The sequence below is a fragment of the Oncorhynchus keta genome, chromosome 9 (genome assembly GCF_023373465.1).
Source record: "Oncorhynchus keta strain PuntledgeMale-10-30-2019 chromosome 9, Oket_V2, whole genome shotgun sequence".
NCBI classification, from domain to species: Eukaryota; Metazoa; Chordata; class Actinopteri; order Salmoniformes; family Salmonidae; genus Oncorhynchus; species Oncorhynchus keta.
The window spans coordinates 32663452-32803082 of record NC_068429.1 but is presented as its reverse complement, the minus strand read 5'-3'; the positions used below and the strand labels follow the sequence as shown (position 1 = coordinate 32803082).

The window sequence follows — 139631 nt, the reverse complement described above, 5'->3', positions numbered from 1 at the left end:
ACACACACACACACACACACACACACACACACACACACACACACACACACACACACACACACACACACACACACACACACACACACACACACACACACACACACACACACAGACAGACATAGCTGCTCTACACACACACACACACACGCACGCACAGACACACGCACAGACACACGCACGCACACACACACACACACACACACACACACACACACACACACACACACACACACACACACACACACACACACACACACACACACACACACACACACACACACACACACACACACACACACACACACACACACACACACATAACACATAACACATAACACATAACACACACACAACCACACAGGGCAGCCTGGATTATTGAGGTAGTATCAAACAGGAATAATAAAGCAGGTTCTTAAGATTTTAATAAGAATAAAATGAAACAGTAACCACCAAGGGGCCAGCAGGGCTAATCCCCTCAATATTACTGAAAATAAAAAGGATTTAAAAAAAACAGAAAGAGGAAGGGAGAGCTAGAGCGAGAGGAAGAAGAGGGAAGAGGGAAGAGGTTGAGAGAGAAACAGAGAGAGAGAGAGAGAGAGAGAGAGAGAGAGAGAGAGAGAGAGAGAGAGAGAGAGAGAGAGAGAGAGAGAGAGAGAGAGAGAGAGCAGGGAATGTGGAGCAGGAGCTATTAAATGTAGAATACAAAATACCATTACGTACAGATTTAATATAATCCTGTTGCTATGATGCAACTGGCTAGCATAGCCTGAGAGATAAAACAGGTTAATGAGTTCACAATTAATTAACAATTATGTTTTCAAAAACAATTATCTCTCTTTTGCACACACACACACACACACACACACACACACACACACACACACACACACACACACACACACACACACACACACACACACACACACACACACACACACACACACACACACACACACACACACACACACACACACACACACACACACACACACACAAACACTAACACTAACACATACAGTATGTTGAGGTGACATTTATTTCATGATAACTGTACTGTTCATGTCCTATGCATTGAACACCAGTGTTGGTTCCACAGCATATTTCCAATGTCAAAGCACGTGCACAGGCAGCAGATGGCATGAAACAGTTGGCAGGAGAGTGTGAGCGTGAATATCTGTTTACTAATAACCCTTTAATTACTTCAGATGGGCAACGGGATCAAACAGCCAGACTCACATAGGAATTACCCTTAAATGAGACCGGACTGGAAAAATACGCTCACCCCTTATGTTACCAATAAGGACCTTCACTTGGGGGAAATGTTTTGTGCGCTTTACTTATTTATTTATTTTTGCCATTAAAAAAATCCATTCTCTCATGGAGATAGATATGACACATTATCTGAGAGGAAAGAACTCCTTAGTCTGTGTGAATATATATATATATATATATACACACGGACAGTGACTGCAGTACAGGCACCACCAGTAAACCACGTAGTCTACTGCCTACTATGGTAATGAGACTTTTATAATGGATGGTGCCGAGAAAAACCCTACTGTGAGTAAATGTCATGAAGAATTCCTTCATCTGCTAGGATAACGTTAACCTTCTCCATTTTGTTTCACTGAACCCACCTCTCGGGCAAATATGTTACAAAGATGTGCACTATCTGAGCTTTCTCTCCCAGACTGAGATTTCTAGGCTGCATCTGCTGGCTTCTCTGTTTCATTACGTGAATGGAGAGTGAATTCCATTCAGCGCCTGCCCTTTTCCTACGGTGCATTGTGAAAGCACACATTTTAATGATGAGACCTTTACTTTTGAATAACGGCACAGATCGAGGAAAATAAATTGCTGTTGAAAAGGAGATATTACTCTTGGCACTGTGGGATTGTGGAGGATTGGACAGCTGTGGGGCTGTGACCTGTACATTGAGCCCAAGCTGTATAAATTAAGATATAAATAACCTCATATAGAGTAGAATAAGTGGGTTTGTGCTTGAGTGTGAATGCATAGACATGTATCCGTACAAGTGTCTGTGTATTTATGTGCGAGTGTGCACACTTGTGTGTGTTTGTGCGACCATGTGTGTATGTGTGTGTTCGTGACAGAGTATGTGTGCATGTGAATGTGTGCACACGTGCGTGTGTGTGTGGAGACATAAATCCCCCTCAAGTGTAAGATAAACAGAGTGGTGGCTGTGTGAGGGCTGAGACAGCCATGTCTGGTTATTGTATTTCCTTCCCTTGATTCCCAGTAAAGACCCCCACAGCCCTCCACTGTCACTCAGGCCATTCTGTCTTCAGTCAGTGGTCGGTCCCAGGTTGGAGGGATGAGGGAGATGCCTGGCTCAGGCCCCAAAAGGAAATTAAAAGGGGATTATGACTGGCTGACACTTTGTGTCCAATAACTCATATATTTTGGTGTGTAGTGCAGGGTGGGGCACTGCTGTGTCTTGTCACAACCATGGGGAGAGGGTGGGGTTTGGGGGAGGAACCTCTAGCTATTATTAGCCGAATGTATTATTATGCGTGTTTGTGTTTACGTGTTGTTACTCTTACCTGGTCTCCGTTTCCTTGACCTTAAAGAGGGTGGATACCTGGTCTGGTCCGCTGTTGAAAAATAGATTGAATCATAAATAATTCACTAAGTTCACTTAATTGCATGTTTAAGGTGGCAGTAAACATGAGTACAGCTCATTAGCATTTGATTGCGTAATGCTTTGGACGTACAGTGGTAACCGATGTAGCATCATAGCCAGTGTTATTACATTGTTGCACCTCGAAGGTGTTACTACACAGTATCAACTTATCACTGCAAGGAGAATGGAGGAGCCAGATGCTGGTATTAGAAATGCTTATTGGCAGTGTCTGTGTAATTAATAGACATTAGCAGTCAACCAGGGTCTCCTGCCCAGGATGTCAGGGGGAACCAGGAAGCTGTCGCTATCCTCAGAGGCCCACTGATGCTCAGTGAGGGGTGACAGGATCCTGGAGTGTCAGACAAGAGCCAGAGAGAGAGATGTTTAGTGTTGTATGGACGGCTCACAACACCATGAAACACATTCATGAAAAAAGACCGTAAAATACTGTAGACAAATAGGCCTATTCATGTGCACACATGATGCTTATGAGTGCTTGCACATGCAGTTGCAAGCACACAGGGCATAATTGGCATGCATGCATGTTACACATAGGTGAAAGCATGCAAAAAGCCTTTGGTAAGCAAATATCGTGAAATCTATCTCCAATGCATTAAGAGTAAATTGGTCAGGTGCTACCTTTGGCATTCATTGTGTCCATCCTGTCCTTCTCTCTGATCAGGTGTGATGTGAGGTGTGGTGTGGTGGGGTGGCGATATGACAGAGTTATCAATTATACAGAGCACAGTGGCACTCTGGCTTCCCCCAGATCTGGTGTTAAATTAAGTTGTCAGCGCTGTCTCTCCGATTTCCCCAATCACACAGGCAGACGGAGATGCTGCCTGACGGCCGCTCGCCACCGCTCCTTGCCGGCTGCCGCCTTGCATCTTGCCTGTAATTCATCAGCTCCGAACACACTGGCCCAGGCTCAGTCCACGCCAGCACACACTAGGCACACGCCGCGCAGTGCTGGAACCAACTAACCAGTGGATGGCAGGAGAAAGAGCCGGATCACCTTCCAAAAAACACCAACACTGACAGAGGATGGGGTTCAGTGGAGTTTTGCCCTGGTGTCTGTGACTACATGTTAAGAGTGTGAGAGAGATGGAAGGAGAAAAAGTAGAGAGAGAGAAAGAGAGAAAGCGAGAGAGAGAGACAGAGACAGAGAGAGAGAGAGAGAGAGACAGAGAGAGAGAGAGAGAGAGAGAGAGAGAGAGAGAGAGAGAGAGAGAGAGAGAGAGAGAGAGAGAGAGAGAGAGAGAGAGAGAGAGTAAGCAGAGTGAAAAAGGGACAGCGAAGGGCAATGTCTTGGGAGCATGCAGACAGCAGGGCAGGCAGGGCAGGATGTTGGCCCCCTTGTCCTGTGGGGACTGGGCCTCAGGTGAGGGCAGATAATGTTGGCCACTGGGCAGGGAGGGATGCTTGGCATGCGGGCACCATCAGCCACCAGGTCCATCGTAGTCCCAGCACGCCATGCCCCTGAGCTGAAGGGCATGGGAACGAACGGTCACAGAGGAGGCAGCAAGAAGAGAGAGGGAAGGGGCCAGAGCAGAACATACCAGACGGCCGGGCAACAGAAATAATGGATAACTGTAAAACAACGGGATGCTAAGCTCTCTGTGCTAAAGTATTTATTTGTGATGAATAGTAATGATGGCACACTTACAAAGCACTTGGTTAAAATGGAATGGCTCGAGAGGCGGGTATCGTTCTCAAAGGCCTTAACAGGGCCCATACTCCTCTGCGGCCACAGGGAGATGCCAAACACTGCCCACCCCAGTCCCTCTCCACTCCTCCAATCCACAATCAAAACATTTTCCATCCCTTTACACTGTCCCTGCCCTGGTGTTCAATAATACATTTAACACAATTCTGAGATATTAACCTACTTATTGAAAAAGAGTGTGATTTATGTCAATTTGGTTAGAGTTCAATGCAGCCCAGCTGTCACGGTCTAGCTAACCTAAATAATCCACTAGTGTTCCTTCGTTCTAAGGACTTTGGTTGGATGCCATTGTAAAGGGAATAAACTACTGGGCAATTCCACTGAAACAGAACGACGCTGAGACTACCATTTTCCCTTTAAAAGCATGCCAAACAAAAACCATTGATTTGAAAGTTAACACATCAGATTCTAAGCCCAGGCCAAGCCGGGGGAGTGTTCTACTAAGCTATACAGGAATTGTTTTAAGAAGGTCATACCAAGGATCATTTAGCTATTTGATTTCGAATTTTAAGACCCCTTGAAATATATATATTTTTAAAGTTAAAAAATGATTTGATACATTTTTTGGGGGGGCCTTACTGCTATTAGCCCACACAAATACAATAACAGATTCAATACATGGAACAACAGGGAGTGTGGTCTGAAGTGGCTCTCCAATATCTGAGAGGTACAGTATAAGTAAGATCAGTAAACCTTTAAATGTATAATTTTTTTTATATGTATTTAACCACATATTTTTGGAATTGAACAATCACCATACAGTGCTTTCGGAAAGTATTCAGACCTCTTGACATTTTCAACATTTTGTTACGTTACAGCCTTCCTCTAAAATGGAATAAATCAACACACAATACCCTATAATGACAAAGCAACAACTTTTTATTTTTTATTTTAGCAAATGTATGAAATTTAAAAAGGAAACATCATATTCAGACCCTTTACTCAGTACTTTGTTGAAGCACCTTTGGCAGCGATTACAGCCTTGAGTCTTCTTGGGTATGAAGCTACAAGCTTGACACACCTGTATTTGGGGAGTTTCTCCCATTATTCTCTGCAGATCCTCTCAAGCTCTGTCAGATTTGGATGGGGAGCGTTGCGGCACAACTATTTTCAGGTCTCCAGAGATGTTCGATCGGGTTCAAGTCCGGGCTCTGGCTGGGCCACTCAAGGACATTCAGAGACTTGTCCTGAAGCCACTCTTGCATTGTCTTGGCTGTGTGCTTAGGGTTGTTGTCCTGTTGGAAGGTGAACCTTCACCCCAGTCTGAGGTCCTGAGCGCTCTGGAGCAGGTTTTCATCAAGGATCTCTCTGTACTTTGCTCCGTTTATCTTTCCCTCGATCTCAGTCCCTGCCACTGAAAAACATCCCCACAGCATGATGCTGCCACCACCGTGCTTCACCGTAGGGATGGTGCCGGGTTTCCTCCAGATGTGACGCTTGGCATTCAGGCCAAAGAGTTCAATCTTTGTTTCATCAGGCTGACAGTCAATTAAGTGCCTTTTGGCAAACTCCAAGTGGGCTGTCATATGCCTTTTACTGAGGAGTGGCTTCCTTCTGGCCACTCTACCATAAATGCCTGATTGGTGGAGTGGTGCAGAGAGGGCTGTCCTTCTGGAAGGTTCTCCCATCTCCACAGAGGAACTCTGGAGCTCTGTCAGAGTGACCATCGGGTTCTTGGTCACCTACCTGATCAAGGCCCTTCTCCCCTGATTGCTCAGTTTGGCCAGGCATCCAGCTCTAGGAAGAGTCTTGGTGGTTCCAAACTTCTTCCATTTAAGAATGATTGAGGCCATTGTGTCCTTGGGGACCTTCAATGCTGCAAAAATGTTTTTGTACCCTTCCCCAGATCTATTCCTCGATACAATCATGTCTCGTTGCTCTATGGACAATTCCTTCAACCTCATGGCTTGGTTTTTGCTCTGACATGCACTGTCAACTGTGGGACCTTATATAGGCAGGTGTGTTCCTTTCCAAGTCAAGTCCAATCAATTGGATTTAGCACAGGTGGACTCCAATCAAGTTGCAGAAACATCTCAAGGATGCACCTGAGCTCAATTTCGAGTCTCATAGGAAAGTGTCTGAATACTTATGTAAATAAGGTATTTCTGTTTTTTATTTTTAATACATTTGCAAACATTTCTAAAAAGCTTTGTCATCATGGGGTATTGTGTGTAGATTGATGAGAAAATAATTCTGTAAACAATTTCATAATAAGGCTGTAACGTAGCCAAATGTGATCATCATCAGTTTGTAGCCAAACGGTTTGGACGTTATTGACAGAAGTTGGCAGATTGGCTGTACCGACTTCAGACGGGTCTCCTGACACTTGTGGAGGTCATAGACCAAAATGGAGAACATCATCGTGTTCGTGAGAGTCTCATCTTTCCATAGAGTTTCTAGGCCCAATAGTTTTGTCGGTCAAACCATTCAGACAATACAGACAATTTTGTGAGAAGACTGATTTTCGCGATGTCTCATGGTCTGACAAACACTGCTCTAGCTCTGTCACCTTGTAACGCAGATCCAGGAGTGTGACATAGGCAGATGCTGTGAATTGAGATATCTCAAGAAATGTCTATCATCCAATGGAAAACCCCCCCAGATACCTCTAGTTTAAACTGACATATTTTTGTGTGGATTGTTGTGTTATGCTAATTAGATTTCCTGAAGGGGGCGGACAACAACTTTAGAGGTTTTTAAATAAACCATAAAACTCTATGTACAAGGACTTCTTTTAAAAAGATCCGTGCGATGTCAAATTTGGTAACAGAATGACCGTAAAATTTCCCTCCGTTTTTTTGTGACCACGTTTTCCAAAAACTCCAGTTGAGATTCAAAGATGTCTGCAGAAAGAACGAGGTGCTAGATATAATATGACACCTTGAGTGAGAAGAAAAAAAATCCATGTTGGTTATTGAACTCCAGTTAGTGAAGTGGATTAGCACCCAGTAACAGAATGACACCATGGGTCCCTGATCTGTACTATACAAAAATGCACAATCATGAATGTGATTCTCTTCATGGTGATGTATCCTCAATAGGTAAACCAATGTAGAAAATGTAATATCCTACTGGTTTGGGTATTATTCTTCACACTGGCTATTATTTTAATGTGCGTTGCCCCAAACAACACAAATTTGGTTAACGTTGATAGACTTCTATATTTCACAAGTACAACACAGTTGAGCACAGTAGAGTGTACAGTACAGCAAAGCACAGAAAATAAGAGTAAAGTGCAGTAGAGTTCAGTACAGCACAGTACAGTGGAGTATAGTTCAGTACAGCACAGTACAGTGGAGTATAGTTCAGTACAGTAGAATAATCATAATAATAATATTTAATTTGGTGGTTGCTTATATTTTTCCTATTTCACATATGGGAATTGGAAATCTCCCTGAGACACCCTCGGAGAGTGAGGTCACAGCTAGGGTGTTATTCAATGGCGCCCCTGGATTAATTAGGGTTAAGTGCCTTGCTCACATTGTTGGCTCAGGGATTTGAAACAGCCACCTCTCGGTTTCAGCGACCTTTCGGTTACTTTTCTGAACTCTACTAGTAGAGTTAAGTTAATTATACTGTACTCTACTGTCATATACTCTATCTTAGTCAACTGCACTGTACTGTGCTCTACTATACTGTGCTGTCCAAACGTGTGAAACCTTTTTATTTTATTTAACCTGGCAAGTCAGTTAAGAACAAATTCTTATTTACAATGACGGCCTACCACGGCCAAACCCGGACAACACTGGGCTAATTGTGCGCAGCCCGATGGGACTCCCAATCCCGGGCCAAATGTGATGTAGCCTGGATTCAAAACAGGTACTGCAGTGACGCCTCTTGCACTGAGATGCAGTGTCTCAGACCACTGCGCCACTCGGAAGCCCTAAACAGACATCTATGATCGGTTCAGATTCGGACTCTTCAACGTCCATGGATGTCTGGTGTTGTTCGGTGCTCAGTGGGGGCTGGTTACAGTCAATGGAAATAGAGGGGGATCATGGGTAGGTGTCAGTAAGACAGTAGCAGATTACCTAATTGTGACTATTATGAACTACCATTGTTGCCAATTCAGTTGCAGTCATTCTCTTACTGATTTTTTGGTAATTCTGTTGCCGACTTTTTAATCACTAATAAATCATGACCAAAATTGTTATCAGTAAAAACACTATAACTAATTGTTAGGTCTACCTTTACTTGTTAATTATGTGAACTTTCATTATCCTCCCTCCTCATGAGGGAGAGAAATGAGAAAATATCTTAAAAGATCTGTGGGTTTTTGGTAACTGAATGACAAGACACTAAACTTCCAGAAGGCAAATATTTCATGCAAAACTAAACATGTGTCGATATTAGTTGGTCGGGGTATTTACTTCAACATTGTGTTCTGGTGTATTTCTAATACATTTTAAGACTTTTTCTGCGAGATGGTTTATAAGTCCCCTTTTCCATCTGTTTGACCAGAAATCAAAGCCTTTGCTTATTCCACATTTTTAGGATGGAAAATTGTTGAAAAATGTATTTATGCCTTAATGTCTCAAAAATATAGATGCTTATCTTCCACTTGACACCCGATTTGACGTGCTCCTATGAACTTCATATGTTTGTGTTCATGGGGCTTTTTACATGGAAATGCCTTACTCCTTTTACACTTTAAAAGGCCTTTGCTCTTTCATCAAATCAGGCTTGTTATTTTCTCTTAAATCAACCTATTATTGAATCCTAGTGATAATGAGTACATGTTGACCTTGCTTACAAACCATTTTTCCCTTTATGTATTTTCCAGGCTAATACAAGACAACAGTGATTAATCTTACACCAACGGCAGCAAAAGACTGTCGGAGTATTTCTCCTGCTAATAAGCTGAATCCATCCCGACCCCAGTGTATCACTGGCACAGGCTTCAGCGTCCATGGATCAAACAGCCATAACCTCCTGTTCCATGGATAAGCTGCAATCGGATCTGTGGGGGAGCTTTAAACAGGGAAGAGAGAGATAGAAGACGAAAAACAGTCGAGGGGAAGTGAGCAGGGAGAGGAGTGAGGGGGCAGGAGGGTGAGGGGTGTGTGTGTGTGGGGGGGGGTAAGCTGCAGCGATGTCTCTGGGTGGAGATGGCACCCCTCTCACCTGTGACGTGCCTGAACGGGCCACGGGAGGAGGGCAAGCTGAGCTCCTGCGCTTAATTGGGCACTCAAATGCTATCGGGTCCCTTCCCAACAGTTCTCGAGGTGACACATGGCAGAGGGAGAGAGGGAGAGAGGGAGAAAGAGAGAGATAGAGAGAGAGTGAGAGAGAGAGAGGCCCCAAGGTGGGAATAGAGCAGCATGTGAGGAGATAGGAAATGGAACAGAGGGTTTAGCACCTCCTATGGCCAGATTTTTTTTTCTCTCTCTGGGTTTTTGGGTGGATGAGGGATGGAGAGAGTGATGGTACATTTGGTTTTTAGCTGTGCCAAAGATGACATGGCAAAATTAACCCCTCAGTGGCGGGATTGATGGAGTCCGGGGTTGAAGCATTATATGATTATCATAATATATGATAATCTCTAATATAGCAGCTGATTAGGCGAGCCCATCATGTTGGGGTCACCAGAAAAAATAGTTTACCATGGTATTGCCACGGTTTTACGTCGGTGGACTTGTCTAAGACCTGATACGTATTTTCACACTTAAAAAAGCAGCATGCATCATATGCTCTTATTGAGTCACTATTGATTTACGACATTTACATACCTGGAATTGATGAATTTGTGACATTGTGCAATACATTCGAAAAACAGCCTTTTGAGTTTATATGCTTCCTTTATGTAAATATAACATTGTATTTTACATTATCTTTACTGTAAAGATAACAGAAGCTTTGCGTGAGACAATGAGTAAACAGCTCTAAATGTTGTTCTATTTTCCAGTCCATCAAAGCTTGCGGCAGCTAATCCCTTTCTTATATAAATAGCTCTTTGGTGGAGAGTGTAGCTGCCGCATGGAGCTCTAACCCTTCTGTCCCTGAAGCTACAGCCAGGATAAGCTGTGTGTTGGATTGGCACATCGGGCTGCCTGAGGCCTGCTGCTGTGCTGGCCGCCAGTACAGATGGAGGGCAGGGCTGGGCAATGCCAGCTTGTCAGTCGGATTAAAACGACTCATTTATTCACTGAAGTATCGCGCAAAGCGACTAGGCCAAAGCTGGGGGAGACGGAGGGGGAGAGGAGGGTCGAATAACGGCAGAGGAGGAGGGGGCAGTTTGAAAGTGAGAGTGGGTCTTCAACTAACTGCCCCTTACCCGTTCCTCCCGTTTCCCTCCCTCTCTCTCTGTTGTTTTTTGACGGTTACTTATCTTTCTGGGGCTGCCAGAAGCCATTACTGCAGTGTACGGAAGGTGGCCGGCAGGGTGGCATCCCCCCGTGCCCGGGTGACAGATTGTCGCGCGGCATTTGTGGCGGAGGAGGTGAGGCTGGAAAGCGATTGGCTCTGATGGTCAGGAAGTGGGCACTGAGGGATGGCGAAGGGAGGAGGGGGAAGAGGAGGAGGATGACAGAGAGGCAGGGAGAGGATGACAAGACCTGGCTGTGTGACCTTTCGTATTAGGTGAGTTACTTAAAGGGGCAGAGGCCCTGCTTTTAAGAGCATGCTTGGCAGTGGTGGGAACTGTGGTGCAGACGGCTTGTACACGGATGCCAGGGCACGGAGAGGGCAGGGGATGACTTCTCTGGTTTTGCCCGTATGGGCCTGCTGTCACTATGAACTACAGCCTGACAGGATGGCCCTGAGAGGAGAAGTAAAGGACGACAGTCGCTGTCTATGGACTGATCTGTGTATACAGGTCTTACTCAGATCCACAAACCCAGAGAGTTGGTAGAGGTCCAAACTGTAGACCAAGTCAGATTCACCTCTGCAAGGTTATGTGAAACTTTTTGATGTCAGAAGGTCCACTACTACTAGTACTAATGCAATGGAAGACAAGACAGAGTTCTACTGAAGATCCCTACTAAGACGCTACTTAAAACATCCATGGATCTTCATGATTTCAATGAGGACAGATATGCATGCATCTGTTGGCCACAGATACCTTAAAACAAGTAGGGGTGTGGATCAGAAAACCAGTCAGTATCATTTGCCTCATGCAGCACAACACATCTCCTTTGCATGGAGTTGATCAGGCTGTTGATTTTGGCCTGTGGAATGTTGTTCCGCTCCTCTTCAATGGCTTTGCGAAGCTTCTGGATAGTAATATAATAATAATAATAATAATAATAATAATATATGCCATTTAGCAGACGCTTTTATCCAAAGCGACTTACAGTCATGTGTGCATACATTCTACGTATGGGTGGTCCCGGGAATCGAACCCACTACCCTGGCGTTACAAGCGCCATGCTCTACCAACTGAGCTACAGAAGGACCACACGGATAGTGTCGGGAACTGGAACACACTGTTGTACACGTCGATCCAGAGCATCCCAAACATGCTCAATGGGTGACATGTCTGGTGAGTATGCAGACCATGAAAGAACTTGGACATTTTCAGCTTACAGGAATTGTGTACAGATCCTTGTGACATGGGGCCGTGCATATCATTCTGACACATGAGGTGATGGTGGTGGATGAATGGCACGACAATGGGCCTTATGATCTTGTCACGGTATCTCTGTGCATTCAAATTGCCATCGATTATGCCTGCCCATACCATAGCCCCACCGCCACCATTGGGTACTCTGTTCACAACGGTGACATCAGCAAACCACTCGCAACGCAACAGTCATTTCAAGACCGTGGTGAGGATGACGAGCACGCACATGAGCTACCCTGACATTTTGTGCAGAAATTCTTTGGTTGTGCAAATTCACAGTTTCATCAGTTGTCCGGGTGGTTGGTCTCAGATGATCCCACACGTGAAGAAGCCGGATGTGGGGGTTCTAGGTTGGCGTCGTTACACGTTGTCTGCGGTTGTGAGGCCGATTGGACATACTGCCAAATCCTCTAAAACAACATTGGTAGAGAAATGAACATTTAAATACATTAAGATATAAAGGGGGAACATGGATACATTCAATATAATTCACTGAATCAAAACCTATTTTCAAACCCTTTCCCATGCTTGGAATCTTCACAGATCTGGCACAAATCTTTATTTCATTTTATTATCTTTCTATCCTTGCATTTACGATACTGTTGTTTGGTGTTATATAATACTGTATACTAAGCATTTCAAAATTGAATTACACATTGACCTTGATACTGTGAAATTCCTGGATATTGCTGTCAGACTCTTTTTTCTCCAGCCATTACCATGAGCCCGTCCTCCCCAATTAAGGTGCCACCAATCTCCTTTGTTTGATGCACATTTGATGTCTAGCTGTTTAGTTACATGGGTTTAAGTTACATTATCGCACAACATTAGCTGATTCTGGAAAGGATTTTATCAATGACAGTCAAGTGATAAAAAAAAAGCTTGTGTGATACTGCACACGATTTAAAAACAGCCAACGTGCAGGAATATATGTTGATCTGGAGGATTGACAGAACCTTTTGGTGATTACTGTATGTTGTTACCACGGCCCATAGAGTTAACCTACTTCATGGACAACATTAAATAAAGATTCCCGAGATAACATTACGGTTTGTGTACATTTTGATTGTTTATTTTCCAAGTTAAAAATGGAGTAATTGGAACGTGAAAACAGTCTGTTCATTTTTTTAAATGGCTTGTTTTTTTCATGTAAAACCAAAAAACAACTTGATATTTAGACGTTCAAATGTGGGTGGGGTTAAATGTGTAATGTCTGGTCAAGTGCACAGCCAACACTTTATCTCCTTACAAAGTAGGAGGTCACCTTTCTCACTCCATTCTATCAATCTATTATCTATCAATGAATTGATTAATTGGTGCCCATACTGTGCCACAGTAGCATATAAATTAAGATTTCTCAATATACGCATAAGATTTAGTGTGTGAAATGCTGTTACTGTAAATGGTTAGATGTCTGATATATCCTAGCTACTTACCTAGCTAACCATTGGTAATCTTATGAAATTATGCTATACAGCCAAAACAACAGTATCTACTGCTAGAGATATGCCTTAGCTATAGTTAGTCAGTGGTTGCACATCTAAATAGCTGGAATTAACCTAGGGTGCGAATAGTATTCATGTAAATATACCTTTTCACTGTTTACAGCAGGTCTCCAGCTACCCAGACCTGTCTGATCAGCCTGATAGGGTACCCAGAGACCTGTTGTAACGGCAGATTTCCTCCTCTTCGTCTGAAGAGGAGTAAGGATCGGACCAAGATGCGGCGTGGTAAGTGTTCATGACCATTTTAATAAGAAAAGCACTGAACACTATGAAATACAAAACAATAAACGATAACATGAAATAAACCAAACCGAAACAGTACCGTGTGGTGACTGACACGGAAACAAACACCCACAAACCAACAGTGAAACCCAGGCTACCTAAATATGGTTCTCAATCAGACAACGATAAACAGCTGCCTCTGATTGAGAACCATATCAGGCCAAACATAGAAACAGACATAGACTGCGCACCCCTGACCATGCTAAATAAAGACAAAACAAAGGAAATAAAGGTCAGAACGTGACACCTGTCTGATCAGCCTGATAGGGTACCCAGACCTGTCTGTTCAGCCCGGTAGGGTACCATGGGTGTGTCCAGCTTACACCTGTGGAAATCTCTGTGTGTACAGCAATGGAATTAAACATCCAACCAATGCCTCAAGTGTCATGCTGTAGGTCGCCCACACACCAAAGGGTTGTGGAGTCCTGTCCATCTCCTTCCCTCGACACTTGTGGAGAACTGAGATAATTGGAAAGGTGTACGTAATACCGACAAAATTCTACCAAGCCTATCAGGGGATAAGGTGGAGCTCTCACCATGTCACCACCCATCAATCCCTCTAAAATCTCCACAAGTGTCTAGACTCTGGACAGTAGGGGTTAGGGGTTGTTTCTGGACAGGCCATGGGTATTATAGTAGCTCAGTCAGTCTGGCACTGTCAAAACATGTTAAGTCAAATACTTGCTTTCTCTGTCCTCAATTACATTTCCTTGATTCGTTACATCCTCTCTCCTCATCTCCTTCTAAAACCTATTGGACGAGAAGGTCAGAGGTCCCTCCCCTCTCACCTTCTTCTCCAACTGGTAATGAGAAGGAGGCGAGGAGAGAGGACGTGAGGAATGAAGCAAATGCAATTTAGATTCTCCCCTTGTTTCCTCCATCCCTCACATCCCTCTCAAAGCACATTGGGGGAAGGAGGGAAGGTTCCTCAATGGATGAGAGGAGGGAAGGTTCCTCCCCTCAGCCTGCAATGTGCATTCAAGGAGAGGCAAGGAGTGCAGGAAACAAGGACAGAGGAAGCAAGAATGTGATGTCTAGTTTTCACACAAACACACACACACACACACACACACACACACACACACACACACACACACACACACACACACACACACACACACACACACACACACACACACACACACACACACACACTACTTGAAGAGTTTACTGATTATAATGATTTAATTATTGGTTATTATTATTGCCAATGATTTTGTTGACAGAACCCATTGTATTATAATATTGTATGAAATTATTATATCAACTTTTAAAACATATAGAAATGCTGTTGTTTCTCTTTTGAATTATTCTGGAAGGTTTAGCATGGCTATAAAGGATAGAGAAGTTGACTAAAGCAAAACAGACCTGGCTACTAGGCATGACAAAGAAACATGCAGTGTCCATGTTTCATGTGACATTTTGAATGACAAGTAGATGATTTGTTGTTGCTAGGAGTTATGGTCTCATTGTGCCTATCTAGACTCTTATTCCTGTACCTACACATGTGACGCTGCAAGAAAATCACATTTAAATGTACATCAAACGATTTAGAAAAATGTACTCTATCACACATTGGCTCCTTTTTAGAAAGACCCATATACAATATATATATATATATATTTTGCACACAAAAAATAAAATCAATTATGGGTCAACATCTAAATGTTTCTCCCAGCGTTGATCAAAGCAAAGGACACTTATATTCTTGATCTGACTGTTCTAAGCAATGATGTGTATTCTTAAAACATTGGTTGTAATCGCGTCTACCTCTTTACGAACGAGTGGAATCCTGAACAGTTTGTTATGTTCACCTGTGTCCCCCAGATTTGTCTCCTGGATTTGTCTTTTTAGCAGCACATTCACCACTCTCTCAAACGGCTCACTCCGCCCTCTTGCGGCACAAGCCGAGGGCCTGAGACATGCATCGAACTACCCCAGCACGCGTCAGATTATTGTGTTTGCGAGATGCCGGACAAAGTCCATTTTAAAACCATCTCGCAACATCCCCCAAACAAACAAACAAAAATGTACTCTCGGAGAATGAGTGCACTGCTGGTAAATTGTCGCTTATAGATGTGTCTGTCAGTAAAGTGGCTAGCTGCTGGCAAAGACTTCTATTGCAGTAACGTTGAAGAGCTCTGGCTAGTATTACTTAACCAGCTAGAAGGGTGAAGCTAATGTTAAATAGAGCCTACCTCAGCAGGAGCAAAAAATACCCTACTAAGTTCTCATAATAACATTGCTTTACAGAGACTAGGGTACTGAGAAAGAAAGTGATGTGGCGCTCAGTGGTGAGGCTGAGTCAGGCTGCAATGCATGCAAGAGAAAGCGGAGGAGAGAGAGAGAGAGAGAGAGAGAGAGAGAGAGAGAGAGAGAGAGCCCCAAACTTGGGGTCGGGGCCACATATGGGGTCCCCTGAAAAAATCTAATCTGTACTAATTTTATCAAAAAAGTTTGAAACTTAAAAAAATAAGATATTTTTCAATATGAACATCTCCACATGGCCCATCTTCCCTACAGGCCGACATTAAAATGCAAACAACACAGTTCTAAAATGATAAATGTTTTTGTTTCATGTCAGTGTGAATAATTGATCATATTTCCCCCCTTTCACGAGTATAACATTACAATTGCATAGCTAATAGTCTATGTGTTTGTAGATCGACTGAGGTGAATGAACCTACAGCAGCCAATGTGATAATGGCTGGGGTCATTTGTGCTTGTTTTTGCTGTTTCCAAATAGCATTTTAAAGTTTATTAATTGTATACAAATGCAGTAAATGAGCTTCCCCCTTCCGGACCTCATTAACTCAAACCTTGGTTACGGCCCTGTGTGTCATGAAGTCTTCTTTCCCATAATCCCCCACTCTCAGGTCACTGCCAGGCCAACAGTGTTTGTGTGTGTGGTGTGTTGGGTGTGTGTGTGTGTGGCAGGGCCAGGAGGGTGAAGCTTGGAAGGATTTTATCGGGTCTAATTACTCTCGATAGCTGTAATTTACAGGTTGACAGCGGGGAGAAATCTGCAAGATTCACACTTCTGCGGGTCAGCATCTGTCGCCATTACGGCACCGTGCGCGATGCTGGCCAGTCGGCGAGCGAGCAGTGAGGAACGGTAAACAACAAACGGCGTGTGACAGATTAGCAGCACGGGCTAAAGGACCTTCTACTGACACATCATTTCTCTCGCTCCGCGAGTTTGTTTCGCGGCAGCTGTCACCAATAAAACGGAAAAACAGGAGATGGGGAGGTGGGGGGAGGCGGTGGTGGGGGCTTTTGTTCCAGTTCCAGGGAATTGGGTGGTGCAGGAGGAAGATAGTGAGGAGGAGGAGAGAACGAGAGAAGGAGGAGAAGAGGAGGGAGTTTAGTGAGTGACCTGTTTAAAAGTCTGGCCTCACTTTTTAATGGTGTATTAGGAGGAAACCAGGGCAGGATCGCATCAAGCTGTATGCTTCTGCTGACTTCATAGTAATTACCTTCTCTACTTATCTATTTTAGGTCTGCGTTACAAATTGCTGGTGTCACCCTGAAGCGATTATTTTAGTTCCGTTTGCGACAGTGCGTGTGGTAAGGAGCACAAAGGTATTCTAGAGGGTAAGCATCAGCTCAGGACATTGTGCACTCATTCATACTGTACTGCAGCTCCATCATACACACACACACCGTCCTTCCTTCCTCCCCCTTCGTACATCCTCCCATCCCATGTGTCTCTCCTCCCCCCAGTCCCATGCTGCACAGAGCAGAGCCAGAGAGGTCCTGTGCCAGTGGATGGTGGTTGGGTACTGCTCTCCCCTGTCCATCTCATTGCCTTCCCATCACAGGGCCTGGCTGCACTAGTCTGTACATTAGGTTAGCCTCTCATGGATCCTGGCAGACCAACTTTTCCTTGACCTCCATCTAAAGGGGCGGCAGGTAACCTAGTGGTAGCACGTTGGGCTAGTAACAGAAAGGTTGCTAGATCGAATCCCCGAGCTGACAAGGTACAAATCTGTCGTTCTGCCCCTGAACAAGGCAGTTAACCCACTGTTCCTAGGCTGACATTGTAAATAAGAATTTGTTCTTAACTGACTTGCCTAGTTAAATAAAGGTTAAATAAAAAAATAAAATAAAAATAAATAAAGGACATCCTCTCAGTTGTTGTTTCACTGAACCTTTTTGTCTGGGTTTACATGGACAAAAGAGTGAGTTTTAGTAAGAGGAGACTGGTCAGTAAATACCGCTTTACAAAAAAGGCAACCAAATTATGAGATCTGTCATTTAAGTGTGCTTGTCGTATCTTTTGTATGTACACTTTTAGAAAAAAGGGTTCCAAAAGGGTTCTTCGGCTCTCTCCATAGGAGAACCATATTTGGTTGCAGGTAGAACTCTGTTTGGTTCCAGGTAGAACTCTTTTGGGTTCCATGTAGAACACTCTGTGGAAATGGTTTTACATGGAACTCAAATGGGTTCTACCTGGAACCAAAAAGGGTTTTTCAAAAGGGTTCTCCTATAGGGACAGCCAAAGAACCATTTTAGGTTCTAGATACCAACTTTTTTCTAAGAGTGTAGTAGCTTCTTCAGTGTTCTCAGAGTAGGCATGCACAGGCCTTTATCTACTTCATCTTTACTCTCACATCACCAAACACATGAATCATTTTGGGCGGGTAATGGGTGAGTCCGGAGGTCTGGCCCTGTCCTGTTCAATATCTAACGGGAGACTGGTGGCTCTGTGTTCCAACCTCCAGAGCACCAACCTTCCCACAAGTGCCATATGGGCTGCCCAGCCCCATTCCATTAGCAGGGCCCAAACAGAGGCACAGACCCCGGCCCTCCCCTGGCACAGCCACAGGGCATGGTCTGCCCACCACCAGCTGCCAAGACCAGGGCAGGGGAGAGGGGACAGGATAGCCACAGCCACACCTCACCTGGCCCTGCCAGCTACCAACAACCAGCCACAAGCCTCTGGCAACACTGGGACACATTGGAGAGGAGATTATTGGACAGACAAAAAGCAACTGAACAATATGTGTAGTCATAGAGATTTGATAAAATTATAATAAAGGGAGACTCCACTCCAGGACAGCCTGGAAATATTTGAGGTATCTCAGATTGTTCTGGCAATTCTTTTTAGATGGGTATCCACTTTAGGCCCTTTTTAGACCTCTTCATGCCTCTTGTAAGGCCATATGATCTGTGATCTGTGCATGATACAGACAACATATTGGTGTCATTATTCTCCTTATGTGGTTCTCTAATGTATGGAGTACTGTATGTCTAGATTTTGAAATATCATTTTTCACGTTCATTTATTCAACATCAAACATATAAATATCTTAAAAATAAAACATTTAATGATTTTACATCGTAGACATAGTTTGGAATGATACATTCTTAAAACACGTCACATTTCCAGAGTGTGCTCTGTTTGTGTTACTTTTGAAGATATGACCTATTTTATACATAGATGTTGACATTATAGATCATTAACCTATCACAGATCTCCTTTAGGATTTTTGGCATTTGGTATTTTATTAGGATCCCCATTAGTTGTTGCGAAAGCAGCAGCTCCTCTTCCTGGGGTCCACACAAAACATGAAACATGACACAATACATAACATTAATAGAAAAGAACAGCTCCAGGACAGAACTACATGCTGTATGTCTAGATTGTGCATACAGCAAATCACCTGCAGTTCCCTTTGAATCCATTTTACCATTCACTGTGTTGGTGGTGCCCATAAAATGGATCACAACTTCAAATTTAGAAGAGAGCCCACTCTGGAAATTGAATGTCTAGGTTATTCTAAGTTATATTGTTCCAAACAAAATGTCTTAACATGAAAAAAAAATCTAAAAGGGTTCTTTGAGATATTCATATTTTTAATGTTGAATAGTTTAATGTAAACATTTTTCTTTAAGAATCTAGACATGCTCCATATTTGAGAGAACACTACAAGGAGTATAATGACACCAAGATGTTTTCTGGGTCATGTACGGTTCACAGATCATAGGGTCTTAAAGGAAGCATAAACAGTGCCTTGCAAAAGTATTCATCCCCCTTAGCATTTTTCCTATGTTGATGCATTACAACCTGTAATTTAAATGGATTTTATTTGGATTTCATGGAATGGACATACACAGAATTGTCCAAATTGGTGAAGTGAAATGACAAAAATAACTGGTTTAAAAAATACAATTACATTTTTAAAAAGGTGGTGCGTCCATATGTATTCACCCCCTTTAATATGAAGCCCATAAATAAGATATTGTGCAAGCAATTACTTTCAAAGTCACATAATTAGTTAAATAATGTCCACCTGTGTGCAATCTAAGTGTCACATGATCTCAGTATATATACACCTGTTCTGAAAGGCCCCAGAGTCTGCAACACAACTAAGCAAGGGGCACCACCAAGCAAGCGGCACCATGAAGACCAAGGAGCTCTCCAAACAGGTCAGGGACAAAGTTGTGGAGAAGAACAGATCAGGGTTGGGTTATAAAAAAATATGAAGGAGTTGCAAAGCTCCACAGCGAAGATTGGAGTGTCTGTCCATAGGACCACTTTAAGCCACACACTCCACAGAGCTGGGCTTTACGGAAGAGTTGCCAGAAAAAAAAGCCATTGCTTATTAAAGAAAAAATAAGCAAACATGTTTGGTGTTTGCCAAAATGCATGGGGGAGACTCCCCAAACATATGGAAGAAGTTACTCTGGTCAGATGAGACTAAAATGTATATTTTTGACCATCAAGGAAAACGCTATGTCTGGCACAAACCCAACACCTCTCATCACCCCGAGAACACTATCCCCACAGTGAAGCATGTTGGTGACAGCATCATGCAGTGGGATGTTTTTCGTCGGCAGGGACTGGGAAACTTGTCAGAATTGAAGGAATGATGGATGGCGCTAAATTGAGGTAAACCTGTTTCAGTCTTCCAGAGATTTGAAACTGGGACGGGGGTTCACCTTCCAGCAGGACAATGACCCTAAGCATACTGCTAAAGAAACACTCAAGTGGTTTAAGGGGAAACATTTAAATGTCTTGGAATGGCCTAGTCAAAGCCCAGACCTCAATCCAATTGAGAATCTGTGGTATGACTGCAGCATTGCTGTACATCAGCGGAACCATCCAACTTGAAGGAGCAGTTTTGCCTTGAAGAATGGCAAAAGTCCCAGTGGCTAGATGTGCCAAGCAACAAATACATTCCCCAAAGACTTGCAGCTGTAATTGCTGTAAAAGGTGGCTGTACAAAATATTGGCTTTTCTTGTTTGTTTCACAATAAAACATATTTTGCATCTTCAGTGGTAGGCATGTTGCGTAAATCAAATGATACAAACCCCCCAAAAAATCTATTTTAGTTGTAAGACAACAAAATAGTGAAAATTCCAAGGGGGGTGAATAATTTCGCAAGCCACTATATAAGTCTAAAAGGTTCTAAAAAGGCCATTTTCATCATGATCTTTTCAAAAATAGTTTGTGATGCAAATGTACAAACATGTCAAGCATCCTTTCTCCCAATGAAGTTTCTATGTGAAAATTGACAGAACTGAGATACCACAAATATTTTCGTCCTGTCCTGCCGTGGAATCACCCTAATGACACTACAACAAATACATGTTGTCCAGCACGTAAAGAACATTGATTGTAGCTGACAGTGCTACTTTATTTGGATGCCTAGTATAGGAATTATAATGGATGGAGGTGAAATTAATTTCCAAAACTTCTCTCATGTTTTAAAGTAAGGGGTGGCACATCAGTCTAAGGCACTGCATCTCAGTGGTAGAGGTGTCCCTACAGACCCTGGTTCGATTCCTGGCTTTATCCCAACAGGCCATGATTGGGAGTCCCATAGGGCAGCGCACAATTGGCTCAGAGTCGTCAAGGTTTGGCCGGGTAGGCCATCATTGTAAGTAAGAATTTGCCCTTCACTGACTTGCCTAAATCAATAAAGGTTTTAAAAATCTGAATTTACAGTACCAGTCAAAAGTTTGGACACACCTACTCTTTAAAGGGTTTTTATTTATTTTTACTATTTTCTACATTATAGAATAATAGTGAAGACATCAAAACTATGAAATAACACGTATGGAATCAAGTAGTAACTAGAAAAGTATTAAACAAATCAAATTAGAATATTATATTTGAGATTCTTCAAAGTAGCCACCATTTGCCTTGATGACAGCTTTGCACACTCTTGGCATTCCCTCAACCAGCTTCATTGAGGTAGTCACCTGGAATGCATTTCAATTAACAGGTGTGCCTTGTTAAAAGTTCATTTGTGGAATTGCTTTCCTTCTTAATGTGTTTGAGGCAAACAGTTGTGTTGTGACAAGGTAGGGGTGGTATACAGAAGATAGCCCTATTTGGTAAAAGACCAAGTCCATATTATAGCGAGAACAGCTCAAATAAGCCAAGTCAGTCAATCATTACTTTAAGAAATTAAGGTCAGTCAGAAAATGTCAAGAACTTTGAAATGTTATGGTGTGGGGGTGCTTTGCTGGTGACACTGTCTGTGATTTATTTAGAATCTAAGGCACACCTACCAGCATGGCTACCACACCATTCTGCAGCAATACGCCATCCCATCTGGTTTGCACTTAGTGGGACTATCATTTGTTTTTCAACAGGACAATGACCAAATACACCTTCAGGCTGTCTCATGGCTATTTGACCAAGAAGGAGAGAAATGGAGTGCTGCATCAGATGACCTGGCCTCCATAATCACCCGACCTCAACCCAATTGAGATGGTTTGTTATGGGTTCGGCCACAGAGTGAAGGAAAAGCAGCCAACAAGTGCTCAGCATATGTGGGAACTCCTTCAAGACGGTTGGAAAAGCATTCCAGGTGAAGCCGGTTGAGAGAATGCCAAGAGCGTGCAAGACTATCATCAAGGCAAAGGGTGGCTACTTTGAAGAATCTCAAATATAAAATATATTTTGATTTGTTTAACACTTTTCTGGTACCATATGTGTTATTTCATAGTTTTGATGTCTTCACTATTATTCTACAATGTATAAAATAGTAAAAATAAAGAAAAACTATATAACTATAGGTGTGTCCAAACTTTTGACTGGTACTGTAAGTCTGCAGTCACTGAAGAAAGGCAGGAAAAAATGAAAAAATGAGAGGAAAGTGGGAGAGAAATAATAATTGAACATTTGAGATGTCTATTATTTTGATTGTGAAGTTTTCTGTTAATTTCTGATTGTCTATTTCATGTTGGTTTATTGTTTATTTCACTTGCTTTGGCAATTTATGTTGCCCATGCCAATAAAGCCCCTTTTTGTGTAATTTATTGAGAGAGAGAGAGAGAGAGAGAGAGAGAGAGAGAGAGAGAGAGAGAGAGAGAGGGAAAGAGAAAGAGAAAGAGAAAGGGGAGGGAGTGAGAAATGTTTAGCACATCGCATGGGAATGTCAGTGTGTGCCTCAGCAGCCTGTACCTGCCACAGGACCTGAGGCCTTTTTTAATTAATCATTACAAACAATGAATAATTCAGCCATTATCAGTGTGGATATATAGAATGGCTCGTTAGTCTCCAAGGAACGTATTTTACAATCAATGTTCATGTTTCCTTTAATAAGCTACAGTTCCCAGTTCGAGATACAAATACATCACAATAAAAAAATATTATACTGCTGTTCCAGAACAGAAATATTTCAAACTCGTCATCAAATGTCTAGTTATTTTTGAGTTTCAAATATACACTCCCAAATGACCAAATATCAACTAGACCTAGGCTAACTGGGAAGTTTCTAGGTGTAAGTGAAGACAATATGAAACCTGGACCTGGCTGAATGAGAGAATTCATATAAAACAAGATTATTGTCATAGCCTATAACTTTAGAATTAAGGTGAACATTTTACACACACTCTCATTCAAACAAACATATACTTTAACAGGATATTACAGGACAACCAACCAGGTAAAATAGGCCTACAACAGATCATTACATTGTGTCACCTTACCCTCTCTTGGGGTGACTTAACAACTTTTTAAAAACAGACTGAGTGTTGTGGTTCTTATTCCCACTGATTAGAAATCATTGACTTCTCATTGAAAGTGGATTTACTGTAGGTCCCAGGGTGTTTCAGTGGCCAACCCACCATGGTAGGGAATGGATAGGGGGCTTGCCTGGTCCCCAACTTCACCCCAAGGACAGCACAGGGGGCAGAGGAGCACTGATTGAGAGCAACACCTGTCAGGTAAGGCTTTCACAGTTGACGGCACACAGGGTGTGCAAAGCCCTCTGCTATGACTGCTAATCTCCCTTGTGCCAGCCCGCTGGGCACTGCCAGTCTCCACAGGGATACCGTCAGGGTCCTGAGCACCCGATCGAGCTGCCTGAAGGATGCCGTCCCGCTCACTGACGTCTCCTCAGTCTCCTGAGCCGAATAAACCATGCTGATGTGCTCTAAATACATTTCATTATCATCGTGATGATTACAGCCGTGATTGTGTGTAGCTGGTAATGTGCTGCAGCAGCGCCCCCCTGGGAGGTGTCTGTGCGACTGAATGATTAAAACACGTATGATGAACCATGCATCAAAACATCCCTGTGGGGTTCCTACAACATACAGCCAACCACATTCACTGATACTTTATGCAGGAAAATAACAAGGGATTGAAGTGGGGGATTAAAGGTAAAAACTACAGGATAATATGACAGCGGGTGGATATTAACAATGCAGAAAATTGACCTTTGCTGACCCCATCCATATCCATAACCTTATTAGCCTGGGACTATATCGAACCTATACCTTTGGACATGACTCTTAATACTGTATAGCCTTTGGATTAATCTCATTATCACACAATATATGATGAGGGCTTTGTCTTTTGCCTGTACTGGGCTCCCCCAACATGTGATGGCAGAAAGTGAAGTGAGTTTATGTGACAGCATTCAATTAATGTTTAATCCGACATTCCCATACATCTCTAGCTGGGATCATCCCAAGTCAAAAACCACCAAAGACACACAGCAGGTGTCTGAAATATTAATACACTACACGCTTCATTACAAATGAAACATACCAAGGACCCTGCATTTATTTATTCATTTCGATTAGCGAAACAAAAGACAGATTTAAAAAAAAAATAATTAAAACACGGTCGGCGTGCACCATTCTATTTTTGTGTCACAGATTTGTAACAATTTGTTTTGTGATAAATAACTGTGCCTGGTAAAATCCCACTGTCATCTCAGTGAGAATCAGGCTGTGGCTGCGAGAGAGAGAGAGACTTTCCTGTTACTGATGGGCTGCAACAAATCACTGTCAGTCTCTGTAGTTCTGTGCACTTCAGGAGACCACAGCAGTTTGCCCTTTGCCCTGTCCAGGAGTGTTCAGTGCCTCATCTTACAATGCATGCTGATTTGTCTCAGAGAGACACAAACCTGAGTCCACATCTATAGCAGAGCACATGATCATTTTTATATTTTCACTACAATTAATGATCCCACTTGGTGACCTTTGCAAAGGCCACTAGGCAGACTGTGGTGTGTCGCTTGTCAGGAAAGGAATAACTCATGTCACTCTAATGCATACCATTGGGCCCAGTGTTTTATCCTTGGAGGTGATTGTACACCACATTTCTACAGTGGCTAAGTCATCGTTAGGGTCTTGATGTAGAACCCAATAGATAATATGAAATTAATTTGAACTGCAAATACACTAAACCCAAATCAACACTCATGTACAAACATCTGGTAAATAATAAGATTAGAGTGAATATCTTGCTCCAGCCCAGCTAACAATTCTAGGGAGACTGAGATTAAAAAATATATAATATTCCCCGTAATGTTCCCCTAATGTTTGAGTGTCCAATTTTCCATTAGTTAGGGGAACATTCTATCTATGTTAGCAAAAAACAGTTTAGCAAAATGTTAGCAAAAACCCCTTTAGCACGTTTCATTGTTAAAGTTAGGAGACAATTCCCTTAATGTCAAATAGAACTATATCTAGAACGTGGTTACAATTTTCTCAGAATATACAACATTACTGTGCTAGACACGTTTCATGGGACGTTGAAAGAACAAAACGGATTAAATAAAACAAATCCTTATCAATCTAAACACAATACCCCATAATGACAAAGCAAAAACATTTTTATTTTTGCAAATGTATAAAATAAAATAAATGTATTTACATAAGTATTCAGACCCTTTGCTATGAGTCTCGAAATTGAGCTCAGGTGCATCCTGTTTGCATTGTTCATCTTTGAGATATTTCTACAACTTGATTGGAGTCCACCTGTGATAAATTAAATTGATTGGACATGATTTGGAAAGGCACACATCTGTCTATATAAGGTCCCACCGTTGATAGTTCATGTCAGAGCAAAAACCAAGCCATGAGGTCGAAGGAATTGTCCGTAGAGCTCCGAGAAAGGATTGTATCAAGGACTCAGGACTACCTGGTCTTGACACATGCGCTCTAGCCAACAGCTCACAGACACAGTGCGGATAGGCTAGTTTACATTATGAAATGATTATGGATAAGAGCGATATTATTTATATTCATCAAATGACAGCCAAGCTTCGATCATCATATCACCAGAATAAGACCCTAGATATTTGTTGGAAAGGCGCACCAAGTTCATCACCTTGCACTTTCACCACCCTGTGAAGTTCATCATCATTTATTTCATCTATAGCCTAATAAACTGCATGCTTTCCCGAATCGGGAACTCGTGACTCCCAAGTTTACTTCGATATGATGGTTATATCAATATTTGCGAATAAAGGCTTTTCCACCGCCATTTCTCGTATAGTTCATTTTACGGTCACAAAAAGATTTCACCATGCCGAATGAACAAATTGTCTGTTGGCATTTATAAAATCGTACTGGCATTTCATGTTTCCATCAGCCCTGTGGTGACTTTTTTCATGCAACAGGTAATTCATCTGCATGAAATGGTTGGATGGAAACGTGATTAGTAAACAGGTTTCCATCCAACCTTTTTATGCGAGTAAAGTACATGTCCGATAACAAATGTAATGACAGGCCTGATGAATCCAAATATTGACAAAACAAAATACACTAGACAATGGGATCTTTTTGTGTCTGTAAAATTAATTCACGTGAGAAATGGCGGTGGAAACGCCTTTATACGCTAATATTGATATAATAACCATCGTATCTGTCTAGGTTGGTGCCCCCCCCTTGGGTTGTGTCGTGGCGGAGATCTTTGTGGGCTATACTCGGCCTTGTCTCAGGATGGTAAGTTGGTGGTTGAAGATATCCCTCTAGTGGTGTCGGGGCTGGGCTTTAGCAAATTGGGTGGGGTTATATCCTTCCTGTTTGGCCCTGTCCGGGGGTATCATCGGATGGGGCCACAGTGTCTCTTGACCCCTCCTGTCTCAGCCTCCAGTATTTTTGCTGCAGTAGTTTGTGTCGGGGGCTAGGGTCAGTTTGTTATATCTGGAGTACTTCTCCTGTCTTATCTGGTGTCCTGTGTGAAATTAAGTATGCTCTCTCTAATTCTCTCTTTCTTTCTCTCTCTCGGAGGACCTGAGCCCTAGGACCATGCCTCAGGACTACCTGGCATGACGACTCCTTGCTGTCCCCAGTCCACCTGGCCGTGCTGCTGCTCCAGTTTCAACTGTTCTGCCTGCAGCTATGGAATCCTGACCTGTTCACCGGATGTCCTACCTGTCCCAGACCTATTATTTGACCATGCTGGTCATTTATGAACATTTGAACATCTTGGCCATGTTCTGCTATAATCTCCACCCGGCACAGCCAGAAGAGGACTGGCCACCCCTCATAGCCTGGTTCCTCTCTAGGTTTCTTCCTAGGTTTTGGCCTTTCTAGGGAGTTTTTCCTAGCCAACGTGCTTCAACACGTTGCTTTCTGTACAGCCAACGTGCTTTCTGTACAGCACTTTGAGATATCAGCTGATGTACGAAGGGCTATATAAATACATTTTATTTTATTTTATTTGATATCGAAGTAAATGTGGTGTAACGCCATTACTTGGTGTGTGGACATCCCACTACAATTTGGGAAACCATGCAGTTTATTAGGCTACAGATGAAATAAATGATCATGAACTTCACAGGGTGGTGAAAGTGCACGGTATGAGCTTGATGCTCCTTTCCAATAAATGCAGAGGGTCTTATTCTGGTGACATGATAAGATCGATGCTTGATTGCCGTTTGAGAAATTAAAAGTATCGTTTTTATCTATAATAATCCCATCATGTGTTGTAGTGTGACCTACCCGCAGAGCCTACTCACACTATATCTGCTAGCTGTTGTCTAGAGCGCACGGGCCAAGACCAGATTAGGCACATTCGCTATTTAAAGCAACAGATTTTGTAACAAAAATATAGGTATAGTTGGAAATACATTGAACATTATATTGTTATTCGGGAAACGAAAAGTGCATGTTGTGTGCACTATGTCCTGCACTGATGCACTGATTTTTATTGGCAACAATTCAGTTTGGTGGAAACCAGTGGAGGCTTCTGAGGGGAAGATTGCTTATGATATTGTTTGGAATGGAGTCAATGGAACGGTATCAAACACGTGGTTTCCATGTGGTTTATACCATTCCATTGACTCCATTCCAGCCATTATTTTGAGACATCCTCCCCCCAGCAGCCTCCACTGGTGGAGACACACCACTGGTGGGAAAAATCACATATTTTCTTCATGTGGAGTTTTAAAATATTTTCATGAAAATCTGTTGCCAATTGGATGGAATCCTAGCTAGTGAAAGATGGGAATAGGTAGAATTCTAGATAGCTTAGCATCTCAAATTAATCTAATGTATTTATAAAGTCCTTTTTACATCTGCAGATGTCACAAAGTGCTATACAGAAACCCAGCCTAAAACTCAAAACAGCAAGCAAAGCATATGTAGAAGCATGGTGGCTAGGAAAAACTCCCTTGAAAGACAGGAACCTAGGAAGAAACCTAAAGAGAGAGAGGCTCTGAGGGGTGGCCAGTCCTCTTCAGGCTGTGTTCGGTGGAGATTACAAGAGTACATGGCCATTTAATGCCAGATTGTTCTTCAAGATGTGCAAACGTTCAAAGGTGACCAGCAGGGTCAAATAATAATCACAGTGGTTGTAGAGGGTGCAACAGGCCAGTACCTCAGGAGTAGATGTCAGTTGGCTTTTCATAGCCAAGCATTCAGAGGTTGAGACAGCAGGTGTGATAGAGAGAGTGACAGTCGAAAACAGCAGGTCCAAGAAAAGGTAGCACGTCCGGTGAACAGGTCAGGGTTCCCTAGCCACATGCAAAACAGTTGAAACTGGAGCAGCAGCATGACCAGGTGGATTAGGGACAGCCAGGAATCATCAGGCCAGGTTTTCCTGAGGCATGATCCTAGGGCTCTGGTCCTCCGGGAGTGGAGGGAGAGAGGGAGAAAGAGAGAATTAGAGGGAGCATACTTAAATTCACACAGGATACCAGATAAGACAGGATAATTACACTAGATATAACAGACTGACACTGACCCTGACCCTTACCAAAGCACAGCCTCCACACCACTAGAGGGATATCAACAGACCCCAACGTATTACCCTGAGACAAGGCTGAGTATAGCCCACGAAGATCTCCTCCACCGCACGAGCCTGAGGGGAACTCTATCATCTTTTTGAAACCCACACCACATACAGTACATCATATAGAACAAATATGTGTCTCTGATTAGGAATCACATGAGCTCTTGTCATTGCATTTCTATTTGTTGCCAAAACTTGGCCCAGGTGGTAGTGTTGCTTCTGATAGAAACATACCCAGAACATGGTTGCCATATTCACAGAAGCATGTCTGTACTTTCTCACATTTCCCATTTAAGCAATAATAATTCCAGTTAAACCAAAAACAATACACTACAGAGTCCATCTCCAAGTTCTAATGTGGAAAAACTGAAAAATTGCAACAGATTCACTAGGGACAAATCACAGAAATCACAATATGTTAAAGGGGCAATATGCGGTTGCTACATCCATTCTTGAACTTTTTAAATAATGATGTAGACAGTATGTGGTGTGGATTTCAAGAAGATGATGGAGAGATGCTGAGCTATATAGAATCCATAAATACTGCTAACTTAAGAGAGGTAGTGGAAATGTGGTCATAATTAATTCTCAATGCATAATCCTACAGATTTCCATCTTTCAATGAGAAACTCATTTTCATTAGATCAGATAAGTGTGTTGTAATTGTTGCCAAATAATGACATTAGCATATATTTCTAAGAATGTGACAGTAGGGTGATTCACTTAGCAGGTCTCGAACTCAAGCCTTCAGCACCAATGACGAAAGGCCTAACCACTATTCCAATATCAGATATCTCCAGGGAGTTTATTGGACCAGTATAGTTAGGCCTGTTCCAGAATAAATCCTAACCCCTCCACCTAGGCACTTGTGTAGATCTGAAACAACTTGATAGGTGTAAACAATATGGTGAAAGCACTCTGAAGTAAATATCAGCTCTGTTAAAAGTACACAATAAAATATTTATTGATCATGTGGATTCAGGACTATCATTAAAACAGCATAATATGGCCCACCAACATTAGACAAATATACAGAAAGCCTTTAACTTGCTGAAATAAGTCAATAAAATCAATGATGAGAGAATAGTCCAATTAATGTATACTTTACACGGATATGGTGGTGTAGCAAGCATGAACATCAGATTACCTTGAACCAAGAGGTTGTGAGATCAAATCCCATGTTGAATAAATTACTGATTAGCTGAACATGCACAATTTAAGCAACAGACACATGTTCTTACAACTTTCCTATGAAATGCATCTAGAACATTAATATCTTAAATTCTGAGAACATGGTAACCACGTTCTGGGTAAATTCTATTTCATATTAAGGAGATGGTCTATTGAAATGGTCTCTTGGAAACATTCCTTTACCGGAACATTCCTATGAAAAAGTTAGATAAGGACCTAATGAGACTATTACGGGAAAAGGTTGTGGGAACGTTTGAAATTAGCTGGGAGGTAATCGGGCGTGTGTTCTTATTTTTGCCAAGCACAGACAGTCAGTCTTCCTGTCATCTTAACCCCGATATATACACTTCATCCCGAGAGCCTTTGATTATGTTTTTCATTGTGGTATGTCCCTACGCCACCGCCGTAGTGACGCGTTGTTTTATTTTTTACATGGAAAATGGCTGCTTGCAGCCCAGCTCGTGTTGCTGACGGGGTAGAGGAAGGACAACTTACCGAAGCCGAACCAGAGGATGATTCCTGGGCAGAACTCGGTCCAGTTGTGAAGAGGGATCCGGTAATAAAGCTCTCTAGTCCGGTCAGCGGTTTTGAGCCGCTCACGTGGTCTGAGGACCACCGACTCTCGGCCTCTACTGCAAGTGGCATTTCTTTGATGGAGGTCTTGTGCGATGTTCATGGCAACAACCAAGACTTGGTGCTGCATCGGACCTCCATCCCCGTGCCGGACAAAGTATGTGAATTGAAGGTGAATATTGGACACATGTAGCTAGCAAACTTGCTTACTTTGGCGTTCATTCCACACCTTAAAGTTGTGAGGTTGTTGTGTTTACCTGGCTGATGCCTGCTGCCTATTTGTTTCTAACTGCTAGCAGCAGTTAACCATTTATTCCAAAGTAAAACCTATTTAGGCTAGCAAATTATGTTGATGAACTTACTTTGGGATTTAGATATTTTCTGAAAGTCGTTTTAGTTTTCTCAGTATGGTATTCTAAATGCATTCAGATGCCTACTTTTTAAAGGTATTTTAAAAAAAAAAACATGTTTTTATGTGTCCAGGTGGGTCCAGAGGAGGAGCTGTTGAGGGCCAAAGACAAGTTCTCCAGCGACCCTTCAGTGAGCCAGTCCTTGCTGGACAGAGTGTTCAACCCCACCTTAGGCGTCCATAAGGGCATCATGTACACCAGCTGGTCCCCCCTGGGCTGTGACGGCAATGGCCTCAGCCTTCTGGCCTCCCTCACCCTGGACCACAAGCTGACTGTCCACAGCAGCACCAAGCGTCTACAGTGGACAGTGGTGGCTGACCTGACCCAGCTGTATGGAGAGAGCCTGGAGAGTAGAGGCTACTCAGTGCAGGGTGGGGAGCCCCCCAATTCTAACCTCCAGGACCTGGCTGAGCTTCAGAGACGCTACCTCATGCAGACCCCTGTACGGATGGAGTGGTCCAGTGTGTGCACCACGCAGCACGTCCAGACCAACAACAAGTGGAAGGACGTGGGGACGGTGCTGCTGGCCGTGCTGATGGAGAACGGAGACCTGGTGGTGTGGCAGTTCTGCCTGCCCATGCTGGGGAAGGATTCAGTGGTGTCCTGTAACACCATCCAGTCTGGGGTGTCGTCTCCCAGTGTGCTGGCATGGTGGGAGTACGAGCACAGCGGGCGCAAGATGAGCGGACTGATTGTGGGCAGTGCGGTAGGGCCTGTCAAGATCCTGCCTGTCAACCTGAAGGCAGTGAAGGGCTACTTCACCCTGCGCCAGCCAGTGGTCCTCTGGCAGGAGTCAGACCAGATCCCTGTACACAACATCAAGTGTATCTCCCTGTTCCACCCCAAACAGAACTGTAACTGTAGCCTGGTGGTGGCGGCCAGGGGCTCCTACCTCTTCTGGTGCCTGCTGCTCATCTCCAAGGCGGGCCTCAACGTGCACAACTCGCACGTCACTGGCCTGCACTCCACTCCCATTGTCTCCATGACAGCCAGCCGCCAGGGGGGCTCCATCTACACCTGTTCCCTGGATGGGACTGTCAAGAAGCTCACGCCCATCTTTACCGACATGGCCGTGGCCTTTAAGCAGGAGGAGATCGGGCTGCCAGAAGGCATGGCAGGGCGGAGGATGCATGGCATCGCGGTAAGCCCGAACGGGGCCTACCTGGCCCTGGTCAGTACTGCAGGGATGACCAATGGTCAGCACCTGGTCTCCAGGACGTACCAGGTCCAGTTTGTGACCCTGAAGACGCCAAACGATGCGGCGGCTGAGCTGCTGGAGTCCCAGGTCCAGAGCCTGTTCAAACAGACTGACCTGCTGGACCTGCTGCGCTGGAAGGTACTGAAGGAGAAATGCATTCCTGCTCTGCTGCAGGAGGAGCTGGACAAGAAGGTACACAACACAGGCTCCCCCTACCTGTGGAGGTTAAAACTCTTCCTGGTGCGCGTGCTCTACCAGTCCCTGCAGAAGGCCCCCGTGGAGGAACGCTGGCGCCCCACGCATGAAGACTCCAAGGTGTTTGTGGGGGATGAGGAGGGGGGTGGAGGAGGGGAAGAGGGGGTGTCGAAGCTACAGGACCCAGAATCCCAAGCGTTGGAGGAGAAGATGGGAGAGGTGATAGCGTGGATCGAGGCGGTGGAGGCCCACCTGACCAGGGAGCACATGAAGAGGGTTCTGGGGGAGGTGTACCTTCACACCTGGATCACAGAGAACACCAGTATCCCCACCATGGGGGTCTGTGACTTCCTCACCAGTGACCCTACATATGAGGACAGGGCTGCCAAGGTTGGACTAGGCTCCCTACACCTTTTCTATTATCCTATCACATTGCCTGAGCAATAATCAAGTGTTTAAGCTCAACCCTGTTGTGCATTATTCAGCACCTCTCACATCTTGCTGTCTGTACCCCAGGTCCTGATAGGTCACATCCAGAAGAAGATGAACAAGCAGACGTTCCCAGAGTACTGTAGTCTGTGTAAGGAGGTGCTACCGTTCACAGACCGCAAACAGGCTATCTGCTCCAATGGACACATGTGGCTCAGGTAAAGTGTCATCAACCTTATTTGCGTTATAACCACGAGTCACCCAATTCCGGTAATGTAAATACTGAAATTTTTGCTATGCTAGTCCAATGTTTATGCCACAGTTGCCTTCGTATGTCAGTTGGCTTTCATGTTGCAGACATCATTTTCATAAAATACAATCAATGATATTCTTTTCTATGAAGAATTTCATACAAAATGTTTGCCTAGTGATATTCTGAACTTCTCAATACCTTTTTCTCATGCATTTCAGTCACTTCAAACCATACCTCCTTCAGAATGAAATACTTTGACTGATTTGTAGTAGACTGTCAAAGCCCCAATTAAAAAAGTTACTGTTGTCCTGATTACATAACTTTATTTTTTTATATATTTTTTAATACATTGTGAGGTTGTGAAAAAGTTTTGATATGAAAATGGGGTTGTGGGCCAAAAAAGTTTGGGAACTCCTGTCCTAGGGATGTCTTGAATAATGATGTCTACTGGGAATTCACTTTCACATATTCCGTTCTTTCCAGTCATTGCAAATGAAGGGAAGAATATGAGCAAAGGAAGCCACTTTAGACTATTGATACCCCTCCCACTCAGTGTCAGTGCCTGTCTGAAGCGTGCCCGTCTCTTTCAGGTGTGTGTTATCCTACCAGGCGTGCCAGACACTCACGTACAGACGCTGCCTACTGCAGGATAGCATTGCCAGACTGCCAGTGCCTGAGGGTAAGCAGCTAGCGCCACTTTCCACCTCTCTACCTCCTCTATCTCACTCTACCCTCTTCTCTCTCTCCACCCTCTTCTCTCTCTCCCAGGGCTGTTATTCACTGTCAGCTCTCTCTCATCCTGCACCCTGATCAGCATATCTCCTTATATAGCATTGACAATATATAAGAAAGTACTTTTTTTTTCTCAAACTTTTTTCTTTAATTGTGACAGACTGCCTGCATAAACGATTTCCAATAAGCTTAACATTACTGAGTGTTCAAGCTGTTGTCTATTTACTGCTCAAATAGTGGAGCAGATGATTGTGATTGAACAGATGAATCTGATAAAATATTCAATGTTTATTTATTTTCCTCCTACCCTCTTCACTGCAGACCCAGACTGGATCAAGAGGATACTGCAGGGTCCTTGTACATTCTGCGACTCTCCTCTCCTCTAGGACTATAGGACATGCTAGTGGAGAGCCGGGGTTATATTGCCTGCAGCATTTGTGTGCCTGCTCAGACTAGATGGACAATCTTCACAACGTACACCACTATTCCTTATTTTTACCTGTTACTTATTGCCAAGCATAATTGATATATTTAAAATGAATTATAGCACATAAGCGTATCATTTTCTAAATAAAGATTTTGAATATACATTTAAAACCCCACTGATATAACTATGGTTTAATAAGAGTAAGTGGAGTGTGTGGAGATGGATATAACCTTTTCTCTGAGTTCACAGCCCCATAAGTATTATTTTCCTCATCTTGACTGCATTTCCAAACACATTTGTGTGTTATTCTGTTAGGTAAAAACAGAGGGGGACTTGGAGTGTCAGCCCTATTTTGGTCTATTTTTTTGCCAAATACATATCCTATCTGACTGAGAGAAAACAATCTAAATGTACCGGTATCTGTTATTTTAATTGGCAGTGTAAAACCATTTCCATGCTGTATGTAGGAGAAAAAAAGACTGTCATTCTCTTAGATGAGGACTTCCGCTACTGTAGACGGAGAGGGGGGGGGGGGCGCGAGGCAGTGAGCGAGGGATAGAAAGTGTGTTTAAAACTGACGCATGTCTCCCCTGGGGGCTGATTGTAAATGAGATTCTACAGTAATGAGGGACAGAGTCGGGCGGCAGGCAGATGTGAAACTAATTCTAATCAAGGGGGGGTTAGAGTTGATATTGTTAAATACAATAAACCCTTTTTTATTTTGGGGAGAACAATGTTCCATGGGGAAGGATGTGCACTCTCTCTCAGAGACATAGATGTCAGTGGCCAGTGATCAAAGATGGAGTTGGACCTGGGAGACTGGGCTAGTAGCAGTACTGCTCTCTATCGTGTCCTCTCTCATCCCTTACATCCCCAGCATGTCCCTGTGCACAGCCCCGGCCAGGCAGAGGGGTGAGGCTGCTCTGGAGCTAGCCCTGTGTCAGGAAGTGGCCCTGGCTCTCGGTTCTCAACACTTAATGAGAGGGCCAGAGTTTTACCCAGAATCCTCAGCCCATTGTCAACACTTTCTAGGCAGACAGATCTGTTCAGAATTTACATTTATTTGTGGAAATAATTATAATTAGCCTGTTTTCTGCAAAGTGGCTCATTATGTCTGATCTAAGGTTGTCTGTGGTCGATATAGCGGTAGTATGTGTGACGCTAACGTATTTTGGCGATCCACACTGACAATATGTCTTCAGGTTTTTAATTATTAATTTGAAGCTAGCACTTTGCTAATTATTACCATTCAATATTATTAGACAATGTGCAAACTCTGCAGCATTATACAGAGCATACAGGTTTTTTGATCATGTGATTGGCTCCCAGTAAGCGTGTTTGTCAAGTGGAAGTGGGCCTTCAGGTGAGAATGTTCTTGTCATTGATAGGTGGAGACCAGTGCTGTTAGAGGTTAGCGGTGTTTGGTTGAACCTCCTCCTGCTTTAATAGAATAATCTGTCAAAGAGCATTTCCACCAGTAATTACCGTCTCCCCTCCCTTTCTTCCTCTGTCTTAGCTCTCACAAGACTTCAAAGAGGGATTCTTCTCTATGCATACAATATTTATAGCCTTCATGTCAATGGCTGGATCGCATGAAACATTCATAGCACCTTTTCACACTTGTATTTAATATGCTATTCCTTTTGTTTATCTAGTTTGAATATGATACAATATACTGTATCTACTCTTATGTGTACAGATGCATTTTGTAGTACCCAAATATCTCCATCTCCACCCATTTGCACAGCAGTTGCTTCATTTCACTGGAAAATTCTTATGGGATCAAATCCATGTTTCCGTTTGTATTTTTTACGTTTCATGTTGATTTCTCACTTTTGTATTTTGCTGTGTTTTGAGTCTTTTCGATAACTTCAGTCAGCTATTTTTTACATTCGCGTCATAGTTTGGAATGGAAGGCCAACGTTGGACAAATGGTTTCCATTAGAATGTCTCACTGGACTGCCCAGTTTTCTGTCCTTAAGTCCTCTTTGACAGTTGCATGTCAACTAACAGAGTGGACTGTCAACCCAGAGACACCGATCCCTATAGTACCTAAAGATGACAGCACTCACTCCTCTCTCATCTAGCTCTGTGAAACCTTGTCCTTGTCACATTGCCGTTTCACAAGTTCAGTGTCTCCTTTATCGCATTTAATTGGGTCGTCTGGACGTTTCCGTGACCCTAAATATTTGTAACCAAGAGTTATATTTTCCTTCTGTTGTGTAAATAAACATTTTTGTCTTTGTACATTTTTTTTGTGATTTTAGTTTTTCTCCCATTGAATTAAAGATTCTAATATGTAGTCATAAAAAATGGAATCCTCCGTAGTAATTGTATTACCCTAAACAATGATGTTTGTTTATGCAGGAAACAGACAGTCCCCTAACTCTGAGATAAACATGACTGTCTGCAATGTTTGGACCCCAAAAATAAACACAACATTTTGGAGAACGAACGCCTTTCTGAAGTCACTTCCCTCCGCCGTTCTGCTCACACACTCCAACCCCTGAGAGAATACTTTTCTCTCCTCAGGTTTTAAACTATTCCAAACTAAGGCACATCTTCTAACTTGTCCCTGCTAATGAAGTGAGTCTGTGGGGTTTGTTTCTAGGCAGGCTGTTAACAAGGTCCTTTAACGGGTAGACTCCTTTCTCTCCTCTTCCTGTCCCTAGAGGGGTTGGGGCGGTGACCCGAGACCAGTGGTGGGGATATGTGGAGAGAAGGGGGACGTCCGTCATTAGAGACGCTGCTTGTTCTTGTTGCTAAGCATGGGGCCACTGAAGTGGAACTAATACTGAGCAGTAGCAGCAGAAAGGGCATGAGCAGGGAGGTTTGTGTTTTGCTGCTACATTAATTAAGCTCATTCTCAACACGGGACCCGCCACTCTCAGCCAGAGTTAAATAAGTCTAAGGGGGTGTTATGTGTGTGGTTTCATGTTGGCTCCACTTAGCGACCAGAATGTCCATCTAACTAATAGGATTTGTATGATATGGAGTTGATGTGAATGGAGAGTTGTATTGTCCCGTCATTGGTAAGTGAGTCATTTACTGGATCAGTCTGGATGAATCAGATGTCAGTTGAAAAGAGAAGCCTAACATATACCTGGCTTTCTTCAGCTTGTTTCGTCTTTGTGTGAGACACAGTACATGTGTTGTAGTTGTAAATCTCGACAGTCGCTTTTTTTAGGATGTCTCTCTCCATCACTTATGACACCGTGAGGTGACAGCTCTCGATAATAGTGACAGCATTGAGTTACAGCTGAGAAAGATTGCCTTCAAGTGTCTGACTCTGGATCCAGACTCGTACCTAGGACGCTTTCCTCCCCTTTTGAAGGCTGAAGGGCTTTTTGGTGCCTTTTATATTCCCACATTTCAGCCAAAAGATAAATGGAAATGACTCGTTTTAATGTTTGCTTTAATATCAGTCTTTCAGAGATCAGAACATGTCATATGCATACACCTCATAGCCCACATATCACACAATGTGTAACAGTCCCTTAAACAGCTTAATAGAATCATAACGGTTGCTTTCCATTGCTTTATCTTTATCTGACAAGGGAAACTTAAAGGCAACTTTCTTCTTTGACTAAACTGAATTGTATAGCAAGTGCCGGAAGTAAATACAAAGAGGCTGCTGTCTACGGTATTGTGTCTCTCACGTAGGCCTATATCACAGGTTGAAGAGTTCAACTCTTCGACATAGGAATGCTACTGTATCATCTTTGGAAAGATAATCAATCAACGAAGAAGATCAAGTGAGATGCATGTAGAAGGCATTGGCTTACTGTTGTTCTGACTAAAAAGTGAAATAGTTTACTGGCAGTGCACATAATCATGAGTGTTTGTTTTTGTTTAAGTGTCTGTATGGCTGAGAGTGTATGAAAGTATTTCAGGGTTTGGTTATGCAGAAATTATAATTAGTATTTGATTTACTTTTTTTGTAAGAAATACCAGTAATAACTACTGTGCAATACCATTAGAATTACTATTAATGTTTCTTGTTATGAAATATTCATTAAGTTGGTATAAAAAAAAGAATATGGAGCAAGAGTGAGGTGTGTAGTGTGAGGTGTGTAGTGTGTGGGTAGTGTGTGTGGTGTGAGGTGTGTAGTGTGAGGTGTGTAGTGTGAGGTGTGTAGTGTGTGGGTAGTGTGTGTATTGTGTGGTGTGAGGTGTGTAGTGTGAGGTGTGTAGTGTGTGGGTAGTGTGTGGTGTGAGGTGTGTAGTGTGAGGTGTGTAGTGTGAGGTGTTGAGGTGTGTAGTGTGTGGGTAGTGTGTGTAGTGTGTGGTGTGAGGTGTGTAGTGTGAGGTGTGTAGTGTGGTGTGTGTAGTGTGTGATATGAGATGTGTGGTGCGTGGTGTGTGTGGTGTGTGTAGTGTAGTGTGTGGTGTGTGTTTTGGAAAGTGGCGGTAGGTCCACATCACCTATCGCGCAAGAAAGCTACTGACAAAACCCTTGGATTGAATATCTGACATTTATTAACAAAAGTAGCAGCAATAGCATCTTCCTCCCCTTGATTTTTCAACCATCCCTTCCTCACTCCCTCCTTCTCTGCCTGAGGTGATATGAGTCCCCCTGTTCACCCGGTCTCCCCATCTCTCACATTCTTTCTCCCTCTCTCTCTCGCCCATCCCTACCTTTCTCTCTCTCATTTCCCCTTCGTTCCATCTACCCAAATTAAGAAATTAATGAGGGATAGGTTCTTTACCAACTGCCCCGCAATGTTTACCACTGATGAAATTATAATGTAGGCCTGCTGTATTATTTATAAGCCAATTAGGGGAAGTGTTACTTGATTTGATGGGGAGCCGACACACAGAGTACATTTAACTAATAGAGAGAAAGAGAGTAGAGGAAAGGAAGGAGGGAAAGAGAGAGAGAGGACAGCTGAGACTGATGATTCCGTACGATGCTCTAGGATTACGTGGCTAATTGCCCTGCTTTATCTGTCTGTCACGGATAGCCATGCATATTTCAACATTTCCAAACACTTTGATTGTTTGCACTCGTGTTGGGGCTGTAACAAGTAGAGCAGAGGCCAGAGTGGAGTGTAGTTAAAAACTGGCAGCAGGGGAGCTCGGAAGGAGCACGGGGCAAGCGAGGGGGGAGGGGGGGGGGCTATACAAAACTCATTGTGACAAGTCCAGGGGAAGTTTTGACAGGGAGGAAAGGGCACAAATATATGAAAAGCATACATCCATCAATCAATCAAATGTATTTATAAAACCCTTTTTACATCAGCAGATGTCGCAAAGTGCTTATACAGAAACCCAGCCTAAAACCCCAAACAGCAAATACAGCTTAAAGGGATAGTTCACCTAAATTACAAAAATGGTTTTCTTAATCTGTGAGCAGTCCATGGACAAGGTATGACAGCAATCCATGCTTTGGTTTAGTTTCCCTGGCACTGTTACCATATGCTGTAATTTTAGCATATGTGGCACAAATCCTATTCAAGTCCTGGTACCAATATTAGCATTTTTCGTGCGTGATGTTGAGCCATGTTGAACCAAAGGGCCTCAAAACTGTAGGGATAAATAATGTATTTTATCTAAATGTGTCCTTATATTTTCCCTTGTTGGCTTCCATATGGACATCTATAAGTTTAGTATGTTTTAAATGTGTGCCACCCCCTGCTGTAACATTCTAATTCTGCTGGAGCCCCAAAGGATGGCTCAGAGGAAGGAGCATCTCTCTCTGACTGATCAGCTATTTGAAAGTCGATCAGACACTTATGCAAAGGAGGGGAAACTGGAGCAAAGGCATGGTTAATTATCTGATGAGGGAAGTTTATCTGAACGGTTTCTTTTCCTCTCCTCTTTTATCCTGCAGGATCACATGGCACCTCTTTACATAACAAAAGAGCTACCTGGCTGACCTGCTTCAGTTAAGCTACATCCTGATCCGCGTGCAGGCACAAGCACACACACACACTCATCTTGTGTCATCCCAGGCACGCCTGGTCTGAGAGAGGCTGTCATAATTAAATAGGAAATCTAACTTCTGTACTCTAAATTATAACTCTCTGATGACAGTATCTGAGTTGAATATCGAAGCTGCTTTGGATGGAAACAGTGTCCACAAGCACAGCAAATGCACATGTAAACTAAGACCTGGCTGTTGGGTCTTACCAAAATATTGATACAGCAGTCTAATTAATTCACAATTAAAAGTATTAGCAGAGGCTTTGTGTGCTGGCAGAGGCCGGGTTTCCTCCTTTAGGGAATGAGGGGTAAGAGGATCCACCCTATGTGCCAGGCCTTGTCCTCCAATATCTCCTATAGGACTGTGGTTTCTCCATTAGAACACCTAGGGTGCCTTCAAAATGGCTTCCTACTCCCTATATAGTGTCCTACTTTTGACCAGAACCCTATGGTCACTATAACGCACTATATAGGGTGTCATTTCAGACCTAGACAAGGGCCCTACACACGGGCACACACGTCACCATGTTGACTTATTCATCCCTCCTAAAGCCCATGTAACGGGATAGCTGTTAATTAATGTAGCTGTCGGGTAAATGGTTGCCGCCGGTCAGATCAACATCCCGTTCCATCAGTAACATAATCAAAGCCTTGTTTTCATGCCAGGCCTTGGGCTCAATTAAGATAATGTTATGCAAACGAGGTCTCCCTCCATTAGCCTCATCACTGAAGGGCCCTTAACGGCATCATTGGGGCACTCCAAAGGACAATTACTATGGCACCGCCTGCACCTATGAGATCTCCCATCATCTCTAAATATGGCGTCACAGTCTTGAGTCGTAACTGGAGGGTGAGGAGTCATGGCAGGGAATCGACCCAGGTGGGTGTCTGCCACCCCCCAACCAGCTGGGGAGCAGGGACTGTGTTGCTAGGTGGAGGTAGGACAAACAGTCCAGCTGTAGTCGGGGGAGTAGGGGTTGAAGGTGAAAAGAGTTTCATTATGGCTAACCTAAAGAGATTGTTCCTCTTTCTATCAATCAACAATTTAATATTTTGTAAGCTTACATCCACAGAGAGGATAGTAGGTAAATCCTTTGAATTAAAATGACTGTCTGGACCATAGACATTAAAGTCTGGACTGATGGAATATTAGAATTACACAATCAGATTTTAAAAATAGGCTCTAAGATGCTGATTCAACTTGCTCTCCCAAAAGAGCAATAACCACCATCTCTACAACACTAAAGGCATTAATAAGCATGCTTCAGTTTGGCTGGCGGCTAGCCGAACAAGTGTGCTCGCACACTCACAAGACATTCAAATCAAATCAAATTGTATTTGTCATATGCCCGCGAATACAACAGGAGTAAACCTTACAGTGAAATGCTTACTTTACAAGCCCTTACTTAAATACCCCCCCAAAAGAAAGAGATAAAAAATAACTAGTAATCAAAGAGCAGCAACAAAATAACAATAGCGAGGCTATATACAGGGTGTAACGGTACAGACTCAATGTGCGGGGACACACGTTAGTTGAGGTGATTGAGGTAATATGTACATGTAGGTAGAGTTATTAAAGTGACTATGTGTAGATAATAACAGAGAGTAGCAGCAGCATAAAATAGGAGGAGGGGGCAATGCAAATAGTCTGGGTAGCCATTTGATTAAATGTTCAGGAGTCTTATGGCTTGGGGGTAGAAGCTGTTTAGAAGCCTCTTCGACCTAGACTTGGCGCTCAGGGACCGCTTGCCATGCGGTAGCCCTGAGAACAGTCTATGACTAGGGTGTCTGGAGTCTCAGACAATTTTTAGGGCCTTTCTCTGACACCGCCTGGTATAGAGGTCCTGGATGGCAGGAAGGTTGGCCCCGGTGATGTACTGTGCCGTATGCACTACCCTCTGTAGTGCCTTGCGGTCGGAGGCTGAGCAGTTCCCATAACAGGCAGTGATGCAACCAGTCAAGATGCTCTCGATGGTGCAGCTGTAGAACCTTTTGAGGACCTGAGGACCCATGCCAAATATTTTCAGTCTCCTGAAGGGGAATAAGTTTTGTCGTGCCCTCTTCACGACTGTCTTGGTGTGCTTGGACCATGTTAGTTTGTTGGTGATGTGGACGCCAAAGGAACTTGAAGCTCTCAACCTGCTCCACTACAGCCCCGTTGATGAAAATGGGGGCCTGCTCTGGTCCTCTTTTTTTCCTGTAGTCCACAATCATCTCCTTTGTCTTGATCACGTTGAAGGAGAGGTTGTTGTCCTTGCACCACACGGTCAGTTCTCTGACCTCCTCCCTATTGGCTGTCTCATTATCGTCGGTGATCAGGCCTACCACTTTTGTGTCATCTGCAAACTTAATGATGGTGTTGGAGTCGTGCCTGGCCATGCAGTCATGAGTGAACAGTGAGTACAGGAGGGAACTGACCACGCACCCCTGAGGGGCCCCTGTGTTGAGGATCAGCATGGCTGATGTCTTGTTACCTACCCTTACCACCTGGGGGCGGCCCGTCAGGAAGTCCAGGATCCAGTTGCAGAGGGAGGTGTTTAGTCCCAGGGTCCTGAACTTATTGATGAGCTTTGAGGGCACTATGGTGTTGAACGCTGAGCTGTAGTCAATGAATAGCATTCTCACATGGGGGTTCCTTTTATCCAGGTATGAAAGGGCAGTGTCGAGTGAAATAGAGATTGCATCATATGACCAGCCTTTCAAAGCATTTCATGGCTGCAGACATGAGTGCTACAGGTCGGTAGTCATTTAGGCAGGTTACCTTAGTGTTCTTGGGAACAGGGACTATGGTGGTCTGCTTGAAACATGTTAGCATTACAAACTCAGACAGGGAGAGGTTGAAAATGTCAGTGAAGACACTTGCCAGTTGGTCAGCGCATGCTATGAGTACACTACCTGGTAATCCGTTTGGCCCTGCGGCCTTGTGAATGTTGACCTGTTTAAAAGTTTTACTGACATCGACTACGGAGAGCGTGATAACAAAGTTGTCCAGAACAGCTGATGCTCTCATGCTTGTTTCAGTGTTACTTGCCTCGAAGCGAGCATATAAGTTATTTAGCTCGTCTGGTAGGCTTGTGTCACTGGGAAGCTCTCGGCTGTGCTTCCCTTTGTTGTCTGTAATAGTTTGCAAGCCCTGCCACATCCGACGAGCGTCGAAGCAGGTGTAGTATGATTCGATCTTAGTCCTGTTTCTTCTAAGCTTCTAGGTTAGAGTCTCGTCTCAGTGCGAACGTTGCCTGTAATCCATGGCTTCTGGTTGGGGTATGTACGTACAGTCACTGTGGGGACGACATCATCGATGCACTGATGTGGTGTAGTCCTCAATGCCATGGGAAGAATCCCGGAACATATTCCAGTCTGTGCAAAACAGTCCTGTTGTAAAGGTGGTCTAGAGTTTTTTTCCCCTCTGGCTCCACATTTAACATGCTGATAGAAATGAGGTAAAACTGATTTAAGTTTCCCTGCATTAAAGTCCCTGGCCGCTAAGAGTGCCAGCCACCTTTTCGCTTGAAAGCCGAGAAAAAATAAGCAATAGTACTGTTTGTCCATTTTGAGATGCCGTAACCAGTATACATTTCCTCAAAATAGTCAGAGTTAATCTAAGATTACTCAAGAAATCTGTCATTAATCTTAATTGTGACATTTTTCGTCTATCTAAGATGTTTGGTGCCGTATTTCTCAATGAAATAAAGTGCATGAAAAGGAGTCGTCTCTCATTGAATGACAACAAAGACTACTGACGAATCACTACTGTTTACCAATCAACAACGAAGGGGCGAAGGACTTCGGGTTGCCTAAAAAAAAAAATTGTGTGCCCAAACAACTGAAAAAAACCTTACCCAAAACAAGAAAAAGAACGTCACAAAATGTCGCCATAATATAAGCACAAACTTTTCCAAACATTTTCGGCTGGGAAGCATGCGGACTCCTTAAGACATCCATTCAGTTCTCACCTCCACCTCCACATCTTACACTTACTTCACATCCACCTAGCTAGCACAGGCTAAGCTGACCTGGCGTCTATCTTGACCCTGGTATAATGATTCCTCTGATACACATTGAGGCACATCATTCCATAACATAGCACAGCTTTGCAGCTGAAGGTCCACAAACCTCCCTCCTACCTCTCAGAGAAAAGACTGTGTGTTAGCGTGGCTCCTTGGGAATTTTAAGAGTCAAGCCCCTCTAAATCTCCCTGTTTCTACTTTTAAAAATCAATACCATAAATATCCTGTGTCCCTCTCGCCTCTGCCGTCAGACCAGCACATCCCTCACATCCAGGTCACTGGAGCGGTGAATTTCACCCTCACCTCGGGCTATGTTTAAAATAATCCCTGTTTTTGGGCTTTAAATGGCCAAGGATCTCAGGTGTAGCTTTTGAAACAGGGAGGGGAGAGGGAGAGTCATGTTTAACATATGCTAATGGTGAGTGCCAATGGCTAAGTCCTGGCATCGACCCGCGTAGTGTGTGATTAGGGTAGTGAAGCTGAGCCTATCCTAGAAACAGATCGAACAGCCAAAACTCTCAATATGGATGCGCCTGTGCTCACAGCAGCTCACTGCCAGCCACATCCAGCTGCTTCTATTGATTTCTGCCCTCAATTATATAATGGAAGCTCTGTTCAGGATTTGAGCTAAAATCACATAGTTTGGAGAGCCAACGTCTCCCATAAATCAAGCGTTTTCCCTCATATCAAATTGGATTTTTATCGACAGTGTTTGACAGCCTCTACGGAGACCTGGGAGTGTGTGTGTGTGTGTGTGTGTGTGTGTGTGTGTGTGTGTGTGTGTGTGTGTGTGTGTGTGCGTGCGTGCGTGCGTGCGTGCGTGCGTGCGTGCGTGCGTGCGTGCGTGCGTGCGTGTGATTTTGCGTGCGCGCGTGTGTCTTTCTGTCAAAATTAAATGTTATCTTTAGTTGAGTTCTAGGAACAGAAAGAGGAATTGACTTGAAACTTGATCATGCAGTTCAGCAGGCCACATCTTAGGCCTTTACAACAAACATGTTTTTCCAAACCCTTGCATTAGTTCTCCTACACACAGCTCTCATTTATAATTGGAGAAAATACATGATTTGGCTGTTTGTTAGGGCTTTTGATACCTACTAATACAACTTTATTCTATTGTTATTAAAGTCCTCTGAATGAGGATAGTCTCTGTCTTTAGTTAGATGAACAAATCAAATACATTTCATGCACACCTGTGTTATATTTCCATTTCAGGGGTTTTGGGTATTTCCTGTGATAGTCAGACAAACTAATTGCCGCAAACTGTCAAATTATATTGGCATACCCATCCACGTTCATTTAAGGCGACTCTGGACAAAATGTTAAGAGGATGAAATAATGAAAAGTTAAAGCACTTGCCCTTGTGCCTCTTGGGAATTTAAACTGAGAGTAACTGATACACAGACAACCCAGTAAACTGACAGGTATAAGCTCTGTACCGTTCCAGCGTGTCCTGCTCATTGACAGCCACGACCCCATTTCAACTCACTGTCCTTTCTGCAAATGAGAGCACCATCATTATCACATAGTGCCATCAGACACCTGAGGAAGACAGGTGGGTGGGTGGTAATCGGAGTCGGAGATGCTAATCTCGCTACGCCAGGGTTTTTGGAGGATAATTGTAGCCCTGCCGCAGCTCAGGTGATGATGCAAAAGATCCACACGAGTTAAGACCCCCCCAAGATGCTCTGTTTTACTGCTCTTCGTCCTCTTCCTCCGTTCCTTCTCACCCCCCTCTCTACCTCTTCTGTATGAATATTCTCTGGCACGCCTAACAAACCCATGGTAAGAGGCGGTGGCTAGGCGGTGGGGAAGGGTCGCGGGCCTAGCTTTAGCTGGAGTAATGAGGCCTAATCCCCTGCTGACTAGGGCCTGTTTAAACAGCTACTGCCTGAGCCACCCAGTAATGGAGTAATTAACCCCAGCGCCCTCTCCTGCCCAGCAGCTCTACACCTCCACCAAGTCTTCTCAGCACCAGCAGCCTCAGCAGCACTACATCTCAACTACCCCTACTCTACACAGCTCCAGCAGCCCCTGTTCCAGTCTCAACCACAGAGAATGATAGAGTAAGGGAAAACGATGTGATGGGATGAGAGAGGATCAATGTTGAGGAGAGAGAGATATGGTAGAGAATAACCAACGAGAAGGGCATCAATACTATATCCCTCACTAACAGGTTCATATATCCTCCAGGTATACAGTGGGAGAGGTAGGACTATACAGTTAGTGTTGAAGTATTAGCATGGTAATGATGGTTAATGGTTCAGGGCTCCCTATTAACACTGTCATGATGATAAGTACGTACATGTTGTCAATGTCTATTACAGGCCAGAACAGGCTCAGACAGCTATCCAGGTACAAAGCACATCTCCACTGATCTGTTTTCCATAAAATCTGACACAACATTTTCCTTGTATTTGCTTTTAGTGGGCTCACAAAAACAATGAGGCACAATCCAACAGCGTACACAACACACAATATCCCAGTGTGCCAATAGAAAAAGCCTTGTATGTGTCTGCTGCTATCTCCAGCTGGCGTATGCAGAGAGAGGCACGGGGGCGTTTGAAGAAAGCAGCCACCACACATTATGCTAGATGAAATGCTATCATGCGTGGTCGCTGAATGGTTTGTGTCATTAAGAGAACACGTCAAATAGAGAACTGAACACACTCATAAACCTGCCTGGCGTTGCTTCTCTGAGGGAAGGCAAGATTAAGGGAATGTTCAGAGGCTCTTCTCTGTCAAGACTTGAAAGATCCCAGCGACACTCCTTGTATCTGCCGGCACGGCGACCAAATCGTGCACACTCTGCCGCCTCTGTGGCTGTCAAAGTTGTTCTGACATCCCCTTTATCAGGTATACAAGCTTTAATCCAGAAACAGATAAATAAATCAACACATACAGGGGCTGCTGCTCTCATTAGCACCTCCTGGTGGCAGGGCAGGAGAACAACAAGGAATGGGGCTTTTTGGTGCCAGAACATCATTAGTATTGCTGGCGGTGACAACAAAGAAAGGGCCAATTACATTGTACATAATTGGTGATGAATGCATAATAATCAACGGCAGTAGACTCAGACAGGCAGAGTACTGGATTAACGAGCAAATGAGTAAAGCAATATTTTTTTGATGATCAAGTCCAATGAGTCCACATGCCTGAAGAAAATAACCTGGAAAAGAAAGACAGCGTCTGTGGCATCAGACAGGATCTCAGCAAATTGGGCTCATCTCCACCCGCGTGGCTTGTGGCATGAAAGAAAACGGAATTGAATTTCAAAGTGTATCTATCAGCTTGTACAAACAGAGGAATGTGTTGCGTTCCCCATTTTTCGGCGGTGGAGAACCTAGAGATCCATTTTGACGCCGGGCGCAACATCTGGAGGAGACAGACGAGAGAAAAATAGAACAGAGAGGGATAAATTAGAGCTGACAAGCCGACATGCAGGCAGACACGCAGCACATCAGAGCCCAGAGCTGGATGGACGTATCAGGCCTGTCTGGATACCACAATACGAACTCTGAAAACACACACTAGAGAGGGTTGTCTGTTTTGTCTGCAGAAGCAATCTGAGAAATTGACAATGAAACACCAAAGAAGGAGAGAACAGGGAGGAAGAACAACATGTGCCCCGATATGAGTATCATAAGTTAGTCAGAAGTGACTTTGCAGAAGGGGAGAAAACCCCAGGAAAGACACAGTTTTTGTGTATCTGTCTGGATGTATTTCAGTAGATTCTTTTTTATTTAGTTTTAACAGTGAAAGTGAAGCAGACAGAGATCAGCAGCTACCAAAATGATGTCTGGGCTGAAAAGTGAGATCTGTTGTTTCATTGTTCTGTTTGTTTGTTTGTTTGTTTTGAAGACGGGTCTAGCAGTGGAAGCACATCCCTTTCAGAATACAAAAGATGCCTCAGAGGCAATGTAAGTGCATTTTTATGCTGATGGCTGCATGACACGAATGGGGGTGAAACTGCTACTCTGCTCGGTGAGAGTAGACAGAGCAGGTACAGCGAGGAGAATATCTGAAAAGGATGGAGATAATACATCTAATAGGAAAAATATGAGAAGATGAGAGGACAAAAAAAATCATTTATTTCCTATAAGAGTAGTGGTGGATTACCCAGGGGGCCCTGTAAGTTGTGAAAAATTAAAGGAGACGGATTCAAACTGTCCAATTTCCACATCAAACAAGCCATGGCTCCATGCTCCTGGAGAGGCTGCTTCACACACTGCCTAGCCACAGAAAGGTGCCCCACCCTGCCCCCCTCCCTAGTCATTCCAACACCACCACGGTTTTATACCACGCTACCGGTTGATATTCTCCATTTCCTCAGTAACCCCGCTCCCTCTCCAATTCCCTTAAGCACTGTACTGGTTACACTAGCCACTGTCTTTCCCCTGTCTAATTATACCCTTGTGAGTTTATTAATCAACTTGTGAATTATTTAAGAAGGAGTGCTCTTCTGCCTGTAACTTGCTTTGACACTGTGAGGGAGAGAGGAGAGAGAGGAGAAAGGGGGATAAGGTGGGGGAATGAGAGAGTTAGAGAAAGATGGGGGAGGAAGGACGGGTGGGTCGGTGGGTGGAAAGAAAGAAAGAAAGTAAGAAAGAAAGAAAGAAAGAGAGGGAGGGAGGGAGGGAGGGAGGGAAAAGGATATGGAGAGAGAGATGGAATCAGGGTCTCCCGCATTGGCATGTCCCTCAGGACCACCCTGCCTCTGCCACTCTGTGCAGCGCGGCACCAGACGAGACAAACCTCCGTCAACATTCACTCTGTTTTTTCCACCCTCTGTTTTCATGCATAAGTTTTCATCACAAACAGGAATTCATGAATATATGGAGTGATACAGTGAGAAATAGAGAAAGAGAGATGGGAGAAAGACAAAGAAAAAAACAGAAATGGGGAAGGCGAGAAGAAGAGATATTGTCAGAGGGCCACAGAGCGCCAAAAAAATAAATGTAGATGGCAACACACACACACACACACACACACACACACACACACACACACACACACACACACACACACACACACACACACACACACACACATATTATAGGGTGAATGGGCACCTCCAGTGTTTGACAGGGGCCTGGCTGCGTCTCCCCTGTGCATGTGTGTGTGCTGCTGTGCTGGTTGTTAGCATGCTGTATCCTCACACTCCCACGGTCCTCTGCTCCTGCTAATTTTATCAGCTGAGAGGTGTGTTACCTCCTTAATGACTCCCACTGCCACCCACCAAAAGCAGCCAGGGCAAAAGAAAACATCCCCGTAAGTGAGATCATTATTGTTTTCATAATGCTACGTGGTCTCTGTCAGACCCCTGGTGCATAACACAATGCCCACAGAATTATAATGAATACGGTCAGAGGTTTTCGAGATATAAGTGAGTTTGTTTCACCGAATGTACAATGGTCTACTTGCTCAGTAAATGTGGGTGTATGTGAGAAAGGAGTGTAATAATTCAGAGATTACGTAAAATGTAAAATTGTAGGCTACATCTAATGTGTGTGTGTGTGTGTGTGTGTGTGTGTGTGTGTGTGTGTGTGTGTGTGTGTGTGTGTGTGTGTGTGTGTGTGTGTGTGTGTGTGTGTGTGTGTGTGTGTGTGTGTGTGTGTGTGTGTGTGTCTGTGTGTGCATGCGTGTGTGTGCGTGTGTGTTTTTTTGAGACAAAGAAAGACAGTATGCGTGAGTGTGTATCAGTTTGTATCCTTGGGTGTCATTGTTGTCTCCATCAGTGTGTCTGCGACCAGCATCTCTCATTAGGCCTGAGGTGGGCTGGTGGCTGGTAGCTGGTGGCTAGTATTGGTGGCTACTGGCTGGTGGTTGGTGGCTGCTGGCTGTTGGTTGGTGGCTGGTGGCTGGTGGCTGGTGGCTGGTGGCTGGTGGCTGGTGGCTGGTGGCTGGTGGTTGGTGGTTGCAGGTTGGTGGCTGGTGGTTGGTGGCTGGTGGCTGGTGGCTGGTGGCTGGTGGCTGGTGGCTGGTGGCTGGTGGCTGGTGGCTGGTGGCTGGTGGCTGGTGGTTGGTGGCTGGTGGCTGGTGGCTGGTGGCTGGTGGCTGGTGGCTGGTGGCTGGTGGCTGGTGGCTGGTGGCTGCTGGCTGGTGGTTGAAGGTTGGTGGTTGCTGGTGGTTGGCTGGTGGCTGGTGGCTGGTGGCTGGTGGCTGGTGGTTGGTGGCTGGTGGTGGTGGCTGGTGGCTGGTGGCTGGTGGTTGGTGGCTGCTGGCTGGTGGCTGAAGGTTGGTGGCTGGTGGCTGGTGGCTGGTGGCTGGTGGCTGGTGGCTGGTGGCTGGTGGCTGCTGGCTGGTGGTTGAAGGTGGCTGGTGGCTGGTGGTTGGTGGTTGGTGGCTGGTGGCTGGTGGCTGCTGGCTGCTGGCTGGTGGCTGGTGGTGGTGGCTGGTGGCTGGTGGCTGATGGCTGGTGGTTGGTGGCTGCTGGCTGGTGGTTGGTGGCTGGTGGCTGGTGGATGGTGGCTGGTGGCTGGTGGTTGGTGGCTGGTGGTTGGTGGCTGGTGGCTGGTGGTTGTGGTTGGCTGGTGGCTGCTGGCTGGTGGCTGGTGGCTGGTGGCTGGTGGCTGGTGGCTGGTGGCTGGTGGCTGGTGGCTGCAGGTTGGTGGTTGAAGGTTGGTGGTGGCTGGTGGCTGGTGGCTGGTGGCTGGTGGCTGGTGGCTGGTGGCTGGTGGTTGGTGGCTGGTGGCTGGTGGTTGGTGGCTGCTGGCTGGTGGTTGAAGGTTGGTGGTGGCTTGTGGCTGGTGGTTGGTGGCTGGTGGCTGGTGGCTGGTGGCTGGTGGCTGGTGGCTGGTGGCTGCTGGCTGGTGGTTGATGGTGGGTGGTGGCTGGTGGTTGGTGGCTGGTGGCTGGTGGCTGGTGGCTGCTGGCTGGTGGCTGGTGGTTGGTGTCGGAGTGGAGGAGGCAAATGTGGTTCCACACCAGCCCATCGCTCTGGGATGTTTAATAAGTTAATAAAAGTTGCTCAAGGGAGTGTTGCTTGGGATGCCCTGAGAATGGTCGTGGTTGGCACTCTCCTCCGCCCCGCGGTCGCTCGGGGGCCCATCCGTGTTTGCTTTAACTAACTAGCTGTGACTGAGGAGAGTAGGCTTTAGAACTCTACAGGAAGGCCTAGTGGGAGGCTGATGGCGGTGGATGGAGGGACAGAGGAAGGAGAAGAAAGACTGTAGAGACCTGAGAGGGTGAGACAAAGTACAAGTGGACAGAAGAGGAAGAAAGACAAAACAACAGTGGTGATGAGACTTGTTTGTAGCCTAAAATAATATTATCATTATTTAACAGTTACTTTACACAACAGATCTGTTTGGGGGTTTTTGTCCAGCGATATGTTCCAATTAAACACAAAGAAAAAGTCTCGCATTTCTAAAAATCTAGAGAGAATCTGCATATTTTCATCTCCTTTCAGGAAAAACAAAGGGAAAAATTTAAATATATTATCATCTCTTAAATATCCTTTTAAAAATAAACAAGACAAACAAAAACAAAACACAACAAAAAGCCCTTCTCTTCTGTCTCTTCCAATGTATCTCTATTTCTCTTCTATCTCTTTTGGCTGATGAATCTCTGAGGAGGAGAAGCAGAGAGGGAAGTCATTTGCATATAAACTGTGAGAGGCAGGGATTGTCATCGGCGGCACATTAGACGCAAGGAGCGCGAAGGGAGACGATTTCCATGTGCAAATTTCAGCCCCGCCAAACTCTGTGTGCATTATTATTTCATCAGCGCCTAGGAAGAGTCCCACTGTTCCAAAAGCCCAAGTCCCCACGGACACTTGAAGATTCCGACCAAATCCCTCCGCCTAACTTCTCCCCCACCAGCCCCCACTGACTGTCTGTTTACACTAGCTCCATGACGTTGAAAGAGTCGACCGCCCCTGAAATGGGCAGGGATCAGATCACAGGGAAGTCCAGGAATAGCGAGACAACAGGTGCGACCAGCGACATTGGTGTTCCACACATTAATTGCTTGTAAACTGTGAGACTGGAGGCTAGCATGCTTTCAAGTTTTAAAGGAGATTACAGCCAATTAGTGGGGCCTCTGAAACCGTGGGCTGCCTGGGGAATAAATGCTGATTCCTAATGTGGGGCAGCGAAGAGCAACAAAGGAACAGTCTCCCGTTTGGAAACACACTTTGTACATGTGGGACAGAGCAATTTAGTAACACACACTCTCACACAAACATGCCAGTGCAAAAAATTCAAAAAAATATACAGATTGATAGCAGCAGTTGATGAAAGTGCTGTTGCGACATTAAAAATGCATGGAGTAATACTGAATACATCAGCACACATAACACGTGCACACTCCCAAAGAGGCAGATGGAGAGAGACAATGAGATAAATATGTTTTAAAAGGTGAAGGGAACGTTTGTGGGTCGGGGTACTTATTTCATTCTTTTAAATCAATTTGTCAAATTCTCTTAGGGCTGTGTTACCCAGAGAAGTCGGTGTTTCCCTGTTAACTGCCATCTTTAATGTCTTGCCTGACGCGCTCCACCATACCACAGCACACTAGAGACTGAGCACAAGGTGATGCAGAGCCCCGATCCCACGTGGAGATACTCACTGAATGATTTCAGTCTCTGTTGCATGTGTACCTTTCCTCCACCCTGTGCCCCTGTTAAGCAGATGTATGGCCAATGTTCTAGACTCCAGCCTCAGTCTCATGATACTGCATCTCCCATCTGTGGAGGCTCAATGACTGTACTAGAGAGGGTTTCTACCACAGGAGAGCTTCAGGTAGAAGTTCATAAAAAAAAACTGAGGCCCTAACATGACAAAGAGGGAAAGAGAAAACCACTATAGAAACAAAGGCAGAAAGCAGTGGCACTTTATCACAGGTACTTCCCCTCTCTCTCTGTGTCTCTGCTGCACCAGGGGAGTATTTGTTGTGAGCGTGACCCTCTCAGGAAAGTTAACAGCTGTTTCCAGTCAGCTTTAGGGGTGACAACAACCATCTTTCACCGCGATGGTCCTCGCCTTTAATGCATCGCAATTAACCACTTACTAATTAGAACTAATGACTGTCTCGTTAAGCTCTCCACAGCTAATTGCTAAACTGAACCACAAGCAGAGAAAAGCCACGAGGAGGCAGAGAAAAAAATGAATTGGAGAGTTGTGAAAAGGAGGGCTGTCCAGAGGAAGCTGTTGGATATTAACCTCCTTATCAAACTGCATATTTAATTAGTGATAATCAATACTCAAGGCGATGGTTTTATCGCAGTTTATACGTCTATCAAGCATCATAAATACTTAATGCTTTAAAAAAAGTCTGCCCCCCCAAATGTATATTCCCCAAGTTTACGGCAATCAGGCAAATCAGATATGATTAATTATAAATTAAACTATTATAGCAGCGTGCTTCAGAACCTCACGTTCACAAATTGCATCCATAACTGGGGTTGCAGATAGATGTGATCTCCTGGTAGTTCTGCTTCCAGAGCGGAGCAGGGTTCTCTGGGCCTGGCTTATTCACATGCAGGGGCCATTCTGATTCAACAGCACCCTGTAGTTGAATTTAGATTTTAAAATAAGACTCCAATAGACGGAGAATCAGATGATTTCCAGCATATCTGATAGTTTCCGCCTCACCTTGCCTTTGAAAATTCTACCCGAGCCCCGTGCCGAGCACATCTCATTAAAGCTGATCCTCGAATGACAGAAAGAATAACAAAGGGGGAGAAAAATGAAGTGAGAGAAAATACAACAACATCCCTAGATTTCTCCTCTTTGCCCAGGACAGAGAGAGAGGGGGGGGACCAGGTTCCATGCCTCCCAGCCTCGCAGGCGACCGCGGGGAACCAGGTGCCACATAAGGAAAGTGTGACAGTCACACCACGTTAGCACAATGACTGGAAAACCGCATACTTGGGATTTGTTCCCTAAAAATACTCTTTACACCAAGAAGAGCCACCCAGGAACCCATCTCAAACCACGCTGCCTGAGGACTATGCCCCTCAAACCCTCCTAACGGGATAATATGCTCACTGGAAACAATAGACTTATTCTGGTGCGGAGTGGGATTGAGCGGTGGCATCCCGGGGCAGAGGGCTGGAGGAAGGGGGTGTCAGGGATGTGTAGGGGTAGGGGGGGGGTGCTCTAATGGGCTTGGGGAGGCTGCCAGGGCCTGTTGGAGGCCCACAGGAGGCCCTCCTCTCCTAGCCTGTGGTCTTGCCTTGGGCAGGCCTGCCACAGCAGCAGTCAGGTGGGCTGACAGACTTGAGGGAGGCAGAGGGGCCCGCCCCATGAGGGCTGCCATCAACCCCCTCCCTCCTCCGCCACACAGATGTTATGGTATGGGGAGCAACAAGCTGTGGTGTGTACAAACAAAGACAGTGTGATTTGACGACATTCATTTTCAATGGAAAACATCAAAATAGAAAGAACTTGAGAGACAGTATGTACAATCACACTTTTGGCAATAACATAATTCTTATATATTTGTATATTGTTCCCAAGTAAACAAGTGCAATATTTTTATGTAACAAAATGACATGCCTTGAGCTCTAGTATGTTTTAATTCACATTTTAAGCATGTGTTTACACTCGCCCTGCAAGATTAAACGTGTAATGTTTTCTCATGCAACATGGAGAGGACTTTGAAGTTTAGTGTTCATATTAATAAATTCATATCAAATAATTTATGGTTATTTATCAACATGAATAAAAAATGAATTTGTGTCTACCTCCTAACTCGATTGCGTGTTTAAAGTATAGCATTTATGTGTGTGGTCAGCCCAAAAGTCGTGTATTTACACACACACACACACACACACACACACACACACACACACACACACACACACACACACACACACACACACACACACACACACACACACACACACACACACACACACACACACACACACACACGCACACACACGCGCACACACACACGCACACACACACGCACACACGCACATTTATGAAGTCCACTACCATGTCAGTTTTGGACTTGTACAATGCTGCCCTCTAACCTCTCCACCGCTACAACCCTAGGAGGTGCAGATCAGGGCGGGCAGACCCAGCTTTCTCCTCCTGACTGAGCCCTGGGTCTGTGTGTGGAGCCACTGGTATGACTCTCAGCAGGGGGGAAATGCAGCTTTATCAACGCTGCTCAAACATTCATTACACAGCTCTCCTGCAGAGTGTTCCAAAGGGAGACAATGCTGCCTCTCCAGCTCTCACTCTCTCACTAAAGCACCCTATTTACACAGAGATGGCAGGGAGGAAACTTCAAAGTTAGGGCCCGGGGTCCAGATCCACACATATCACAGTGGAGGGACACCACGGGAGCAGCACTCTCTATTCAGCTGGGAGGTCATTACGGGGCCATGTTTACGTCCAACCACTGATGTCTGTTGCTGTTTTAACATTTGGAATTTGCTGCTGCTGCATGCGTCCACCGCAGCCAAAATACCTTATGTGGTGGTGTGTGTGTGTGTTGTTGCTATAGCTGTGGTTTTTGTTGGTAGTAATGAGAGAGACACAGGGGATGACCATGTGAGAGATTATTGTGATTTTATCTCCTGCAGAGCAGAGTGTCTATTGAGAGTCAGGCTAAATGTCTCAAACGTTAGTGAGGATAAGACCACTCAATGTGCTATAGAATGATACTATAATCATACTAATCACACTACAGAATGATACTATAATCATACTAATCACACTATAGAATGATACTATAATCATACTAATCACACTATAGAATGATACTAATCACACTACAGAATGATACTATAATCATACTAATCACACTGTAGAATGATACTATAATCATACTAATCACACTACAGAATGATACTATAATCATACTAATCACACTACAGAATGATACTATAATCATACTAATCACACTATAGAATGATACTATAATCATACTAATCACACTATAGAATGATACTATAATCATACTAATCACACTATAGAATGATACTATAATCATACTAATCACACTATAGAATGATACTATAATCACATTAATCACACTATAGAATGATACTATAATCATAATAATCACACTATAGAATGATACTAATCACACTATAGAATGATACTAATCACACTATAGTATGATACTATAATCATACTAATCACACTATAGAATGATACTATAATCATACTAATCACACTACAGAATGATACTATAATCATATTAATCACACTATAGAATGATACTATAATAATACTAATCACACTACAGAATGATACTATAATCATACTAATCACACTATAGAATGATACTATAATCATACTAATCACACTACAGAATGATACTATAATCATATTAATCACACTATAGAATGATACTATAATCATACTAATCACACTATAGAATGATACTATAATCATACTAATCACACTATAGAATGATACTATAATCATACTAATCACACTATAGAATGATACTATAATCATACTAATCACACTATAGAATGATACTAATCACACTATAGAATGATACTATAATCATACGAATCACACTATAGAATGATACTATAATCATACAAATCACACTATAGAATGATACTATAATCATACAAATCACACTATAGAATGATACTATAATCATACTAATCACACTATAGAATGATACTATAATCATACTAATCACACTATAGAATGATACTATAATCATACTAATCACACTACAGAATGATACTATAATCATACTAATCACACTATAGAATGATACTATAATCATACTAATCACACTACAGAATGATACTATAATCATACTAATCACACTATAGAATGATACTATAATCATCCTAATCATACTACAGAATGATACTATAATCATACTAATCACACTATAGAATGATACTATAATCATATTAATCACACTATAGAATGATACTATAATCATACTAATCACACTACAGAATGATACTATAATCATACTAATCACACTATAGAATGATACTATAATCATACAAATCACACTATAGAATGATACTATAATCATACTAATCACACTATAGAATGATACTATAATCATACTAATCACACTATAGAATGATACTAATCACACTATAGAATGATACTATAATCATACTAATCACACTATAGAATGATACTAATCACACTATAGAATGATACTATAATCATATTAATCACACTACAGAATGATACTATAATCATATTAATCATACTACAGAATGATACTATAATCATACGAATCACACTATAGAATGATACTATAATCATACAAATCACACTATAGAATGATACTATAATCATACTAATCACACTATAGAATGATACTATAATCATACAAATCACACTATAGAATGATACTATAATCATACTAATCACACTATAGAATGATACTAATCACACTATAGAATGATACTATAATCATACAAATCACACTACAGAATGATACTATAATCATATTAATCACACTATAGAATGATACTATAATCATACTAATCACACTATAGAATGATACTAATCACACTATAGAATGATACTATAATCATACGAATCACACTATAGACTGATACTATAATCATACAAATCACACTATAGACTGATACTATAATCATACAAATCACACTATAGAATGATACTATAATCATATTAATCACACTACAGAATGATACTATAATCATATTAATCATACTACAGAATGATACTATAATCATACGAATCACACTATAGAATGATACTATAATCATACAAATCACACTATAGAATGATACTATAATCATACGAATCACACTATAGAATGATACTATAATCATACTAATCACACTATAGAATGATACTATAATCATACTAATCACACTATAGAATGATACTATAATCATACTAATCACACTATAGAATGATACTATAATCATATTAATCACACTACAGAATGATACTATAATCATATTAATCACACTATAGAATGATACTATAATCATACTAATCACACTATAGAATGATACTAATCACACTATAGAATGATACTATAATCATACGAATCACACTATAGACTGATACTATAATCATACAAATCACACTATAGAATGATACTATAATCATACTAATCACACTATAGAATGATACTAATCACACTATAGAATGATACTATAATCATACTAATCACACTATAGAATGATACTAATCACACTATAGAATGATACTAATCACACTATAGAATGATACTAATCACACTATAGAATGATACTATAATCATACTAATCACACTATAGAATGATACTATAATCATATTAATCACACTATAGAATGATACTATAATCATACTAATCACACTATAGAATGATACTAATCACACTATAGAATGATACTAATCACACTATAGAATGATACTAATCACACTATAGAATGATACTATAATCATACTAATCACACTATAGAATGATACTAATCACACTATAGTATGATACTATAATCATACTAATCACACTATAGAATGATACTATAATCATACTAATCACACGACAGAATGATACTATAATCATACTAATCACACTATAGAATGATACTATAATCATACTAATCACACTATAGAATGATACTATAATCATACTAATCACACTATAGAATGATACTATAATCATACTAGTCACACTATAGAATGATACTAATCACACTATATATAGAATGATACTAATCACACTATAGAATGATACTATAATCATACTAATCACACTATAGAATGATACTAATCACACTATAGAATGATACTATAATCATACTAATCACACTATAGAATGATACTATAATCATACTAATCACACTATAGAATGATACTATAATCATACTAATCACACTGTAGAATGATACTAATCACACTATAGAATGATACTAATCACACTATAGAATGATACTAATCACACTATAGAATGATACTATAATCATACTAATCACACTATAGAATGATACTATAATCATACTAATCACACTATAGAATGATACTATAATCATACTAATCACACTATAGAATGATACTATAATCATACTAGTCACACTATAGAATGATACTAATCACACTATATATAGAATGATACTAATCACACTATAGAATGATACTATAATCATACTAATCACACTATAGAATGATACTAATCACACTATAGAATGATACTATAATCATACTAATCACACTATAGAATGATACTATAATCATACTAATCACACTATAGAATGATACTATAATCATACTAATCACACTGTAGAATGATACTAATCACACTATAGAATGATACTAATCACACTATAGAATGATACTAATCACACTATAGAATGATACTATAATCATACTCATCACACTACAGAATGATACTATAATCGTATTAATCACACTATAGAATGATACTAATCACACTATAGAATGATACTAATCACACTATAGAATGATACTAATCACAATATAGAATGATACTATAATCATACTCATCACACTACAGAATGATACTATAATCATATTAATTACACTATAGAATGATACTATAATCATACTAATCACACTATAGAATGATACTATAATCATATTAATCACACTACAGAATGATACTATAATCATACTAATCACACTATAGAATGATACTATAATCATACTAATCACACTATAGAATGATACTATAATCATACTAATCACACTATAGAATGATACTATAATCATACTAATCACACTATAGAATGATACTATAATCATATTAATCACACTATAGAATGATACTATAATCATACTAATCACACTATAGAATGATACTAATCACACTATAGAATGATACTATAATCATACTAATCACACTATAGAATGATACTATAATCATACTAATCACACTATAGAATGATACTATAATCATACTAATCACACTATAGAATGATACTATAATCATATTAATCACACTATAGAATGATACTATAATCATACTAATCACACTATAGAATGATACTAATCACACTATAGAATGATACTAATCACACTATAGAATGATACTATAATCATACTAATCACACTATAGAATGATACTATTATCATACTAATCACACTATAGAATGATCCTATAATCATATTAATCACACTACAGAATGATACTATAATCATACTAATCACACTATAGAATGATACTATAATCATATTAATCACACTACAGAATGATACTATAATAATATTAATCACACTACAGAATGATACTATAATCATATAATCACGGTATAGAATGATACTATAATCATACTAATCACACTACAGAATGATACTATAATCATACTAATCACACTATAGAATGATACTATGCATGTAGGGTAGTATTGCTTGGTTAGGGCTGCTATACACTGGTACAGATAATTGGTAGCAATTAAATAGATCAATTATTTAACAAGTCACTTCAAATGGCTTATTTATCTCATTAGACTGTAATCAAATACCTCCAATGTAGTATATAGTGATGTAGTATATAGTGATGTAGTATATAGTGATGTAGTATATAGTGACAAATAATGTCCTCCTCTTGAAGACCCGTGTGTTTAATATCTCAGAATTATTTACAACTCCAATAATAATATCGAAAAACATGAAGATAAAATAATGACAAACTGTAACATACTACCCACGTCAAAATAAAGAATATAAAGTAATAAAATAAAGTGATGATAACAACATTGAGCACTCGCAGGAAAGGCAGGAAGAGGGTTAAACAAAACCTTGAAAAAGAGTCTAATTCTCTAGCTCCTGCCCCAAATCCTTTGCAGTTACCCCCACAAACTTCACAAGAAAAAAGAAAATAGCATGCATATCATTCATTAGCAGCAAATAAAAGAAATTCTCTCTAATAGTGCCCCCAAATCCCCAAGCTCCCTGCAACATGGAGTGGGAAATAGAGAAATGGGGGAGAAAGATGCAAAAGGAAACCGTCTCCCTCAAGTGCTTGTTAGGCCCAAATTATTATGGCGATGAATAATTTTAAAAATAAATAAGGAAATAAATAAATAAATAAAGGAAACATTTATAGATCTAAGTATTATCAGAGGAGCTGCGGGTTGTTGCCAAGCTCTCCGGGCCGTTTGAAATCTGCCTTTGTTTTTCACTTTGATCTTTAACTGCTAACCTACCTATCCATCGTTTCACCTGATCCCCTGCTAACGCTTTACCCACTTCCTCCTATATCCAACTTTTTAGTGTGCAATGGCACTGCCCGCGCTAAATGGTAATCATCATCATTAACATCATTATTTTCCTTGCTTGCTTCCTCAACAATCTTTAACATGCTGCATGGGGAACCAGTGGAGATACTGTACGCAGCGATAGAAGAGTTGTAGAGAATGGAGAAAGAGTGGAGAGAGATGGAAGAGAAATGACTGCGGAGAGACAGACAGTGAGAGATGGACAGAGAGAATAGAGTGGTGGCCAGCTCCTCTCCTCCTCACACCTCTCTCTCCTCTTCTCCAGGAGGACCCAGGATCCTGACCTGCAGTGCAGGGATGTCTCAGCCCTGAGCCCTAAGCCTGGGGTTGGATTGGTATTGTAATGAGCAAGTTTTACTATCCTCTCTACATCTCCCTGTACCCCAGTCCATACCGCACTGCCCCCCCCCCCCAACACATCTCCCTGAGCCCCTGAGCGGCTCGCTCCATTCCGTTTCATCACACATCAAACAGGCCTGACGCTCTCCGCGCCATGCGGTCAGGACCCAGGGACTGCAACATCTGCACAGGGAGGTGAGTGCGGGACACCGGCCTCCAAAGGGGGAGGGAGGGGGGGAAGACACGCCGAGTGCAGAGCAGATGTCATTGGGACCTGAACAGCAGGTTGGGGAAAGGCCGCAGGGAGAGAGAGAGAGACTGTGTCACCACCCACCCACCTCTAGCCAATTCTAGAGAGAGAGAGAGAAAGGAGAGGGGGAGACCCCCCAGTCCTGTCACACACACCCCTCCCGGCACTCCAGCAAGGCCCCCGTCCCTCTACCCTCTTTGACAGTACAATTAGGTAATTAGTCACCCGGGCACTAATCATTATCTGTGTGTTTTTTTTTATTACAAAAGCCTTGTCCTCCGTGGGCGCTCCCTGAGGGTAGGGGTCCTGTCGCGGAGCTGCGCTGTGGGGACACAGAGGTGGTGGGGATCCTGTCACGGAGCTGCGCTGTGGGGACATAGAGGTGGTGAGGATCCTGTCACAGAGCTGGGCTGTGGGGAGACTGGGGACATAGAGGTGGCGGAGCAGAGATAGACGTACTCAGGGCCTTTGTCTCAGCATTCCCTGTGGCACAGAGCCAACACTGATCCACCGGCACACAGAAAGGCCACCCTTTAATGGAGACAAAGATACTCCTCTTTGAAGAGGGTCAGAGTGGCTCTCACATCCATTAACACCAGGACTGTTTCGTCATCACTGTTTGTCCTTGTTGGCAGCCCCAGAGCTGAGAGTGAGTTCACTATGATCTGCCCTGTGCAACACTGGCATTTCCCCGCTGTCAATGAGTCATCAAAGACCTCTGTTAAAAGTAGTGGTTGACGTCAACGATTCCACTAGTGTTAACACCAGGTGAAGCAAGTTGCATCTTTACACGAGACACAGCATGGGCCTACAACATTAAAATGTCACTTACAATAAATGCAGGCAAATGCATCAACACTCCCTTCTGAAATGGTCACATCTCATTTTTACATGACATTTGAATCATTTAGCAGACTCTCTCACCCATAGCGGCTTACAGTTAGTGCATTCATCTTATGGTAGCTAGGTGGGACAACCACAGATCACAGTCATAGAAGGTATGTTGAGACATTTATTACATTCAGCCTCACTAAATCAAGGAAATATAGTATTCTTTCGAACAAAGATATCTAAATATATTTCAGGAAGTGTGTCCCTGGAAATAATCATAATTCATGTAAACATAAAAGTTATGAAAATATAGCTTATCCCAGGAATTGAGTAAATTGAGCATAGGGACAGGGTAAGTTGAGCCACCTTTTGATGTGCCAATTTAACCTGGACTCAGGGATAGATGTAAATGTAAATCTGTCTTCCTCCATTTAGCATGATTTGTTACGTTTCATATGCTTGTTACAAATTGTAATTGCAATTTGTAGGGGAGACCGGGTTTGGTGGTCACACTTTCGACTAATTCATGTATTTCTCCACACCAGTATATCTTATAAAACTAGTTTCAATATTAGGAGAAAAAACAAGGTTTTGGATTGAAATGAGGACCCATTTTATCCTCATATATTCTACCAACATGGAGGTGTGTTAACAAATGTTATTTTTGAACAAGAAAGGCTTTTTCAAAGAGGAACTGGTGTGTGTGTGTGTGTGTGTGTGTGTGTGTGTGTGTGTGTGTGTGCGTGCGTGCGTGCGTGCGTGCGTGCGTGTGAATGTTGTTCACTCTTAGTTGGAGTCGTATGACTCACAGATCTGACAAGCAGGTTCAGACTGGACCAAATCTGAACCAATCAGAGACGTCTATTTTTTACACATTTGGACAGCATAGTATACAGTAGACCACTGCAGTGTACAGTAAAGTACTGCAGTAAAGTAAAGTAACATATATCTCAGTACAGTACAGTATAGAGTACAGCACAGAATACAGTACAGTATAATGTACTGTATTGTATCCTACTGTATTCTACCAAATTAAACTCAACTCAACTATTTTTTATTTTTTATTTTTATTTTTTTAAATTTTACCTTTATTTAACCAGGCAAGTCAGTTAAGAACATATTCTCTTGAATATGAACATATTTTCAATGATGGCCTGGGAACAGTGGGTTAACTGCCTGTTCAGGGGCAGAACGACAGATTTGTACCTTGTCAGCTCGGGGGTTTGAACTCGCAACCTTCCGGTTACTAGTCCAACGCTCTAACCACTAGGCTACGCTGCCGCCCCTGCCGACTATGCTATACTGTACTCTACTTTGCTCTACTATACTTGAATATACTGTACTCTACTGAATTAAACTCAACTGTACCATACTCTACTTTGCTCTACTGTACTTTATTTGAATATACTATACTATTTGTCCAGGGGCACTGCACTGCACTCTGCTGAATTACTCTACTGGACTGTACTGTGCTGTGCTGTACTGTGCTGTGCTGTACTGTGCTGTGCTGTCCAAACTTGTGAAACATAGACATCTTTTCAACGTCAACATAATTTAGCTTACTGGGTACATTGTTACAATGGGGAGGGTTGACAGATTGTGACAAGCAACCCCAACATCAATGTGACAACCATCCCCAACCACCCCCTAACTCTGATTATGATGCTAGATTATGATGCTGGATTTTGAGTAATAATTACTGAGACAACCAACCCCGGTCTCCCCAACAATATGTTACCAATTTGTAATACGTATGATATGTTACGAATTCAACTTTGTTGTGGCTAATGTTACCTAGGTGGCTAATCTTAGCTAGGCTAGGGGTTAGGGTTAAGTTTCATAGCTCTTTCGCACATCGCTCTTCATAGCTCTTTTTTACATTTTTTATCAATGCACCTATTCAGTGTCATTCAGTCAAATTGTTCATCCCTTGCTGCTGCTCAAATGGAATACTTCCTTTCTCTCACTTCCCTGGCTGCTCTGTCAAGAACCTCAATGTGGGCTAGACCCCTGCTTCCATTTGTATACACAGGGCATGATGATGTCTGCTCTGTAATAATAAAAATGCACAATCTTGAGTTCAAATGCTTGACAAATTACAAAAATACTATGCATATTATCATAAAACTGACAAAATGTATCATCATTTGTATGGGGCATGTTGAGCCCTTGGCTCAACTTGCCCCTGGACAAATTGCACAATTTACCCAAAAGCAAACATTTTGAATTTATTAGCCAACACAGCTACAAGGATGCACTTTCAAGCTAGGTTCAGGACCTCATATTATAGCTTATAGAGACCACAACTGATGTCTTAAAACTATCTGCTTTGTTTTAGATACAAGTATCATGAAACCTATACTTTGAATTCATTTGACTTTGTGAAAATCAGTTTTTTTGGACCTAAATTGCTTACCACTTTTTCCATGTGGTTTCTTGCTTCACAGCCTCCATGAAATGACTACCCCTTCCTATGATATGTTTTATATTTGTTTTACTTGGCAGGTCAGTTAAGAACAAATTCTTATTTACAATGAAGGCTTACCCTGGTCAAACCCTAACCCGGACGACAATGGGCCAATTGAGCGCCGCCCTATGGGACTCCCAATCACAGCTGGTTGTGATACAGCCTGGAATCAAACCAGGGTCTGTAGTGACACCTCTAGCACTGATATACAGTGCCTTAGACTGCTGTGCCACTTGGGAGCTCATGATTTCCTAGAAAAAAAGTATGGTTTCCTAGAAACAAGGGGTGGCTCAACTGACCCTTCGGCACGACTTTCCCCACTCTCACCTAAGTAAAACATTTTTCTCAATAAAGCCGCTGTCGGACGTTAGGGGACAAGTTGTTTCACTATTTGGCGGCCAGGACAGAAAAAAGCTCTTACTGGGATGAGCAGGAGCCGACCCCTCGTAGGGGGGTATTATTCTCAACAGCAGGGTTGGGAGTAACTGATAATTAATTATGTTATCAGCAAAAATATTGTAGTCAGATTACAGATACTTTAGAAAAACTAGATGATCACTTATTAGATTACTTTTAAATTCAAAAAGGATGTTTGCAGTAAAAAATACATTATGACACACATACATTTCTGTTTTCTCAATGACATTCAATTCAGCATTAAAAAAAGGGACAAGTCTAAGTTTACTCTCCCAGAGCGAGTCTGACCATGAGTCAGAGACCAGTATGATAAAAAAAACAAATGAGATTGATGGATCCTTTTTGTCGTCTTCTTAAGGGGAAAGTAATCCAAAAGTAACGGAAAGTAATCAAATTACATTAATGAGTTTGGGATACCAAAAGTTACGTTACTGATTACAATTGTGGACAGGTAACTAGTAACTGTAACCAATCACATTTAGAAAGTAACCTACCCAACGCTGCTCAAAAATAACCACAAGACTGGTCTGGAGTGAGGTTTTGTTTCTTCTACAGAGTTCCCAACATGTACACCACTTTTGTAGCCTAAATCCGAACTAAATCATGCTATGTGATTCAGTTTATATTTTGTGGCTACCATTTCTGGACTCATGATGGGAGTGCTTAGGCTCTGAACTCACTTGTTTACAGAGGAAAGTAGGCTACTGTATCTAATCCTGAAAGTTTGGGAAGCCTGGTCAGGCTGCTCAATGGGCATGAAGGGCAAACCTGCTTGACTGACCTTTCCCCAAAGGTCCGAGCCAGAGAGACCAGCCAAATATCCCCCCTTCCCTTCTCTTCCCTCCATCCCTCCTCCACAGACTCCTACTGCAGCAGAGAGCTGGATGAAATGACATAGCACATACAGCTATGCCACAACACCGTCCTTCATCCTCCTCGCCTGTTTCCATACGTTTTGTTTTCGGTACTTGTCTGGTGGAGTTGTGGCCCTCCGCGGTGCACGCAGAGACAACCGTTGTGTTGTCCTCATTACCATTTATTTTGCCACACAATGGAGCCCTGACTCCAAACAGCTGTTTTCCATGACAGAATAAATAAGGGCTTGTTCTTCTGACACAGAGGAGAGGGATAGGAGGAGGACAGAGGTCTAGCATTTGCACAGATGAGGTAACATACCAACAAGAGGACAGAGCACAATGCTCATTAGTAAAGTCATGGTGGAAAGCATGGTGGTTGTCTGTCAAAAAACATTGTTTCAGAGGTGGTATAATTAGGAAAGCTTGACATACAGTAGGAGGCTATATGCGTACACATTTGTATATATATTACATTTCACCATGAACCATGAATAAAACATTCATACTTCATATGCAGTGATTCTTAACTATCAAGACAAGCATCAAACCCCAGAGAGAGAGAGAGAATTAGTCCCTTACTTTCTTTCTCCTCAATAACAAACCAGCACAAATGGTGCACAAGTGCCAGTGTGTGTGTATTGTGGGCAGCAACCTCTATTAGATACAGCAACATACAGTATACAGTAGCTGGGGAAGGGGCTACAGCACATTATCACAGTGTGGGTAATGAGAGATAACTTTCGCACCACGGAGGTAGCAAGCGCAAAGCAAGTCAATCCATCACCCCATGCATTTTTTATCAGTCACAATTAGTCTGAGGCTGTTTCTATTTCCCATTCACTTCATTTGGAAAAATGTACATGAAATAACCAGAGGCCAGCTGTAGGGGCTAGCGGCAAGCTGCGCCACAATAAATAGCAGGTTTTTGACAACATCTTGGGGATTAACTAATGACTAGGCTGCTTGTCAGAAAGGAGGGTTAGTCAGTTACATTTAACGCAATGTAGGCTATTGTAAATTCTCCTCACTACTCATGTCTGTCTGAAGTTTTATGCCTTTACTCAATCAGTCAATTCTCTGAGCTGAACATCTCTTAGATTCCGTAAGTACTGTAAGGTTGATTTAATGTGATAATGACAAAAAGCTAGACAATCAATGGTGTGTCCATCTCTCCTTCAATGTGTCTCTCCCTCGGTGTGTGATAAGAAAGGGAGGAGAGATGGGGTCTGACAGACTGACCTCTGCTCTGATAGGGTGAGAACAGGGAAGATGTAGCCATTGCGCTGAGAGTTGCCTGTTGTGATTGCCAGTTACAAAGAGACATCAGAGAATCATTCTGTGGGAGCTCCATGTCGTTATGTAGATAAACAATTTAAAATTAAAGAAAAGGATACCTCCTATCAAGTTCATATCCTGAGGCGACAGCATCATTACCAGACTAAACAAAATAAGTAAAAACAAAGCAATCTTCTTCAAAAGTAGAAAAAGTCAAAAGATGCCAAGCTTAGGGGTAAATCGTCTTTGTCGTAATTATTTAACTCTGTGAGAACGATGCCCTGATTTCATTATGTAACCACAAAAAGCAACATGGGTAAAATTAAATGACAGCTAATTCTCTAAACAGAAAGCGTTAGACACCAGACGGATGATGATTATTGTTGGCGACAGACGAGTGACAGACTGACAGACCTTATATCCATCACGCCTTTACTGTGGTTTAAGGTACAACATTGGGGGGTGGACTACAAAACCTTCCTTACTCCCTGAGCAGTCTGCCATTGAAGAGACCAGAGGTAGTAGTCTGGAGGGAATACTTAAGGTCAGTCCACAGAAGAATGCAACAAAAAACAGACAATGAATAAATGGGCCCCGTACAGTGTTTGCCAAATCAAATGTTATTTGTCATATGCGCTGAATACAACAGTGAAATGCTTACTTTACAAGCCCTTAACCAACAATGCAGTTTTAAGAAAAATGAACTAAAGTAAAACAAATTTAAGAGCAACAATAAAATAACAATAATGAGGTTATTGTCACAACTTGATCTGTCACCTCTCTTGTGCTTGTCTCCACCACCAGGTGTCTCCTATTTCCCCATTATACCTGTGTATTTATATCTGTCTGTTGCCAGTTTGTCTTGTCAAGTCGTCCCAGCGTGTTTTTCCTTCTCTCTAGTTTGTGTTCTAGTCTTTCCGGTTCCGACCTGTTTTTGCCTGCCCTGACCCAGAGCCTGCCTACCATTCTACGGCTGCCTGACTTTTTTAAAGATCACTGTTCTCTCCCTGTCCTGGACCTGTCATTTGCCTGCCCCTTGTATATAATACATCTCTGAGACTCAAACCATCTGCATCTGGGTCTCATCCTGTGTCTTTATAGTACCAACTGGCGCATCAGACGAGGACCATCTCTGCAATGCAGTCTGCCTGCAAGGAACCACCATTGGAAGACACAAAGCGCTACTTCAGAACCTGATGGAAGGACTCTATACACTGGTGGAATGCCATGACCAGGGTTTCAACTTATTACTGGAGCAGTTCCACGGACTATCTATCGGGCAGCAAGCCACAACGGAAACCTCCCGGATGCTCAGTAACCCCGCAATCAGCGGTGCTTTTCCTCAGCTTCCCGAGAACCCCGCTTACCTCCTCCAGAGCACTACGTTGGGGATCCTGGAACCTGCCTTGGCGTTTCTCTCCCAGTTCTCCCTCATCTTTGAGCTGCAGCCCTCTCCGTTTCCTTCAGATCGTTCATAGACAGCTTATCTTATAACGATGATGTTCTGTTTGGCGCTGTCTGGGGGTGTCATCGGATGGGGCCACAGTGTCTCCTGACCCCTCCTGTCTCAGCCTCCAGTATTTATGCTGCAGTAGTTTATGTGTCGGGAGGCTAAGGTCAGTTTGTTATATCTGGAGTACTTCTCCTGTCCTATCCTGTGTGAATTTAAGTATGCTCTCTCTTTCTCTCTTTCTTTCTCTCTCTCGGAGGACCTGAGCCCTAGGACCATGCCTCAGGACTACCTGACATGATGACTCCTTGCTGTCCCCAGTCCACCTGGCCGTGCTGCTGCTCCATTTTCAACTGTTCTGCCTGTGATTATTATTGGACCATGCTGGTCATTTATGAACATTTGAACATCTTGGCCATGTTCTGTTATAATCTCCACCCGGCTCAGCCAGAAGAGGACTGGCCACCCCACATAGCCTGGTTCCTCTCTAGGTTTCTTCCTAGGTTTTGGCCTTTCTAGGGAGTTTTTCCTAGCCACCATGCTTCCACACCTGCATTGCTTGCTGTTTGGGGTTTCAGGTTGGGTTTCTGTACAGCACTTTGAGATATCAGCTGATGTACGAAGGGCTATATAAATACATTTGATTTGATGTCTGGAAGGGCTCTCGCTTGGGCTATGGTGAAGTGGGAGCAACAATCCACCATTTGCCTTCATCTGGAGGATTTCGTAGCGGAGGTGAGAAAGGTGTTCGATTCTCTGGTGTCTGGGAGAGGCGTGGCTCGGAAGCTACTTCAACTATGTCAAGAATTCCATAGTGTGGCAGGCTGCGCGGTAGACTTTCGCACGTGTGCCTGGAACATGGAGTTCCTGATAGACACCTTCCTTCATGGATTATCAGATGAAATTAAAGGTGAGCTCGCAGCTCGGGAGTTACCTATGGACCTCAACCCCCTCATAGCCCTGACCATAAGGATCAATGGGATCAGTCCACTAAACTTACCTGTCATCCCAGCTCCAATCCTACCCTGACTTTCATCCGACAACGCTTTTGGTGGCCATGGTTCCAACTCCAGCTGGCCTCAACCACTCCCTGCTTCTCACCGCCCCAGTCCCATATATCCCTGGACTTTGTCACTGTCTCCCCACATCAAACGGCAACACCGCCATCTTTACGGTTAAGGATAGGTTTTCCAAAGCCGCACATTTCATTCCCCTTCCCAAGTTGCCCTCAGCCAAGGAGATGGCCCAGTTTATGGTGCAGCACGTCTTCCGGATCCATGATATTCCGATTGACATGGTCTCCGATCGTGGTCCTCAGTTCTCGTTCAGGAAGGCATTCTGCACCCTGATTAGGTCATCAGCCAGTCTGTCCTCTGGGTTTCATCCCCAATCTAATGTCTAGTCGGAGTGAGCCAATCAAAACCTGGAGACGACTCGTCATTGCCTCGTCTCTGTCAATCTCCACTCGGGATCTGCCCATCAGGGTGGAGCCCCATAAACTGTCCCCCAGCTTTATCAACCCTGTTCCCTATCTCTAAATCCTTAGCCACACTGCTATTTGCCTTTTGTTTCCCTGCACGCTGTATATACATCCCACTTCTCATGTGTCTAAAATTAAACCTCTCTCGCGGCCCTTTGTCTCTTGTCTTGTCAAGTAGTCCCAGAGTGGTTTTCCTTCTCTCTAGTTTGTGTTCTAGTCTTCCCGGTTCCGACCTGTTTTTGCCTGCCCTGACCCCGAGCCTGCCTGCCATTCTATGCCTGCCTGACTCTTATTAGGATTACTGATCTCTCCCTGTCCTGGACCTGCCATTTGTCTACCCCTTGTATATAATACATCTCTGAGACTCTAACCATCTGCATCTGGGTCTCATCCTGTGTCGTTATAGCTACAGTACCAGTCAAAAGTTTGGACACACCTACTCATTCAAGGGTTTTTCTATATTTTTACTATTTACTACATTGTAGAATAATAGTGAAGACATCAAACTATGAAATATCACATGGAATCATGTAGTAACCTAAAAAATGTTAAACAAATCAAAATACATTTGAGATTCTTCAAAGTAGCCACCTCGTGCGTTGATGACAGCTTTGCACACTCTTGGAATCCTCTCAACCAGCTTCATGAGGTAGTCACCTGGAATGCATTTCAATTAACAGGCGTGCCTTGTTAAGTTCATTTGTGGAATTTATTATTATTATTGCATTTGAGCCAATCAGTTGTGTTGTGACCAGGTAGGGGTGGTATACAGAATATAGCCCTACTTGGTAAAAGACCAAGTCCATATTATGGCAAGAAAAGCTCAAAAAGGCAAAGACAAATGACAGTCCATCATTACTTTAAGACATGGTCAGTCAATACGGAAAACTTCAAGAACTTTATGTTCAAGTGCAGTCGCAAAAACTACCAAGCGATATGATGACACTGGCTCTCATGAGGACCGCCACAGGAAAGGAAGACCCAGAGTTACCTCTGATGCAGAGGATAAGTTTGTTAGAGTTAGCCTCAGAAATTGCTGCCCAAATTCTTCAGAGTTCAAGTAACAGACACATCTCAACATCAACTGTTCAGAGGAGACTGCATGAATCAGGCCTTTGTGGTCGAATTGCTGCAAAGATGCCACTACTAAAGGACACCAATAAGAAGAGGTTTGCTTGGGCCAAGAAACAGGACCAATGGACATTAGACCGGTGGAAATCTGTCCTTTGGTCTGATGAGTCCAAATGTTTGATATTTGGTTCCAACCGACATATCTTTGTGAGACGCAGAGTAGGTGAATGGATGATCTCCGCATGTGTGGTTCCCACTGTGAAGCATGGAGGAGGAGGTGTGAGGGTGTGGGGGTGCTTTGCTGGTGACATTGTCTGTGATTTATTTATAATTCAAGGCAGACTTAACCAGCATGGCTACCACAGCATTCTGCAGCAATACGTCATCATATCTGGTTTGTACTTAGTCCCACTATCATTTGTTTTTCAACAGTACAATGACCCAAAACACACCTTCAGGCTGTGAAAAGGCTATTTGATCAAGAAGGAGAGTGATGGAGTGGCCTCCATCACCTGGCCTCCACCATCACCCGACCTCAACCCAGTTTAGATGATTTGGGATGAGCTGGACCGCAGAGTGAAGGAAAATCAGCCAGCAAGTGCTCAGCACATGTGGGAACTCCTTCAAGACTGTTGGAAAAGCATTCCAGGTGAAGCTGGTTGAGAGAATGCCAAGAGTGTGCAAAGCTGTCATCAAGACAAAGGGTGGCTACTTTGAAAAATAATTTTGATTTTGTTTAACACTTATGGTTACTACATCATTCAATATGTGTTATTTCATAGTTTTGATGTCTTCACTATCATTCTACCATGTAGAAAATAGTAAATAGAAAAACCCTTGAATGAGTAAGTTTGTCCAAACTTTTGACTGGTACTGTATATATTTTTTCTCAATGAACTGACCAATAAAGCTCCAACTCTTCCATAAGTTGAAGCTTCCCTTAAATTGGCCGTCAACTTATCCTGGGTCTCCAGCCCTCGCCACATGCCTCCGCCGTCCTCCCCCTTTGACCTTCACCCGTGCTGCGGCCCCAACGTCATGTATTGATTCGGTTTACTCCTCGTCTGCCTCCACTCCATCCCAGTGCAGGAGAGGAGCATCATTTGCCCCGAGGCAATCAGCAGGGCCAGGCTTGTTCCAGCCTTTGATCAACGTTCAGCCAGAGGATTAACATATGCATGCTCTCTTCCTCCCTTTGTCACCACACTTGATCATAAGTCTATGGCCTCCCCTCATTCCCTCGGATATGGGCTGAGCCCAATGAATCAATGGCTGTGCTTTAGATCTCTTCTTCAACATGGGTGCCAATGATGGATGGATGTCTGTGGGTAAAGCTCTGTTTATTAAAAAGCCATGGCTGATTTGTTAGGCCGCCTAACATGAGATAATGACAGAGAACATGTGTGAAATGATACTGTAAATACTGTATACTATTTCTTATAACACAGCATACATTCCAAACAGACCATGCCAAAAGCTAATTAAGTCAATAGTTTCCTTAGTGTTCATGCTGGCTAAAATGGACCTAGTATAAAAGACACTGCAGCGAAGGGGTGCATCTGTCTCTGTCATGCCAGCCCTAGCTGTGCAGTAAGTGTACTAGTTTGTTTGCAGTGCACTAGCTAGTGGACGAGCCGAGAATGCAGCCTGATAGGCTGAATGGCTGTGGAATTGGGACATTGAGTCCTTATCAGGTGGAGGTTCTCCATTAGCTGAGCTGATATTGCCACACGTATTACAACCCAATTAAACATAAGGTGTCTAAATGTCCAACATCCTGCCCTAACTACCATAAATGTTCCCATGGCCAACATTTTGGTTGTCATGTGAAAAGGTAGCCTCTATAGGTCATAACACTATTAACTAGGACTATTGATTCACATGAGCGCCATTTCCATTGAGCCTTTCAATGGAGCCTAAAAAAGGTAAAATGAAATAAGAATTTCTAGGTAGCTGCGCCACATGCAGTGAATGAAAATACAGATTCCAGGCAACGAGGAGGGAGGCAGCCAAAACTGTACGAGCTCCCCCTCATCAACCTGCAGGTCTGAGCAAGAACCAAGGTGCTGGAGCCCAGGCCCTATTAAAACTGGAGCCCAGCTTGCCGTAAGGATGCATGTCTTCTCGTCGTGGAAAAACCAATCCACACGCCCCAACAGTGAGACAATCAGCCGTGCACTGCGCGGGGTGAGACAGGAGTGACCTGCTGTTTCCTTCACAGCAGAGGTGAGGCCCACTCTACACACTGATGAGCACTTCCACAAACATCAAACAGGCCGCGGCAGACCTCCCCGCGACCTCCCTCCACTGCCTTGTCTCCTGCTCTCTCCTTTTATTTGGGGTTGATGTGGGAGGACGGATCGTCAAATATCGATCATGGTGTGCTCCATAAAATTCTCCCTCCAGGTTTGAGAGGTGATTATAGGCCCAAGCCCAGCTGATGCAGAAAGTGGTGAGTGAGTGTGTGTGTGCGTGCGTATGTGTGCGTGTGTGTGTGTGTGTGCATGCATGCAATGACAATCTGAAGTTCCTTGTGTCAGACAGAGAAGCCTAGGAGGGCAGTCCTTATTCTTTTATTCAATCTTAGATGCTGCTACCCAATATGTTCCAATCATCCAGAGGACACCCCAAAGAGAACAACTAAAGGCACAGTCATGTAAAATACTGTAGGCCATGGAAACACTGAGAATAATGCATACTCTATAGAATCCAATCATCAAAATTCTTATGGTTTGTATCCATCCCACAAACCATCCCCCATAAAATGCAGCTAGATTCCAAGTGTTTGCAATAGGAATAGACTGTTATTAATTAAGGTTGTGGGTAGTTTTTGACAGCGGCTCCCGAGTGGCAATCGGTGTGGATCTTGGCGCTGACCTGGCCCAGCGGGGGTACGCGCTGCGTCTTTGAGGAGAGGAGGGGATAGAGGGGGGCAGGAGGGAGTAAGGCGAAGAGTGGGGGCTGGCTCCATGCCGGCAGCAAGGCCTGCCACGTCTGTGTGCCTGCTTTGAAGTGTCACCTTGAGGGAAGAGCCGATGGCCAGGGAGCAGGGAGGGCGGGAGCCGTGGAAAGGAGTGGCACTGTTGGCATTGCCAGACACGGCGTTTTAATATTACATGGGCTCCCATCCATCTCTCTACACACACACAGGACATTCCTTATGCTTGATTTAGTTTGAAAGTAGATCTTTGTTTTTTTCCCTCTCCGTGCTGTGGCTCAACACCTGTGCTGGTTTTGTGTTCACTCTGGCAATAACAAATGTCAAGCTCTCAAAACAGAATATCTTTAGTAAGACCTAATATTATGCAGCATAACAGCAAATAGTTCATTTGACTAGATGTTTATGTTCTGATTACTAGATGAACAGTATGTCTACAAAACTTGGTAGTGAGCTTGAACCAAACATGTAACTTGGCTGCAGAGGCAACATTACAGCCTGGAAAACTTACTCATTAGTTGGAGAGAACTTGAATGAAGGGGTGTACACTCCATTTGATAATGCTGCGGTCATAAACGTAATATATTTCAGTGATGCTAATTACTAAGCTAATATTACTCACTTGCCCATATAATTGCTTTTTTAAATGAAAACTCAGTATCATTATGGGAAAAACTCAATCTTTCAGCAATCTTCCCATGTCCCTCCTGCCAAGACTCAGTGTTCTAGAGCACACCAGAATATCAAGCACTGTGTCAGTCAATACACTGGCAGTGTGCTGTGGGGAGAGTGAAGAGAGCTTCTCTGTTTGACTGAAGTTTTAACAGAGAATGAGGAAATAGGTGTTTTGAAGTGAAGGGAAAAAAAACACTTTCTACCCACTTTAACAACCGTCCCAGTTCACAAATAGCAGTTTTAACTCCCCTGATTAGCTCTGACATCTGCAGCCTTTCATCTTCCCCTCCATCTTGTTTTTTTAATCACATTAACCCAAACGGGCATCCTTTAATGGACTCTTTTTTGTTTTTTAGGAAAGCTGAAAGAAGAAAGATAATTAAAATAATTAAACCATAGGGATTGGCCTGTGCATGCTCCTCTTCTCTTTTCTTCTCTCCTTTTTTAAGTTTTGAATCTGCTTTGCTTACTGATTCGAGAGAGAGAGAGAAAGTGGGAGAGCCTCACCACCCTCATTTAATTGCATTAACTCTCCTCTCAGAGGTCCAATTTTTTCCACCAAAAACAGCAACCAATGTAGAGTCTGATGCAGAGGTGCATGTCAGCTGTCTAAATGTGATAGTGGAGGTAAGGCATGTGTAATAAAAAAATACTTTATAGTGCATATTTATTTAGTCTATTGTAGTGTGTTTTGCATAAGGCCTCGCTTAAATTTTTTTTTTTTAAAGTATCCTCTTTAAAGATTATTTATTCATGGCCTTTTAAGCTTTTAATGAGGACAAATGAAGCCGTTTTCCACAGTGTCAGAATGTAGTATGCTTACCAAAAATGGTCTTGTTTAGCATTTTTCTTCCCGTGTGTGTCCATGTGGAATAAACACAAACATTTAAATATAACTAGACTTTTGGAGGGAGACTTAAAACATTCATGATTTTAACTTGATCCTGCATAAATTCCTTATCTTCAAAATGTCCCTAGAAATTCTGATCCGGCTCTAATCATGATACCCACTATATGTTCTGTCTTTCAATGACATTCTATGAATGTAGATTATTTCAATCATTTAAGAAAAAAGCTCAAATTAGTACAACAGAGTTTGATGTCCAGTGCAATTGAGGGAATGAACCATCTCAAACTCATTACTATAATAAGATAGGACTTTGTCAAGTGCCTGTAGACTTTTCAAACAGTCTTACTTAAGGAAACCCTTCTTCTGGACTGCTTCAAATCATCTTTCCTGGTCATTAAATATGCCATTATGATATCATTAGGGAAAGGAGGAATTTAAGTATTGCTAAGTTGTAAACTTCACTGGCCACACAAATCTAATAGACTCACCAGTTTCAAAATGTGGATATAATGCATGAGAAAGTTGCTGTAAAAAGAGATGTCGTCCCGTATTTAAAGATTCATTGTCTGCCTGCAATTTTATACATCAATGTTTTCTGTTGCTCAAGCACCTGTGTTTGAACCTTTTAAGAAAGATCTGCAATTTTGTGTAAAATTAAGGTTTGAAAATCAACTGTGTGTTATAGGAAATGTAGCAAAGTCACAGAAATACAGTACACTGCATTACAGGTGTATATTTCTGAAAATTATGAAATAATTTCCAAATAATTATCTTAAAAGGAATGAAACCACAGGACTTTACTGTTGCCAAGAGATAGACATTCTCCTTGGAGCCCAATCTTTACTTTGCATAGCCTGCTGTTTATTTCTCTGCAACCCTTTTCCTCATTCAGATCATTTGTACAGGGCTCATTTCAAGTTGGCAAAAAGAGAAAAATCCCTTTGCTGGAAATACTTAAGATTTATATTTAAATTTTCATGAAATCTTTGAGAACATTGAGGAGCAATTTCACATTTGCACTGACATCTAATTTCTTGAGTACAGTCTGAAATCACAAATTGCCAAGGATTCCCTCTGTGCCCAATTATCCTGCATCAATTTGCCTGACCCCGCCGAGTACTGGTAAATTAATCATACCATTTTTTAAAATATTCACTCATGAAATACATAGGCACACGTTTGATAAACGAATTGTACTTGCTCAGTTATACCCACAATCATTCCTTTCCTTTCCCGAAACGATATACACATAGGACCGTAGCATTAACCCATAAAACTGAGCTTTGTCGATGACACACGCACACACACTGAATATCTGCATACAACAACTGTCACTATTCAGTTAATCTCTTTGCCCAATATGTTAAAATATGGACTAGAAATGTACAAAATAAAAAACAAGTTTTGGGTAATAGGAAGGAGAAAAATGTAGAAATAGGTAATAGGCTGAAAATAGGCAGACATTAAACTATTTAGGTTGAAGTGTTATACAATTGAGCTAGTTTGATACATGGCTATTACATTCTTTGCTGTCTTTTTGTACCACTAACCATCACCATAGATTAGACCAGGAATAATGCAACAGCTAAATAACAGAATCGAACATTTTAAATATATCCTGTAGCTACCACTGACAGTATTTTGAACTTGGCAATAATTGTCTAAGGACTTGTTAGCTCCAATCATCAACTAAACATCACATCTACCAGCCTGGCTTACCTGTTGATTGAACCACTGCAGGAAAAGGCTAAGTGTTTGGAACAACAGTGCTCTCTAGTGGGGAATAAGATAGAGAATGATGTTTAGTGGTCACTTTAACCCTTGGTTGAAGTTAGGGACAGATCTATATTTACTGGGGGTGGGGGGCTGGTCCAACATAAATATTTTCACATGACCCTCCCCTTGTACTGTAAAATAAATTGAACACTCTCCCCATTCATAGACTTAACTCCACATAATGTTTACGACCACAAATAACAACTATAGCGACCCTGTGTTTATAAACATGGATATCCACTTTGCTTTTGTGGAACAGTTGATGCCACGTAGGGGTACAGGCCAGACGGTTGAGGGTTGCCAGCCACCACAGAGGAGCTCACTCTCCCTGCCCGTTTCATTAATTGATGATTATAGCCGGATGCAAACAATGATCAGCTAAGGGGAAATCTGATTTTCAACATTTTGATGCTATATTTATAATTATATAAAATATATACAACACATTTTCCACCAACAGGTTTCTGTGCCAATGCATCACACCACCAATAAACAAAACATACCGACATGGTTTGCGTTTTCAACACCAAAATATGTTAATCTTGACAAACAGAAAACACATCCCTCCCTACCTTGTAGGCTAACTCAGTATTGAAGGCTTGGCTTGAAATCTCGGGATGTCATTGAACTTTTGATGTTTTGTAACAGATGTCTCTTTCCATCCATCAAAATGCCTCTGCAAAGTCTGGAATTATTAATTGTATTTGTCAGTAAAAATAAATACATACAGAAATAATAAATAACTGGGATTGCACAATAAAGTCGGAGACTTACACTATGACCAAAAGTATGTGGACACGCGCTGGTCGAACATCTCATTCCAAAATCATGGTTATTAATATGGTGTTGGTCCCCCTTTACTGCTATAACATCCTCAAATCTTCTGAGAAGGCTTTCCATTAGATGTTGGAACATTGCTGCGGGGACTTGCTTCCATTTAGCCACAAGAGCATTAGTGAGGTCGGCCACTGATGTTGGACAACTAGGTCCGGCTCAATGTCGGCGTTCCAATTCATCCCAAAGACGTTCGATGAGGTTGAGGTCAGGGCTCTGTGCAGGCCAGTCACATTCTTCCACACTGATCTAAAAAATACATTTCTGTATGGACCTCACTTTGTGCACAGGGGCATTGTCATGCTGAAACAGGAAAGGGCCTTCCCCAAACTGTTGCAACAAAGTTGGAAGCACAGAATAGTCTAGAATGTCATTGTATGCTGTAGTGTTAAGATTTCCCTTCACTGGAACTAAGGGGCCTAGCCCAAACCATGAAAAACAGCCCCAGACCATTATTCCTCCTCCAGCAAAATTTACAGTTGGCACTATGCATCTGGGCAGGCATTCTCCCGGCATCCGCCAACCCAGATTCGTCCATCGGACTGCCAGATAGTGAAGTGTGATTTATCACTCCAGAAAATGCATTTCCACTGCTCCAGAGTCCAATGGCGGCAAGCTTTACACCACTCCAGCTGACGCTTCGCATTGTGCATGGAGATCTTAGGCTTGTGTGCGGCTACTCGGCCAAAGAAACACATTTCATGAAGCTCCCGATGAACAGTTCTTGTGCTGACATTGGGAACTAGGTAGTGAGTCTTGCAACCAAGGACAGACTATTTTTATGCGCATCAGCACTCAGCGGTCCCGTTCTGTGAGCTTATGTGGCCTACCACTTTGCTGCTGAGCTGTTGTTGCTCCTAGATGTTTCCATTTGGGAATAACAGAACATACAGTTGACTGGGGCAGCTCTTGCAGGGCAGAAATGTGACTTATTATCTTGTTGGAAAGGTAGCATTCTATTACGGTGCCACATCGAAAGTCACTCTACTCTTCAGTAAGGCAATTCTACTGCCAATGTTTGTCTATGGAGATTGCATGGCTGTGTGCTCGATTTTATACACCTGTCAGCAATGGGTGTGGCTGAAATATCCAAATCCATTCATTTGAAGGGGTGTCCACATACAGTAAATATACAAAAGTATTTCCATTTCCAGGACTGAATGCATCTAATTTACACATCTCCATCTGGCTTTCACCTTTTTTATCAGAGCTAAATCTATGGGCTATTATGTTTTTCTGTCATGAATAATGTGCGGTAGCCCAACCTGGTCTCAGAGGATTTCGTAAATCCGAGACACTCCATTTAGTATGATATGTTACGTTTGGTAAAATTACATAAAACAGATGGTTACTGAAGGCAAAAACAAAAGTAGGTTTGTTGGTCGGGTAGGAAATACCGGGATACCCGGGAGAAAAGTGATTATTCTCGGGATGGAACATTTGTAAAATACCAGGAAAATATTCAACCCTAGTCTGTAGCTTATTCTTTGGATGTTTGGGGCTGCCAGTGAACAATGATGTACAGGCATAATCAAGGTGACACTGGACTAGCACACTTGCCAGAATCTTTAGGGTGTCTATAGGTTTCCAACCAATGGGCAAAAGATTTTAATGCGAATATTCTAAAATCTGCATTAAAACAATATGCACATTTCAGGGTTTCCTTTAGGAACATTTAGTGCCGGACAACATGTCTGGGAAGATTTAAAATTGACCAGACATTTTTTAAATTGTTTTTAGGCTACGTTCCTAAAACAGTAGTTGTCCGGTTCAGCTGTCAGAGATTTGAGCTCTAAATGTATCAGGGCATTGCATGCATAGGCCTATAGGCTTAGCTGTCCACTGCATGATAAATATTTTTTTAAATATAGTGCCTTCAGAAAGTATTCAGACCCCTTGACTTTCTCCACTTCATTACGTTACAGCCTTATTCTAAAATGCAATTTTTAAAATCATCCTTAGCAAACACACAATACCCCATAATGACAGAGCAAAAACAGGTGAGATGCTTTTAAAACTTGTGGTAAATTCAATTTATTGGACATGATTTGAAAAGGCACCCATCTGTCTATATAAGATCCCACAGTTGACAGTGCATGTCAGAGCAAAAATCAAGCCAAGAAATTGGCCGTAGAGGTCCGAGACAGGATTGTGTCAAGGCACAGATCTGAGGAAGGGTACCAAAAATGTCTGCAGCATTGAAGGTCCCCAAGAACACAGTGGCCTATATCATTTTTAAAATGGAAGTGTGGAACCACCAAGGCTCTTCCTAGAGCTGGCCGCCGGCCCAAACAGAGCAGTCGGGGGAGAGGGACCTTGGTCAGGGAGGTGACCAAGAACCGGTCACTCTGAAAGAGCTCTAGAGTTCCTCTGTGGAGATGGGAGAACCTTCAAGACGGACAACCATCTCTGCAGCACTCCATCAATCAGGCCTTTATGGTAGTGTCCAGAAGTTAGCTACTTCTCAGTAAAAAGGCACATGACAGCCCGCTTGGAGTTTGCAAAAAGGCACCTAAAGACTCTCAGACCATGAGAAACAAGATTCTCTGGTCTGATGAAACCAAGATTTAACTCTTTGGCCTGAATGCCAAGCAACAGGTCTGGAGGAAATCTGGCACCATCCCTATGGTGAAGCATGGTGGTGGCAGCATCATGATGTGGGGATGTTTTTTCAGCAGCAGGGACTGGGAGACTAGTCAGGATTGAGGCAGAGATGAACGGAGTACAGGAGATATTCTTGATGAAAACCTGCTCCAGAGCGCTCAGGACCTCAGACTGGGGTGAAGGTTCACCTTCCAACAGGACAAAGACCCTAAACACACAACCAAGACAATGCAAGAGTGGCTTCGGGACAAGTCTTTGAATGTCCTTGAAACGGCCCAGCCAGAGCCCGGACTTGAATCCGATCAAACATCTCTGGAGAGACCTGAAAATAGCTGTGCAGCGACGCTCCCCATCCAACCTTACAGAGCTTAAGAGGATCTACGGAGAATGGGAGAAACTCCCCAAATACAGGTGTGCCAAGACTTGAGGCTGTAATTGCTGCCAAAAAGTGCTTCAACAAAGCACTGAGTAAAGGGTCTGAATACTTATGTAAATGTAATATTTTTTTTAATACATTTGCCAAAATGTCTACAACTTTTTTGCTTTGTCATTATGGGGTACTGTGTGTAGATTGAGAAATACTATTGAATACATTTTAGAATAAGTATGTAACGTATGCTATAAAGTCAAAGGGTCTGAATACTTTCCGAATGCACTGTTGTACATGCATAGCCTACTACATTAAATTATTTAGAAAATGAGACAAAAGTGCGAGATTATGTCAATTGGCAGCCAAGCATTGATCATCATGTCACCAGAATAAGACCCTTGATATTTATTGAAAGGAGAATCAACATTATCACTGTGCACTTTCGCCACCCTGTGACGTTCATAACTTATTTCATCTGTAGCCTAATAAACTGCATGCTTTCCCAAGATGTGACATTTATCAGACATGTAGGTTTCATAAAGGTTTGATTGAAACCTGGTTAATGTCAAGCCATCTTGAGGATGCCGGAATTACATTTTGGATGAACAGGTTCATGGCTACAGGAGACTTTGGTTGAGTTTTTGCCACATATAAAAAAGGGAATACATTAAAGTGAAATGTTAAATATGTAGGCTATGATGAAGCGTTACGAATAGCCGCTTTGATTGGAGAGGAGGCAGAGCAGGTGTTAAGCTTTCCTGATTAACTGGGCCTGCCGGGAGCATATGTGGCCACATTATTTTTGGACGACTTGGGAGAATGATCTGCAAGACAGAACATTCGCTATCAGAAGTAAAAATAGTCACTGGCCTGCTACTGTGCCTTTCTAGTCCTTGTAAAAATGTTGTGAGTAGACCAACGACTGTTCCAAATTGAATGAAATATTCAAATCACAGGGCCTTTGCGCTGTTATTCAAATGACATTTTCACTGGAGCCTAGAGTAGGATAGAATGTTGTACTCATTTGAAAGCAATAATGCAATTCTTCATTGCATTGTGGTATTGTAGGCTAGTCTAGATTTGAGCTGTGCGTCTCATGTCTTCACTGTTCTTTCATGCGCAATGGTGCACCTGGCCTCTCCGCTGCCTATCAGCTATTCCTATTGGTTCTTGTCAATTAATATAAAAAAATGATGCAGCTTTGAATGTTGTGTAGTATGACTGCTAGGCAGCCTATTGCAGATATGGACAAACAATCCACCAACCACAATTGCCACTATGAATGGTGTAAAGAGGGCAGGATGGACTATTAGACTATATTGATCTTTACTGTCGTAAAAAGTTAGCACATGGTAAAGCATAGTGCATAAGGGAAGTACCAAAACACCTTGATATAAGGGAGGCGCATGTAAGCAGATTAAAAAATGTGGCTAGGATGGGAGAAATATGGTAAACCCTGCAAAAGAGCGAATGTAAACAAGGGGGAGAAAAAAAACTACTCTCCCCTGTGCCCAATACATTAAAAAAAATACTCTGTGCCCAATACATAAAATTTAAAAATAAAAAAAACTACCCTCCCCCAGTAAATTGCAATCTGTCCCTTAGTTTTATGATTATAGAACATTTAATGAAAAATAAAAACATTAAGAGGATCTGTAGTGCAAAACATTGAAGATGATTTTATTTTATTATTCACAGTTAAAACACAAGCAACTGCTTTAAATAACTTTGTTTTTTGCCTTTTTTCAAAATCTCCAACTCCAAAAGGAGTCCCAACTCAAGCTTTCCATTCAGTTCACGCTTGATTGTACCATCCATCTTGGTTTGTTGTAGTTCCTACTACTATACTGTACTGTTGGCATTAAAGTGGATTGTTGAACATGCTTTAGATAGCAAGGCAGAGGGAATGACAGCTGAAGTTCAGTGGACAACAGGATTTATGACCATTTCAAAAAACATGGAAGGACCCAACTTTCAATGTCCACATCAAAGTAAAATTCTTCCACTTTTTACTGAAAAAAATAATATATTATAATAGAGGCAAATCTGACTGCCAAAGGTCAGTAGGACCAATAAGAATCAATTGGCAGAGACTGTTTTTGTTCTGTTCTCAGAAAACAGATGACACATGTAAAACCTTTTATGCAGCATTCGAGGGATACCGAGACACAGGGTTGGGGAGTGACTTTTTAAAATGAACTGTAATCAGTTACGTTACCGGCAAAAATGTTGTAATCAGATTACAGATACTTAAAAAAAAAACTTGATTACTTCGTGGATTACCTTAAAAAGGATGTTGTGTAAAACATTAACATCTTTCTGTTTCTCAACGACATTCAATTCAGCATTGAAAAAAGGCGCAATTTAAAGTTTGTTCCTCTGGAACAAATCTGAACACAAGTCAGAGACCACTATGGATCCTTTTTGTATTCTTCTTATGCCTCTTATGGGGAAAGTAATCCGATTACGGAGTTTGGGTTATCCAAAAATTACACTACTGATTACAATTTTGAACAGGTGACGAGTAGCAGCTTACATTTATAAAGGAACCTACCCAGCCTGCCCAGATACATAATGTATCAACTAGAATAGAAACACTTGATGTGAACGTGTCATTCTGAAATGGATGTATTTAGTATCTGATTAAAATGTTTGGCACGTTCAAAGTGTCTTTCTGTAAGTGAACTTGAACAGAATACACTGCTTTATACAGTGAGATGTTTTGCAAATAATTTGCTGAAATGAACATAGCATGAGTGTTACCTAAATTCAAGATATGGATATCGTGAGCAACATAAGTTGCAGGTATTTTTGAACTCTGTTAACAAAATGCTGTTGTAATATCAATATTCCAGTTTGATAATAAATGTTTGAAAGTTTCAGTAACGTCCATCAACACTAACAGGAATGTAAATGGAATATATCCCCAAAATCCTTCTTACAGGTTGCAAAGCCCCTTGCAAGGCTAGGACAACTTGGGGATGGGAGTGATCATGAAATAATAAACCGTTTTTAAAAAACTACTTTTAAAAAAGCATTTCTAAATGTTGCACATTTTTCTTATTGCAACTGGACTTAAACAGCATAAACTTGCATACATACAAACTCGGCACAAACAAACTCAGTCTGTCTGTCTTCAACACATGGGTTGTTCTGCAAAGGGTGCCCTTTGATATTTTAAGTAGACGTTCTTTTGCACCGATATCGAATTTCCAAAAGCCTGTTATATTAAATGAAGTGCCCTTTATTATAGACCAAATGGAGAATTCAATAAATCCCATTTTTTATATGAATCAAGTCTTTTCAGCATTTTGACATGTCCCTCCGTGCACCTTGTGACTTCTAGGAAGATTTTAATCCACTAAATCCCAATATTTCTCCAAATTTTACCATCATTGTAAAGCCCTAGTTATTGTTGCTTTGACAAAGTCATTTCTGAAGATTATTTACACTGCTCAAAAAAATAAAGGGAACACTTAAACACCACAATGTAACTCCAAGTCAATCACACTTCTGTGAAATCAAACTGTCCACTTAGGAAGCAACACTGATTAACAATACATTTCACATGCTGTTGTGCAAATGGAATAGACAACAGGTGGACATTATAGGCAATTAGCAAGACACCCCCAATAAAGGAGTGGTTCTGCAGGTGGGGACCACAGACCACTTCTCAGTTCCTATGCTTCCTGGCTGATGTTTTGGTCACTTTTGAATGCTGGCGGTGCTATCACTCTAGTGGTAGCATGAGACGGAGTCGACAACCCACACAAGTGGCTCAGGTAGTGCAGCTCATCCAGGATTGAACATCAATGCTAGCTGTGGCAAGAAGGTTTGCTGTGTCTGTTAGCGTTGTGTCCAGTGCATGGAGGCGCTACCAGGAGACAGGCCAGTACATCAGGAGACGTGGAGGAGACCGTAGGAGGGCAACAACCCAGCAGCAGGACCGCTACCTCCGCCTTTGTGCAAGGAGGAGCAGGAGGAGCACTGCCAGAGCCCTGCAAAATGACCTCCAGCAGGCCACAAATGTGCATGTGTCTGCTCAAATGGAAACAGACTCCATGAGGGTGGTATGAGGGCCCGACGTCCACAGATGGGGGTTGTGCTTACAGCCCAACACCATGCAGGACGTTTTTCATTTGCCAGAGAGCACCAAGATTGGCGAATTTGCCACTGGCGCCCTGTGCTCTTCACAGATGAAAGCAGGTTCACACTGAGCACATGTGACAGACGTGACAGTCTGGAGACGTCGTGGAGAACGTTCTGCTGGTTTGGCGGTGGGTCAGTCATTTCTTTGGGGGGCCGCACAGCCCTCCATGTGCTCGCCAGAGGTAGCCTGACTGCCATTAGGGAACCGAGATGAGATCCTCAGACCCCTTGTGAGACCATATGCTGGTGCGGTTGGCCCTGGGTTCCTCCCAATGCTAGACCTCATGTGGCTGGAGTGTGTCAGCAGTTCCTGCAAGAGGAAGGCATTGATGCCATGGACTGGCCCGCCCGTTCCCCAGACCTGAATCCAATTGAGCACATCTGGGACATCATGTCTCGCTCCATCCACCAACGCCACATTGCACCACAGACTGTCCAGGTCTGGGAGGAGATGCCTCAGGAGACCATCCGCCACCTCATCAGGAGCATGCCCAGGCGTTTTAGGGAGGTCATACAGGCACGTGGAGGCCACACACACTACTGAGCCTCATTTTGACTTGTTTTAAGGACATTACATCAAAGTTGGATCAGCCTGTAGTGTGGTTTTCCACTTTAATTTTGAGTGTGACTCCAAATCCAGACCTCCACGGGTTGATAAATTTGATTTCCATTGATAATTTGTGTGATTTTGTTGTCAGCACATTCAACTATGTAAAGAAAAAAAGTATTTAATAAGAATATTTCATTCATTCAGATCTAGGATGTGTTATGTTAGTGTTCCCTTTATTTTTTTGAGCAGTGTATTTAATGTGATTGGTGATTAATTTACATCTGTCTCGCATTTTAAGGTCAACCCTGTTACGTGAACTGAACTCTCGTTTTAATATGAAACTTCTTTTTTTTCTTCAATAGAAGCATTGAACATTTAAGTCAATACAGTGTAAAAGCAGTTGAATTGGTTCTACTCTTTTCTGTCATTTTCAGTTGTTTTTGTGGTGGAAAATTGAGTGGGTCAAGCATAACACATCAACCCTGTCACCCTTCGATAGACAGGCTAGAAATGTTTTAACAAAAAGTACAAATGTGAAGCTTGTATTCAATTACTACTCTGTTGCACACAACAAGCTTCCATTCCTCCTGTCACAAGGGGATTTATGGCTGATTTAAGATGAAATAGTCAACCCTTTTACTTTATTTGGCACTTACTATAGTAATTATTATATCTCTTTAATTTAACATGTGCTCTTTATGACATAATGTTAAAATGAGGTGAAATCCAAAGTGGTGGAATGGTGGAACGACCCACATACTAAAGGACATTTCTGTCAGGAATGCAGGCCTAATGAAATTAGCATGGAAAAGCAATCCTCTTGCATTGTATATAAACTATACTGTAGCAACAGTCAAAATCCCTGATTCCTCCTCAAGAACAGCAGAGGAGTTGGAATTACAGACAACAATTCCATGCTTGGTACATCTACTCTCCAAGCCTTGAGGATCACCCCACCCCCCTCCTCACACAACATCAGTACAGGTGCTCAAGAGGGACATTAGTTAACCAAAACCGGACTTTCAGAAACATCCTTTCTGACACACCCTACAAGACTAATTTGTTTTGATGTGGTTATTTAAAACGTCAAGTAACGGATTTGGAAATATGGTGTCTATATGAAATAGTTTGAAAAGCTCCCAAAAATATAAGTGAAATCTAAGCAGATAAAGATAGTGGTCTCTGCTGGTATATTGTAACATTACGTCCTTATTTAAACCTTCCTTCCCATCTTTACATTTGATAAGGGAGTAAATCACATCATTGGTTCAAATCCTGTTGTCCACTTGAGGAAATGGGATAAATAACACTGAATTTAAAAAAGAGCTTTGTCTCAAACCTCTTACTGTTAGGAGCTCTTTCTCCGGCCAACTACTCGTTCTACTCTCCTCTCCATCCTCTCTCAGTTCTTGTATTTTAACTGTGCTTGTGATGAGTTTCGTTATAGTCCATGATCCTTAGTTGCTGTCTAGGTCGTGCTGAACTGGCCGCCACCACTCCCCCTCCCCTTGCTCCTCCCATCTTCCGTCTGGTACTCTCCTGCTTGGTAGCTCTCTGCTTGGTTTCAGGCAGGTGCTCCTTCACGGGCACAGTGAGAGGGGCACCCAGTATAGAGGCAAGGGCAGGGGAAAAGGTAAGGTTAAGGACAGGGTTAGAGACAGGACACGTCAGAGAATTCCCCAGTGGGGGAAATGAGGGCTCCACACACAGCTCAGTCTTCAGGCCCTGTGAAAGGCCGGCCAGGCGGGGGGTGGCGGCTCCTCGTCACACTGGCTCTCGCTCTTGTTCCGGAACAGCTCTCGCGCCCGCATGCCCAGGAAGCTCTTGGCGCTGGGGTAGGAGCCAACAGTGAGGGGGGTGGCGTCAGGGGGCAGTGGGGGGGCCAGGGGGGTATGGGTACAGGAAGGCTTGGGGACTTCCTGGGTGCCGTTGACAGAGTTGACAGGAGGCTTCTTAGGGGGGTTGTTCGCCATAGGTTGCCCTGGAGATAAAGTACTGCCGTTGCGTCGTGGGGACTGAGGTGGTCTGCCGTTATCTGACCACTCATTGGTTCCTGATGTGACGGGTCCATCTGGCTCCATGATACTGCCATTACCATGGAGACAAGGGAGGAAAACATGGAAGGGGATTACTTTCAATTATAAACTAGTTGGTTCAAGCCCTGAATACTGGTGGCATATCAGAAACGTATACTGCACTAATTACATTGGTAACCAGTTTATAATAGCAATAAGACACCTCAGGGTTTGAGGTATATGACAAATATACCAAGGCTAAGGGCTGTATCCAGGCACTTGCGGCATGCAAAACAGCCCTTAGTCGTGGTATATTGGCCACATACCATACCTCCTAAATATACATTTAGCTTCTAATGGCACATACACCATTCTGCATGTGCATTCCATAAACGTCAACAGTTCGACTGCCATCTCACCTAGAGTCTATAGGAGGGCCAGGATCGGTACTGCTGCCCCCTGCGGAGGGTGTGGTCAGGGTGGCATGACCCTCCATTTCCAGTCTACTGTAGAGCTGCAGCAGCTCCGTCTGCAGGAGCTGGGTCACTCTCCTCTGGGCCTGGTACCTGCTGTCTGACGCCTGCAGCTCGCCCCTGCACAGAGACAGATGGACATGATCATATTACACACTTAAGAGACAAAAACAGAGCTAGCTGCTGTGCAAACACACAGTTGTGCATAAAAACCCACAAACCAACTGCGTTGATCCAAAGGTCGACACCTTAAAACAACACAATGAACCTAAATAAGTCTAGAGGCCTTTTCAACCTCTAAACCCGGAATTCTCATACTTGGCCCGGCCCTTGACGTCCTCCAGAAACTTCTTCTGCTCCACGATGAGGTGTTCCTTCTTGGTGAGCTGTGTCTCCAGCTCACCCACTCTCTGCTGCGCTGCCTCTAGCTTCTGGCCCTGCTGCAGCAGGCTCTGCCTCAACCTCTCCACCTCCTTCCCCCAGGACACCTGCACCATCTGGGCCTCCTACAGTGAGAAAGAGAGGGTGTTGGTGTGGGAACTGTTAAACTAGTCTGGCCAGGGTTTGGCCAGTGGCCTCCATGAGAGGTATCATCTGGTATGCATAGAGTCATAGTACCCATAAAACCCAGCGGTCAAACAGGGAAATAGTTCCAATTGTCCACCATTCATTTTTCCGTAGCCGTTTTGATAACCGTGTAAATCTCTCTCCGACAAGGTGACTTATGTCAATATATTTGCCGGCATTTACACCCCCCCCAAAATGTTTTAATGCTAATTAGATGATAATGTGGCCATCATACAGAACTACAAATGCCATGTCTGGATGAGACTGCCAAATCGAGGCAAATGTAAGAATCTCTGTTAACTATCTAATGTTAACTAAATGGAGTAATGAATAAATTGGCAACATTTCTATAAACTGTACAATTCTGTGAACTGTCTTGGGTAAGTTTTAAAATTACACAATACTTGTTTAGCAAAGGTGTAGTCTTGCATGATGTCTACTTTATATATATAATAATATATGCCATTTAGCAGACGCTTTTATCCAAAGCGACTTACAGTCATGTGTGCATACATTCTACGTATGGGTGGTCCCGGGAATCGAACCCACTACCCTGGCGTTACAAGCGCCATGCTCTACCAACTGTGCCACAGAAGGACCACGATGCTAATGAGCATTTTCAAACCCGAGAGTAAATACAGCCATATATATATATATATATATATATCATCTTGTCTTAGAGAGATTTACAAGGTTATCAAAATAAAAATCCAACGGAAAAATGAAAGGTGGAAAAACTATTGGAATTATTTCCCTGTTTGACTGCTAGGTTTTATTAGCACACATACTATGACACATCCACTGTGGGGCTCTATAGGTTGTTGTTCCTCTCCAAATACATATGTCCCTGACAACTTTTACCAGAATGCAATGGAACACATCTGTGTTCTGTCATGGCGGAGACATCGATAGTAACTTTTTATTAATACAGCTTTTACCCATGCAGTAGTACTGATTATGTTCCTCTTTTCACCCTAAGTTCCTCCTATATGTTCTCAGTGGCCCTTGGTCCCTTACCATGGCATTGTCTAAGCCTGTGTGCTGCTGCCGCTGTTCAGTCAGCTTGTGGGCCTCCCCCAGGAGAAGCAGCTGCTTGTTCAGGAAGCTCATCTGCTGCTGAGTGCGCTCACTGGTGCTCAGCTGTAGGACACATGGGACAACCAATCAGAATGTAGACAAACCTCACAAAGCCCTCGGTTTGGTTTATTTATGGATACACTATGTTCTTAGTCCTTTTATCTTTGCACATACAGCATCTGATTTACTACAAGTGGCAAGCAGTTTATCCATGTTGATTGATTTTACAGCAGCAGAGCAAGTAGAACTAGATGAGGTGCCTCACCTTGGTAGTCATCTGGTTGAGAAGGTGCCCCGTGTGACACACCTTGTTGTTGGACCTCTGCAGATCTGCCTCCAGCTCATTCATCTTCTTCTGATACTCATTCAACTGACTCTGGAAAGGATCATCAGAGAGGGTACAATACAGTGTATGGAAGATTTGATATACATTATTCTATGCATTTGTGTGTGCGCGCGTGCGTGCATGCATGTGTGTAAATGTAGTCATGCGTCTACCTGTAGTTCCTGGTTCTTGGTGTAGTAGTCGTCCCGGCCCTGTTGTAGCTGGCGGACCTGGCTGTGTAGTCTGGTGACCACGGTCTCTCGGTCGTCCCACAGCTGCCTGCAGCGCTGCTGCTCCACGTGCAGACTCTCCTTCAGAGACACGATGTCCACACTCTGGAGGTTCAGCTGGTCCTTCTACAGGCAGATACAGTGAGAGAGGATGACAGACCGCTCACCGTTTGACGAAATCTACAACGGCATAGGATTTAATAAAACAGTTCATTTGGGAAACTTCTTTTCACCATATGCAACAGAGGAAAACATACTCTACTGAGCCAATACAAGCAACAAAGTCGGTGAGTGAAATGGATCAAGAGCAGGCTCCTGTTTTGTGATACTTATCAAAACATCTACTTCATGATACTTTCAAAGATAACTGTCTTAGAAAGCCACGATTCCAACACCACTACCTCCAAACCAATTCACACTAGTTCTGAGAAGCTACAGGACAAATTCAGGAGGGGAGGTGCATCTGGTGCATTTATTACCATGGCGTTGTTCTGTTCCTCCAGTGCTGTGGCGTTGATGACGCGTCGCAGTAGGCGTCGGTTGCGGACGGCGTGCTGCTCTCGCTTGTAGCGTTCGTACAGCAGCTGGCTGTGCAGCAGGAGCAGCTGGCTACGCAACGTGTGCAGCTCGTCCAGCGGAGCCGAGCCTGGGGGGGGACAGGCACAAAGCAGATTAACAACATCCAGGAAAATGATGACAGTCATAAAATGATAATACTGAATTCATTTTTTTCTTCTCATGCGATGTCAACAAGGAACTTTGAGCACATCGTTGGCGGGAGTTAACGGTTAACTCCACATTGTACAAGTTGTGGGTTTTTTCACTGGGTAGATGTGAAGTTTATGATGGATTGATTGCATTTCTGACCCTCTCCTAATGCTCTTCTGGGCTCAAACAGTAGTACTGTTCAATACGTAGATATAGCTTTGTTTCTATGGTTCATTAGCTCTAATTTCATCAGGCCCACATACACAGTACATAACACCTACATAAAGTAATATCATGAACATTTATTATTCACAATCCTTTAGTTATGTATGAAAGTGGTATGACTAGTTCACTGTATGTAGTCACACTAACACAGAAAAAAGGGAACTGAGTAGGTGTATAGAAAATAAAACAGGCAGATAAAATCGGAGAACTTTACACAAAGGCCTCTCAGAGTCATGAGGGAACTTACATAAGTTAACCACAAGCTCTTTGTGGAGTTGGTTTCACACACAATCAAAAATACATGACTTATATAAATGTATTCAATTCTAATGCTCCAACTTGGCAGGCAGAGGGAGGTTTGGCCCATACACAAGGCTGTTATACAGTGATCAGCAGCAGGAGATGGTTAAGACACACTTTTGTTCCCGTCCAGGGAAGACGTCACATAGCAGCTCGGATTCTCTCAACTGCTTCTGTACCGTTTTAATACTATTCTACCTAGGAGTACATGATATATCGGAATCAGACGATATTAGCTAAAAATGGCAACATTGGTATCGGCCCGATGTCTAGTTTAACACCGATGTGCAAAGCCGATGTCAAAGCTACATATGCAACACAGCATTCCTAACCTAGCCCACAATGTCTGCTGTGTGGATCGAGCAGTCAACAAGTCGAGCAGTCATTTGAAAGAGTAAGAACATTTCATTCAGACAACTCAAAAGGCAAAATCCATTAAAGCCAAGATAAAGGAATTCGTGGCCCTTGACAAGCAACCGTTCTCTGTCGTGGGTGATGTTGGCTTTCGCCGACTGGTTGGGCACCAGTACACATGTTGCCCTACTGGAGTTATACAGTAATAGCATCACTGCTATTAGCTTCACGACATACACACTATGGAACGCCGTTTGGGTCTTTGCGTATCAAAAAAATATTGGTCAAATAACACTATTTGAGGCATTAAATAAGCTTTTAATTTGACATGTCAAATTACAGTTTTATCATAGAATGTTGTGTGGGCTGAATTTGCACGTGCAAGCCAGGTGCCACCACTACTATAAGTAGCACTGTCAAAGCTGTACAAAAAGTCTGCAAACACCGGCCACAAACTGTGTTTGTTTGACCGCAACTTCTGGGATAGACATCTTTAGCTTGGTACCTAGCTAGCACCAATACAACCTGCCTGAAAACAATGCCCAGTAGAAACTGCAGTCATTTTGATTATTAGCAACGATTTAGGAATCCTTGTGAGTAAGTGTTAGCTAGGTTGTCACTTGTTGTTCGCCTATTGAAATTGAACTTCAGTTCATGAAAATAAATAGCTAGCCAGCTACTTAACCCTGTTGCCCAAAGCTATCGTTATAAGCAGCCAGCTAGCTTCATCTGGCTAGTGAGGCTTGACCGGAACAAGTTGTGTTGTGCAGCTAGCCACAATATGGATTAGGCACTAGTGGAATTTGGGGTTTGCCTTAAAAATAAAAGTACCTCTTTGAAAGTGCTGCAGAAGGTTACAATTGGTGGAAACATGCCATATTTAGACTAGATAATGTTAAACAAGATTGGAATGTGTAGCAATGAAATGGGTATAAGTCTACTCGGTGACACCCACAGAACACAACTGTGAAAAATGTAAAAAATTAGCGTTGTAGCCCTTGTCGCGGGACTGTGACATCACGTCTCCAGTCAGCCTATTGTGTGTAGTGACATTCATATTGCACTGTACAGCTTTACCTAAGGATTGGGATCAAATGGGGTATCAGTCTACTCACCACCCAAGATATTTTTTCCCAATGTCCTCCTCAGAGTTATCAGTGTTCAGCACACATTGGTTAACAATAAATGTGGCTCAATTCACAATTGTTTCAGAGTCCCACAATAAGACCTACAACGCTAATGTTCTCTGAGTAGACTGATATGATTATTGATCCACAATCCATAGGCAAGGCTGTACAGTAAAATTAGAATTGCATTGAGGGCATACTTAAGTATGATTTCAACAGATGTCAAATGAACAAATTATTGTCTTTTGTTGATTTTATGTAACATTCCAACCTCGTTTAGCATTATCTATTCAATTATATCATAATTCTACTATTTGTATTAATTTGCATCACTGTCACACTTTTATTTAAGGCTAACTGCAAAGTCCACTATTGTGGCTAGCGTCACATAGATGAGTTTGCCCACCATTAATCAAATAAGAACTGTTATAAATTAGGGTTTATTTCAGATGACACCGAGCTATATAGTTAGCTAGCTAACTATAGCTACTGAAAGATGTCTTTTTGCCATGTTTTTGGGGAAGAACATTGTTTGCATCCATGAGGTAGCTAGCTTTTTTTTTTTTTTTTTTTAGGTTTGCGAGACAACTTTACCAGCATCACAGCATACGTATCAATGAATCGTTGTGACATACAAGTGATAGTGTAATCAATGTGTAATAACTACATCAAATTAATGAACGAGTTAAATTGTGACGTGCAGTCATATTCAGGTCCTGATTGGTCAACAAGCTTATTTGACACGTCAAATAGTGTTATTGACACTCAAAAGACCCAAACGGCGTTCCATAGTAAGAGAAATCCTGGTTTAGAATGAAACGACTGAACAACGAAACAGCACAGTAAGTAAGTGAAAGAAAAAGGTTTTGATTATGTTTTATTGGTAATACGTAAATGCCAACAAAATAACTTTTTGGTCAGTGTGGTGTGTGTGTGTGTGTGTGTATATAACCTTTAATTTAACTAGGCAAGTCAGTTAAGAATACATTTTTATTTACAATGACGGCCTAGCCCTGACGACGCTGTGCCAATTGTACACCACCCTATGGGACTCCCAATCACGGCCCGATGTGATACAGCCTGGATTCGAACCAGGGACTGTAGTGACACCTCTTACACTGAGATGCAGTGCCTTAGACCGCTGCGTCCGTGTGTGTTAACTAGTTAACTGTACTAGAATGCTTAAAATGCTGCTAAAATGTAAAATATCGGTATCGTTTTTTTGGTTAGGAAAATATTAGATCAGTATCGACCAAAAATGTCATATCGGTGCATCACTAATTCTACCTCCAAAAGGCACTTATGAGTGGGAGAACACTGTCAAATAGCCTCAGTTTAAGCCTGATGTAGGAAAACTACTTTATAGTCATTGTAGGGTAAACACATCATGAGGCCTAAAGGTCCTGAAAGTTTTATCAGTGTTCCACTGTTGCACTAGCTGAAAGTACAGTGCTGCTGCTGTACTCTGGTGGTGGTTGTTTACCTCCAAAATGTGTCCAGTCAGCTGACTTGCTTGGCAAAGGTAATCTGTAAGAGAGAGAGGGAGAGTCATGACTAATTAAAAAACTGGGTCAGTTCAACAGAGTCAGCATTGGGACAGTATATCAGACTCAGACACCCCCATAGAAAAATCTGAATGGTTGATCCCAGTCTTCTGGACCCATCTGGGCTTGGAGACACCTTTCTGTGTACGGGACCTCTGTCCCAGTCAATTATATCCCTCAAGCAGGGTATGGCCTGCTATTGAGCTTTGGAGAAGATACTAAAGCGGTGGGGGCAGCGGGGATGAAATGAGCAGAGCCAGATTGTTCTGTGCAGAGCTCCAACTCTGCTGACACTGGTCCCTTCTGTTGTTGTATTATTGGTTTAGGAGCGAGGACAGTGTGTGTGTGTGGGGGGGCAGACAGTGCCTGTAGTTGTTCAACTGAGTTTTACCCGTGGGCCAGGGCAATGGAGTGGAAATGACCCAGCGCAGTTTTACCAAGAGAGCTCACATCACATACTCTGGCTTTCCTTTGCCTTCAACACTTACGGCACACAGACAGCCATGTTCTTGGACTAGGTACTAAGACGACCCATAATCAGATGGTTTTGATGGAGACTGATAAGCATAAAGTTGGTCAGACAGTTGTGATCTCACACAGATGCTAAAAGCTGGACCCCTCACCTGTTGAGCACCTTGTCGTGGGCGTCGCTTCCCTGCTGAACGAGACGATCCAGCACCTCCAGGGGGGAAGCCGACACCCTCCCCTGACCCTCCTCCTCCCTGTCCTCCAGCCCCTCCTGCCGCTGGCACAGCCTCTCGAGAGCAGCCCTGCCCAGGGCCTCTGATGTCCTCCTCCCCACGAAGAGGGATGCGGCCCGAGGCAGAGCCAGATCAAACAGGGCCTCATAGGGCAGGGAGTGGTTCTTGATGGAGGGGCTGGGGGAGAACAGGCCACCGAACTTGGCCATCTCGTACTCCGGGGCAGAGGGGCTCCGGTGGAGTGGGTGTTCGATGGGGCTGAAGGGACACATGGGTTGGAAAGACCAGGACTGCTCTAGGGCCGAGCCCCTACTATTGTCCCCACCACCATTAGCGCCCTGGGCATTCTCCAGTGCCTTGTCTGGGGTGGACACCGCATGGTGGGGGTCCCGGGGCAGCATGAGGCCACCCAGTGGGTGGTTGGGCAGGGCCTTCTCCTGGGTACCTGTCAGGGTCTCAGTGGTACGGTAGAAAGGGGTGTCAAAGCCACTCAGGGCAGCAAAGTCTCGCTTGTCCTCCGTGATCTCCAGGAGCTCCTCTGTGATGGCAGCTGGTGTGTTTTTGGAGAGGTAAAACAGGGGACATAAGGACGCTTGTAGTGAAACAGGCTTTTGAGTCATTGGTGCATTAAGACTATTGCTATGAAATGTATATGGTTCCCTCTCATTCAACTGACATTTTATGTCAGTCTCATTTAGACCAGCACACTCCTATTCTCAGACAGTGTACTCACCCTCTTCCCTCTCCTTCTCTGTCCTCAGCTGAAGCTCCAGCTCCTGCTCCTGCATAAAGACTGAAAGTTCTGTCAGCGTCATGGAAATGGTCCCACCACCACTTGCATCTAGTAAACAGAAGACAGCCAATAAACACACAGTTTTACATAAAACAATCTTCCACCAGAGAACATGGACCGACAAAGGTTAAGAACCAACGACTTGATACAAAGCATACAAATGTAATATCCAACTCCACATTTTTGATGATGACTGACCTTTGTTGTTGATGACCTCTCCACCTTTCTCAGGATCTGGGATTGGTTCTTGCCTCACCAGGCTAGGTTTGGATGCTTCTACAGGGCAGCCATGCTGAAAGTGAACAGTTTGTCATTTGGATTAAACCTTTATTTAACCAAGTTCTCTTCTTACTACACTACAAAGGCCAATAATGCTCATTGTGGGCATGGATGTCATACTCTACCTTCCGTGGTGGACTAGCGGTGTTGGATGTCAGGGGGATGGTGGGGAACTCATCAGAGAGGGTGGGGGGCGGGGAGGTGGTGGCAGGAGTACTTGAGGCAGGTGTTCCTTTCCCTCCTGCTTACAGAAAACAGCAATTACGAACAAATACCAACGGAAATGTAATGTAGGATTAATCACATGGCAAAAACTCACCAATACATGTACGGATCAGTTTCTAAAGCATGATCGTTATGAATAAATATTGTTTATCAAATCCATATTAAAAACACAAGATATTGTAATAGGCCTTTTTACACTACACCGGTTTGAAACCGGTTTCATGACACATATGCTACATATACACAGGCAGTCCAATTCTGACTTATGCCCAATTATTAGCAAAAGAGCTGATCTGATTTGTCAAAAGACCAATTTGTTAAAAAAAGATGACAGACAACCCACAGTTAAACACCGCCATATTTTTACAGTGTAAAGATCTGGTTTCCAATCTGACTTCCCCAAGCCACATCTGGACGTAGTTTGGGGGACACACTTCTACACCACATAACCCCCTCTGAGTGGTATAGTGTAAAGACAATGGCTTTCCGACACCATTCTATTTCTATGGTGCAGAAACACATGAAGCTATGTAAGGAGTGCAAAAAGTTGTTTAAAATCTGATGTTGAAGACAAATAGTGCTTAACATATTTTAAAGGTTTCTAAAGCATGTTGGTTATATCATAAAAGTCTATATTTTTTATGGAATCGATAATGAACAAAAACGTAACATGTTGGTCCCATGTTTCATGAGCTGTAATTAAAGATCCCAGAAATGTTCCAAACGCACAAAAAGCTTATTTCTCTCAAATGTTGTGCACAAATTCGGTTACATTCTTGTTCGTGAGGATTTCTCCTTTGCCAAGGTAATCCATCCACCTGAAAGGTGTGGCATATCAAGAAGACGATTAAACAGTATGATCATTACACAGGTGCACCTTGTGCTGGGGGCAATAAAAGGCTACTTTAAAATGTGAAGTTGTCACAAGACAATGCCACAGATGTCCAATTGGCATGCTGACTGTAGGAATGTACACCAGAGCTGTTGCCAGAGAATTGAAGGTTAATTTCTCTACCATAAGCTGCCTCCAACGTAATTTTAGACAAGCCCCACAACTGCAGACCACATGTAACCACGCCAGCTCAGGACGTCCACAACCGGCTTCTTCACCTGCGGGATCGTCAGACCAGTCACTCGGACAGCAGATGAAACTGAGCATTTCTGTCTGTAATAAAACCCTTTTGTGGGGAAAAACTCATTTTTATTGGCTGGGCCTATTCCCTCCCAAGCCCACCCACAGCTGTGCCCTTGCCCAGTCAAAAACCCATTAGATTAGAGCCTAATGAATTTATTTCAATTGACTGATTTCCTTATATGAACTGTAACTCTAAAATAGTTTAAATTATTGCATGTTGCGTTTATATTTTTGTTCAGTATGTTGTATAGATTAATTATCCCTTTTCACCTGATGTGCTGTGGACGCGGTGGCCTGAGAGGTAAGAGGCACTATGGGAGAGCTCTGGGTTAGGTGACATGCCCCTGGAGGAAGGAGGTGTGGCCATTCCACACTGGGAGGAGGGGCTCCACAGTTCTTTTCCCCCACAGGTAGAGTTGAGTTCACAGCTTGAGTTCTGAAGGAAGACATTCACAATGTTACCAGTTAAAGTTCCAATGCAGACATTTTTATCCCAATATCAAATCATGTCTGGGTAACAATTAAGCACCTTACTGGGATTGCTTTCAATTAAAATTGTAAAAAACAACAGTCCCAATGGCTTCTTAGCAAAGAGCATTTTCTCATGCAAGAATTTTACTAGGACTGTCAAAGTGGTCTGAGTGAAAACTGAAAACTAGCTGTTATTGGCATAGAGGTTTGGAATTCTTTCTATTGGTCTGTTTAACTAATTTGGTAATGCCACCAGGCAGGCCAAAACTCCATCCCACCAAAACAGGCGGTCTTTTCAAACAGTTCTTACACTAAAATGGTATTATCAAAATTTAATTTCACAGTATTATTCCAACCTCAAAAACGCAAGAAAATCATGTTCACACACACACACACACACTTAATTCCACAAATTGTTGATGTGGTATACTATTAATTGTAATTGGAAATTATTTTTTTACAGGATTTCAGGTTTCTACAGACAAATCCTCAGCCAGACAGACAGACTCAGAGTGCTGAACAACACCAGGACCCCCTGCGTGGGCCGCACACAAATAGAGAGGGACAGACAGCGTCGCCAGGGCAACCAGCCCATGTGACAGACCATATTGGGATGGCAGGACGGGGGCGTAAGGGCATGTTTTCTGTTTTCTAAGGCCTGACACCACCGCCCGGCAGTCTTGCCCACTCTGATGACTCAAAGCCTCTCCTCCCTCAGCTCTCCTTGCTAAAGCACTCCCTCTCCAAAAACAAGGGGGCGATTCATAGGCTCGGAGGGGAGAGGGGGAGGCCAGTGGGTTCAGGGACAAGCGATTGACTAAGAACATCTGACACAGCCAATATATCAAGTGTTAACACCCTCTGCAAAACAACAAGAAATGCATAGAGAAGAAGCAGCAATCAGCGACTGCTCACTCTGGCTGACACTGGCCTCCAACAAACACTTTCTATCTAGGAACTAATCTGGACACATTTGCTATGGGTCAGTGCCGTGAAAATATGTGCAACAGAAATGCTGTGTGTGTGTTACCTGACGTCTGGAGGTCTGGGGGCTACGATAGGAGGACTGAGTCCCTGACAGAGGGGGCAGGGACAGGGGTGGTGGTTGGGGCTGGCGTGGGGTAGAGAAGGGGGTCAAAGAGGAGCTTCCTGTGGGGAGAAGAAGAGGAACAGTCGGACTCACTCTTACATTGATGTGTTAAATAAATCTCCATTCATTCTCCACTTATCAACAAGACCATAATCTCCTCACAATCACCAAACAAATGTATGTCATTCCTATCCACCAAAGGGAGGTGAGAGGTGGGGGGGCGGGTGATCTCACCGAAGCTGCTGTGGAAGTCTGTGTAGGGGCTAGAGGCTGAGTCTTGTGGACAAAGCTGCATCTGGGGGTAGAGGTTCTCGGGCATGGTCGCATAGCCCTCCTCACACGACGCTTCCTTGGGATCCAGAGACACTTTGGCGCAGTCAATGACGATGTCATGGATCTCAAATCTCTTCCATCTGCAGAGGGACAAAACCGTCAATCCAATTGAGAAAACAATGTAATAATAATTTCTCATTTGTTCATACAGCAGATAATCTCTTGATTTGGTTGGCAAAAAAATGTGTATATAAACAAGAGTCAATCTTGAGAGCTGTGATTGACTGACCTGGTGGGATCAAGCTCATGGTCCTTAGTTCCAGTCACTAGTTCCGGGTGTATACGGACATGTTCCAGCATTGGCTGCAAAGAAAATGGGAAAGAACAAAAAATAATTACAGAACTATTTAGATACACATTCGTATTATATTTCTAGGGGTAGAATCTCTTCCTGAAGACAAATCAACATAATAAATTGAAGATTGATCAATTGAAACAGCTGTGATCTGTCACCTTCACCACTTCCTCAAAGGTGTCCATGTTCTCCTTCATGCTGTAGTGGGAGCGCAGGTAGGACACAAAGTTGCAGGGGTACATGCCGTAGAGGCGGTGGAAGAGCGAGTAGACGCTGGCGTGCAGGTGGATGAGGTATACCTCGGAGACGTGGCCTGGTGTAGGCAAGAAGAACATGATGTCAGGTCGGTGTAAGCAACGTGAACAAAAACAGTCCATCCAAAACCACACCTGGCTCTTGTCAGGTTCACCTAGGGGTCATGAAAAGTGTTGTACCAAAATGTTTGATGTATTAGAAAAAAATGTATTATGCTTATGTTTTATTAATAGAAGGGGAGGGGTTAAGACCCCTCCTTACATTTATAGGGTTTTAGACTACTGATTAACAATAGATATATTCATTGTAGAAGTTTAGTATTGTTCTACATTTGTATTTTAGTTCTCTTTCTTTTTCTGCCTCATTATAAAGAAGCCCTTAGACAGAACTCTGCAGGGGAGTGAAGGAGATGAGACTAGGTAAACATTCCACAATAAATTAACTTTGGGGGAAGGGGACATTTACTGCTAAGTGTTTAGCTAACAGTAAAGGCCCTGTTTATACAGCTTTCTAGGCATGGTTTTGGTCCCAGGAGTAGAGGATGATGATATAGGCAGTAACATCACCAGGGTGTGACTCAGGGTGTGACTTAATAAAACCACTGGAGACCTTTTGTTGGATGCAGAACTTACTCGGCAACATTTGTGCTTTGTTCCTGTTTGTCAACTTCTGTCTGCAATTGCATTAATAAAGGTTTTGAACGATTTAATTTAAAAGATAATGTCATAATGCTAATTTCACCAATAATTGACAAGGAAGGACGTAAGGAATGAAACCCCAACACTCTACCATTTCCAATATTCTCATAGTGAGAGAATTAATTCACATAATACAAAAATCCACTGCTTTAAGCTAGAGGGTGTTGTTTTTTTGGCATTGGAGGCATCTCAAACCACTACATCTGTCAATGTAACATTTCTGCATCTGCGGTGAAAGGTGTCAGAGATAGTCTGACATACACCGCTCTGACATACACCGCTCTGAGACATCCCGAAAATCAGTCCTCACAAAATTGTCGGTAGCCTCCGAACAGTTTGACCTACAAACTATTATGACCCCTTTATGGAAATATGACTTGTCTGAAGGTCCCCCGGAACCAGTTGAAAACATTTATGGAAGTACAGTATATATGGTGACCGTTTAGTAAAAAATATAAGGGGTTAAATACAAAAAATGTTCCCCGATCTGTCTTGTATCGCTCAGATATAGGATAGACACTTCAGAACAAACTTCCTTTAGATTTTTTTTTTTTTTGGGGGACTATCTGTTGTTCCATATAGTGAATCTGTTATTCAATGAGTTTGTATTGTCCAATAGCAGTCAGGTCAAAAACTATTTATCAAATAACTTTAAAATCAAATAGCAAAATTATCCCTGGTATGATCTTCTTAAAACAATTCCAGCTTAGTACTACCCCTGGCTAAGACTTAGTCTTAGCTCCTCAGTCTTTTTTTGATTACCTGGGTTCTTCAGGTTCCAGGAAGCCAGGCGTCCAAAGATGTCAAAGAACTCATACAGGTGTTGTTTGCCAGCCTGGGGGATCATGGGTAGCAAAGTGATCAACACCAGGACTCCAGTTATGAGGACCACAACGTCTGAATCCGTCTGGACACCAAGGAAAGAGAAACATTTAACATGATACAAATTAAAGAGGTCCAAGACACTTGATATAATACACCTGTGCTTCTTTGTATTCCAACAAAAAACATCTATCAAAAGAGACCTCTGTGGCTATCTTTCCCTCCTACCTACAATAAAACATTCAGTATTTTTATTTTTTTTATACCTTGAGGCATTTGAGCAGCGAGAGCAGCAGCGGGTAGCGGGCGATCTTATGGATCCAGGACGGCTGCTTGCGGACTACGTGGCCAAGCAGAGTGAGGGTGGGCAGCCGGCAGGCCTGTTTGGTCATACACTCGTTCATCTTGTCCAGCAGGTGCTGTGGTGGGCAAATTAGAAACAGCATTGGGCCTTAAGACTCATTCTATTCATTGTTACTTAATGTTTTATGATTTGTTTTGATCAATTATGGAGAGTTATTTATTTAATTAACAACAGATGGAAAATGGGAGTACATTAAGGGGATGGGGGTGTAAGGCAGGTCTCACCTTATCATGTGGCTCTCTGACTGACGAGAGGATATGCATGGCCTGGGCCGAGTTAGTCTCCAAGAAGTAGTCCACCAGTCCATTCAGCAGCATTGACCCTCGCTCTGCACAGAGAGGAGAATGAACATAGTTCCAACATCCACATTAAGGCCCACAAAATGGCTGCAAAATAGCATTTGCCATAGCCCTCTATTACAGAGTACAGGATAAAAGGATGACTGTTCAAGTCCAAAAACGCCATATTAAAAGCAGAGTTCTCACCAGTGCTGAGGTGCTCATTGATAAGGCCTTTGATCTCCTCCAGTTGGCGTATGTCAGAGGACTCCAGGAGAGGGAGGAGGTCCCCAACGTTGGGCTGCTCTCTGGCCATGTTGACAGCGGAGGGTGAGGTGGTGGCAGACAATCTCCGTCAAGGCCTGGAGGGCAGGGGGTGTCCCAGTCGTCTCTCTCACAGCGTCCTGCCTGGAGGGCTCCCTGGGCCTCCGGCCAATACAGTCTCCAGGCACCACTAAAGGACAGGGCAAGCAACAGGACAGTAAAGGGTCAAACCTGACTCAGCACAAGTTAGAACTTCAGTGATACTTTTGGTCATGTAATGTATGTGGACAGCTGCTAGTCGAACATCTCATTCCAAAATCATGGGCATTACAATGGAGTTGGTCCTCCCTTTGCTGCTAAAACATCCTCCACTCTTCTGGGAAGGCTTTCCACTAGATGTTGGAACATTGCTGCGGGGACTTGCTTCTATTCAGCCACAAGCACATTAGCAAGATCGGCACTGATGTTGAACGATTAGGCCTGGCTCGTAGTCGACGTTCCAACTCATCCCAAAGGTGTTTGATGGGGTTAAGAGGAAAGGGCCTTCCCCAAACTGTTGCCACAAAGTTAGAAGCACAGAATTTTCTAGCACGTCATTGTATGCTGTAGCGTTAAGATGTCCCTTCTAGAGGTCGACCGATTAATTGGAATGGCAGATTATTTAGGGCCGATTTCAAGTTTTCATACCTATCGGAAATCAGTATTTTAGGGCACCATTTTAAAATGTAATATATTTTTACACCTTTATTTAATCTTTATTTAACTAGGCAAGTCAATTAGGAACACATTCTTATTTTCAATGACGGCCTAGGAACGGTGGGTTAACTGTCTCGTTTAGAGGCAGAATGACATATTTTCACCTTGTCAGCTCGGAGGATCGAATCTTGCAACCTTACAGTTAACTAGTCCAACGCTATTAACGACCTGCCTCTCTCGTTGCACTCCACAAGGAGACTGCCTGTTACGCGATTGCAGTAAGCCAAGGTAAGTTGCTAGCTAGCATTAAACTTCTTATAAAATCAATCAATCATAATCACTAGTTAACTACACATGGTTGATGATATTACTAGATATTATCTAGCGTGCCCTGCATTGCATATAATCTGACTGAGCATACAAGCATCTGACTGAGTGGTGGTAGGCAAAAGCAGGCGCGTAAACATTCATTCAAACAGCACTTTCTTTGCGTTTTACCATCAGTTCGTCGTTGTTCGTCAAGCATTGCGCTGTTTATGACTTCAAGCCTATCAACTCCCGAGATAAGGCTGGTGGCACCGAAGTGAAATGGCTAGCTAGTTAGCGCGCGCTAATAGCGTTACAAACGTCACTCGCACTGAGCCTTGGAGTGTTTGTTTCCCTTGCTCTGCATGGGTAACGCTGCTTCGAGAGTGGCTGTTGTCGATGTGTTCCTGGTTCGAGCGAGAAGAGGGATGGAAGCTATACTGTTACACTGGCAATACTGAAGTGCCTATAAGAACATCCAATAGTCAAAGGTTAATGAAATACAAATGGTAGAGGGAAATAGTCCTATAATAACTACAACCTAAAACTTCTTACCTGGGAATATTGAAGACTCATGTTAAAAGGAACCACCAGCTTTCATATGTTCTCATGTTCTGAGCAAGGAACTGAAACGTTAGCTTTCTTACATGGCACATATTGCACTTTTACTTTCTTCTCCAACACTTTGTTTTTGCATTATTTAAACCAAATTGAACATGTTTCATTATTTATTTGAGTCTAAATTGATTTTCTTGATGTATTACATTAAGTTAAAATAAGTGTTCAGTCAGTATTGTTGTAATTGTCAGTATTACAAATAATTTTTATTTAAATCTCCAATAATCGGTATCGGCATTGAAAAATCAGAAACGGTCAACCTCTAGTACCTTCACTGGAACTAAGGGGCCTACACCGTACTGTGAAAAACAGCCCCAGACCATTATTTCACCTCCACCAAACTTTAATTGGCACTATGAATTCTGGCAGGTAGTGTTCTCCTGGCATCCACCAAACACAGATTTGTCTGTTTGACTGCCAGTTGGTGAAGTGTGATTCATCACTCCAGAGAATGCATTTCCAATAGCGTCGAGCTTTACGCCACTCCAGCCGACACTTGGCATTGCACATGGAGATCTTAAGTTTGTGTGCGGCTGCACAGCCATGGAAACCCATTTCATGTAGCATCCAACAAACAGTCCTTGTGCAGACGTTGCTTCCAGAGGCAGTATGGAACTCATTAGTATGCGTTGCAACCGAGGACTGAAGATTTGTACATCGATACGCGCTTCAGCGTCCCGTTCTGTGAGCTTGTGTGGCCTACAATTCGCGGCTGAGCCACTATTGCTCGTAGACATTTCCATTTCATAATAACAGCACTTACAGTTGACTGGGGCAGCTCTAGCGGGGCAGAAATTTGACTGACTTGTTGGGTGGCATCCTATGACAGTGCTGCGTTGAAAGTCACTGAGCTCTTCAGTTAGGCCATTGTACTGCCAATGTCTAACTATGGAGATTGCATGGCTGTGTGCTCAATTTTATACACCTGTCAGCAACGGGTATGGCTGAAATAGCCAAATCCACTTATTTGAAGGGGTGTCCACATCCTCTTGGCCATGTAGTGTATGTAGGCTATTAGATAAAACATTCTAGAAAAGCATCAATTGCAGCCCAATACCACATGATTATGACCCTCCCATAGCCTAATCTAAAAAGTCATAGTGTACTGACAAAATGTAGGACATGAGCAATGTTCTAAATGACCTTTAGACTAGCTACATACATATTGGTATTATTAGGCTTGTTACAATGCAGTTCATGTGCAAAGGGTATAAATAAGGAAACCGGTAGGTACCAATGGTAGTTTTGATAACGCCATGTGAAATCTACCACACTAATTCTAAAGCAGTGACAAATTTGAAGAAATTTGCTCTGACCACATTTGGCCCACTGGAACAGAAAAACATAATATTAATAATCTCTATGATATCTGCACCCACCATCTACCACAACGGTTTGCCATAATATTCTGTGAGTGTTTTCACAGAACTTCTCCTCCCAGTGACTCAACCTTTCAAAGGAAAAGAGGCCATAAATAATCATAATATACAGGTCATTATCCCCAGGGGAGGTCTTAACACCGCTCTCCCCTCAACATCTAGCCTACACAGTCTAATGAAGGCAAGCCACAACACAACCAACCAGAGCAGAAAGAACCTAAAAATCAGTAGTGCATACTACATTCATTGAAGCGTTATTATCAAAATCGGGCCACACCGCTGGTCTCAATATTTTGGACAAAACGGCAAGCATTATTATTAACTCGTATTCCCACTCCAGTGACATCATTACATTAAGCCTATGTCTTACCCTCCATCCTGTAACTAGGCTACTCTCCTGAGTCAGTGTGTGCACCTGCTGAGAAGGTTGACAGGCAGCCACAACTGTTAGACATCACTGTTCTGAGGCACTCCCCCACTAGTCTCCAAGGGGTCAATTAGCTCCTTAGTCTTAGGCTGGGTGTGTTGAATTAAATTTGAGTGTTTTCAATGTTTAACGTCTTGCAGGACCAGAATCAGTGGCACAAACAGGAACAACCCTCAGTGACCTCAAGCAGCAGCAGTGGCTCCGGGACACTCAGGAAGAGCCTTTTTGCAGCCCCATGAACTTCCATATAAACACCGGAAATTACATTTAGCTGTGTACAAGCTGTTAAAGGGTAGGTAGCACAAACAACCACATGTAACATATGGATTTTTCAAGTTCTCTATTTTTCAAGTTACTACATAAAACTGATCTGAACACCAAAGTCATGTCGGAAAATGTCAGAAGCTTTTTCCCTATAATATCAACTGCAATAGAAATAACTCCAAACATGCAACTTCACTCATGACTACTGGTTTCAATAAATTAAATTCTGAATTTATTGTTACAACTTGCAAAGTTGCTAGCCAACTAGCCTACTAACGATATGTTAGCAGTGCACGAGTCAGACAGTCGCTATCAACCCCTAGCTTACAGCTACATTAAAGTAAACCAATGTTTTGGAAATGCATAACTCCATCATACCAGTTATCAAAGAGTGTTATCTATATGCAGTTATCTTAGCCAGCATCTTAGCCTAGCCAACCACCACAGTTATGGTCAGCAATCTAGAGCCCAACTACAGGAGACCAGCTAGAACACAACAAAAACATAACCGCAGATTAAAAGCAAAGAGAGAACAGAGACTTACTGATTAATGGCTGGGGCCTATCCCATGGCAAAACATTTAACTTCTTGGTGACAGGGGGACAGTATTGAGTAGCTTGGATGAATAAGGTGCCCAGAGTAAACTGCCTGCTACTCTGTCCCAGATGCGAATACATGCATATTATATTGGATCAAAAACACTGAAGTTTCTAAAACTGTTTGAATGATGTCTGAGTATACCAGAACTCATATGGCAGGTAAAACCTGAGAAAAATCCAACCAGGAAGTGGGAAATCTGAGGTTTGTAGTTTCTCAACTCTTTGCCATTGCAATCTACAGTGTAAACGGGGTCATATTGCACTTCCTACGGCTTCCACTAGATGTCAACAGTCTTTAGAACTTTGTTTCAGGATACTACTATGAAGTGGGGGCGAATGAGGGGGGAATGCACCAGGTGTCTGACAGAGTGCCACATGCTCGTGAGGCGTGGTCACGAGAGAGTTAGCTCTCGTTCCATTACTTTTCTACAGACAATGGAATTCTCCAGTTGGAACATTATTGAAGATTTATGATATAAACATCCTAAAGATTGATTCTATAGTTAGTTTGACAAGTTTCTACGATCTGTAATAACTTTTTGTCCAACGTTCGGCTGGACCTGAACGCGCATTTGGATTTGTTTAACAAATGCCCTAACAAAAGAAGCTATTTGGACATAAACAATTAACTTTATCGAACAAATCAAACATTTATTGTGGAACTGGGATTCCTGGGAGTGCATTCTGATGAAGATCAAAGGTAAGTTAATATTTATAATGCTATTTCTGACTAATGTGGACTACACAATATGGCGGATATCTTTTTGGCTGCTTTGTTGTCTGAACGCTGTACTCAGATTGCATGGTTTGCTTTTTCCTTAACGTGAAATCTGACACAGCGGTTGCATTGAGAAGTATATCTAATTCCATGTATAACACTTGTTTTTCAGCATGAGTATTTCTGTAAATTGATGTGGCTCTCTGCACAGTCACCGCATGTTTTATAACTACTGAACGTAATGCGCCAATGTAAAATGAGATTTGATATAAATATGGACTTTAGCGAACAAAACATACATGTATTGTGTATCATGAAGTCCTACGAGTGTCATCTGATGAAGATCAAAGGTTAGTGATTCATTGTCTCTATTTGTGCTTTCTCTCTTTGGCTGGAAACATTGGTGTTTTTCTGTGACTTGGGGGTGACCTAACAATCGTCTGTGGTGCTTTCGCTGTAAAGCCTTTTTGAAATCAGACACTGTGGCTGGATTAACGAGAATTTTATCTTTATGGTGTAAAATACTTGTATGCTTGAGGAATTTTAATTATGAGATGTTTGTTGTTTTGAATTTGGCACACTTCAATTTCACTGGCTGTTGGCGAGGTGGGACGTTACCGTCCCACATATCCTAGAGAGGTTAAAGGAGCGCAGGTTGATTTAGCTACTACTGCAGGGGGTGGGCACCCCACCGGGCTGAAAGAGTAAGGGAAATCCAAAATAGATAGATTCCAGATGTCTAAGGTGGAAAAAGTTACAAAACTCCCATAGCCTACTTCACAGAAAACATGTCAAAAAGCAGACAAAACAAAAAAGGAGAACAGACTAGGTACTACATATTTAAAGCAAGCATGTATGATTTTCTCCGTTGTGAGCCCATGGCAAAAAGCCATCATAGCCTGACCTAACGGGTCCCCACTAGACAACAACCATAAGGTCTGTGAAGAGCATGCTGCATGGCCACACGTACACAAAGAGCAGATGGGGCACATCACACTTCCTCGTGATTGGTGGATTGTAACTCACCACAAACACTTGGTCTGAAATGCAATTACATGCTAGCATGGCTAGTGGCTAACATTTGCCAGCTTGAGCTAGCGTCTGAACTCTGTAGCACTAAGTACTTCACTGTCACAGTGGGGAAATGTTGCAGTATCATGTACACATTTAAAGTGCCGTTTAAATAGAGTAAACAAATAAATAATTGACAACACAAAATGGCTACATAAAAAAATATGTGATGGCGGCGACAGAGATCGTCACCTCGCTTCAGGTCCTTAAAAAAAACAATGTATTATTTCTTACATTGTTATCCCAGAAAATCGCAAGTGCTATTACATACAGCCGGGAAGAACCATTGGATATAAAAGCGACAATTTTACCAACATTACGACCAGGAATACGACTTTCCCCGAAGCAGATCCTTTGTTCGGACCTCCACCCTGGACATGGGACCTTATCCCTGAGGCCGACCCAAAACAGCGCGGTCGCTGCAGGAGAGGCAGACGGAGCGGCCTACTGGTCAGACTTAGGTGAGCACACCATCCACCGTTTCCGAACATATTACTCGCCAATGTCCAATCTCTAGACAACAAGGTGGACGAAATTAGGGCACAAGTTGCCTTCCAGAGAGACAGAGATTGTAACATTCTCTATTTCACAGAAACATGGCTCACTAGGAATATGTTGTCAGAGTCAGTACAGCCACCCGGTTTCTTCATGCATTGCGCCAACAGAAAGAAACATCTCTCTGGTAAAAGGAAGGGCGGGGTTGAATGCCTTGTGTTTAACGACTCATGGTGTAATCATTACATACAGGAACTCAAGTCCTTTTGTTCACCTGAACTAGAATTCCTTACAATCAAATGCCGACCGCATTATCTACCAAGAGAATTCTCTTCGATTCGTCACAGCCATGTATATACCACCCCCCGCAAGCAGACACCTTGACGGCCCTGAAAGAACTTCACTGGACTCTATGTAAACTGGAAACCATATATCCTGAGGCTGCATTTATTGTAGCTGGGGATTTTAACAAAGCTAATCTGAGAACAAGGCTTCCTAAATTCTATCAGCATATCAAATGCGTGACGTGAGCTGGAAGACTTGTGGACCATTGCTACTCGAACTTCCGCGATGCACACAAAGGCCTCTCTTCGGCAAATCGGACCATAACTACATTTTGTTGCTACCAGCTTATAGACAGAAACTAAAACAAGAAACACCCGTGCTCAGGTCTATCCAACGCTGGTCTGACCAATCGGATTCCACGCTTCAAGATTGCTTCGATCACGTGGACTGGGATATGTTCCGGGTAGCCTCAGACAATAACATTGACGTATACGCTGACTCAGTAAGGGAGTTTATTAGCAAGTGTATCGGTGTTGTACCAACTGTGACTATTAAAACCTGCCCTAACCAGAAACCGTAGATTGATGGCAGCATTCACGCAATACGCGAACCACCACTTTTAATCATGGCAAGGCGACTGGAAACATGACCGAATACAAATAGTGTAGCTATTACCTCCGTAAGGCAATCAAACAAGCAGTGTCACAAAGTAGTCACAATTCAGCGGCTCAAACACGAGACATATGTGGCAGGGTCTACAGTCAATCACATCACAAAAAGAAAACCAGCCCCGTCGGACATCAACACCTTGCTCCCAGACAAATTAAACAAATTCTTTGCTCGCTTTGAGGACAATACAGTACCACTGACACGTTCACTACCAAAGCCTGTGGGCTCTCCTCCTCCGTGGCCAACGTGAGTAAAACACTCGCAAGGCTGCTGGCCCAGGCGGCATCCCTAGCCACGTCATCAGAGCATGCGCAGACCAGCTGGCTGGTGTGTTTACAGACATATTCAACCAATCCCTATCTGCTGTGCCAACATGCTTCCTGTCCAAGAAAGCTAAGGTAACTGAACTAAATGACTATCATCCCGTAGCACTCACTTCTGTCATCATGAAGTGCTTTGAGAGACTAGTCAAAGATCATATCACCTCCACTCTATCTGATACCCTAGACCCACTACAATAAGGTCCACAGACGACGCAATTGCCATCACACTGCCCTATCCCATCTGGACAAGAGGAATACCCATGTAAGAATGCAGTTAATTGACTACAGCTCAGCATTTAACACCATAGTATCCTCCAAACGCATCATTAAGCTCGAGACCCTGGGTCTAGACCCTGCCCTGTGCAACTGGATCCTAAAGGTAGGAAATCTCTCCACCCCGCTTATCCTCAACACTGGGGCCCTACAAGGGTGCGTTCTAAGCGGTTCTTTGCTGTTGTTTCACACCAAACTGCAAAAAGTGCAAATCAATCCCAGAACAACAGCAAAGGACCTTGTGAAGATGCTGGAGGAAACAGGTGCAAAAGTATCTATATCCACAGTAAAACAAGTCCGATAGACATAACCTGGAAGGCCGCTCAGCAAGGAAGAAGCAACTGCTCCAAAACCACCATAACACCATACTTTTTGGAGAAATGTCCTCTGGTTTGATGAAACAAAAATAGAACTGTTTGGCCATAATGACCATCGTTATGCTTGGAGGAAAAAGGGGGAGGCGTGCAAGTTGAATAACACCATCCCAACCGTGAAGCACGGGGGTGGCAGCATCATGTTGTGGGAGTGCTTTGCTGCAGGAGGGACTGGTGCACTTCACAAAATAGATAGCATCGTGAGAAAGGAAAATTAGGTGGATACATTGAAGCAACATTTCAAGACATCAGTCAGGAAGTTAAATCTTGGTTGCAAATGGGTCTTCCAAATGGACAATGACCCCAAGCGTACTTCCTAAGTTGTGGCAAAATGGCTTAAGGACAACAAAAGTCAAGCTATTGGAGCGGCCATCACAAAGCCCTGACCTCAAGCCCATTGAAAATGTGTTGGCAGAACTGAAAAAGCGTGTGCGAGCAAGGAGGCATACAAACCTGACTCAGTTACACCAGCTCTGTCAGGAGGAATGGGCCAACATTCACCCAACTTATTGTGGGAAGCTTGTGGAAGGCTACCCGAAACTTTTAACCCAAGTTAAACAATTTAAAAGGCAATGCAACCAAATACTAGTTGAGTGTATGTAAACTTCTGACCCGCTGGGAATATGTTGAAAGAAATAAAAGCTGAAATAAATCACTCTACTATTATTCTGACATTTCACATTCTTAAAATAAGTGGTGATCGTAACTGACCTAAAACAGGGAATTTTTTACTAGGATTAAATGTCAGGAATTGTGAAAAACTGAGTTTAAATGTACTAAGGTGTATGTAAACTTCTGACTTCAACTGTATATTGGTCATGGCTCCTGAGCGGCGCACAGCAGGATTGCCTTGCAGTTCTCCAGCTGTATCCACTGAAAGCGAGCAAGGTTCAAGGCATGAGGACAGGGGACATGGGATGTGCCGATGAGCAGCGCACAGAAGACAGACCTAGCCCGTGGGGAAGGGAGGAGGTCGACCCCCACCCCGCCACACTGGCAACACTTTAAGGGGCATTGCACTGATAATGGCGCTGACTAGGGAAACGTTCCCGCTCTTAGTGCAAGTCTGCACATTCAAACTTAAACAATGTAACTAATAATAGCATCTTCATGCTTTCGTTAACTTCTCTAGGGTAGGGGGCAGCATTCGGAATTTTGGGTGAAAAGCATGCCCAAATTAAACTGCATGCTACTCATCCCCAGAAGATAAGATATGCATATTATTAGTAGATTTGGATAGAAAACACTTTAGTTTCTATAACTGTTTGAATCATGTCTGAGAATAACAGAACTTATTTAGCAGGCGAAACCCCGAGGACAAACTATTGCCACAGATACCCGTCACTTTTCAAACGGGTTTTCATTGGGAATCCAGATTTCTAATGGACCTTCTTGCAGTTCCTACCGCTTCCACTGGATATCAGTCTTTAGAAATTGGTTGAGGTTTTTCCTTTGTGTAATGAAGTACGGCCATCCAGAACGAGGGTAACTTGAAGTATACTGTTAGATAGAGGCACGTGACCAGAAAGCTAACTACAGTTTGTTTTCCTCCTATATTTAACACGGATCATCCAGTCTTCAATTTGATTGATTATTTACAGTAAAAATACCTAAAGTTGTATTACAAAAGTAGTTTCAAATGTTTTGGCAAAGTTACAGGTAACTTGAGATATTTTGTAGTCACGTTGCGCAAGTTGGAAACTGTGTTTTTCTGGATCAAACGCGCCAAATAAATGGACATTTTGGATATATCGACGGAATTAATCAAACAAAAAGGACCATTTGTGATGTTTATGGGACATATTGGAGTGCCAACAAAAGAAGCTCGTCAAAGGCAAGGCATGAATTATATTTTTATTTCTGCGTTTTGTGTCGCGCCTGCAGAGTTTAAATATGCTTCTTTGTTTACTATGGTGCTATCTTCAGATAATAGCATAGTTTCCTTTCGCCGAAAAGCCTATTTGCAATCTGACATGTTGGCTGGATTCACAACAAGTGTAGCTTTAATTTGGTATCTTGCATGTGTGATTTCAAGAAAGTTTGATTTTTATAGTAATTTATTTGAATTTCGCACTTTGCATTTTCACTGGCTTATATTATTTAGCCCTTCATTCAAATTACAATCACTCACTTTCATTTAAAAAACAAAACAAATTAACATTATATATTATCAAGTTATCAGTCATATAGCCGGAAATTATATCAAGCTGAGTGACTCATTCATAGCTTTGGATCAAAATAAATAAGTACCAACAATCTTTCTGATAGTATTTAATAAAGAAATGTTTTGGTTATCCTGACCTGGACACCATGTACAGTATTAAAATAGCCCATTATGGCCCGTTAGCAGGACAATATACCTTCACCAACACCTCTCTGTATTTGATACTTTGTGGATGGGGCCTCCCCAGTGGCGCAGCTGTCTAAGTCACCGCATTGCAGTGCAAAATGCGTTGCTACAGATACCCGTGCCGGCCGCCACCGGGAGACCCATTCTTTAGCTAAATAGCCCAGTAGCGTAGCCTACTCCCGACCAACTTTTTGTACAGCACCATATTTTCCATTCCATCCTAACGGAAACCCAGGGTTTTTTTCTTCGAATAGAACACCATAATATTAAGCAAAATGTCTTAAAATCAGTTCCATATACTATGTTCTTACAAAAAAAAGTTTTAAATTATCTAGGACAGCCACTATTGAAGGCTATCAAATGCTTCTCAAAAAAGGCCTCTGGTGGTCAAATTAACATTAATGGTACCAGTAGTTGGCACTTAAATAATGTGCCATAGAATTCTGCGGCACCATGCACGCTGTGCCACAGTACGCTGCCACTTTTAAAAGGACAAACCACTGTACAGGGTGTGGCTTAGGTTTTATATTTTTTTAGTCTTGAGGGCAAGATTAACCTAAAAAATCTCATCCAAGCATGTATATTTGACTCCAAGTACCTTGTGTGCTGTGGTGAATCCTTCTTCGCATATTTTCCTGGCTGACAGTGGAATTGCCAAACCAACAAACAATACAAAAAAAATAAAATACTATAGCCAAAAGATTTGTAAAACAGTCAGTATAGTAGTCAACATTAAAAGACCCCAGCTTTTTGAGTAGAGAAGATCCTCCATATGGTGTTGACAAATAGCGCATTGTAGGTAGTTTAGATGATATCCGTAAATACATTCATAAATATGTAATGTGTCAAAAAAACACTTATGTTTGTACTTGTTTGTACTACCAGATTGTGATGACAACTAAGTTACTAAGTATTTGACCACACTATGTCGTTAAATTGGTGGGGTAAAAACTCATGCTTCCTACCATTTAAGCACCACCCTCACTCTCATAAATAACCAGAAACAAAATCTATTATCATTTTTATTTAACTAGGCAAATCAGTTAAGAACTAATTTTTATTACTATCACGGCCTACCCTGGCCAAACCCGGACAGTGCTGGGCCAATTGAGTGCCGCCCTATGGGTCTCCCAATCACGGCCTGGCCTACCATGGCCAAACCTGGACAGTGCTGGGCCAATTGAGTGCCGCACTATGGGTCTCCCAATCACGGCCGGATGTGATACATCCTGGATTCAAATCAGGGACTGTAGTGATGTTTCTTGCACCGAGATGCAGTGCCTTAGGCAAGAGGCAATCACTGAAGCATTATAGTTAGCTCAATTCATTTGAAGCAGCCATTAGGTAAGTTCTATGGACTCAACTGGACTAGAATTTTATAATAATTCTGTCATTTCCTAGTTGTGCTCTCCACAATCTGAGACAATGGACCTGGTTGTAAGGGAGGGAGGATGAGTTAGCTAGGCTAATTAGTGCAATAGACTACTTGCGCAAAGAGAGACCCTATCTAGCCTACTACAATTTGTATCAACTTATTTCAGAGTAGCTAGCTGCAGTGCTTTTGGAAATTATTTACACCCAATTGGCTTTTTCCACATTTTCTTGTTAAAGACTGAATTTAAAATAGTTTAAACTGAGTTATGTTGTCACTGGCCTACACTGCATAGCCCATAATGTCAAAGTGGAATAATGTTGTTTTTTAATGTAAAGCTGAAATGTCTTGAGTCAATAAGTATTCAACTTCTATGTTATGGCAAGCCTAAATAAGTTCAGGAGTAAAAATGTCACAAGTTCCATGGGCTCACTCGGTGCAAGTGTTTAACATGATTTTTTAACGACTACCTCATCTCTGTACCCCACACATACATATAATTGTAAAGGTATAATTGAATAAAATTATTCATCCTGTTTGCAACAAGGCACTAAATTAATACTGTAAAAGAAATCTGGCAAAGCAATTCCCTTTTTGTCCTGAATACAAAGTATTATGTTTGGGGCAAACCCAATGACACACATTACAGTACCACTCTCCATATTTTCAAGCACAGCAGTGGCTGCATCATGTTATGGGTATGCTTGTAATCATTAAGGACAGATGAGTTTTTCAGGATAAAAAAATGAACACGTAATGATGCTAAGCAAAAGCAAAAACAATGGTTCAGCCTGCTTTGCACCAGACACTGGGAGATGAATTCCCCTTACAGCAGAACAATAACTTAAAACAAGGTCAAATCGACACCGGAGTTGCTTACCAAAAAGGCAGTGAATGTTCCTGATTGGTCGAGTTAGTTTTGACTTAAATCTACTTAAATCTATGGCAAGACCTGAAAATGGTTGTCTAGCAATGATCAACAATCGATTTGACAGAGTTAGAAGAATTTTCTCAAGAATAATGGGAAAATATTGCACATTTTCAGGCACCAAAGGTGCTTCTACAAAGTATTGACTCAGTGGTGTTAATACTTATGTAAATTAGATTTCTTTCAATAAATTCACTAGAATTTCTATAAAAATGTTTTCATTTTTTCATAATATGGTATTTTGTGAGTAGATGGGTGAAAAAAAATGTATTTATCCATTTTGAGATTGAGGCTGTAACAAAATGTGGAATAAGTCAAGGGTTATGAATACTTTCTGAAGGCACTGTCAATCCCAAATACACAAAGAAAATAAATAATGATTATGGTAGCTAGCTAAGCCTTTTTATTTACAGTTGAATGCAATGAATTAATTAGCTATAGTATGGTCATCTTCTGTAGTTAGTATTGTACAGTATGCTGACATTTCGGTACTTTTTCCATACTAGAACATAAAAAACTGTTTGGTACTAGAATGTCACTTTACAATGCAAGAATCCAGCCTACAAAGCTGGAAGCTACTGGTAACTTTCCTTGCTAGCTCACAGCTGAAGCTAAAAAAAAAATCTATTCACTATCCTAGTACTTTGTGATACCATAACGCAAAATGCCACCAAAACCATATTAATTTGCAGTTGCTCGCGTCTCTTCCAAAGATTATCTATTGTCTCAGCGAACTGACAGAGAATCTCAATTGCATTCAACTCCTCTCCCCTCCTCAAAACCCATTGTTTGAGAAAGTCAGAGGTCCCTCTCCTCTGACCTCCTCCAATGGGTTAAGGAGGCGAGAAGGGAGGAGTATGCCCATATGATTGCTGCGTGTGTGGACGTGTTTAACTATTCTTGTGGGGACCAGAAGTCCTAACAAGAAAAGTAAACAAACTAAAATTGTATCAACTGGGGACATTGTTTGTCCCCACAAGGTCAAATGCTATTTCTAAAGGGTTAAGGTTAGAATTGGGGTTAGGTTTTGGCGTTAGGATCTAGGGTTAGTTTTAGGGTTAGGAGCTAGAGTAAGAGTACGGCTTAGGTTTATTGTTAGGGAAAATAGGATTTTAAATGAGACGGAATTGTGTGTCCCCACAAGTTTAGCTGTACAAGACTGTGTGTATGTGTGTGTGAGAGAGTGAAAAGAGAATAGGTCTCAGATGGGCCACCCCCTCTTACCTCGTGAATGACGTCATTACTGGTTAAAGAGACAGCATACACATTTATATAAATCTATGCAAAGGTTGTTGATCAGTACAATAAAAGACCCAAAAGGAAGGGAAACAGATTGTCATCTGTAGCCCCATGAAATATGCCAAAACAAGCTCAATAACTCAATACATGCACACACTACTTGAAAGATTTACCATTCAAATAAATTATTACCATTGGGTGTTCTGTAGTTAGATTGTTTTTACTAAAGTCAAATTGGTTGTTGAATTGATTCATTAACGCATACATGCCTCTGAAATGTTGACAATTTATTTTAGAATGTAATGATATTGAACTAATATTGTGTGTCTTCGGCTAATATGCCTTCTTTTTTTTGCTGGGGTATCAAGTATCCTAGTGCTAAACCTGGTATCGAAGTCAGAATTTTGGTATGGTAACAGAAGATGCTTAGTAAAATTAGGATTGCAGTAGCTTTAGCCTAATAATGGACTAAAGGAGCCTAACATTACTCTTTATAGTCCAAGGACCTTACATGTTCTGTTTAGAGGTGAACTGGCTGACAGCCAAAACAGGCTAATACTCCATCTAAACGTGAATCGACTGTCAATTGCGGTACTGTCCTAAAAACAAAGCACTCTACTTCCATATCACATAAAAATAATTTCACAAATACAAAATATACACTTACTGTACAGCCAAGGTTGGCGACACCTTCATTGGGGAATACGGGCTCATAGTAATGGTCGGAATAATGGAACGGTATCCAATACATTAACATGGTTTCCATTTGGTTGATACAATTCCATTCCAGCCTCTAATATCAGCAATCCTCAACCTCAGCAAACCACTGTGCCGTACACCGTTTTAACACAGTATTTTTCAGGGACAAGTCGGCATCCGTCCTCGTTAACACACAGGTGTTCGAAGACGCAGATAGCCAATTAGCACAGTTACGAGATAAAAACAAAAAGTATAGCTGATGATGAAAAATAGGTTCCTTATTTTTCCAAAACTGTACCAATTCAATGCGTTTTGACGTTCAGAACGAGCATCGGGCTCTTAAAGTATCTTCTGGCCGGAGAAGTTATCTTCAATGGACGCTGAAGGTAGTTAGCTAGCGTCTATGAATGGGTTAGCTTTAGCCTAGCTAGCTAGCTTGACGTGAGATGTAGCTACATTTACGCCTCAATATTTGCTAAGAAGGTGACGCAGAAAGGAGCTGCAACATTTCAAGAAGTTGCAGCTGAATACAAAATGGTTAGTAACATCATTCACTGTAACTAAGCTCACTATGACAGTCAAATGCTAGCTAGCTGGCTGTGTCGCCAGCTATCTGGAATCACCACTGACTGTCGTAAACAACTCAGGGGAACAATGGCCAGGGTTTTTGTTGTTTTAGCCGATTGTTTTACAGGAATTATTATTGGTAAGCTGAAAACGATTTCAACATATGCATGTTCATGAAAGTAGCGATGACTCAAACCATTATTGTCAGTGTCTGTAGAAATATAATACGTCATATAGCTAACGGTAGCTGTCATTCAGAAAAATCAAGTCATTACCGACAACTACCTCGAGAAAAAAAATAGATATTTGACAGTCATGAAAGAGCATCAGAAATTCCTAATAATGCACACACCTTACAGGAACGATTTTTCGCCCCTTTGTAATTCCCCAGTATATATTTCTATATATCAATAAAATGGACCTGTTTACCTGTTAGAGTCTCTACACTCCACAGGGCGCCGCCATCTTGAACACATCACAGCCCATCCCTCTTTAATCAACCTCCGCTGACTCGCACGCAAAGTAATCCCTTATTAGCGAGCCATTCAGAATCTGACACTGACTAGTCTATTTACCTAAATAATGCTACAGCTAGGCTCATTTAAATACTTCCATGCTGCTTCAATCATATTTCATTGCACCGCACTCCTGTCCTCAATCCACGAGAAACTTGGCATTGTTTTTCTCATAGGTGGAGGGATGAATTTATCTGTACTGCGGTTTTCGCGTGACGGCCATGAGTCAGGTAGTGAGCGCATGCGCTGAATATAATGGCAACTTTATAACAATGGCCGGATTCGATTATGCTAAAACAGTGTCATTTAAAAATCTTCCCATTTTGAAATAGTTCCCAATCCTTTTTTTTATTAACAAAAAATCAATACAAAAAGTACATGGGGAACACACGTATGTATAAAGAATATGCAAAGGACATCTGCTAGGGGGTACAATATCCCAATACACAAGCACATACACACATTTATAATTCTAACAGATTTTTTAATTGTCTTAAAATATAGTTCAATTTATTTTTGCAAGATAACAAAATGTGGGGTTTTGTTTCTAAATGTACATAAGTGAATATGAAATTTGGCCAAAAGAATTATGAAATGAATTACATAAGATTCTTTACTATTTATTTTACCTTTTTATATAACAAGGCAAGTCAGTAAATTACAAATTCTTATTTTCAATGACGGCCTAGGAACAGTGGGTTAACTGCCTGTTCAGGGGCAGAACGACATATTTGTAGCTTGTCAGCTCGGGGGTGTGAACTTGCAACCTTCCGGTTACTAGTCTAACGCTCTAACCACTAGGCTACTCTGCCACCTACTTATGATATAAATAAATTGAAACAATCAGTACATCTCTCCATAATAGTGTAAAATCTTCATAAATGTATTATATTATAAATCTACTGATGTCATGCCACAGATTCCTTACATGAATACAATGCTAAAAAAGATGCAACTGTTTCTGTGTGGTCATTACAAAAGGTACAATTTCAATTTATGTGTTGTTAGTGGTTGGCAGGATAATATTTATGAATAATTTTAAAGGAAACCTCCTTCAGTTGTTTAAAAAAAGTAGGTATGTGTGTGGCAACATCCACACCTTTTCCCAACATATTATCAATAAAACCATTCCAATAAGGCATAACATATGGTATAGATGGATACAACACCCTGTTGAAACAAGGCTCTTATAGCTCCATTGTTGTTGAATGGAAAAACACATGTTTCCTACTGATGAGTCAACAGGGTTGCACCTGAGGGAATGGTATCTAAAACAATTGCAAAATCTTTAGGTGTTGCAAGGATCTTGTAAAGTGATAAGAATGCCTTATAATGAAGTAAAACACCCTCTGCATTTACACGTTGGCTCACCAATAGGATATTATTTCGGAACCAATATTCTAAAAACGAAGAAGTATTTTTATACAATATGTCCCCATTATTCCATATACAACATCAAAACCCAATCCTTCGTGGCCCAGTTCAATGGCCCGTGACGTGTACAGGCAAAGCGGTGAAGGAGGAGCACCAATCTCAAATCTAACCGTAGCCTAATCTGCATATCTCCGTCAAAAAGGCAGCATGCCGCATCGTCCTGAAACATCTCTTTTCCATAAAATACATCTTTGAATGTTCAACTTAATTTTCGTTAGGAAGGCAGATAACGCGTTTTTATAAAAAGCAATGACATGCGTGTGAAAACACAGAATCCTACTAATTAGGCTACTCCAGGTTCTTAACTACGCCACTTTTGTTTGAGTCCAATTTCGCCATGGGATTTGAACGGGGCACCTGGTTCACGCCCGGGAACGTTCACCCGTTGCAAAACACTCCCGGGCTAGATGAAAAGAATCCCCTCAGTAATGCCGGGTTCAGGAGCTAGTCGAAACTCGGAAATTCCAGACTTGATAACCGATTGAACGCCACACGTGTATAATTACAAGCAGTTAGCAAGTCGGAAATGTACGAGTTTCCTAGTTCCGACTCCCATTGAAGTAGAAATGTAAAATGGTTAAAGTTATGGTTAGGGTATGGTGCTATCCCAAGGATGCCGGAAAGACCATAATCATAATAGTAGGCAGGGCAAACTTTCTTTTTAAAACATATCCATATCCAATCAATGAATCATAGCCAATTCTTGTGCTCACAAATTGAAATGTGCAACACAGAAATATTTTCTAAATGTTTGCTGATGGTGTTATTACATTATACAAACCAAGCATCTCTTAAACTGCTTTGAGTGTTATCAATAAGTTATCAATATGATATGATTTTCTTGACCACAGCTATTAGTTTGTAGGAGATGTAGGAGATCCCAGGTTTTGCTGGAGGGAAGACATGGTTTTATGGGAGGCATTGTTGAACTGTTCCATCAGATGTTGCCTCCCTATAAAACCATGCCTCTCTTCTTTCTAACCTATTAGTAGCTTTCTATGGACATTACATTTGATTAACTAAATGTTGTCTTGAAAAGTGCACATTAGGCAAGGGCTACATGTATTAGTGATCAAACAATGGCAGCATAATGTTGTTAATGTTGTTTATGAATTTGTATATTTAAAAAGAAGCTTAAAATAATACAGAAGATACCAAAACCCAATAGTACATTATTGGCTACTGCCCCAAAATGCCCCTTGATAAACCAAATCAAACCATTTGATATGCTTGCACTGCCCTCTTCTGGGACCAGAAAATATCCCCAGATGATCAAGATATTGTCAATAAAAACATTGACTCTGTGACAGAGGCGCTCTAGGCGGTGGAGGTTTCAGTGGAGGCATACAAATGGATGGATCCAGTGAAATGCCCAATGTGAAGGCTTTTATTAGTGTAGAATTATATGTGACAAATACACACTTAAAACAAAAATAACAAACAGGACTATGAAAGTACACTCAAGATAAACTAAAAAACAAGTTCACCAGTCAATAAATCAAAACAGGCTTCAATCATGCCTAAAACATACCCTGAGTGTGGCAACGTTACCCCTGTCTCATCAGAAAGGGAATGACCTGGGGTTAATAGCATAGCTGGAACACTCAATCAATAGGACCATACCATTATTAACCAATCAATAATTCTGGTTTAAGCATGGAATCTTAATTTAAAAAATAAGGTTACACATCCACAATTACCCTATGCTTCAATTAAGTAGAACCCTGCATTAAGCAGTAATATACTGTGCTAGCGTACACTTCCCCTTGGGACTTGGTCACCTTTACAATCAACCACCCAGGATAATTGGTGCTCTCAGGACATGTCCTAACTGAGCATGGCAATAGAAATAAAAAGGCACATAAGACATCATGTAGGCTGGGCCTATATCTCTTGATGAAGGCCTAATCTCACAATCCTTCCTTCCAACATTGTGTCAGTCCTGCAACTAACTCAGAATTGTAGGCTACTAGTCATCAAGCCTCTTAAACCTATGAGTTCACTTTATAGGCCTACTGCTCTGTAACCAATTCAATAGTCTATACACAGAGCAATAAAGCAGACTCAAATGTTTGCAAGCAAATATCTTTTTTTACGCTCAATAGCGGTCAACGATCCTACAAACGAAAATGATCGATCAAGCCATCCGCACTGTAGAATTAGTGTGCGCATGCACTGCACATTATGGTATCACTGGGAATAAGCTTGACAGGAGTAATTTATAATTGACAGCAGTGAATTGTGGGATGATGGTGTGATGTTTATACTCAGTAACTTCATTCAAAAAGTGAGGCAAATTGTATTGACTTAATTCAAACTCTTTTGGTTTCAGTTTGGTAGTATCATGCATCATCCCTGGAAGCACATGCCTCCAGTGTCGGAGTTAAGAGCGGGCTTTAGGGTGCCTGGCCCGCCCTTCCTTGCGCATCCAAATAAAATGTTGATAATTTGACCGAGACATGAGCAGACAGAAAGACTTCATCTCAGTTCAATCATCCGAACAAGCGAAACAGTGCCCCTCTGTAAACCTTGTATCTGATAGTCTGGACCAAAAAATCATGGCATGTCATACCATTTCTGACCAGACAGCATCAGATACATGGGCTACATATTGAGGGGCGCTGTTTCGGTCGCTGGGATGCTTTCTCCGGTGATATAGTTTCAGCAGAGAGGAAGAGACAAAGAGGCTCTCGCTAAAATATGTCCAGTATAAGCCCAATGCATTTTTATAGGACTAATATGCAGACTTAAGCGGGTCGCCTGCCTTCCCACCTTTGGGACAACGACTCCCATTGTTAGGGTGGAGACATGAGCATCTCTTCATTATATACAAATGAAGAGGGGCAAAGATATGGTGCATCTCTCTCCAGAATGTATATGACGGAAGATGCCCAGTTGGCAACGTCTCATTTCTGAGTCTTAACTGACCACGTTCACCACTCATTGGAAAAAAAATTGCTTTCTGTCCCGAGCTCACTGGTGCAGGAAACTTTGAGAGCCCGGAATAGGCTAGTCGATACAATGGTGCAGGTTCATTAGCAACAGCTTCTGGCTGGACCCTGTGATGATTTGATGCAATGTTGAACTTCACTAGCAATAGCTCAAATCAAGACAGATAGAAAGGGAGGCAGAGAAGAGAGATGCATGTCATTGAAAATTCTGGTTCTTTCATCAGGATATTTTCTACTGTTTTTATTTGTCAGCTTTAGACCTATGTATTTTAGTTAGTTGATGGAAGTTACGAGCCTACTGCTGCATTGGCCTATAGGCTCTCTGAGTTCTATGCTCTCATTTCTTTAGCCGCCAATGGATCACAGAGGATTAATGCATCCATATGGCAGGGTCTACTGCTCTCACCATAGTTGCATTTTTACTTTAGATTTGACTTCAGATCTGTAAGATTAACCACGTGACAATGATTTTGAGAAACAGAAATGTTAGGCCCTATTATTGAAATGAAACTGTTCCACAAAAATGTGTATATAAAAATAATCATACTTGGCATGCATGGTATAAATGGTAGGATAAATCAAATCCCCAAACTTGAAACTCATGAGCTGCCTATTGTCTTGTACTTGTCACGGTCATTTATATGGAGGAGGTAAGCGTGGTAAGCGTACATTCTATTTATTTAACGAATGAACACAGGACAAACAACCAAACGACCCGTGACACTATCTAAACGAGTGCTGACAGGCAACTACACATAGACAAGAACCCATAAAACCAAAAGGAAAAATGGCAACCTAAATAGGATCCCCAATCAGAGACGGCGATAAACAGCTGCCTCTGATTGGGAACCAATTCAGGCCACCATAGACATACAATTACCTAGACTTACAAAACCCCTAAAAACCCAAGACATACAAAACAAGCATACCCACCCTCGTCACACCCTGACCTAACCAAAATAATAACGAAAACAGAGATAACTAAGGTCAGGGCGTGACAGTACTATTATACCCATTTCAAAAACACGTGCACACATAGGAGGTCGCGTGGAAAAATGAGCCCGCCTATGGAAATCAAAGGCCCATCCAACTGAATCGTTCTGACGCCGGGTCTGCATGCCTCCCAAACGGTAGGAAGCACATGCCTCCCAGGAGGTAGTTCGGATAGTCCCTATTTAGTGATTGAGATTGCACATAACAATGACTGCATTTGGAAATCATGAAATAGGTCAGAAAAACAGTCTAGCAACAAATAAATATCTAAGCACTTTATAAAGGCACAGATCTGATACAAATCATATTCTGATTAATAAAGCCATGATTAGATTGTTATAGTGATTATAAACTATTGTCAAATATGATACTGTATACTATTTGAATGGTTATGATTTTAATTGAAGAGTTCAATATTCAAATATATTACCAATATAAGTAATTACTGGGTTAGTTTCATCTCGTATGTATCACATATTGAAAACTCTATGAACGTTTAGCATACTTTTTCAAATATGTACTATTTTGAAAATACACAAACTCCATTATTACCTATGTGATGTATCTCATATTCGAGACTTAATTAAAGGACATTTTCAAATACTTAGTCAGCAACTACTCAATTAATCACATTTATTTTATAAAGCCCTTTTTACATCAGCAGTTGTCACTAAGTGCTTATAAACATACCCAGCCTAAAACTCCAAAGAGCAAGCAATGCAGATGTAGAAGCACAGTGGCTAGGAAAAACTCCCTAGAAAATAAGGAACCTAAGAAGAAACCTAGAGAGGAACCAGGCTCTGAGGGGTGGCCAGTCCTCTTCTGACTGTGCCAGGAGGAAATTATAAGAGTACATGGTCATTAAGGCCAGATCGTTCTCTTCAAGATGTTCAAACATTCATAGATGACCTGCAGAGTCAAATAATAATCACAGTGGTTAAAGGGGGTGCAAATGTAAGTTGGCGTTTCATAGCCGAGCATTCAGAAGCTGAGACAGCTGAAAAACAGAGGGTGAGAGAAAGAGAGCGAGGGTTGAAACTGCAGGTCCGGTGAACAAGTCAGGGTTCCAAGTACTCCACTATCTATGTTATGCACTAGAAGCATTTTTACTTTAACATTTTGGAAATGCACCCCTCCAAACCTATTTACATTGCATATGCGATAATGGCATTTATCCTATATTGGATACGCAATTAAAGGGCCCTTTCTAATACTTTGACAGCAAACTCAATGGATTCATGTAGAACAACTACTCTACTCTCTATGTTATGGACTAGAAGCATTTTTAGACATCTGTGGTATTGTGTTGTGTGACAAAACTGCATATTTTAAAGTGCCATTTTATTGTCCCCAGTACAAGGCACACCTGTGTAATATTATTATTTATTTATTCAGTTAAGAACTAATTCTTATTTACAATGATGGCCTACCCCGACCAAACCCAATTGTGCACCGCCCTATGGGACTCCCAATCACGGCCGGTTGGGATACAGCCTGGATTCGAACCAGGGTGTCTGTAGTAACACCTCTAGCACTGAGATACAGTGCCTTATAACCCCTGCGCCAATCGGGAGCCCAATCATCATGCTGTTTAATTAGCTTCTTGATATGCTGCACCTATAAAGTGGATGGATTATCTTGTCAAAGGACAAATATCCCTAATAGGGATGTAAAAAAAAATGTGTGCACAACATTTGGGAGAAATAAGCTTTCTGTGTCTATAGAACATTTTGGGGATTTTTTATTTCAGCTCATCACCGAAAGGGGATCTGGGCCTGGTCGGGAGTTTGTATTATATCCTCCCGTCCGACTCATTGAAGCTCATGAAACACGGGACCAACACTTTACAGGTTGCGTTTATATTTTTGTTCAGTGTAAATGCTAAATTAAAGTGCCGTTACAAATATGTACTCCGCAAACTCAATCGATAATTCAAAGTCCGTTTCAAATATTATGCTGTCTTATTGAAGCTTGTTCTTATCACGTGATTTCATGTGATTGTTGAGATAAATCAGAGATTAAATCCTTGCTATTCTATACCTTCACCTGAAGAACTGACAACCATCAATCTACACACAATACCCCATAATGACAAATCAAAAACAGTTTTTTTTTTAGAAATTGTTGCTAATTTATTAAAATAAAAAACTAAAATATCACATTTACATAAGTATTCAGACCAGTATTAAAATGTTCTAAAAATCTGTTTTTGCTTTGTCATTAGGGGGTATTGTGTGTAGATTGTTGAAGATTTCATTTAACCCATTTTAGAAAAATACTAATGTAACAAAATGTGGAAAAAGTCAAAGGGTCTGAATACTTTCCGAAGGCACTATTCATGAAAAGATTAGATGAGCTGAACTTTGTTTTCCCTGAGAAGTTTGTTTTCTAAAGAGTTTCTATAACACAAGAAATAAAGTATTAGTAAACTTTTATGACAAGTATTGCAAGACTTATCCAATGATAAAAACATTGCCAAATATGAGTGACATAAGTACCTCAGTGTAAAATTATTTTAAAATATTTTTCTATTACAAAACTGCAAATATCTGTGTACCAGGTAAGCTAAACCACCATTCAGAGCCCTATCATGAGATGAAAGTTGCCCTGCAGTGTAATGACCAAGGAATGTGCTTGAGTTTGTGTGTGTGTGTGGCAGAAGGATGTCAACGTATCATTAAGGTTCATCAGTCCGTCCAAACGTTTTTTTTTAATTTGTATTAATTTAACAATACAAATAATAATCCTGCCACACAAGCATTGTGAACATAAAACAAAGAACTGTCAAGGACCCAGAAACATCCTTCCTTCCAGTGGCAGTAGGATACTCAGAACATTGAGGAGTCAGGTAATGATTCACAGTGTGGGTAATGATGATAGGTGGTTGGTGTGTTAACAGTTCACACATCCAAGCAGTCCAAAAGGTAGCTGTCAGTACTTACTTTCTAAATGGTACAGTAAAAATACTTCTAGTCCATAAGATAGATAAATGAGTAGTTGTTCTCTATTAATCATAGAGAACAACTACTATTAATCAATTTTCTGACTACATATTTGAAACGGTTTTAATGCAGTCTCCAACATGGGATAAATGTGATTATAAACCATGTAGTTTGGGTCCTGGATGCTGATTGGCTGAAAGCAGTGGTATGTCAGACAATTATTACACAAAAAGTTGTTTACTGTTCTATTTACACTGAACAAAAATATAAACACAACATGCAAAGTGTTTCATGAGCTTAAATAAATAAAATAAAATGTTCCATATGCACAAAAAGCTTATTTCTTCAAAATGTTGTGTACAAATTTGTTTACTTCCCTGTTCGTGAGCATTTATCATTTGCCAAGATAATCCTTCCACCTGACAGGTGTGGCATATAAAGGAGCTGATTAAACAGCATCATCATTACACACATGCACCTTGTGCTGGGGACAATAAAAGGCTACTATAAAATGTTCCGTTTTTGTCACACAACACAATGCCCCAGATGTCTCAAGTGTGCAATTGGCATGTAGACTGTAGGAAGGTCCACCAGAGCTGTTGCCGGATAAGTGAATGTTCATTTCTCTACTATAAGCCACGCCGTTTCAGTGAATTTGGCAGTACTTCCAGATCCCGAGGCCCATTGTTGTGCCATTTATCCTCTGCCATCACCTCATATTTCAGCATGATGATGCACGGTCCCATGTCGCAAGGATCTGTACACAATTCCTGGAAGCTGAAAATGTCTCAGTTCTTTCATGGTCTGCATCCTCAACAGAAATGTCACCCATTAAGTATTTTTTGAATGCTCTGGAGCAACGTGAAAGACAGCGTGTTCCAGTTCCCACCAATATCCAGCCACTGAAGATGAGTGGGGACAACATTACACAGGCCAATCAACAGCCTGATCAATTCTTTACGAAGGAGATGTGTTGCGCAGCATAGGGCAAATGGTGGTCACACCACAACTGACTGGTTTTCTGATCCACGCCCATACCTTTTTTGTTAAGGTATCTGTGACCAACAGATGCATATATGTATTCCCAGTCTTGTGAAATCTATAGATTTAGGGCCTAATTAAGTTATTTAAAATAACTGATTTCCGTATACTGTATGAACTGTAACTCAGTAAAATCTTTGAAATTGTTGCATGTTGCATTTATATTTTTGTTCAGTATATGTTGGTAACCCGTTTATAATAGCAAGAAGGCACCTCTGGGGGTTTGTGATACAGTATATGGTCCAAAACACCACGGCTAAGCATCCAGGCTGCCCTTAGTCGTGCCTAAGAACAGTCCTCAGCCGTGATGTATTGGCCATATACCACAGCCCCTCGGGCCTTATTGCTTAATTAATACATATGCGATGTATGTATATGTTCAAAATGGTACATATTTGAAACGGTATGTTAAACTTTAATTGAGTCTACAATATGGGATATATACTGTATATTAAGATTAAATGAATCAAGTAATTACTTGTATTGGCAATCTATTTGAATCAGCTCTTCAATTAAAATCATGACCATTCAAATCTTATACATGATCATATTTGACAATAAGTCATGATAATAACAAAAGTCCAATCATGGCTTTATTAATCAGATTCTTATTTTAATCAGATCTGTGCCTTTATAAAGTGCTTAGATGTTTCTTTGCTTCTAGACTGTATTTCTAACATACGGTGGGGCAAAAAAGTATTTAGTCAGCCACCAATTGTGCAAGTTCTCCCACTTAAAAGGATGAGAGAGGCCTGTAATTCCCATCATATGTACACTTCAACTATGACAGACAAAATGAGAAAATAAAATCCAGAAAATCACATTGTAGGATTTTTAATTAATTTATTTGCAAATTAGAGTGGAAAATAAGTATTTGGTCACCTACAAACAAGCAAGATTTCTGGTTCTCACAGATCTGTAACTTCTTCTTTAAGAGGCTCCTCTGTCCTCCACTCGTTACCTGTATTAATGGCACCTGTTTGATTTTGTTATCAGTATAAAAAGGACCCGTCCACAACCTCAAACAGTCACACTCCAAACTCCACTATGGCCAAGACCAAAGAGCTGTCAAAGGACACCAGAAACAATATTGTAGACCTGCACCAGGCTGGGAAGACTGAATGCACAAGAGGTAAGCAGCTTGTTTTGAAAAAATCAACTGTGGGAGCAATTATTAGGAAATGGAAGACATGCCAGACCACTGATAATTTCCCTCGATCTGGGGTTCCACGCAAGATCTCACCCCGTGGGGTCAAAATGATCACAAGAACGGTGAGCAAAAATCCCAGAACCACACGGGGGGACAGAGTGAATGACCCGCAGAGAGCTGGGACCAAAGTAACAAACTATACCAAGAGTAACACACTACGCCGCCAGGGACTCAAATCCTGCAGTGCCAGACGTGTCCCCCTGCTTAAGCCAGTACATGTTCACGCCCGTCTGAAGTTTGCTAGAGAGCATTTGGATGATCCAGAAGAAGATTGGGAGAATGTCATATGGTCAGATGAAACCAAAATATAGCTTTTTGGTAAAAACTCAACTCGTCGTGTTTGGAGGACAAAGAATGCTGAGTTGCATCCAAAGAACACCATACCTACTGTGAAGCATGTAGGACCAGGACGACTGATCCGTGTAAAGGAAAGAATGAATGGGGCCATGTATCGTGAGATTTTGAGTGAAAACCTCCTTCCATCAGCAAGGGCATTGAAGATGAAACGTGGCTGGGTCTTTCAGCATGACAATGATCCCAAACACACCGCTCGGTCAACGAAGGTTTGGCTTCGTAAGAAGCATTTCAAGGTCCTGGAGTGGCCTAGCCAGTCTCCGGATCTCAACCCCATAGAAAATTTTGGAGCGAGTTGTCCGCCCAGCAACAGCCCCAAAACATCACTGCTCTAGAGGAGATCTGCATGGAGGAATGGGCCAAAATACCAGCAACAGTGTGTGAAAACCTTGTGAAGACGTAGAGAAAACATTTGACCTCTGTCATTGCCAACAAAGGGTATATAACAAAGTATTGAGATAAACTTTTGTTATTGACCAAATATTTATTTTCCACCATAAATTGCAAATAAATTCATTAAAAATGCTACAATGTTATTTTCTGAAATGTTTTCTCATTTTGTCTGTCATAGTTGAAGTGTACCTATGATGAAAATTACAGGCCTCATCTTTTTAAGTGGGAGAACTTGCACAATTGGTGGCTGGCTAAATACTTTTTTGTCCCACTGTATATCATGAGATCTAAATGCAATCATAGTTATGTGGAATCTTAATCACTGAATCGGGTCTAACCAAACTACTGCCTGGGAGGCATGTGCTTCCGTATGTGATGCGTGTTGCTACCCAAACCAAAACTAAAAAGTTTTCATAAAATAATTTACAATTTGCCTACATTTGAGTGTATATAAATAAACATATCACATCATCATCGCGCAATTCACTGGTGACACTAAATCTGTTTAGAAGAGGTTCAGAGATCAGAACAGCTCTATAAGAGCTCCACAGTGGACATGTCAAAATACCCATAAAACCTAGAGGTCAAACACGGAAATGGTTCCAATCATCTTTCCACCATTCATTTTTCACATAGTGAATTTTACGACACTTCAAATTAAGTATGTGTTTGGTGTAGGCTTACCTTGGTGTGATGTCATGATAACCGTGTTCTTCTCTCTCAGACAAGGTGAGTTTTATTAATATATTAGCCCCAATTTACAAAAAAATATATGTTAAATGCTAATTAACAACAGAGAAGACCACACATTTCTGCAGGATGCTCCTGTATGTCATCTCTAGCCAGCACTGTCAGCTACCGGTCACCAGTGCGATCAGAGAGCTGTGCCGAATACATAATGAATCCATGTGCTGCATTGAAATGAAGTGAATAAAGTGTTGAACATCTTCCATCTCCTTTCTCTGTCTTAGATAGTCACTAACTACACTATAGCTAGCTAGTTAGCAGAGCAGCAGAAAATTATTTGGGATTACTTAGCCTAGGTAATTGTTTGTAAAGTATGTCGACTTTGGTGTCTATTTCAGATCTTCCGGAATTTTTTTTAAGGATGAGCATAAGAGCTTTAAAAGGGGAGAAGACCACTATAAGTCTTGGATTCTGGATAAGTACAGCTATAGTTTAGTGGCAACTTACCAGTTTGAGCAGGGCCATCGTGAGGGATAACATTTATTCTGTGTCGGTAAGTGTAGCTATTAAGTTAAGTTTGAGCATCTTAGCAATACAAATGTTCTATACAGCTGTCAACATTCTACAAGAGATCAATTATATAATCATTAACCAGATTATAATCAACTAACCAGATTAGTTCTAGAATGTTGTCATTGATGAGAATGAATCTAAAAATCTAATGACATTCAGAATTGACTTTGTTTAGACATTAGTCTGTATTGTAGTTTCATGACCAGAGAGAAATCTTCAAAAGCACAGGTAAATCCATTCACACGGGTTTGATTTATAGGATCCTTCCCACTATATGATTGATATGTCAAGTGATAAAATCCCAAGTTATCAATTAAGTTTATTGAAAAACTGCACGTGTCCTCTATAGCAGTAATGTCAGTCATCAATATAGCACATTTCTTTCAACAAATGCATTTCAAGGTGTTCAAAGTCATGAATTGAAAGATGTGTCACTTAACATCCTTCCTCTTGCCAGGTCTCTTTAGGTAACCAGGGGATTCTCTATACCACATGGAAATGCCTCCGTGGAGCTCATAAGTGTAGCCATGCAGCCTATTTTGGCAGTTCACAATTTCGTGCATACGGATGTGGAATGTGAGTGGAGGAAGCCAGCCGTGCCCAACCAGGTGCAGTCAGTGGAGGACCTGTACCCAGCCGAAGACTTCAACCCTCTGTCCTGAGAGCCAACAGAGGAGGATCTTCAGTGGCTAAAGCACCTTCTCTGTGGCAGGTTCAGTGGAATGGCAGGTCTCCTTGAACCTGAGCCAGAACAACCGATACAGACAGGGATGACAGGGAGGGTATCGGACATTGTTAAAAACAAGGGCACCTGGGGCATACAGGCATCCTGGCTGGCATGGCGCTGTCAGTGGAGCAGCAGGAGGCTATAGGGTAGGCAAACGTTGGACAGCGTACCAAACCCAACTGGCACACCATGAGGAGAGGGAGGTTGACGGCACCAATTATGGAGGAGTGGTTAGGGGCAAGCGCGCTACTCGTTCACTGCTTAAAAGGCTCCTCAGATCACAGCCGTTGGATGGGGTGTTGTCTGTAAAGTGGGGCACAGATAACGAAGAGGAGGGCATCAAGGTATTCAAAATGGCTACAGGGAAGTATGTGCAGGAGTCAGGGCTTCGGGTCATAGGGTCTGGGATCCTGGGTGCCTCACCGGAGCAGCACCACAGCAGTGGTGAAGGTTAAAGTGTCCCTACGGTGCAAGGAATCTTACCATTTTTTTGTCTTACTTTTTGTATATGTTTCACAATAAAAATATTTTGCATCTTCAGAGTGGTTGGCATGTTGTGTAGATCAAGTGATACAAACCCCAGAAAAATATATATTTTAATTCCAGGTTGTAAGGCAACAAAATAGGAAAAATGCCTCTCCTGTAAAGTGGTGGCGTGTGATATAAGTCTAGCTTCCTGAAACGAGTCACAAATTATTTCTTACCCCGTCCCGTGTCTTCCTTGCTGAAGGCCCTAGGCATCCCTGCATGTACCTGACATTGTTGAAAAAGAAGTGAACAATGAATAAACAGACAAAAAGTCAACATTTCGATGCATCTACAAATTCAATGTTTTACACAATATTGTATTATATTTGATGAGTTATTGACCTGTCCATCAACAGGCTCGATGTGCTCTAGTCTCCGCAACTGGACGATCACCCTCGGATCCCACTGGCAAAGGATGTTCATGCACCGGATAGCCTGAGGGATGCACTCCTGTTGGACTTGAAAACAAAGAGACATTTTGTCAGTAATGGGTATTTTTCAATGCCATATCTACATCTTTACCTGCACAGAAAATGCATTGTTTATCATAACACAAACCCACCTTGGACAATGTGACAAGTGGTCCCTCAACACCCAATCCTCATGCCTCATTGTTTGTTCTTGTTTCCCAATCAACGTTCTGGATCTTCCTCTTCTGCCATGGTGGATGAGCTACTGTACTGTTTCTGGTAAGTACAAGGCCATTTCTCTTAACCACCGGAAAATGGCAGCTGCAGACCCAAGTGCTGTCACTGGCTTTCCGGTCCACCCATCAGAAAGACAAACAAAAAGTTACTTTTACTAGCTAGCAAAGTTATGTTTCAAATATTTTTATTAAACACACACAAGAATGGTGTATAGGTATACATGACAGGTATACAATTCTTATCTAAACATAAAAGAGCATACAGGAACAACAAGACCCAGAGTTCTGGGTGCAGAACAAATAATACAGAACACGACATACAAAACAAGGACACGTAGAAAGAAGGAGGGAAGATGTCCCCCCTATCCCCCATCCCCTATCCCCCCTCCCAACTGCTCGGGTGGTAGGGCCAGCACACGCTGCCCAAAGGTAGATTAAAATTTTACCATTGAGAGTGCGTTAATAAGTACAAATTCACAGCGCCGACTCGTCCAAGTAGGAGAGGAAAGGCTGCCAGATTTTATCAAATGTTGATAATTTATTGTTCAGAATATATCTAATTCTTTCTAAGTGTACAGTGTTTGCCAATTCACTGAGCCATAATTTGGTAGAGGCGCTTCCCTCCTTTTCCAAAACAACAAGATTCGTTTTTTGCCGAGATGAGACCATACGAGATTAGTTGTTTTTGGGGTTGGTTAATCTGTTTAGGGACTCAGATACTCCCAGGATTATCAGAAGCGGGTCTGGATCTATTGAAGTCTCCAAAACTTCAGAGAGGATCCTAAAATTCCACACCAATAACCATGCAAGCTAGAGCATAGGGCAAAGCAGTGGAGTAGTGTACCCTGTGTAGCCTGACATTTATCACATGTAGGGGATGTATCAGGAAATATCCTATGCAGTTTAGTTTTGGAATAGTGTAATCTGTGTAATACCTTGAATTGTATGAGACGATGTCTGGAATTAATGGAGCATGTGTGGATATACTCCAAGCTCTCTTCCCAGTCTGCCACTGAGATGTCAGTCCCTAGTTCTTCCTCCCATTTTGCCTTGATGGCATCAGTAGAAGGTGTGCTAACAGATTGAAAAGCATCATATAGACGCGATATCAGTTTATCTGAGGTGGGGCATATTTTTATGCATCCGTCAAACATGGAAGGTTTAGCATTCCCAAATGTTGGGAGGTGTTTTCTAACGTAGTCTCTAATTTGTAGGTATCTGAAAAAATTACTTCTGGGAAGATTATAAGTTTCCCTCAGCAGCTCAAAGGAAGCAAAGGTCCCTTCTATGTATAAATCCCCTATGGTGCTTATCCCCAACTCTCCCCATCGCTCAAAGGTGTTGTCAAGGTTAGAAGGGGCAAAGGAGGGATTCCTGGCGACAGGGAGCATGAATGACATTGGTCTGAGCTCAAAGTGGACTTTAATTTGCTTCCAGATTCGGACTGTGCTATGTATTATAGGATTGTTACAATAAAGTGACATCTCCAGATTGACAGGCGACAAAATCACAGCGCCAATAGAGAAGGGGTGACACTCCTCACGCTCCATACTAAGCCAGCTGGATGCCGGGAGTACGTCATCCAACAGAAACGTAACAATGCGGAGGTTAGCGGCCCAGTAATAAAATGTAAAATTTGGGAGAGACAATCCTCCTTCCGTCTTGGATTTACAGAGGTGTTTTTTACCTATCCTGTGTGTTTTATAATCCCAGATGAAAGGATTGATAATTGAGTCCAGTTGTTTATGAAAGGATTTAGGTATGAATACTGGGATGTTCTGATATAGGTAGAGCAGTTGTGGGAGGAAGACCATTTTAATGGCATTAATTCTTCCGAGCAGAGAAATTGGGAGAGTTCTCCAAAATAGTATGTTTGCTTTGAGTTTTTGTATCAGAGAGGGGAAATTCTCTTTAAATAGTAAGGAGTATTGTTTGGTAACTACAATTCCTAGGTAGGTACATTTTTCTGAAGATAACTTAAATGGGAGATGTTCTAGCCAGGAGGTATTTTGCGACCGTATGGGCATTAATTCACTCTTGTTCCAATTTATTCTGTATCCCGAGAAGGTACCAAACAAATTGATCACATCAAGAATAGCTGGGATACTAGCCTGGGGTTCTGTTACATAGAGGAGGATGTCATCTGCGTATAGGGAAATCTTATTTAGAGTATCTTTAGTATTATAGCCGTGTATTGCTGCATGAGATCTAATCGTCTGAGCGAGCGGTTCGATAAGGCGAAGAGCATAGGCGACAGCGCACAACCCTGCCTTGTCCCCCTGTTGAGGTTAAATCGGGGCGACAATGATTGGTTAGCGAGTATTCTGGCACGGGGGTTCCTATATAAAAGCTGGATCCAATTTATGAACCTATCTCCAATATTACATTTCTGTAGGACCTTGAATAGATAGGGCCACTCAACTTGGTCAAAGGCCTTTTCGGCGTCAAGAGATATGACGGCAAGGTCCACGTTGGGTAACCTCTGAGAATACATAATATTGAAGAGGCGCCTGAGATTGAAGAATGAGTTTCTGTTAGGGATAAAGCCGGTCTGATCCGAATGGACCAATTTGCCAATTAAAGTGCTAAGCCTGTTAGCCAGCGTTTTTGCTAAAAATCTTTTGGTCTGTATTAAGGAGAGATATTGGTCTGTATGACCCTACCTCTTCTGGATCTTTACCCTTCTTATGTATAACTGTAATGAACGCTTCATCCAAAGTAGAAGGGAGAGCTCCATCCTCATTGGCCTGAATCAACATTTTGTGCAGATAGGGGAGAGCATGTTGCTGAATGTTTTATAGAATTCACCAGGGTATCCATCTGGGCCCGGGGTCTTGCCACTCTTTAGAGATTTAATTGTTTCTCGGATTTCATCAAGAGATATTTCCTTATTCAGGAAGTTAGAATCTTCCTGGTTCAGGGCAGGAAGATTACAGTCCTCCAAAAATGTTTGCATAATTAAGGGGTTAGGATCCGCTTTAGATGTATATAGAGTCTCATAAAACTGCCGGAATCTGTCATTGATGTCTTTGGGGGAAGAGAGCAATTCCCCAGATGCAGATTTAACCCTGTGAATCATTCGGTCACTCACATTTTTTCGAAGTTGTCTGGCGAGTAATTTGTGTGGTTTGTCACCAAACTCAAAATATTTTTGCTTGGCATAGAGAAAAGATTTAGCGATTTTAGCTGAGAGAATCTGATTATATTCAAATTTTAAAGAGGTAATTTTTTTATGTTTCTCCATAGATGGGTGGCTAGCATTCTCCCTATCCAGTAAGTGAATTTGTCCCTCTAGTTCTTCCAGTTTTCCTCTGTTTTGCCTACTCCTGGCAGCCTGAAAGGAGATGATACAGCCTCTCAGATAAGCCTTCAGTGTTTCCCACAATAATGCTGGGGAGGTCTCTGTGTTGTCATTGGTATCAAAGAAAAATGTAATTTGGTCTTTAAGATATTCACAGAATGTTGGTTCTGTGAGGAGCTGAGGATTTAACCTCCAGACCCTCTCGTTTGGTACAATGTCACCCAATCTCAGGGAGAAGGTGAGTGGACTGTGGTCCGAGATTATAATGTCATGATACCTCACATTACAGGTATAGGGGAGTAGTCTAGCGTCCAACAAAAAGTAGTCAATTCGAGTGTAAACCTTGTGAACATGAGAGTAAAAGGAGTATTCCCTACCCGTAGGGTTAGCGATCCTCCATATATCAAATAAGTTTGAATTTTTTTATGTAGGTATTCAAGAATTCGCTTGAATAGGAGGTAGGGGTTCGCCGGGTAGAGGATCTATCCAAATATTGGTCTAGCACACAGTTAAGGTCCCCTCCAATGACCAGGTTAGTATGGGAGATATCTGGAATCAGGGCAAGGACTCTTGAAAAAGAGGGGTTGTCAATGTTTGGCCCATAGATATTTAGTAGAGTTACTGAGGTAGAGTGGATTTCTCCTATTGCGATCACATACCGACCCTCTTTATCCGCAATAGTGGTTTTATGTAGAAAGGGAATTCCTTTCCGTACCAGAATCGCTGTGCCTCTCGTTTTGGCAGAGAGGTTAGAGTGATACACTTGCCCCACCCACCTACACCTAAGTCTGCTATGAGAGTTATTCTTCAGATGGGTTTCTTGCAAAAATATAATATCAGACGAGAGTGCTTTCAAGTGGGCTAGGACCTTGCCCTCTTAATTGGTTCGTTTAAACCCTTGACATTCCAGGAAGTGAATGTAAGCCCCACCCTCCTCTCGTTTGTAGTTCCTATGGTGGCCTGCATATCATGTAACTTGATAAAAAGGTAAGAAAGCGCACCAAACCATCACGATCAGCATATGTAGCACCCACACCCGAGCAGTATCCAACCCACCCCTCCCCCTGCAAGCACCTTTACTTCCCCCTGTTCCCCTAATTTCCACAACACTTACCCCCATCAACCCACCTTTAACAGGAATGTACAAACAGGAGAGAAAAAAAAAGGAAAAATAAAAATAATAAACACATTGTCTGGCCGATGCCAAAAAGCACGGCGCGACCTCGAACAAGAGGTAAAACAAAGATAAAATACCAACTATACGTTCACCTCTCACTATCCTAGAACTTCTACTAACATATGAACTGAGGAGGCTCCCGCGAGTTAAGTGTTCAGTTAGCATCTAATAAACCTAAACCGAATAAGTTGCAACTTAAACATATTGCGCATTTAAGCGTCATCCTGGGTCAATCCCAGAAATAAGCAAGATATAGCCTCAAGATAATATTGCTAAGCACTGCCGGTCAAAAAATAAACCATCCGCAACCGACCTAGTCAGCCGTACCTTTACATACTGTGGGTCAGGAGATCGGAACAAGGATTTGTTAAATTAAACGTTCCCCCCATAAAAAAAATATGTTTAATAAAAATAAGTAAAAAAAATATAATATACATACATACATACATACATACATACATACATACATACATACATACATACATACATACATACATACATACATACATACATACATACATACATACATACATACATACATACATACATACATACATACATACATACATACATACATACATACATACATACATACATACATACATACATACATACATACATACATACATACATACATACATACATACATACATACATACATACATACATACATA

General features: G+C 42.3%; 2 protein-coding genes across 3 annotated transcripts; one reads left to right on the top strand and one right to left on the bottom strand.

Annotated features, from left to right (window-relative positions):
• Positions 1 to 30757: 30757 nt before the first annotated feature.
• Positions 30758 to 36867, top strand: LOC118385246 (general transcription factor 3C polypeptide 4-like). Of its 2 annotated transcripts, none has more exons than XM_035772228.2 (5): positions 30758 to 31133; positions 31460 to 33169; positions 33296 to 33426; positions 34052 to 34140; positions 34515 to 36867. In XM_035772228.2, exons 1-5 carry the CDS (start codon positions 30843 to 30845, stop codon positions 34577 to 34579), a joined length of 2286 nt encoding a protein of 761 aa, XP_035628121.1. In that variant the 5' UTR covers positions 30758 to 30842; the 3' UTR covers positions 34580 to 36867. The 2 variants fall into 2 exon arrangements, with proteins under 2 accessions (XP_035628121.1, XP_035628120.1); XM_035772227.2 differs by having other exon boundaries at positions 30759 to 31148.
• Positions 36868 to 88456: 51589 nt separating this feature from the next.
• Positions 88457 to 120501, bottom strand: LOC118387583 (hamartin-like). The gene is made up of 22 exons (XM_035776083.2): positions 119915 to 120501; positions 103777 to 104023; positions 103516 to 103619; positions 103194 to 103346; positions 102868 to 103012; positions 101311 to 101465; positions 101087 to 101160; positions 100759 to 100937; positions 100465 to 100583; positions 99234 to 99399; positions 97729 to 97844; positions 97523 to 97616; positions 97265 to 97372; positions 96454 to 97081; positions 95770 to 95813; positions 92052 to 92218; positions 91516 to 91698; positions 91283 to 91393; positions 90958 to 91080; positions 89692 to 89879; positions 89320 to 89493; positions 88457 to 88970 (listed from the first exon to the last, which is right to left on the bottom strand). The coding sequence occupies exons 2-22, from the start codon at positions 103883 to 103885 to the stop codon at positions 88604 to 88606; spliced, it is 3507 nt and encodes a 1168-aa protein (XP_035631976.2). The 5' UTR covers positions 103886 to 104023; positions 119915 to 120501; the 3' UTR covers positions 88457 to 88603.
• Positions 120502 to 139631: the final 19130 nt, after the last annotated feature.

Bases quoted from the DNA above. Each gene is read 5' to 3' on its own strand.
- LOC118385246 (XM_035772227.2), top strand. From the start codon at position 30,843: ATGGCTGCTTGCAGCCCAGCTCGTGTTGCTGACGGGGTAGAGGAAGGA. The intron at 31,149-31,459 runs GTGAATATTGGA...TTATGTGTCCAG, and splicing joins ACAAAGTATGTGAATTGAAG to GTGGGTCCAGAGGAGGAGCT. The intron at 33,170-33,295 runs GTTGGACTAGGC...TCTGTACCCCAG, and splicing joins ATGAGGACAGGGCTGCCAAG to GTCCTGATAGGTCACATCCA.
- LOC118387583 (XM_035776083.2), bottom strand. From the start codon at position 103,885: ATGGCCAGAGAGCAGCCCAACGTTGGGGACCTCCTCCCTCTCCTGGAG. The intron at 101,466-102,867 runs GTAATCAAAAAA...TGCCTACACCAG, and splicing joins CTGGAACCTGAAGAACCCAG to GCCACGTCTCCGAGGTATAC. The intron at 92,219-95,769 runs GTAAACAACCAC...GTCCCCCCCCAG, and splicing joins TGACTGGACACATTTTGGAG to GCTCGGCTCCGCTGGACGAG.